The sequence below is a fragment of the Lepisosteus oculatus genome, chromosome 9 (assembly GCF_040954835.1).
Source record: "Lepisosteus oculatus isolate fLepOcu1 chromosome 9, fLepOcu1.hap2, whole genome shotgun sequence".
In the NCBI taxonomy this organism is placed as follows: Eukaryota; Metazoa; Chordata; class Actinopteri; order Semionotiformes; family Lepisosteidae; genus Lepisosteus; species Lepisosteus oculatus.
This window is the reverse complement of record NC_090704.1, coordinates 8,237,714-8,362,011: the sequence shown is the minus strand read 5'-3', so window position 1 is coordinate 8,362,011 and position 124,298 is coordinate 8,237,714. Positions and strand designations below refer to the sequence as shown.

At 39.8% G+C, this 124,298-nt stretch overlaps 2 protein-coding genes and 1 long non-coding RNA gene across 4 annotated transcripts; 2 read left to right on the top strand and 1 right to left on the bottom strand.

The window, feature by feature from the left end:
• Nucleotides 1-6,755: 6,755 nt before the first annotated feature.
• arpc5b (actin related protein 2/3 complex, subunit 5B) lies at nucleotides 6,756-11,646 on the top strand. Its single transcript, XM_069194071.1, has 4 exons — nucleotides 6,756-7,057; nucleotides 8,747-8,818; nucleotides 9,245-9,421; nucleotides 9,613-11,646. Exons 1-4 carry the CDS (start codon nucleotides 6,917-6,919, stop codon nucleotides 9,673-9,675), a joined length of 453 nt encoding a protein of 150 aa, XP_069050172.1. The 5' UTR covers nucleotides 6,756-6,916; the 3' UTR covers nucleotides 9,676-11,646.
• A 1,249-nt stretch (nucleotides 11,647-12,895) lies between these two features.
• hmcn1 (hemicentin 1) lies at nucleotides 12,896-123,596 on the bottom strand. Of its 2 annotated transcripts, XM_069194069.1 has the most exons (107): nucleotides 123,015-123,596; nucleotides 100,905-100,975; nucleotides 99,208-99,366; nucleotides 97,816-97,938; nucleotides 92,897-93,068; nucleotides 92,294-92,400; nucleotides 87,822-87,942; nucleotides 86,727-86,990; nucleotides 86,141-86,285; nucleotides 85,044-85,165; nucleotides 81,729-82,001; nucleotides 78,773-78,914; nucleotides 78,554-78,681; nucleotides 78,104-78,217; nucleotides 76,866-77,024; nucleotides 76,572-76,766; nucleotides 76,165-76,260; nucleotides 72,959-73,086; nucleotides 71,068-71,212; nucleotides 69,699-69,811; nucleotides 66,850-67,009; nucleotides 66,090-66,270; nucleotides 64,972-65,099; nucleotides 60,782-61,054; nucleotides 60,171-60,266; nucleotides 59,584-59,778; nucleotides 59,193-59,323; nucleotides 58,251-58,398; nucleotides 57,414-57,540; nucleotides 56,916-57,070; nucleotides 56,552-56,830; nucleotides 55,977-56,258; nucleotides 55,385-55,493; nucleotides 54,641-54,810; nucleotides 53,974-54,128; nucleotides 53,389-53,512; nucleotides 52,726-52,827; nucleotides 52,116-52,292; nucleotides 51,692-51,843; nucleotides 51,474-51,597; nucleotides 50,685-50,860; nucleotides 50,096-50,192; nucleotides 47,587-47,709; nucleotides 46,618-46,779; nucleotides 45,891-46,172; nucleotides 45,384-45,551; nucleotides 45,016-45,129; nucleotides 44,730-44,816; nucleotides 44,112-44,303; nucleotides 43,365-43,538; nucleotides 43,072-43,185; nucleotides 42,723-42,868; nucleotides 42,195-42,345; nucleotides 41,750-41,944; nucleotides 41,550-41,663; nucleotides 41,021-41,208; nucleotides 40,707-40,803; nucleotides 40,366-40,527; nucleotides 39,385-39,498; nucleotides 38,764-38,966; nucleotides 38,580-38,661; nucleotides 38,269-38,400; nucleotides 37,942-38,091; nucleotides 37,283-37,442; nucleotides 37,047-37,171; nucleotides 36,632-36,815; nucleotides 35,838-35,935; nucleotides 34,646-34,924; nucleotides 33,835-34,031; nucleotides 33,570-33,651; nucleotides 33,130-33,266; nucleotides 32,192-32,333; nucleotides 31,796-31,940; nucleotides 31,053-31,180; nucleotides 30,345-30,501; nucleotides 29,944-30,065; nucleotides 29,504-29,668; nucleotides 29,022-29,129; nucleotides 28,634-28,771; nucleotides 28,374-28,508; nucleotides 27,824-28,093; nucleotides 27,532-27,722; nucleotides 27,157-27,370; nucleotides 26,652-26,786; nucleotides 26,376-26,566; nucleotides 26,030-26,111; nucleotides 24,998-25,267; nucleotides 24,324-24,494; nucleotides 23,478-23,648; nucleotides 22,638-22,808; nucleotides 21,915-22,085; nucleotides 21,069-21,239; nucleotides 20,652-20,822; nucleotides 20,343-20,492; nucleotides 19,913-20,050; nucleotides 19,405-19,526; nucleotides 19,057-19,294; nucleotides 18,539-18,601; nucleotides 18,156-18,275; nucleotides 17,867-18,001; nucleotides 17,646-17,759; nucleotides 17,142-17,267; nucleotides 16,738-16,866; nucleotides 15,579-15,926; nucleotides 14,543-14,662; nucleotides 14,047-14,173; nucleotides 12,896-13,569 (listed from the first exon to the last, which is right to left on the bottom strand). In XM_069194069.1, exons 1-107 carry the CDS (start codon nucleotides 123,277-123,279, stop codon nucleotides 13,203-13,205), a joined length of 16,911 nt encoding a protein of 5,636 aa, XP_069050170.1. In that variant the 5' UTR covers nucleotides 123,280-123,596; the 3' UTR covers nucleotides 12,896-13,202. The 2 variants fall into 2 exon arrangements, with proteins under 2 accessions (XP_069050170.1, XP_069050171.1); XM_069194070.1 differs by lacking the exon at nucleotides 15,579-15,926.
• Nucleotides 40,037-45,920, top strand: LOC138241177 (uncharacterized). The gene is made up of 4 exons (XR_011190380.1): nucleotides 40,037-40,125; nucleotides 41,446-41,805; nucleotides 44,154-45,156; nucleotides 45,840-45,920. It is a non-coding gene; the product is annotated as an uncharacterized lncRNA (long non-coding RNA).
• Nucleotides 123,597-124,298: the final 702 nt, after the last annotated feature.

Here is a 124,298-nt window from a genome sequence, read left to right as displayed (position 1 = left end):
ACTGTTTTGTCCTGTCTCAATTGGATCACCCGGATTTGGACTTTTTGACTTCACCCTAGATTTCCCCTTGGACTCCTTGGACTAGTTTGCCTTGGTCACGCCCCCCAAGCACCAGGTCACCATTGTCACGTGCCCCTGTCTGTCAACCCCTCCTGATCCTTGCCATCTCCTCCCTGTCGTCCTTTTCCACTTCCTTCCGGATTATACTGTCTGCATAGGGTCCAGAACTACGCTTCCCAGGAGCCTGGACCAGCTCCCATTACAGATGGTGCCAAATATGTGGCTATGCTAGGGAACAATGCTCAAACTTCTGTGATCATTCATAAATTCACAGTCGTTATTGGCTTAACCTTGTGTAAGTAACTCTACTGATTAAACATTGAGGTGGCTCATTCATGGCAACTGTTCATTGCAACAGATGTTTTGGCTTATCAGGTGGACTATGAATGAACACATCATTAGGGAAAAGCATGGGTTACAATGATTTACTGGTTAGGAACTGTGAAAACAGAAGTACTTTATTGAATACATTCAAAAATGTTACCCTCTCATGTAATGTTCACTGCAGGAATCTAGTCTGATGCATTCTTTGCATTCAATCTGTTTCTTACTCTTATAAACGTGAGCAAGAAAATTCTGAAGTTATGAACTGCAGATGAAGTTTTATGGAATAAATGTATAAAAACATAAAAGAGATTTAAAAACATTAGAACCCTGACTGGAAATGCTCCAACATGACACAAAAATTGGAATAGCTTAACAAGGAGGGTACCCACTGCAATACAGCTGTCCCTGCTCACATCAGTCTTTTGCCTCAGTGAGACTGAGCACTTTTATTCCCAGTTTATGGGGATGTATTTTGGAAAACAATTCCATTTCTGCTTGTGTTATGTTGATAAAAGGAAAAGGGCTTAATCTCACTGATCCAAAGAGCTTCCTCTGCTAGCCAGTACAGGAATGTTATCTATTTCTCACAGCTCTTTCCGAGAAACACCACATCGACATACCACAGTTTCGATGTAATACCTAAGCATGATAAGGTTCCACTCAGTCCCACTCACAGAATACTGACTTAAAACAGGATTTCAACCAAAGACTTTTGAGCATGCCTGCCATAAACCCCAGAACTTATCTATCGGGGAACAAAATATGTACTATTAGGTATTTTGCACACTGGTTGTATTAGCTTCTACTCATAGTTTCTGTGACATCATCTAGTGCATCATGGCAGGACAGACATACACGTACACGATTTTTTACCTATATTGTGTTGAATGAGTAATAGTTTCTTACACCACTAAGAGAAATGTAAACTAATGGTATGAGTTTCTGCATTTATATGTAACAGGTCAGACTGGAACGAACGCACAATTTGTTTTTAGCCTTTGAGTCACTTTCTCATTTGTTGTCATGGGCTGATACATGCTGTCTAGACATGAAAGTTAATCGACTCCCTGTCTCTCAATTCGTGTACTTAACTTTTATGTGTGTTTGAAGAAAAGTCTTCTTGGCAATCAATGCATTTAAACTACACTACAGTAGGCTAAAAGAATCCCACATCCTTTCTTGCATCCTCATTTAAGTGTTCATGTATGTATAAATTAAAGACAAAATAGTTAAACTAGTTAAATGATTATCTGTACCATGTACAAATTGAGCAGTGGGTGTACTGTATATTGCATAGTGATGCAAAGGCCTCTTAGCTATGCCATGCATCATTTGAAACTTACCTTTCACCTGTACCAGATGAGTCCTGTTCGATTCTGTCACTGGGGATCACTTTCCTAGAAACTGGTTTCATGTTTACAATGAAGAAACAGTTGTTTGGGTTATCCATTTTCTCACCATAATGGCTATGATGGCCTATTGTAACACAGAGAAATTACAGAGTGAAACATTAGATTAGTTTTCATTCAACACCTTCCCCAGATACCTTACAGGCTTAAAGGAATGCCCTACATTGACACATTATTTTTTTAAGCCTTGACTAAGGAGGACAGCAAGGTATCTGATTTAGTACTAAAAAAAATCAAAGGTAATGACAAAGCCACCCTAAAAGTGAAACATGAACTGCAGGATTCAAGTGGAAATAATGGGGATGTGCATTTAATAACTGAAAACTGGAAGCACCTTTTGCACTGTAAAATCAAGATTTGACCGAGTGGTTTAGCCAATAAGTAAAATTATTCAAGAATAATTTCTCTAGAATATACCAGAGCGGCTGGTATAATTAGAGGTGCGTTAATTATTTATTCTCTGGCATATCTTAGTTTAGAAGAGTAATAATCCAGACACACTTGGTTAAACAAATATGTATTACAATGACGAGACACAAACTACACTACACACAACAAAACCTACAACACGCAAGTTACTCTATGTACAGTATTCACAAAGCGCTTCAGAGGCCTAAAATTCTGGCCACCCAGAAAACCCCAGACTGTTACTAAGCATTAAACTCTTAATGCCTACAGAGGCCTCTATAACACAATTGCAACTTTAATATTCAGATAAAAGAGTACTGGAGTTTTATTCCGAAGTGAACAATGCTCAGTCCAACCACAGAGTCAAAAAACGAGGTGTTCACCAGCTACCTCTGAACAATTTCGTCTACTTGTTCCAATTTACAGCATTAAGACGCCAGTTGATTTAATATACAGATTTTTATTACTAGTAACAAAAAAGTCAATATAGTAACTATTTTAAAGCTATCGGATTCATACATAAGAACTTAAATAAATCTCTCAGTCAACGTCAAGAATTAGTTGAAGACTTTCTTTCAAAGTCTTCATCTCCCTACAGCTGCTCGGTCCCCTGGAAGCTGCCACGTGTGCGCATGCGTACTATCACTTAAGAACTCGAGTGTAGTGCGTTTGCAGTACCATCCACGATATAGACCTAATTTTACTGCCTAAAAACCATTACCAAAATTGTCAACAATCCAGAGTGTCAAAAACATTAATGTCTAAAAGCAAGGCGTTATTAAGTTGCTTACAAATGTTGTGCAACTGCACAGAGTCTCGGTACAATCTTCACTCGACGCCGTATACAAGGGCTTTATTGGATAACTGCCTCCGACACAGACACTGCATTATCTTTCCTCTAGTCTCACCGCTCGCTGCATGTTTTTTTTCACTATAGAAAACGAAACAATCGCTATTGCATATTCTTCACCCTTATTTTGTAGATTCGTCGTATGTAAATTCAAATTTCAAAGCCAAAATCGGTTCGCACGACAAAGAAAATTTTTAATGGACTCTTTTGGACAAATCCTGTTCGAAAAAACTGCCATTGATTTGGTAGCTAAACGTTGCATTGCATTGTCTGTATTATTCTTTTTTTGTTAATTTAATTTTCATATTACGTTTAATCCAAAAATTAAAAAAAGTAAAGGTATTTTTACCTTTAAAGATTTGTGCTGTCCGTTCTAATTTGCAATTAATACATCCTAAGAGAAAGTAGTACTGTATTTCAGTTTCTCCTGCACAAACGTCATCTAAAAAAACACGTGTGCTGATGTAATGTTACTTCTGTCAAAAAAAATACTGCTTTTCCTACAGCTGAAAGTCACATAAATCAAAGATTTCTTTGAAGATTTTGATTTTATAGATACAGAGATGCTTTCATAGACAAAGTAATTCCTTTATTTTGATGCTTATGGAGGTTATGGTGAGATTATTTAGAATTTATGTTAGTGAAATGTTATCCTTTGCTTGTAGGCTCCTCAGTGATAAACAGGAAAGAATGTTTCATTATACAAAGTTCAGTGCATGGAAACAGGCACACTGTTGTTCCTAAAGAGTGGAGTTACAGTATGCCCAGGTTTGCATACAAATATGCAAACTGAACCACAAGCTTAACAACACATGTGGTAGAAGCTCTGTAAATGTGTGTATGGTAGTTTGAGGTTATTTTCTTCAGACCTTTTTCTTAACACTGGGAAGATTGAATATTGCGGTTTGCATAAGACTCATGTTCAAAATCTTCACACAATTGCATGTTGTGGGTGAAAGCTCTTCAGTCACTCAGCTTCCACATGTGAGAGAAGAGAAGCATAATAAGGCACTTGGTACTTGAGATGAGTCATCAGTATATACAGTAGATTGCAAATTAAAGATTTCAGTCCTAAAATCCAGAATCCAGTAGGATTTCTAGGTCTTTTTAAAACATCAATGGATGAAGAACCTTTTTAAAAGAGTTAATGGCCCCATTAAGCTAACAGTTCAATTATGACCCTGAAGGATTGTAGTTATGCTCCACTGTACAAAACTAACTCAAGGACTTCACCACTTCTTTTATAAAAGGATCCGTTTTTTTTTGCCCTGTTGTAGTGTGTGACATAAGCGTGACACAGAATCGCAAAGAAATGTGTTTTTTTTCTGGTAGTATTTTTGCTGTGTTTTAGATGCCTCCATTCAGGGTAAAAAAAAATGTTAAAAAAGAAGGAGGAAGAGACTTCTTCTTTTAGGTTTGGTTGCAAAACGTCAGCATAAACAAAATGCTTGTGATTCATAGACCACAAAAAGTGGAAGAAGGCATCAGAGCCAGGCAGACCGAGCCTGAGCTCATGGTCATACTGTAGGTCACCATTTTAATCCTTAATTTCTACATACCTTACAGTTTTAGCAAGTCAATTTGTTCAATTAATTCCAGTAGATATTAAGACCTACAGGGTGTGGACATACTTTTTTGTGATCTCGAATACTTTAAATAATAATAACAATAATTAACAACACTTCCTTATGCTTCTGGACACTCCACTCAAAGCACTTTACAGGTAATGGGGACTCCCCTCCACCACCACTGATGTGTAGCCCCCACCTGGATGATGCGATGGCAGCCAGTGTGCACCAGTTCACTCCATACATCAGCTATCATTAGGGAGGAGAGCAGAGTAGTGAATTGATTCACAATTCATAGATGGGGATTATTAGGTGGCCATGATTTGGCAAAGGCCAGGGAAATTTGGCTAGGATGCCTGGGATAACACATTATGTCTCATCTGAAGGAGAGTGCCTTTTTTACAATATCACTACAGGGGCATTAGGACCCACACAGAAACCAGGGTGAGACTCCCTGCTGGCCCCACTAACACCTCTTCCAGCTGCAAGCTCAGTTTTCCCAGGAGGCCTTCCATTCAGTTACTGGCCAGACTCACACCTGCTTTGCTTCAGTGGGTTTTACCCCAATATTTCCCTTGATTATCCACTTTTATTTGCTTCTGTGGTCAAAATGAGATTGTTCCAAGTGTATGACGATTCAATGTTAACTCATAAAATCTTCTGGGGGTTAGGCTACTATCTTAATGTCAGAGTGCAATTTGTTTCACTCTATGCTAGCACTTTTAATTTTTTTTACAGTTTTGTTCCTGTTGTTAATATTAATTATCCGGGGACTGTTTTTTCCCACAAAAGCACCAGTAAATCTGCTCTAGCGTGTGAATTAAAATAATTGCATGCAACAAGTGAGCAGACAACATACATATAAAGTTCAGATTCAGGTCGAATGACTTCCTTAAAGATAGCGCAGTTTTAAAGCGTCCGTGTATTATTAAGCAACAGCTACACCAAGTGGAACTTATTAGAAAAACACATATATTAGTATTTATGTGTGGAATATGTAATGGAATTCTCTAACCAGATCCTAGAGACCCATATACAGTACCTGCCGGTTTTTGTTCAAGACGAGTTGTCAGTTACACCATTGAATTTTAATAACAAGGATTAATTTGATGTGACTGTATTCAGATGTCCGACCTACTGGAGGTAGCCTTTTAACGATTGCACTTCCTCATCAAATCCCAAGCTCTTTCGTTAAAAACAAATACTTGCAAATGTTCCAATCAACCAGTTTCTTAGATCCAGGAAGGCTTAAGCTCAGCTGGCGTGAAAACCAGCAGATGTTTGGGCCTTCTCAACCAGAATTGGGAATCCTGGCAGTAAGATTTATAATTTGCCTGAATTGAGAGCAACTATTCTGGGATTTCATTCAAGATCGGTTTAACACAATTGAACTATTATCTTAATTGGAGCAGTTCCCAGGTACTACAGTGCTGCCAATTTAAACAGACCTGTAAATCCTGCAGTATTCTATACTTCCAGGGGTTGGGCAAACCGACCCTAAAACAGCAGTTCACCAGTCCTGGAGGCCCACTGAACTGTTGTCTTTTGTTCTGATGATTTAAAATAATAATAATTCTTTCCACTTATCCAGTGCTTCTGTGGACACTCCGCTCAAAGCACTTCACAGATAATGGGGATCCCCTCCACCACCACCAATGTGTAGCCCCACCTGACGTGATGGCAGCGTTAGTGCTCCAGTAAGCTCACCACACACCAGCAAGTGAGGAGGAAACAGAATAAAGGACCGGGTTCATAGATGGGGATTATTAGGAGGCCATGGTTGAGGAAGGGGGGAAAAGCTTTTTGAAAGCACCCTGGGATTTTTAATAACCAATACAGTGTCCCAATTGCTATATTGGGATAATAGGACTCACACAGGCCGCAGGGTAACCACTCCTTACTGGCCCCACTAACACCTTTTCCAGGAGCAATCTTAGCTTTCCCAAGAGGTCTCCCATCCAGGTACTGGCCAGGCTCACACCTCTTTGCAATGACGGGAAAACCTGTAAACTTATCATCAGTTAGGAATCAGCCTTCCGTGCTTGAGGGATACTGGCTGCTACTGTACCTTCTGAGCAGTTTCAGGTACTGTGGTGCACTTCCCTAAGAGAACTGCAGAGGGCGCCGCATTGCGGAAGTGAATGGATGGCTGACTGAGAGGAAGGAAGCAGGAGCTCCGTGAGGATTCCTCCAAATCAGACCAGCTGAAGGCCGGGTTTGTCGTTCACGCTAGTGCGGCGTTTTCACTGCGGGTGGAAGGATAGTTGAGACTTTGCAAAGAAGCGCAAGTCGCCATGTCGAAAAACACCGTGTCCGACCGTTTCAGGAAGGTAGACGTGGACGAGTACGACGAGAACAAGTTTGTAGACGAGGAGGATGGTGGAGAGAATCAGCTGGGTCCCGACGAAGGGGAAGTGGACTCTTTAATTAGACAATATCCTTTAAAAAAGGGTTTTATTTTTTTTTTACTGTAAATATAATCAGATTGGCTGCACGGGTTACAAATGTAAATTTCTGTTTTAATCATGCTGTGAAGTTAGGAATGATTTGATCGGTGCACCGTCAGTTGTCTGCAGCTCACACCGATTTGCAATTTCATGGGTGTGGTGGGAGTTAGTCATTGTGAACTTTACGTTCTTTTTCTACGTGTGTTTTGGCACCGTATTACTGAGGTGTCCTATCTGCTACGTTCTGCACAAAAGAGCAAAAAGCTGTAGGAAGCGGGGGATGATGTAGAAATAACGGAAAGCAAAGTACGACTTTCAAACCAAATTGGGGAATGAATGGCACGCAAGTCGTGGTTGAGTCGTTTCAAAGCGAGAATCGTATTTGCAATTACATTTTATTGTTTCAACGACGTTAGTATGACCTCGACTGCCACTTGAGTCTATCAGCAGAAATGGGCCATGTTTAATAATAATTTAATTTTTGCACAATGTGAAATGTCCCCGAGGGCGAGGTCTGTGCACGCAAGCCGATACATAACACTTTCTTGTCTCTTCTTCATATGGCTGTAGTTTGCTGATACACGGGAGTCTTGTAAATGCAGTTTAATCATTTACGCGGTATGCGAATGTAGAGATCTGTACATCGGTATTTATCATTACACAGTTGCTTTACCTGTCTGTAATTTCAGAATGGGCTGGCTTCAGACCTGTATCTTTGTCATTACAATCTCTTTCACCACTAATTATAAGTTTGGTGAAAGCGAGCTCACAGCTTCTTGACATGGTCAGATATTATTTCATTAGGGATCGTTTTGTACGGGTTTTGAAGAAGCGAAAAATGCCTCAGTGATCATTTTGGAAGGTGGTGAATATGAGTGATAAAATAAACCCTGTACAGTTGCCCCCATTTTTGGAATATAATTAAATATTTCAGCAGTTGATTGAGAAGTGAGTTGTACAATTTGCTGTATATAGCTATTGCAGCACAAAAGAGGTTTACTCCTGTGCACAGCACTGCAATTTAGTATGTCTGGGCTTGTCTGTGCTGAAGGTATTTTATTCTTGCATTCCAGGGAGCAGCGCAGTGTGACTTTCTCTCAAGAAAAAAAAACACGAGAAATTATTGCCCAATTTAGAAGATGCGGCATTAAGTACACTAAATAATGTTATCGCCAGGTTTATAAGAATTGTCCCAGTAGCTATAGCGATACTGATACGTCACGATGGGAAGTTGTGTTAATGCCATATATGTCAGTAATTTCTCTACCACACTAGTTCCTGTTTCTGCGCTTCAGTTATGATTTGCAAAAGTGTAGCTGAGGCCTAGTCTTTACAGAAAGTAAAGCCAACAGTAATTGAATGAACACCATAGAAGCGTGCATTCCACATATTAATGTATTCACAGTCTCCTCCTCCTTTATTTTCCTTTCCAACAGGGAAAAAAAAAATAAAAAATGTTTGTCGTTGAAAAAGATATTTTCCACGCACCTAGTTTAACGTAACACAGTAACGAAAATGACAACTGAGTAATATACAATTCTATTGGATGCGTTAACAGTAAAACGTGTGTAATTGTTTTTTTTACATTTGTCATTAGGAAATATTATACATCTTTAAGGGTGGGATATTGTATTGCTGCTGTGTGCATGCATTTTTTCCTTCACATCCTTCTGCACAGGGAATCTGATGGGGGCCCTACAAGCTGTCCTTAAAAACCCACCAATCAACACAAAGAACCAAAATGTCAAGGCAAGTTCTTATTTTTTGCGGCTCCTCTTGTTATTATGCCCTGACCTGACCATTATGACCTGAGAATTTGATCATGAAAGTATTTTGCTTGTATTTGCTTTGAGAAGGCCCATTAGTTTAACTTTTAAAGCATAAGAGAATAAGGGACAATAATGTTCTGTTTGAAAATTCCTAGTCAGGTTATTGAAACTAGTTAAGAGAAAAGGTTGCCAACACTGATATAACTACAGTTTCTTACCAAGTTGCCTTGGTTTTATCAAAACTGGTATTTTTCGTACCAAAAATGGCTCGCATTTCCCAGTTCGATTTTGTTTTGGCACTCGTGCACTTTATATCAAATGAGTTCGTCATGAATCAGTGTTTGTTCATGTTGGCGTTGTGGCTGAGGTAGTGTTGCAGCCTCATCCCTAATTCTGCTGTCTCCAGGATCGGGCGGAAGGCCTGGTTCTTAAAGTGCTGAGCGCGTTCAAGACCGGCGACATAGAGAAAGCCGTCCAGTCCTTGGATAAGAATGGAGTGGATCTCCTCATGAAGTACATCTACAAGGGCTTTGAGAATCCCTCAGAAAACAGCAGCGCGGTGTTGCTGCAGTGGCATGAAAAGGTTAGTACCTGTTGTCTCACCTGTTTCCCTCTGTTTCCGAACATCCGTTTTCCGGAAACTCTTTATGATGAATTCTTTCACAACAACAGGTTTAACAAGTACTTGTGGGGTTCAACTGAAAAGCCGGTTGGATTTCGGTATTAACTCCCAAAGGTTAGCTTGACCTTAAGATTTCCCTGTTTCTGTTCTAGGCTTTATCTGCTGGTGGTGTGGGCTCCATTGTTCGAGTGTTAACTGCCAGGAAAACCGTTTAATGGAGACTCGGGACAGCTCTGCTTTACAGAGGGATTTGCTGGTACAAAAACCAAGAGTTGTTTCACAGGGCACTGTGGAGTACTCCTTCCTTTTGGTTCTTCTTTAATCTTTGCGTGCTTAATGTCTTTTCCATTCTTTTACTCGTCAACATGGCAGCTGAGACCATGACGTCTGCTTTGTATTACGGCCCGCGCACCGCTGTCATTCGCTGACTGCCCGAATGCCTTTTATATGAGGACTGCGCTGCATTGTGTATGAAAATCACATTGTACCTGTTTTTAAAACTGAATATCGGTCAGTCGGCTAACATTTCAGTGAGATTCGTTTGTTTTGGTTTAGTGTATCTTGCGTAAACTGAAAGGCTGCTTCCACATCTCAGGAATTGTTAAAAAAAATATCAAGCTTCCTTTGATGGTGTTGGATTTTTTCTTAATAGCAGACTGGCTATCAAATGAGGATTACATTTGCATTTCCTAGGAAGTCTGTTAATGTTTTGCTTAGCCATTCCACTGTCAGGGGTGTGAGTCAAAGCTTCAGATACAGTGTAAGCTGTAGTATCAGTTCTGCCACAGAGTAACCCTTCCTATGCCTGAAAAAAGCAACTCTCACTGCGACAGAGAAGTCACACATGTATACATCTTAATTCACAGGCTGTCAAAGAAATTAGTTGTTAATTGTTGTTGCAAAATCTATTGGTATTGCCTTAAAAAGGGATTACTCTAAGAACAAATAAACCAATTACCACTGACTGATTTTAGAAATTCTTAGAGCATATGAGAGTAGGCCAGATTTTGCACAATAGTTCTTTGAAATGCTGTGATCTTGTGGATGACAAAAATTAAACACTCACCTGCATCTGGCTTATCATTCTTTCCTTTCCCTACCCTATCTGAAAAATGTGTCACCCTAATGAGAATGAGAATTGTTTTTCATCTTTTTTTTTTCCAAACATCTTTAATGAGTTACCCGCTTTGCTTTTTTACTTTTTCATGTTTAGCTACCACGCTTTCTGTGCCCTATGATCCCAATCTCTTCAGTATAGGTGATATTGTAAAGTAACAATTTAAGTATTGCGTCAGCCTGCTATCAAATGTTTTATTACGTCAGAACAAAGGCATTCTTTTTCATCTAGATATTCAAGCATTTTTAAAGTCTATTTAAATAATGTTGAGTGTCACAACAGCTGATTTTACAGTTCTGTAAACTGACTGGTCAAACCCCCTTCAGTTCAAGTGAAATATACATGAAGTGTTTTGTAAATTCAGTATTCCCGTACTTGATGTATATTAGCCAAAAGCAAATGTACTGCAAAACATCTTTAAGACTCTCAAGATTCTTTTGGACCAAAATTCCTCTAGTAAATTGGACTATAGCAAGTTCTTCGTTCTTCATGTTTTTCTGATAAATCAGTGTGTTTTGTACATGATTTGCCTCAAAAGGACATCTAGAATAGAACAGTGCAATAAATTGTAATCATGCCAACTGTTAGGGTTCTACTTTTATGGTGAAAAAGGTGATTCCCAGACTTTATTTTACAAATTCAATTGCTGTTTTAAGACTGATACTGTTTGTTAGTTTGATGTTATCAGTTTTATAATGGGTTAATTAGCTTAGACGTCTAGCCAAGCACTTAAGACTAATGAATATATGAAAACAGGGGTTTAGCTGTGAATCCATGGGCTCTTTACTAGTTATGTTCTGTATCATAGTTTGAGATAATCATACCTTAATGTAAAATTCCCAGAAAAAAATATTTCACAGGATTTTTTAAGATTGTTTTATAGAATGTTATTTACAAACCAATGAAACCAAACGGATCATAATGAGGTTTAGTTACAGTAATGTTGGTTGCTCTTGTTTGTGACCAAGTGCAAATATATCTTCATAACTGGTTTACAGACTGCCTTATTAAATATTCCTTTTTTATGTATGTGCTTTTGTGATACAATAAAACAAATATATAATTGCAACATGTTTTTTTCTCGTTACCTGATACTTTTGTTTTCATTAGTTGAACTTCCCACCTCTAAAAGATGTGATCTCTTGACACAGGATCAATAAAAAAAATGCATTTAGTCTCAGTGTAGCCTCAAGTAAAAAGTTTTTTTTTAATAAGTCAGATGTATTAAACTGCATTGTGAATTAATAACTCACCGCTTCCAATAGTATTAAAAATATTTAATTGATGGGGTGGAAATCTTTATTTTATGTGATTGTCAGGTTACTGTAAAAAAAAATGTATATACAAATCAGAAAAATAGAATACATCTTGGTAACTGAGCTAAATAAACCTGAAAAGCTGCTGATCCAATAGATCGTTGACCGGTAGTACTGGATGTTATCAATGTTGTCCATCAAGCAGCTACTTTTCTGAACAGCTGTCCTGACCACTGTCTTTTTTAATTTACAGTTGTCAATTATTGTGTTTTATACTAGTCCCATTTACACCTTGGCTCACAGCTACAGCCATTGTACCCATGGGGGAAGAATGAAGAAGTGTAGACAAGGTCCTCTCCAACCCCTGCCCAGGCTCTGCACCTTTGTAGTAGGAGGTTCAGTGTTGTTTGTAGTAGAGATGTGTCCCCCTAGTGTTGTCACTGCAGGAAGAAGGGTGAAGTCGCAGGGCTAGCCGTTTTGCTTGGTGTCAAGTGGGATGTGGAGGACTAATCCCACTCTTGCCACCAATGGAGCGGATCAGTTGTGCATTGCTTCTTGGGGAATTCCAGTCACTAACAATCAGGAACGTTGTCCAGGCCTGAAGCTGCAGCATCTTTAATACTGAGTTCAACCTGTGCTTGGAGTGAGCGCTGGATGAGCCACTCAGGCATCCACGGGGCTCCTTCTCTTAAATGGAAACTCCACCATGACATCTTGAACTTCTGCTGAAGAACTTAAAGGGTCCTCAGACCAGTTTTTTTTCTTATTGAACAGGGTACTGCAACGTTTCCATTTTTTTCTGCATGTCTACGATTTCAGAATTTCAAAGATTTTATGTCTTGATAGTAATGGAGAAGTGCAGAACGTTTTAATAAATGTGATCAGTAGAGGCCTGTCAGAAGGGGACGTCTACATTTTTAAAGCGCTGTTCAATACATAACTGCTACATAACTGCCAGTTCTTGCAGTCATTACTTTGTTTTACCTGAAAGGGTGCTTTCAGATCGAGGCAAGTACTGGCCGATTCCCTCTGTGCAAGAACACGACAGTGGCGGGACAAAAGTATTAGCAGTGTGCAAATGTTTCATTGCCTTTATAATGCCAGGGTGGAAATACTAGTATAATACCGTAGACAGCTGAAACAGAAATACACATTGCGGAACTATGCTTTCCCTATCAGTTCCATTATTAAAATACCTTTCATTGTAAACACACATACCCTGTGACACGATGCAATGACCATTCCAAAGTCCTGCTGTCTCATGGATAGATGTTTTCCAGATCAGGTTGCCTTGTGTGTACAAAGTCTTAGTTTTCCAGTGGTATGCCTTTCCCCTGGCTGTATCATACCTCATCCCACTTAAAGTGCTCTAGTATGGATATGCAGACACTGCAATGTACACAATAAAAGTAGTCTGATACTCAATCCCTCCATCTACACTGTAAGACAAGGCCCGAACCTTCATCCTATAGGTGTGGGGCTCACGCAGTGGGCGGACAGTGAACACGACGCCCTTCAGGTTCTCATCCCGGATGGCAAAGGGGAGGGTAGCATCCTCATCTACCACCAAGAAGGTAGTCCTGGGATGCACAACGCCATCCTGAGTGTAGGCAACTAGTCGGATCAAGTCTTGGTTTGCTGCAATTCCAAATGGCAGTGACAGCAGCTTGTACTCCAGTGCATATGGACTTAGAGTGCATTCCAGGTCGTTCAGTGGACAGTTCTTGAGGCAAAACCTAGAGCACAGAGGGTTGATAAAGAGGCAGGGGGGTTTCATTAGAAAAGTACTCAAAGAATTTAATCTACGTAACTGATGAAAAAAGATCTAAGCACGGAAGGGCAATGTCTTCTGAGATATTCCAAGAATTCTGAGGCTCCCACGCAATGAGCTATTCATTTTTCTCATCTTATCAGTTAGGCTACCAAATAAACATTGGAGCGCAATCCAGAAAACTGAATTTTTGACCATGCATCTTCTAATCTTGGCAAAGCATAAATATACACATCTGTGGGCTAGGGGAGGAACATCTGCATTTAGCTCTGCGGTTTTGTTCGTCACAGTTATTTTAAAGTTACTTCCTTTAACAACAATATGAACAATAATTCTGTCATGTGAACTGACGTACTTTTTTGACGTAGTAAATTTTGTGTGCAGCCCTATTTTACCTCATTTTGGGCTTTTTTTATATTAAGTGAACCCAAAAATGACCTACCCTGTGACTGGATCCCTCTGGTAGTTTGGCGGACAGGGTGTGTCTATGCACTGGTAACTCCCTCTCATGTTAAAGCACATTCTGTTGGCTCCACACTGAATGTTCTGCTCGAGACATTCATCAATATCTAGAAACAAGCAAGAGAGACGTAAAAGAGGGCCTCTTGTTTCTCATGTGCATTTTTAAACCACTATGCTTCTTGTAAAACTACAGAAAGGTGCACTTAAAACAGAACAGGACGCACTTTTTAATAAAAAAAAATGTGGGGGATTCTGGAAGAAATTCAGTTAAAACTGATACCCTGATGTCTTTCAAGAAACAGCTGAGTAAGGTGCTTCATTACTACTAGCAATAATTAATTATAATGAACAACTTGCAACCAAAATGGGCCAAATGGCGTCTACTCGTTTGTAACCTTTATTGCTCTGTGATAGATCAGACAAATTTTACTGTGAAGTCTGTGAAAAGTGTTAGGGCTGGTAAGGTTCAGTCTCACCTTGGCAGGTTTTCCCATTGGCCATAAGTCGATACCCACTGGGACACAGGCACGTATGGCTCCCTTGAGTGTTCATACATTCATGCTGACAAGTATCTTTGTTTTCACATTCATTGATATCTAAGTATGATGGAAATAAAATCAGCAGTTAGGAATCCCAAAATGGACAGAGGGTTCATAATTTTAAGACTTTCCGGACTTGTAATTATAAGATTCTGGATTTTACAAAAGATATCAGATGTTGCCTCATTCACAAATGCAATTATATGCAACACAGGCAATTACAAAGGGGCTATATTTTTACATATATATATTTTTTACATATTTTTACATATTATATTTTTAGATTTTTCTAGAGAGGTTTTATATCAATGTTACTATCTGTATAGTCCATTTTCTGGTGGTCATATTTTGGATTAATAAAGACCTACTTTTTAAAGGTTAAAATATAAAGCTTTTTTGGAAAGGCTTTTGATTTCCAATGGATTTTCAAATGTAGATTATTTTAAAAACTAAACGTTTAACAACTAAATACTAGTAAGGGCTTGTACATTTTCAGACAATAGAGCAAACCCGTATTTTTCTAGAAGAAAACTAAATATTGTTTCTTCTTTTTAGAAATGTAGATACTGCGATCAGAATGCACAAATGTGTTTGCTCAGCACTCCTTACCACTCGACCATTGGACAACAACAGTAACTTACTTGCATATTATAATACCACATTTATTTGTTTTCCTCAATTTAGGCATAAACAAAAAATGAATCTGCACATGTCTTTGTACAGATTTAACAGCGAACTGCAGTAATGTTGATCACTAGCTCTCAGATGAAAGAAAAAGATCTGGTTGAACAATCGGGGGTCAATTTTGAACAAATTACACATGCAGGTTTTAAGTAAAGGCCATAAGCCGGTGTATGGAGCTAAAGCTATGTTTTGTGTGCTAGGTCTCACTACACAAAATTACAATTTAGAAAGCCAGATTTGTCCAATACCCATTGCACTTGGCAAAACCCTGATTTTGGCTGATAATTACCTATGCATCGGCCATTCCTTGCTTTAAAGCCATCGGGACAAGTCTCTTTAGTGTCCCTGCGTGATCGGAGGAAAGGTGTTCTAACGTTGCTAGAGCTTGAATAGGAATTATATGTCTGGGAAGCCAGGCTGTGATATTGTCGCTGGTAGTAGTTTCCAACAGCTGAGGACTGGGCTGGTCTATAGCCAAAAGAATAGCTGTCATAACTGGGCAGCTTCTCCAGGCCAGCACAAGACTTCCCATCGCCTAGTAACTGTCGTCCAGGAGGACAGAGGCACTTGAAGCTGCCAGGAGTGTTGAGGCACTGGTGGGCACAGGGTGTCGGCACCCTTTTGCATTCATTAATATCTGCCCAAGCCACAAGTTCCATGAAATGGTGAGAAAAACAAAAGACAAAGAAAAGTGGAGGGGGTCAGTCAGTGGAACACAGCAGACCCACCGACAGAGACGCCCATTTTGGAGTTTAAACTGAGTCTAAAGCAAAAAAGAGGCAGAGGAGAGGCCAGGAGTGGGGAGTGATTGGAAATGATGATATGGCAGTGCCATTTTGTCATATATATTAAAATATAATAATTTTATAAGCCTGAAAAGATCCCCACTTAAAAATGATAGCAGGGACTCAGTGGTAGAAATAAGCAGTGGTAAAAGCGACAAATCTGGACACTGCCTCTAAAGGAAAAGCCAAACAAAAGCAAGACAGAAACGTGGGAAAACTCATTTTTCATTACAAGCCAAGCCACGTAGCCATGTATGATATGATAAAAATGATATTCCTTACTTGATTTAGTAGAATACCAGGTTTAGTAAAACGTGTTAGCGGATATGTTTGCATTTCTTCCACAAATGGTTCTTTGAGAGATGTAGGTTATCAAAGATTAGAAGTCGATTGCAGTTCCTTCAGCTGATATTAATGGTAAAGAGGGATTCACGTGGCTCCGAAAAGGCAACAGCTCAATTTCATTATTTTGAAACGTGACGGTAATCTGTCTTCCAAGGCTGACTGAGAAGTCAAGCTGGAGAAGCACAGATGCCAAGCAGGGGTCTGAAGGTGGATGGACTCACACAGGACAAGGGGGAGGGCATGTGATTTCAATGCAGAAGAGAAAGCATGAAGGTGTACATGCAGTGGCAGGGCAGCAGCAGGGAGACTAGTACATACCGAGACAAGGCCTGCCCACCCCTTGAGATCGATAGCCACGCGGGCAGGTACAGTGATAGCTGCCATGAGTGTTCTCACAGACCTGGTTATACCGGCACTGGTGTGTCCCATCTCTGCATTCATCAATATCTGCGGATTAGACCAAAAAGACTTCTGAATGCAAAGCCCATGCATCTTTCTAAGCACCGTCTTTACAATGCTCGACAAGCACAGATTAATTTGATATTATAAAAATCTATTAGAGTGTGATATTAGCTATTAAAGCTATTCAGTCACTTCAGTAACTTGGGCTTTTTTCTGCAGCTACAAAGCCTGGAATAAATATACTGTATATACAATAAAAAACTGGACAGAATTCTGCCCAATTAAATACAATTAGCTTGGTTTTTGTGTTAAAAGCTCACCAACACAGCTTCCATTAACACCTTTCATCATGCCGGTAGGGCACAGATCAATGCAGCTGTATCCTCCTCTGGTGTTCTTACACTGCTGGTCTGCTCGACAGACTCTCTGTCGGCACTCATTGATATCTGAGGATAGACACAGTACATACAAGTACCTCAGCCAAAGAACATGTTTCAGTAGGCCTCTCAATCAACTCATGAAAGAACAGAAACTTTTTACACTCAGAAAACAAGCAAGGGTTTGTACATTGTTAAAAACCCATGAAATGTAGGATAGTAATATATTTTTTTATCTATTAATACAGTACAGCCAGTTTTTGAAATATACTTTGCAGGCGTCTTTAATATTTTTCGTTTCTTCTCATCTTTTTTTTATAACTAATTTAGCAATTTCACAAGTCACACACAGACACGGACAACAGATAGACTGCCTCACATCTCCAAGTTAAAACTGGAGACCTACAGAGACAACGCTGCTCATTTACAGAGAAGCTTGTCACATACCAACACATCTCCTGTATCTCAGCTGGTACCCAGGCTCACAAGTGCACCGGAAACTGCCAATAGTGTTCAAACAGTGCTGGTTACACGGGTTCGATTCCTGGCATTCGTTGATGTCTGAAAGAGAATTTGTGCCATGTTTCATTTGGGGGGGGGTATAGAATCACTGAGGAAAAGAGATGCAATGCAGGAAGTTTTAGATGAAAATAAGCCAAACCAGTTACCCTGACAGCTTAGCCCATCTGCAGTCCTGCGAAAGCCATGTCCGCAGCGCACGACACAGCGATACGAGCCAATGGTGTTCTCACAGTCCTGGCCCACATGGCACGAATGCGCTCCCAGAGCACACTCATCAATATCTGAAACCAAACAGCATCATCAATCCACAACGCCCAATGTCAAACAGTACTGGGTACTAAGAGGAGAGAGGTCAGTTATTGTACTGAGCAACTCTGGCAGGCAGGGCATTCAAATTTCTTTCTCACTCTATGAGTGGAAGGGGTTTTGAAGTACCTTGACATGTCCTCCCGTCTGCAGAGATCGTGAGGCCGTGAGGGCAGGAGCAGTAGTATGTCCCCATGGCATTGTGACAAGTATGAGAGCAGGGGTTATGAGCAGCACACTCATCCTCATCTGTTCCGGGGAGACACACAAAACGTTATCAGGAAGCAACCTCATTGTCCACACTGTTATTTAACAAAAAAAAAAAAAAAACTTTGATGTGTCTATATTATAGATCTCTGTCAAGTAATTCTAAAACTCAATATAATATGTTGTTAGTTGTACAGTTCAGCGACAGTCAGTAAATCTGTGGCACACCTCTAAATTGCAATAGGAAGAAATTCTATTGTGTGGTCTCCGAGTTAAAGAATAATTGTCTTCTCAAGATGAATTACCTGCACAATAGCGACCAGCAGGGTCCAAGTGAAAGCCATTAGGACACTGGTTGCTTCGGTCACCTATAAAAAGAACAATGTGACTAGTCTGAAGAAGGACCCCTTAAGTATTCTACGATGTTGACTTTACATTATCATAATAAAATCATGTTTGCACTCAGCAAAATGTTCCTCAGACCGGCTATTAAATCTCAGTAACAAAATAAATTCATTGATGTTATAGAAAAAAATACAAATTTTGATTTAAGGACGAAATCATGAACTTTGTAGAAGTACTGTAGGTCGCCAAGTTGTCGCAAACTTGCGTTCCTATGAATTGCAATGTGAAGTGCTGATTTGTTCTAAACACAAAATATGAAAATAGCGTTGCAGTTCCCCTTTAATATTCTTAAAGCGTCTTGTTTCTTCAGTCAATGTATGGAAATGTATTTTTATTTCTTCTAAACAGAAGAATTAAATTGATGGTGATGCCTTGTGCTAAAGAATTGCTGTGGCGAAGGCTGTGAGAAAATAGACACCTTTGGAAATGGTGGCGTGGATCTTGTACTCCAGAGTCTCCTCTAGAGGGTGGTAGTGAGCGTTGATGGAGGAAGCATGGAGAGTCTCCACAAGGAAAGGCATCCTGCCTCTAGAAGTCTCGTACGTGATGGTATGATTCCATGAGTACGGTACGCTCACTTTGTCAATGGTGAACATCCGTGTGGACAGGGCGTACAACTGCCCTGGGCCTGTCTGAATGTAGTCTTCAGTATAGTCCTAGAAACATCACAATGGCAGAACAGACAGCAGTGCATGAGGATGAAGAGTAATAATTCAATGTAGTTCTAATTTTTAAACAATCTACTGAAAAAAAAAAAGAAACGTACCTTGACATTAATTTCCGAGTTGGAAGGCAGCTGTAAGATGTATCCATTCACCACAATGTCCAGTAGCAAGGCACCATCTGGGTCCAATCCACGGGCAACATGAGTCATTCTCAAAATTTCACCTGGTTCACAAATCCAAAAATCAACAAAATATAGATATTAAGAACCTATTTGTTATTTGAGTTCTTTGACCATATTACCAAATTATGAAATGTGCTGTCAGGTTTTAACTTCGGATTGGGCCTATTGAAAGTCAACATCTCAGAAGCTATTTGGGGATAGTGTGCTGGACAGTCACAATTGCTAAATTCATTGCAAGCTTTTAAATATTTCTTTTTCTCATGGAACCTCTCTAGGTGTGACACTGACAAATGAAGTCAAAATTCCAAATTCTCAGTGGATGAAACGCCACAAAGGTTCTTAAAAAGTGGACATTTGTATTTCAGTGCACTTTTGGTAGGATGGATTTCTCCTTCCCTAATTCCCCTGCAATCCAGACTTTCCACACCTGTTGCAAACTCCACCTGCGTCTCTCGTCGGAAAACTCCCGCCGTGAGACTATGTCCGTTCACCGCCTCCCCTAGCTCCTGAGCTGTGGTCCAGTAGATGGGGTTCAGGATGGAGATGAGTTTTCTCATAGCGGGGCCTGGTTCCAAACAACAGCAAGAACTTAGCAAGGGCAATGCAGCGAGCCTTAAGGAAGTCTCTTTGTGGTGCAGCTGCAGTTATTAATGGTGCTTTGGAATGGCAGTCAGATGGTATTACTAGGACTCATAACTTTAATAACTGGTTAAAAAACATTCAAGGACCTTTTCTTGAAATACTAGCCATTCATGCACTGCTTTTATATAACCGACTTCCACCTACTGTACTGCACTTAACTTCCTAGATCATGCAAGATCCTAGATGCTAGAAGCAAAAGCATATGTTTCACTTACCAAGACTTCTGGGAACATTAGTGATTGTGGCCTGTATCACTTTGCCGTTAGACTCTTCGCTATTGGTGATTGTGGCATTAAGGATCGCAATTCCAAACTCAATGTCATTGATGTTGCCAATCAGACTTCCCCTGGCGCGGTGAGGCCCACCTGGAACCAAGAATTCTGTAGCTAGTGCCAACACGGAGTAAAGCTCACCTGCCCTCTACAAAACAGCTTCATCTGACCATTTCATTACACAATGATCTACTTCTACACCTGTCACCTGGTTTCTCCAAACCATCAGTAGAATACAGATAGCCTGCCTACCTGGGCACGGTTGGGTGTTACACCTCGATACGTGAGAAGAGTCCCCTGGGCAGGAGCGGCCCTCGTTGGTAGGCGGGGGGTTGTTGCAGAGCCGAATTCGTGTCCGTTCCCCCCCACCACAGGATGATGAGCACTCACCCCAGTCCTGCCAGGCACCCCAGTTTCCATCCACTGTGAACCACATAAGGGACCATGATCACACTTTCTTTCCTATTTCCAGACTGTATCTTAAGATCCTAAGATGTAACTAGATTGCAGCATGCCCAGTGAATATGGTACAGCAGGGGCTGAAGACGCCTTGCGTATTTTCTCTTTGGAGAACGTGGTGTTAAGTACAGTACTTGCAAGTGAAGGAATTCCTGAAGCATTCCTTGATTTAAAAAGGTGATTCATGGCAGAGTGAGGTCCGGGACTCACCAGGACAGACGCCCGTATTACACCTCTGGATCTGTGTGTCCGCTCCTGCGCAGGCTCGACCCCCGTTGGCAGGCCTGGGATTGTCACATGTCCTGTACCTGCGCATTTGGCCACCATTACACGTCCGGCTGCAGCTGCCCCAGCTGCTCCATGGGCCCCAGCTGCCGTGAACTGCAAGACAGGGCTCACTGTTACTAGAAATGCAGTGCAGTTCAAATGCCAAAAACTTTGTGGAAGACTGGGTGAGACAAACTCTTGGGAAAGGTCAGGACTGTGACTATTCGTGGGAGATGATGTCTGTTTGCACGCCTAAGAAAACTGCGTTTCTTCAGCTAAAGCCTGTGATTTTTTACGCCCGTGTGTTAGATCAGAAGGAAAAACAGATTGGAGGACACTAATTAGAATTTCTTTCACTTATATAGCGCTTTTCTGGACACTCCACTCAAAGCGCTTTACGGGTAATGGGGACTCCCCTCCACCACCACTCACTAGGTGCAGCACTCACCTGGATGCCAAATGCAATGTTCTTATCCTGTTTGTTTGTGTTTGACAGAGTTCTGTAATTGTCTTGTGCCTTGTATGTGCCTTTGATATGTTAACAAAATCTCGCCTGCATGTAAAGTAGAAGAGGAGAATGGTAACTGCAGCTGAGCGAGCATGTTGATTGAGTGCTAGGGGAAACCCTGACTCTGCTATGCTCCGCTTCAGCTGATTGACTAAAGATCTGTGACAATCTAACCTGGGCGAAGACCGAGTTTTCTTCGACAACGGCGACAGAGAGCGGAAAAATAATATTTGCGGTGGCCGAGATGGATCCATTTAGTTTCTAAAAAGGATGAGACTCACTGGGGCAGAGTTCACTGTTGCAGAAGTCGATGTGGACATCGCTGCCTTCGCACTGTCGCCCCCCGTACTGAGGGGCGGGATTGGAGCACGACCGAGTTCTCTGACGCGTCCCTCCACCGCATGACACGCTGCACGCTGCCCAGCTCACCCAGGAACTCCACTTTCCACCCACTGTGGAAGAATGGGAGAGACGAGCATTACCTTCCATTTTCAAACTGAATTCCGGTGGCTCATCCACAGCAAAAGTCAGTGTGAATCTCATCCTGTCAGAATGACTCTCTGTTCAAAGGCTTAAACTATAATAAACCACTTAGAATTTGAACCTGATGGCTCACAAGGGGAAAAATCTGTCAGGGCTGCTGAAAAATATCTGAAATAATTTTTTTTTGCCCTTGCAGATTTAGTTGAAGGATACAATGGTACACAGCAGAAAATGCAATAAAGCAAACAAGCCTAAAAATGTTTAAAGAATTCTGTCACCTTTCCGTAAGACTCTTCTACCATCATCCATGAATTATATTAATTAGGTAGCATTATTATAAATGATAAAAAGTACATGCACCATTTGATTTTGAGAACTGCACACATGACCAGAACAATATGGTTTGCACTTTGATTTTTTGCATTTTAGTGATTTCTCAGCAGTGAATGAAAGTAAAAAAAAAAACAGCTTTCTCATATGATAATACTGTGGAAAGATAACTTAGGTGTAGACTCTCTCACCTGGACAGTGCCTCTCCTTGCACACCTGAGTCTGTGTGTCTGGACCCTCACAGTGTGGCCCATCAAAAGAGGGAGGGGGGTTATTGCACAGCCGGATCCTGGTCTGGGTCCCTTTGTCACATGTTTCACTGCATGGACTCCAAGGCAGCCAGGACCCCCAGTTGCCAGCAACTGGAATATATGATATAAAACTGGCTAATTTCCATGTTACTGTATCAAGTAATAGAGAGGCACAATGGTGCAGTTGTTAGCATGTGGTTACCGCTAGGGTCCTGAGTTCAATTCCTGGGCTGCTATCAGCATGGAGTTTGTATGCTCTCCCTGTGTTCATGGGGGTGCCCTCTGGGTGCTCCTGTTTCTTCCCAGAGTCCAAAGAGTACTGGTAGTTTAATTGGGAAAGCCGGACCTGGTGTGAGTGTGTGCATGTTTGTGTCTGTGTGTGCTCTCTGATTGCGTAGCTTGCAGTATAGGGTGTACCTTGTACCTGTTGTTGCTTGCATTGGATAAAGTGGTTAGAAAACATAAAGATGGCATCACAGAATTTTATGTCAATAAACTTACACAAAAATGAGCAAGGAGCTACTCCTCCTTGACTCTATAGGATTTGATTTGTATGATCTGTACATGCTGAGGAAGACTGATGTAAATAATAACTGCAGAGAGAGTATTAGGTATTTCAGAGCAACTAGAAGGTGGAGATATGTGTTGTCAAAAATACTATTGTCATGTATATGGCATTCTCTGTGTATAAAATACATATGCACGAGCCATACAGAATAAGTGACTTCTTGCTACCCTACAATGCTCAAAGGATGATGATGCAGGGGAGCGCGTAGTTACCAGGGCAAGGTCTGATGCTGCACACGACGGCCTCCACTGCCCTGCCTTCACAGGGCCGGCCCCCGTGCTGGGCTGGGGGGTTGCTGCAGGTGCGCACCCTGGTCCTGTTCCCCTGGCCACAGGAACGAGAGCAATCCTCCCAGGCAGTCCACTCAGACCAGCCCCCGTCCACTGCGAAACAAAGCCATCCGAAGCCAGGCGTCACGTCAGAGCGACGAAGGAAAGATGACTCTTTTATGCTACTGTACTGTTATTTTCTGTATATCAGTCATTCAACACTATGCATACACACACATATGTAAAATTAATGTACTTTTGATGTACTCAGATGTGAGAATAGAAGGGAAGAAAAGTGTGGTTAAAATGAGCTTAACATGAGCTCAAGGGTCACATCCAAAAAAAGCCATAAACCCCAATAAAGCTTTTCTTCATATTACACATTAGTACTCCTCATTTCTGCTGCTCAAATAGCTCGGTAGCTCAACGGGTCATATCCTTAGCTGAGAGGATGGAGCCTGAGACTCCACTCTCTCATGGTTGTGGATTCAAGCCCCATGATATTGCAAATTAACATTTCAACCCAGCGCATTTCAGCGCAAACCAGAGGGCAGAAGTGGAAATTAGCTGGAAGTGTGCTTAAAAGGGAGAACAAGAGGGAATTCTGGACCCAAAAGGTGTGTGGAGTAGAGAACAACCAGCCAGGGAGTACCTTAGCTTCTTTAAAGGAACAGCGGGATGAGACACTTGGAATAATTAACTACTAATTACTTAATGGGTTAGAAGGACCAAGTGGCCTTTCTTATATGTTCAGTACTGCCGATTCAATAGCTTAGTGTTTAGTCTGACCAGGGCAGGGCTTGCTTTGGCAACTGCGAGTCTCGCTGTCCGCTCCTGCACAGTGGCGCCCCCCATTGGCCGGAAGGGGGTTGTTACACTGACGCAGCCTCTTCTGGGCTCCCAGCCCGCAGGTCACACTACACGGCCCCCACTCAAGCCACTCGGAGAACCCTCCATGCACTGGAAGACAGGAACACATGGTCACACACCACAAACATTTTGAATCATGCAAAACATTTAACAAAAAACATAATTCTGCATATTATCAAATACCAAAATTAAATGACACTTTAATTTTAGAGATTGAACTGAATTTTACTCAAATGCAAAAGTGCACATTTTAATATTGCTTTAGGAATGCCTACAGTATACTTACTGTATATAACACCACTGTAACCATAATGTTAATAACACATGAATCTTATTTCCAGTACATCTTAAAGTGGAATATTAAAAAGAATTGGTTTTATTTTACAACCACATGAATGCAAGATGTCCAGCTTTTTATGTTACTATGCATCACATCAAGCAAGACTCTACAATAAAATGAATCAAATCAGATTCACTTTTTCAATAGATTTCAACATAGCGTGTACCTACAGTACAGTGAGAATCTACATGAGAAGGAAAAGGACCATATGGCCAAGATTGACATTGCCAAGTAAGAGGGTCTGCAAACTTACCACGCACAGTGAGGGGAACCCTGACAAGCACAGAGCCCATGAGGTTTCTGGCCACACACTCGTACTCCGCAGTGTCTTCTTTCTGAGCGGCTGCAACGCGTAGGGAGTTGTTGGACAGGATGGTGAGATGGTCATTATCTAGCAAGGGCCGGCCCTGTCTGGACCACTCTATGACTGGAGGAGGTTCCCCATCTGCCTGACAGTTCAGGACCACAGTGGTGCCCGCGTCCACCACCATCTCCACTGGCTCGACTGTGATGGTTGGAGAACCTGGTAAGCAGGGAAAAAAAGCAGAGGTCTCTCTTGAATCTCCACTGCCAAAGGATGTTACCTGGTTTAAAAGTAGTACAAGTAGGGAGCTGCATCAGCATGCATAGGCTTCAAGGGAACAAGTAAAGGTTTACTCCATGCTGAAAAGAGAAGAAAAGAATCTCAACGTTTCAGGCTGTGGGGCCTTCTTCAGGTGTGAGAAAGAGAGGGAAGTCAGCAGCTGATATAGGAAAACAAAAGCTGGGGAGTGTAGAGGTGTGTAGAATGGGAGAACGCTTTAGAGAACATGTTAGGGCTGTGAGGGTGAAAGATTTCTCATTTCACCTCTAATGGCCATGATCACACTGATCTCTCTGTCTGCGTTCTCAAGGAAGGGTTTCTCAACTCCTATTGCAGAAAGACATCCAAAACCAAAATTATCCTGAAATTAGGATCACACCTTCCCCCTTCTCTACAGAACAGACTCGTTTCCTTCTAATCCTCTCTATTCATTTGCAGGTTTCAACTTCACACCTTTCTTCACCTCTCCCCGCTTCGCACCACCTGAGTGGCCACTCTGCCTCCCTCCTGCTCCAGCCTCCTCTACACTCCCGGCTTTTGTTCTCCTATGCTATATCAGCTGCTGACTTCCCTCTCTTTCTCACACCTGAAGAAGGCTCCACAGCCGAAACACTGTGTTTCCTTTCTTCTCTTTCCAGCATTGACTAAACCTTTAGTTGTTACCTGGTTTATACAGCTTTATTTATATAAGAAAAACCTTACTTTGCAGAGTTAGAGTGACACTGCGTTCTACCATTCCGGCATCATTGGTTGCAACACACATGTAGTTGCCAGCATCTTCACTCTGGAAATACAAAGGCAATCCCATGCTCAGTTAAACTCAGTCCACCATCACTGTAACAGAACTCTGAAAGGGCAGACACATCTTGGAAACATCTGTACTAGTTTTAAATCTGCACTTATACAAGTTCGCATAAAAACGAATTCAAAACCCATTTATCAATCATCGCAGAATCAATGTAAAGCATTACTGTATATCAGCATACAGATCAGAGCTAACAGAGAAGCACCAGAGCTCAACAGTTGTTCTGTTCTACGTGTGCTATACCACAGTCCCGTAGATCGCCAGGGAGCCATTGTCCAGTTGGCGGATGCGATTGCTGATCTGAACGTTGATGCCTTTCTTGCTCCACTGGATGGTGGGCAAAGGGTCTCCCCGCACTTCACAGTTCAAGATTGCGTTCCCCCCTAGTGGCTCGATCCGGTTTGAATGATAATCTCCATCGATGATCGGAGGCTCTGTAGAGGGCATCAGGAGTGCGTGTATTCAGACACTTTAGCCAAAACACAAGCTTGTGACATAATAAGCAAATGTTCAACTAACCTTTCACGTACACAAAGCCCAGGGACTTGATGGACCCCACACCGTTCTCAGCAATGCACGAATATGTGCCAGAATCATCTTTGCTCGCTCTCTCAATGATTAGTTCACTGCGTCCATTTGCATGGTCATAGTGCGCTGTGCAGAAGTATGATAGATTATACATACAGTAGACACAAGACAGAACTGAGTACTGTTCCATTTGAGAAAAACGGAAGTCACCAAAAACCATCTTCTTAAAAGCATGGCTTCGATGCTAATCAGAAACAACAATTTTTTAAACACATTTTTGTTGATGATTGAGCATAACTATTAATTTGTTATTGATACTTCCTTGACACAAAATGGTGAAAATCAAGACTTCTAGACTGAATTTGCTCCTAATTTGTTTTTTTAATTATTTAATTTAATTACCTCTCAATGTGTAACCTGTTCATCCTCTTTAAAAAGAGCAATATTACAGCACATAAAGGACAGTTACAGTTTCAAGGAGTCAGTAGGACATTACCTGGTATAATGTTGTTGTTGAAAGCCCATGAAACCCTGGGAGCAGGCACTCCAATGACTGCACAAGTCAGCACGAGGCGCTCACCCTTATTCAGAGACACATCCCCCAGCAACTCAGTAAAAGCAGGATGTGTTTGGACTATAAGGCTCACTGTTTTGCTATCTTGCCCAACAGCGTTGTTCGCGACACAGGTAAAACTACCAGAATCAGCTGCCTGCCAGGAGACAACAGGTAAAGCAATGAGACAAAGTATACACCCTGATGTCTTTTCCTGTGCCAAATTATCTTTCATGACCACTACAGAGTAATTCATAAATGATCAGCAGTCCACCACGATGAAAAAAGCCAAAAAGGTTACCCTTTACAGTGACTTACTTCAGCATTATGTATAATGAGCTCCCCAGATGGTAGAACAGTATATCTGCCACTTGTGTCTGACAGGGCTGTGCCTTCCTTCTCCCAGGAGATGACAGGCTGAGGAACCCCATCAGCCACGCACAACAGCAAAGCCTGGGAGTTCTCCACCACAGAGGATTCAGTCTCACTGCTACGGATTGTTGGTGGAACTAGAAAATAAAATGGCAGTCAATGAGCCCCAGTGGTAATACGTACAGTATAAGCCTAGAAAAAGCAGCCGAGGCCAGAATTCATGTAGAGGTGCGCTTACTTTGGACAGTGAGGCTCATCTCTAGGCTGGTGGACCCTGCCAGGTTGGCAGCAGTACAGGTGTACCGGCCTGTGTCACTGGGCTTGGCGAAAGCGATCTGCAGGGACCCCGAGCTGAGAATTCTCTGGCGAACTGACTCTGTCAACTGATTCCCGTCTTTGTACCATGTGACCTCAGGAGTGGGATAGCCCTCTGTTTGGCACAGTAGTGTGACAGATGCGTCCAGTGCGACAATGTACCCTTTCGTCTGAGACGTAATGACAGGTGGGACTGCAGAAATACAGAAGGTTGTTAGGTAGCCTCATAGGATTCTTTTATAGTACAGAGAACCATGATCACTATATTAAAAAGATAAAACTACATGACATGAAATGCTATAGTTGACCGAGTAATAAATAGCAGTAACTTATTCCTAGACCAAAAATACTGAAATACGATAACAGAAAAATAGTCTAAAGCAGAATAACTAACCTGTATGAAGCAGCTACAAAATTAGTGTCTAAAAAGTCTCGTACTTTGGTTAATAAAAAAGTAATTCCATATACTGTACCTTGTACTTTTAGTTTGGTTTTGCCCAGGGCAGTTCCAGCTGGGTTCTGTGCTACACACATGTAGGTCCCAGAATCCTCCACTCTGGCCTGAGCTATCTGAAGACCACCATTTGGCAGAACAGTAAAGCCACTACCTGGAATGGAAACATCAATAATGTCTGCTTCTTGCTGGCTTGGGACAAAGTTTACACATTGTGTAAGAATTGTGTAAGAATAACGGTCTTTTTTTTTCATGTTTACTCATAGTCGTAGAGCTGACCTGTGGTGAGGATGCTGATGCCCTCTTTCTGCCAAGAGATGGTGGGCCGTGGTGTGCCAGTGGCCTCACAGGGCAGGGTGACAGGGTTATTTAGGATAACCTCCTGGGTGTCGGAGTGAACTTGAATCATGGGAGGTTCTGGAGGGAGTGAACAAATGAACATCACATGGGATTTGTTTTTCACATCTCTTTCCACATTGCTTCTTCAATTTCAAATCAAATCTTAAATCCCCTTCTTCACAGTGATTTATTTTAAGCTAAAATAATAAGAAAAAATTTGAATGCACGGCAAATCAAGAAAAAATAGACCAACTAAAGCCAGATGGTATACACTACATAGGATATACTGCAAATTAGTACAAAACCATCACTTTGTAATGATACAGACCCTGGACAGCCAGCTGCACATGTCTGTGTGCTGAGCCAGCTGTGTTCCTCGCTGTGCAGGTGTATCTACCAGTGTGGCTCAGCTGAGCCGCAGCGATCTCAACTGGGCCTGGAAAGAAAGGCTCTGTTTTAAAGGGGTGAACAGTGAAGCAAGAACATTCAAACACGCAAAACATTTCAACATTTCTTTGCCACTGCAAGAGGTCGATTTCCTGTACAGGTGGTTTTTAGCTGTTTTTCTAGGATCAACTACATAAATAAGGATTTCTCCACAAAAGACTTCAGCCTGCATTTTGATGTCAAAACGAATCCACATAGTGGCTTCAGCTTGCATATAGTTGACAAAACCCATACTATACTGAAAGGAGTGACAGCATAGATGTTATTAAAAACTAAAGACTAAAAACACTAGAAAAATCTTGGTTGGGCCTGTCTGTAGATGCTTGGTTAACACAAAAAAAGACAGGTGAGAACAGCTTTTACCTGAGGGGAGGATACGGAATCCCTCTGCCTTGCTGGGCAGCTTGACTCCATCTTTGCTCCAGTGAATGCTGGGCTCTGGCACTCCAGACGCAGTACAGCTGATCACCACCGGGGATAGGCGAATCACCACTAGCTCTGTGGCCTCGTCTGCGATGGAGGGAGGGACTGCCAAAAAACATACTGCATTATCTAAAGAACATCATGCTTCAAAAACACAATAATCGAGTACAAGTGAATACCAATTCTTGCACAACCATTAAAGATTATAATATGATTGATTTCTGCTTGACTCAGGTTTTTATAGACTAATCTTAGAGATAGATAAATCTGTGAAGCATGCTGCATCTTGTGCTTATATCAAAGTTTTAAACACTTGCCACTTGGCAGCACCTTAATTGGACAGTACCTAAAATGAAAATGCGATCAATTCCCATACTCACCCTGTACAGTCAGCTCTATGGTCCTTTGAGCCTCTCCTGCCTCATTGGAGACAGCGCACTCATAGGTAGCAGTGTCATCCACAGTGGGAGCGATCACAACCAGGGATCCTGAAGACAGCAGCCTACCAGAATACCAGAAGGTAACAGTTAATACAGCTCAGATCAACACTAAAAACAAATACCATGTTGTAGCCCCTACACACAAGAGCAATAGATGACAACAAATTAGGAAGATACAAGCATGTAATATGATTGATTGATATTAAAAGTGTTAGAATGTGATGTATAAAGGAAAGGCAGAAACTTTAGTTTATGTGTACCAAAATTAAATGAGCATGGAAGCTTTGTAACCTTGAAAAAGCTATTGAATTGTTATGAAGCAGAGAAAAACCTTGAATAACCTGTACATGTTCTGGTTCTGGTCAGTGTTCAGAGGATGTCCACTCTTCTTCCAGGTCACTGTGGGTTTGGGAATGCCAGTGACCTCACAGGACAGGGTGGTCTGAACGTTAACTGTGACAGTAATGTTTGTAGGACCCAGGGCAATGGAAGGAGGCACTGCAAGACAAGAATGACAATTAATAATAACAATTAATAGCATTTAAATATTTATTATATTTAAATGTAGGCAATGTTGAGCAGTCTCAAAGCCAGGACACTGGGATTAACATTTCTACTTGTATGCATAGTGTAATATTATTGACAAAGTAGCCAGGACCTCTGCGTAACATTTTAGTTAAACGATGTGCTGTTACAGAACAGTATTCCTGATGACCATACTGGGGCATTGGTCTGGTGATTCGAGTCCAGAGTGAAGAGCTTCAACTACAGCTTCACCAGTACCGCCACACAACGGCAGACTGGAATTTCTTGGAGATGTCCCAGTCCCAGCCTTACTGAACTTCTGAGATCTGATTAAATCAGGTTATAGTATAGCTGCTAATTCACAACTGCTAAGAAGAATGACTAATAGAGTAATCATTGCATTTACAGTAAGTTTCGCCAGAATAGGGCTTGAATGATGTTTGCCTGCACTAAAATCAAAGAGAGATTTATTCAAAGTGCCAATCATGGCTACCAAAGGTGGTTAATCCTTGTTATCCTCTCACCATAAACTTGCAGGTCAATCCGTTTGCGCTGGGTTCCTGCCTGGTTTGTGGCCATACACAGGTAACGGCCTGTGTCTGTCACCTGAGCAGAGTGGATGTGCAAAGACCCATCTTTGGCAAAGGAGTATCTGCACGAACAAACAATAAAATCAACACATGTGATCGACCTTCTGTAACATAACCAATTTCCACTCATAGGAGGGATGACCAGCCGGGTTCTGGAGAGACACAAACCCGGCAGGCTTTATGAGTCCTAAAAAAAGTCTTAGATAATACATTTCTAAACATTTGGGAACAAAGGTGTTTACCAGAGAAATGGTTCATTTGTTCAATACAGAGAATAGAGATAATCTGAAATGAACATCATGAACCTCGCCATACCTCACAAAGGCCATTCTAGAACTAACTTAACCAAGCAACCAACCAAGTTTACTAAATTAATTAAAGCACAAAGGCATACCCAGCCTAAAAAGGGTTGACTTAAGGACCACGAACAAGACTGGGTGGATGCTGGCCCTTCTGGAGGGCCCCTAAATTGTAGTTTGTATTCAAAACATATTGTGTTCTTATAAGCAGAAGCCAACCAATGTGGAGCAGCAATGACTACACATACTGTACATGCTGCTGTAAATAATATAATACTTATAACATGTTTTTGTGAGATCGGTTGTGTTTCCAAGAAAGTAGTCTAAGACACATTAAGCTGGTGATTCTTACTTTGTTCCTTCAGCAACAGCACTTACCGAGGACTGTTGCCTGCTAGCACAACTCCGTCTTTTCTCCAGGTGACACGTGGCTGGGGCACCCCATGCACAACGCACTCCAGGACAGCGGACTTGTCGATGTGCACTGCCACTGTGTTCGGACCCTCCTGGATCGTCGGGGCCACTGAGAGAACCAGGATTTCCAGACAAAATCTGATTTAGTGTTCTAGCCAAAAAACAGTCTGCATTCTGTACATTAGACAAAATAAAACATCATAGTCCAACATGGAACTGTCTGATCAGATTTTACTCCAGACTGCCCCAATGCATATAAGTTTATTGTAGAAAGATTCTAGGTGTTAAATGGTGGGAACATGTTCAAGAACTAGCAAATCCAGATAATTTTTTACTTCGACTTTTTCCTATACTTCATACCATTGACAACTAAGTTGAACTCTCTGGTGGTGTTTCCAGCAATGTTACTAGCAGTACAGGTGTACTGGGCCTCATCCCCAAGTTCTGCATTGTTGATCTGGAGGTAACGCCCACTGGACAGGATACGAATACGTGGAGTTGCCTGTGGAACAGAACATAAAATCCTTTGTCAGACACTGAACTTTTTATTGAGAACTAAAGAGAACTAAAGTATACAGAAATGGCCTTGAAATGTCTGGAGAAATCCTGGTCACCAAAATGCAGAATTTTATATCTTGTGTTTTTTCTTAGTATAAGTTGTTTCATCAATACAGAAGAAAGGTTATGTACGAGAGGAGGCAGTTGGGCCTATCTGGTCTATTTGGTATTAGGAAACTGATCCAGGTATCTCATCCAGTTTCTTGAATTAACGATATTGGACTAAACATGCATTATTAGCTTGTTCTGTATTCCCATAATCCTTTTGTGTAAAGATGTTCCTTCTGCTCTCTGTTTTAAATGTACGTGCACATACGTCCACTTGTCTACTCTGGTTCTTGTTTCCCAATTCATCCTTAAAATGTAAAATGGGTAGACTTTGTCAATGCCTTGAGTATTCTGAATACCTGGATCAGTTCCCCTTATAGTTTTCTTTGTTCAAATGCAGACCATTCCTTTAAGGGAATACATTTTATATTGCAGGAAACAGTCATCAACACCTTGATGAATTAGATACCACTTCATCTCCATAGTGTAAATATAGGCTATGCTATTTGCAGACCCTTTGTGCCCCCCAAAAAATAGCTTTTGCGTTCTTCTCAGATCAGGATTCTCAGATTATTAATCAAGTGCTCTTCATTATTAACATTAACACTGGAAATGCTCACAGTGCACCCTGTGAATCTCCTCCAGGTAAAGTCTTCTCAAGACTGCAGCTCCAAGAAGCCCACTGTGCTCACCTGCACTGGGTGTCCGTCTTTGAGCCAGGAGAGTGTAGGAGGTGGCACTGCATCAGATTTACACTCCAGAGTCACCTGCCTGTTCTGCAGCACGGTGAGGTTTTGAGGCTTGCTCTCCCCCGCAATGTTAGGAGGAACTGCAAAAATGAGAAAGGCCCAGATGCTACAGTTTGTGAAAAATATAGTGGGCACCTACCCTGAGGGCGTTTAAGTCTGGACTCAAAACCTTTCTTTTCATTAAAGACACAGTGCCTACGTCTGCTCCATTTTTTAACTTCTGTTGCACTTCTAACCTTGTCTTTCTTATATGTAGTTACTTTGTAATTTCCTATCCTTGTAACTTTGTCACAGATACTGTAAAGCACTTTCAAAGGCTCTAGTAAAATGTATTATTATTATGAAGTCAAATATCTACGATACAACATCTGCCCAGAACTCACCGTGAACTCGTACCAGAAACTCCTTGTCATCATCCCCAGCGGGGCTGGATGCCAGACATGTGAATCTTCCTGTGTCTTCAACCTGAAAACACAGAACAACAGTCTTAAAAGCTTGACACGTTTCAAGAGAATGATGTTGAAATGAGTGGCACTGGATCTGCCATGGAATTTGCCCTTTAGTCAGCTAACGATAAACAGATGCATAAAAGACAGCTGGACAGAGAGCAACGGGAAGCTCGATGTGTTCTGAATCTGGCGCTGTTACCTGTGCACTGCTGATGCGGAGCACCTCTCCCCCTCGCAGAACCCGCGTGCTGTCTGTCTGAGGAAGAGGCCTCCCATCCTTCATCCAGGTCAGCGTGGGGAGAGGGATCCCTGTGGAGACACAGTGGAGCTCCAGGGCATAATTTACCACCACAGACACCTCTTCAGGGAAGTCAGAGCCATTGATTCGAGGTGGATCTGAGGAACAAAATAAGTAAAAAATACACAAAATTAAATCTGGGCTGTTTCTTGGCCTATTTCATTTCTGCACTTGAACATATGCTGGTGGTTATCAAATAAGACTGAACTAAATGGTTCAAACAAAGACATCTGGTTGCAAATAACTATGTGCTGTTTGATTTGGTCCAAGAATAATGAAGATAATGCTATAGTCATATGTAAAAGAAAGGGGAGGTCTTTGGCTAAAATAGACAAGCAATTATTCCATAACACGCAGGGAAAGGATTTCTGAATTTTCATGGCTGTAGACCTCAGGTGGCATAAATAGAACTGCTATGTTTGGCCATGAACATTTCCCTGCGTCATGTGCCTGTTTTATTCATGGCACTTTGATCTCTGTTCTGTGAGCGTTATTCATTTGCACTGCATTGGCGGCTACTGGGACGAGATGGCTTGGGGCTTCTTCAGAGAAGCAAGGGATGAGATGAACATTTGTGTCCTTGGGTGGTATCACTGGTCCTGTAGCCTAATGCTGATTCCACTAACATTAAACGCTTTAGCAACTCCATCCTCAGACAGGAGTGATCTGGCTCATTCATTGCATCTCGACTGCTTTTTGTAGCCATACTCACCGAGCACCTTGAGATTAAAGTGCCTGCTGGCTTCCCCGGCTTCATTGGTTGCTACACAGGTGTACCTGCCAGTGTCTTCCACCTGTGCCTGGGTGATCTGTAGGGCAGTGCCCTGGTTCAGCACAGTGGTGTGGGCACCAAGCTGGAGGGGCACAGCATCCTTCAGCCAGGACATAATGGGTGTGGGTGTGCCATCAGAGACGCACAGCAGCTCAGTGGGGTTTCCTTTTACGACAGTCACATCCTCGGTCCCACCAGCGTTGTCCAGAGTGGGAGGGACTGACACAAAGCAACAAGGAGATTTAGATATGCGTTCCTTTTCAATTATAAGGAAGTACACAGGGTGAGGCTTGGGTGACAAATCACCCTCACATTTGACAAAAGGTGTAAAGCATAAGAAAATAATTCATTTTCTTCCTCTAAAACTTTAGCACACCTGATCATTACTTTTTAAAAACGTGCATCCCCCAGATGATTGCTCCCATCCCAATGACACCTTCATCATAGTATAGAAAGGTTATACTTACTTAAAAATGCTTTGGAAGTGGCCTGTGATTTTGAGTATATGTGGCAAATGGGCTTTCAGATATTATTGTGTTATTTAGCACTCAGCTGCTCCTACTAAATGAGAATTTCCAAGAAACTATAACGTTTTTTACTGCAAAGTCTAGCTTCAGCTAAAAAGACAGTTCTCTAAGGTTAAGCAGAGATAGAAACATTAATGATCTTCAACTTGTGTTCATTTGTAGGAGCTATTGAAGTTTTTATTTCACCTACTTAAATTTTTTTTTTTACTTTAATTTCTCTGAACTCCGCTATTGTATTGTGTTGGTGAGAACTTGTTAATTTTTGGTTTGAAGATTTTATAAAAAAATATTAAACAAGTCTAAGGATTCTAAGGATTTAGAAGTAACATTCTGTAGGTGTGACTTTCAATGGCAAACAACCATGATAAGATGCATTATTGTGCATGTCTTAAATTTAAATTTATATCATAGCCGATTAAAGTCATCAAGTTAATATTTCATTTACTGTCCTAGGCTGTTGTGTCATGCTGCTTCAAATAACCTATTAGAAGTTTTAATGTTATAACGAAGTTAAAATGTATAGTATTACAAATAAAGACAAGATTTGAAAGTATAGATACATTCTAATCTTTCTGCTTTATAACACAGTATAGTATGAGACTCACCATAAACCTGTAGGCTATAATGTTTGTTGTCAACTCCAGCCCGATTTGAAGCCACACAGGTGTAAGTACCCCCGTCTGAAACTTGTGCTCTAACAATTCTGAAAATGAAATGGAAGAAAAGTCTTAACATACACATGTGTGTATCTGTACATACAGTACATGTGTATATCAGTCAGCAGGAGGAAATATACTACTCACTAACTTATATGACTGATGCTGCTTTTATCCAATGTGACTTACATTTACACCCTTTTGTACAACTGGGAATTTCACTGAAACAGTTCAGGTGTATCTTGCACAAGGGAACAACAGCTGTGTCTCACCTGGGATCTGAACCTGCAACCTTCCTGTGAAGAGTCTAGAACCCTAACCACTGCTGCCCAATACACTATGTTTGTAAATCTAAAAGGCTTAATTTGTCATTTCATTACATCTGGGAAATTGGGTTTTTCTTATTTTCTATAGAAGTATATACTGTACTGGTAGGTTAATTGGCTTCTGGGAAAATTGGCCCTGGTGTGAGTGTGTGTGTCTGTGTGTCTGTAAAGGGCTGGCACCCTGTCCAGGGTGTACCCTTCTTGCACCAGTTACTTGCTGGGATAGGCTCTGGCTTCTCCTTGACCCTGAACTGGATAAAGTGGTTAGTGAACGGATGGAAGTATGGATTACCAAAGTCCTCCTTCCAAAATATGCCACCACTGAAAGGTGGTCTCACTGTATGTTGCTCAGTGTCAAGATCTGAGTGGACAAACCTCTTACGCAATCACAAGAACAAATCAGCTAACAAGACCCACCTGAGCACCTGGCCAGCAGACAGCAGCCTGATCTGTGAGGAGACTGGCAAAGGAAGACCATTCTTTAGCCAGTTGAGCTGCGGTGGAGGGGAGCCTGTTACCACACACTCGATATTGATGGAGCTGTCAAGTAAAGCAGTCAGCTCTTCCGCGCGCTCAGTATTAGCAAGGATTACAGGTGGAACTGAAAAGAAAATTGAAACATAGACATAATGGTTTCATCTCAGGTTCATTAACATCACTAACCAATTTTTAGAAGGCCTTTCTCAAATTAGATTCCAATCTATTTCTTTTGTGGTATTTAACCAGTTAAGTTCCAGTTGGCTTGAACCTTGTTTAATTTTATCATCTTGACACCTTAAAAGACTTTAAACCATTTTCATTTTCGCCTTGACATCCACACAGCAAAGCTCACCATATACATTGAGGTTGAATATCCTATCCTCTTCTCCAGCAACATTCTTGGCAAGACAAGTATATTTCCCACTGTCAGATGTTTGAGCACTAGCAACAGTTAGTGTGCTGCCATCTGGGCTGATTCTGAAGAGATAAAGCACATTGATCCTAACTCAGAGGGAAGGTCACATAAAGATTTGCATCTTTGAGGGCTGAAGTGAATTCTTAAGGTCTATTTTACACAAGTGAGAATACCTTAAGCTCCCTGCTCCAGTTGTGTTCAGGGGCTTCCCATCTTTTAGCCACTGAATTGTGGGTAATGGAATTCCTTCAGCTCGGCATACCAGCTGGACAGTGTCATTGACCAGCACACTGACCTCACTGGGCAGCTCAGAGCCAGAGATGCTGGGGGGAACTGGGTTGAGTAAAACAAAACAGAAAAGGTTTTTAAGGCATCCTGGTTCCAGGTTTCTTGTTCTTTACTGATGTAGTTCTTCTCCCCCACAAAAAGGATGATTAAAGTATTTACTCTAGAATGAGTTGGGAATGGGTGAGTGGTGAATTTTTACAATGTCTTGGAATCTGAGGTATTGTTTTTTTGACAGTATTTGGTGAACACTTTTTTTTAATAACGTTTGAGTAGAAAGGTGCTACAAAGGACGATGTAAAGGTTTTTTTGATACTGAAAGAAAAAAAAGAGACATCAAGTTTTGGCTGTGGAGCCTTCTACAGGTATTTCACTTTTTCCCCACTTTTTCTTGTTTTATTTTGTCTGCACATAGCAAATCATGCAGAGTAAAAACAACATTTCCCTGAGCTCCCACACCCACCAACTGTGGGATTCCCGGTCAATTTTCCCACCAAAACTCTCCAGCAAACCTAAACGTCACATAAAGGAGCAATGAGTGACCTACCCTGGATAGTGAGGTGGTAGTTCTTGTGTGCTTTGCCCTCAATGTTTGATGCCACACAGGTGTAGGTACCACTATCTGAGAGCTGTGAGCGAGCAATCTGTAGTTTGTTGCCTCCTGAGAGAATGTGCATCTCCAGGGATTCAGAATTTTCTGAAAGGGAAATTTATTAACCAAAACTGTTACTTGAGATAGAATATTCCGAAAAGATCCCCCCCCCAAAAAATTACAGTCTCCTAAACACTGAATTTGTGTTTTTTTTAATATTGACCATATATAGTGCTTTGTTTGCTTTATCCAGTTTTCACAAACTAATTGAACGTTGCTCACCAATAGGCCGGCCATTCTTCAGCCATGTGACACTGGGAGGAGGGATCCCTGTGGCATCACAGGCAAAGGTCACTGGGTTACTGATTGTCTCCAAATGTCTTTCCTCTTTTGGGCCGTCGATGCTGGGAGGAACTGAGACAAAACAAAATCAGAATGTCCCGTTGGAACATCCGTTTTAATAGTCTTTTATTCTCCACAACACATCTCGCATGACAGTGTCCATTCACAGCAGTTCCATTTTCTGACAGCATAGGCAAAAACTTTTCAACGTCGCAGTGCCATTTTGTAATATTCAGTCACCAATTTCTTACCATAAACATTGAGATGGAAGTTCTTGTCCACTTGTCCGGCGATATTGGTGGCTTTACAGACATACTGGCCTGTGTCAGACACCTGAGAGTGAAATATATCATTATTCGAAAGTGAGGACCGGGCTCTCACAGTCGTAACTGACAAATTCGCAGTCCATACATTTATCAGGTTTTCAAGCCCTACCTCGGCCTCTCTAATCTCTAACGTCTGTCCATCCGTGTGTAGTTTAACATTGGTTGATTCGGTGATGGCCCTGCCATTTTTATACCAGGTGATGACAGGTGGAGGCACAGCGTTTGACTCACATTCTAGAGTCACCGAGTTACCCACTCGCACACTCACGACTACAGGGGACTCTCCACTGTGGTCTCTTATACTGGGAGGAACTGGAACATGAAGAAAAGATTTTTTCATATATTCATAGTAAAAAATGAGGTTTTTAAGTAGAACTTAGTTACAATCATCAACCCATCTATACAGTCATCTTCATGCAAAATGATATATGATCACAACTCAAAATGTAAGATTCTTGAGTCAGTGAAGGAATATTTTCCTTTATCACAAAACAACCTTAAATGTCTGAAATGCCACACATTACATGCACAAATATGAGCCAGGCAAACATACAGTAAATGATACAATACTGTGAAATTAAAACTACTGTGAGGATTTCAAACTTTTTCAGAGTAACACACTCATCTCTTCATGTAGTCAAGGTCCAGCTTCTCCAACTGCAAAACAGAATTGCTCTCAGCACCAGAGGTTTATCAGCAAGAGGAAGATGTTTAATGAAAAAATACCAACCAAAGACCGTGAGAAAGATCAGCTTCTCGCTTTGCCCACCCTTGTTCATGGCCACACAGCTGTATCTTCCACCATCAGACAACTTTGCTCGGAGAATTTGCAGAGTTCGCCCACCTGTAAAAAACACGAATCTCTAGTAAACAAACTGGACTGCTAACTTAAATGGGCCATCTTGCTTTACAGCTAGCATGAATGGTGTGAAATTTCAACTAATAACTGAAATTACACCAGTAAGGACACGAGAAAGTATTATTTGTTATCTGAGTTACAGGATGAATGCTTCAAATGTAATTCCAATTATTATAGTCTTTTTTTGGTTGGCCTGATAGAATTATAAAGAACTCCAGCATGCTTTTAAATGGAAATCTAAAAAAAATTACAGACTCCCACAACACTCCTAAAAGACCCTACTACCAAACAGACCCACTCACCTCAATAAACAGGCATCCATTACCAACGTATATTATATTTCACGTTTCCCTTAATAACAATATTTGAATACCTAATTGAAACATTTGAGTTATTATTTTAAAACACCAGTGTTTATAAATGGATGGATAGACCAGCTCCCCTCCAGTCCACAAGAGGGCACACAAGGGGAAACAAGCTGGTGACCATCAGGCGATTGGCTTCCAGGCTTTAAATCCGGCCTTGCCTCTGGATGGGGTTTTGACTGTTAAACCAAAATGAGGTGAAGTGGCTGCAACCAACAAACAAACCAACTAAACTGCTTACAAAAAGGTAAGAATGATATTAACTTCAAACTTACAGTATATGGGACAAGGCCCATCACAGGGATATAAAGTAGGTCTACAGCAGTTTGGGTCTGAATTATTGCATTTGAACCCATGATTTAAATTAAAGATATACCTGAGTGAATGGAAAAGTAGTAACATTTCCTTTAGGAGGATGGATATTTTAGTAATATGGCACATATAACACAGCTTCCCCAGTGAAAGTGACAGTGAGACCTACACTCACCGGGCATTATGAGAGCATTGGTGTTGGCCTGGATTGGCCTTCTGTCCTTCAGCCAGCTGAGAGAGGGCGGCGGAAAGCCTGTGGCCTCACAGCTCAAAGAGATGAAGTTGTTCACCACCACAGTCACCTCTTCTGGGTTAACTCCCACAATGGACGGAGGCACTGTAAGTCACAACCCATCATATCCATTAACCATCCACCTGAAAACTACCCTTTTATACATCATTCTAATTGTCTATTGACTTATTATAATAATCGAATATTGACTTTGACTTTGATTTTAAAATCAACCTTAAAAATAGCTACACGTTATCCCATACAGTAATGAAGTCCTTACTTACCATGTACATTCAGGTTGAAATATTTCTCTGCACTCCCGGCTACATTTTCTGCCACACAGACATATCGGCCAGTGTCTGTCACTTGAGCATTCACCACCTAACAGAGAATACCAAATTTAACAACAGCTAGAATCAGGACATTGTACGGTCATCTGAAACAACAGAAATCTAAATGAAAAGTTTTCTTGTTAAAAACACCTAGATGACAGTGAACACATTTTTAAATGGGACAAAGACGTATTACAATATGTGTAGCCTTGCTCAATGCCTGCAGCATTTCATGTGTATTAATTGTGGTAAAGGCGTTTCCTCACCTGCAGGGCTCTGCCATTTGACAGCAGTTTGTATGGACTGCCTTCAGTCAGGGGCTGGCTGTCCTTCAGCCAGGATATTTTTGGAGGGGGACTTCCGTCAACCAGACACTCAATCATCGTGGTGTGGTTAACAAGGACTGTGATCTCACTCACCAAGTCCTCTTCAGCACCTCTAATGGAGGGTGGAACTGTGAAACCAAACAGAACAACTAACTTTTTCCTATATAATTGCCCAATAGACTGAAGAAACTGGTCAAATGGGCAGGATTTCATTACAAAAACAACAAATTTAATAAGAAATAACCTCTACTTGGATAAATAGTTATGGAATTCCTGAGAGTCTAGGATTTACTAAATTACTTATTTTTAATTTGCAATTTTAAATATGTCTAGTTTTGTAAAGAGCTGTCTTGGTTATTTTCCAGAAACTTCTAAATGACCAAGATTGTCCTAAAAATCGACTGTGGTACTACGATGACTACTGATACTGGTCCCAGCTCTGCAAAGCCATGTCCCCAGTTTTACTCACGGAGGACCCTGATGTCATATTGAATGAAATCTTCTCCAGCTTCATTCGCAGCCACACAGGTATATCTCCCAGCATCCCCCGCCTGCACCCTGGAGATCTGCAGCACTCTCCCCCCTGGCGAGAGAAAGATCAGCCATTTCAGAGAGAGAAACTGCTTCTGCTTCCTCCATTCATCGGGTTTAAGCACCACTGGGTCTTACCAGGCAGTATCAGCACTTTGTCACTGGAGGTTAAAAGCTTGCCATCTTTGTACCAGGTAAGAGTGGGTGGTGGTATAGCATTGGTCTCACAATACAGGGAGATGGGGTTGTTAAGAACCACATCTTTGGTATCACTGCTGCTGTTTGAAGAATCCCTGTCATTCATTCTCGTAGGCTTCTGGAAACTAGGAGGAACTACAGAATAAAGAAGACAGAACCCAGATGTCAACAGAGTTTGGGATAATGGTCCTTTTTCCACATAATAGATTTGTGTAAAGAGAAACAAATCTTGAAACCGTAGAAGTCCACACAGTCTTCTTTTTCGTCTGATCTAGCCCCTCAAAAACACTACCGCAGAAGGCCCATAGGGGGAACTCACGCACCAGAAATGAAAGGCACGGCCGAAGAAATCCGAACGAGCAGCGACTATAAGAAAATATTTTACCTTGTATGTTTACATCAAAGTCCTTTTCATCCTCCCCGGCAATGTTGGAGGCCACACATGTGTAGCGGCCTGTATCTGACACCTGAGCTCTCTTGATCTGGACTATACGGCCATTAGTGGTGATAGTCACATGCCCATCTGCATGTAGGAGCTGTGGAAATAAATGGAATAGTGTAAGTTGTTACAGTTTGGTACCGATTTAGACGTTTTAAAACTTGTTATTCAAAAGCTGCAAAGCCTTGTAGACTCTTATTTGATGGAGAAATTCTGAGCACTGCATTCATCCGTCCACCGACCCATTTATCTCTTGAATGTAAAATAACAGTTTAAAAGGTGATTTATTATATTCGTTTATACAGTCAGGCATTTTTATTGAATCAAAATGCCTCGCCCAGGATGCAGAGCCACACCTTTCCAGTCCAGAGCCCTGACCACCACTTATTTTCAAAACCCAAGAGGCAAACTGACTGTTGGCAGATCCCAGATCCCTCTCATGATTCTCCAGAATGTGCACATACAGTACTGTACCTGGCCATCTTTATACCAGCGCAGGCTGGGAGTAGGGATGGCCTGAGCTTCACATTCAAGAGTCAGGCTGTTGTTGACCCTAATCTTCACCTCCTTCGGGGAGACACCTTCTCCAGGAACATCTTCTTTATTGATCACAGGAGGGACTGCAGGAGAACACTTCCAGTCAAACTTTATACTGCACACCAGGTTCATAGGTATAATACATAGAAGTCACCAGAGATGCATAAAGGTTATTTGATGTCGACTTTGAAAAAAAATCAGTTGTAAAGAATATGCAATTGACCAGAAAGAGCCTCTCGACATGAGGCTACTTATTTAGCAGTAAAGCAGAAGGCAGAGTACTCACTGTAAACTTTGACCTCGTAGTTTTTCAGGGTCTCTCCAGCTTCGTTGGTAGCAACGCAGGTATACCTGCCTGCATCTTCCTCCTTGGCATTTAGAATCTGTAGCGTGCGCCCACCTGGGATTATTATAAAATCACAGCAGATTACCTTTAGGGCTAAAAGATTATCTCATAAGGAACACTGAGCACAGCAAGCGACCAGCAGGCTTTTATTTTATCAGGGGAGCAGCGTCTGTTAAGCCTGCTGCACCTTCAGCGATAAGATGCATTGATAACGCAGTAAGGGGCTTCCTGACCTGGCAGAACACGGACGGTACTGCTGGATTCAAATGGGATGCCGTCCTTGAGCCAAGTGATGGTGGCAGGAGGGAAGGACTGCACCTCGCAGACCAGGGAGGTGGGGCTGTTTAAGGTCACAGTTACATCATCCGCTGTGCCTTCCTCATCTACCCCCACTATTGTAGGGGAAACTGATAAGACAAACACATTAGTTGAGTTTTTTAAGTGCACCTACCTTACCAGCAGACAGTCTATAGTGCTGATAACTAACACAGCAAATATCCAAGAGGCACCACCTCTTCATAAAGGCTTGACTTGCTTCTTTTGTTTTGGTAGAACATTTCAAACGAGCCCAAGAAGCTTTCAGAAAGAGCTTACTTTCAAATCATTTTATTTTCTACTCTTTTACCACATTTACATAGAAAACTATTATTAATATGCAAAAGAAACACAATTATAATTCAAGTATTAGTATAACACAACGGTTCAGCTGTGGAACCAGGTAGAAGCCAGGAACCAGGAGAAGAAGGCTCACCCAAAGAAGGCTCCTCAGCTGAAACATTGTGTTTCTTTTCTTCTCTTTTCAACATGGAATAGACTTCTACTTGTTCCTTTGCAGCCTACGCATGCTGACACAGCTACCTACTTGAATTATTACTAATATGCCCCTCGCTCACCCAAAAAAATCTTTACACTGTCTTTACATAGTGTAACCGGAGCAAGGTTTATTAGGTTTATAAACAGTTTTTATGTATGACTAGTACCCAGCACATTGAGGTTGAAGTGCTTGCTCCTGTCCCCTGCAGTGCTTGATGCCAGGCAGGTGTATCTTCCAGTGTCGGACACCTGGGCTCCAGAGATCTGCAGGAAGCGACCGTAGGAGAGGATCTGGTGTTTCTCATCCTCAGACAGGGGCTGTCCGTCTTTCAGCCAGCTGATCCTGGGAACGGGATTACCTGCCAGACGATAAGCTACTGTGTTATGCACTCTTTGTATCTTGACAGGATGCAGTCGCAAGTTGCTTTGGATAATTGTGTCCGCCAAATGAAGAAATGTAAATGTAATACGTACAGCATTCACACAATGATGCATTCAGAAGAGGGAAAGACGAATGAAATCCAATGTAAAGTGCAGATTGAAATGAAAGAAAGTATACTAACCCGAAAAAAAAATAATTTAAAGGGAAGCCTTTGTTTTGGTTTCTCCAAAGTTTATACATGCAAAAATGAAGGATTTTAATCAAGTGACACTAGTTTCCACATGCGAGCAAAATAGAAAAATATGTGAATTCAATAACGATTAATAAAAACTCCAAATTCACTCACATCATATGTACGCAAGTTTCTGCTGTCCATGTACAAGAAGCTTATTGAATCACAAACCTGTGACCTCGCATGTCAGCGTCACACTGTGCTTTTCTTTCACTTTTACATCTTCCACTGTCCCCTCATTGGCAATGCTCGGGGGCACTGGAAAAGAGCAGGGAAAAAATGGAAACTTCATTAAATGCATTAAACTCCAGCTAATTTTTTAAAAAGTCAGAATTACCATATAGCACCATGACAACAACTTTGAGATGCTACAGGTCCTTCACAGATCTCTCTCTGTAGCAGCTGTGGCTGACAGTTATAAGAGTGTTTCTTCAATGGAATTGGATCAATCAGTTACCTAGGATGTCCAGGTCAAAGTTTTTCCTCTCTTCTCCAGCAGCATTGGACACGACACAGGTATATCTCCCAGCATCCTCCACTGTTGAGCGCAGAAGCCGAAGAGTCCGACCACCTGAACACAAGCACATCGTTCCACACGGTAACCAAGCACATTTATCTTAGCTGCACAGGATTGAAATGTCTTTGTCTTGGATTTTTCACAGAGATGTTGAAATTTAGGCTGTCCGAAATGGGTTTTATTTTTATTGATGTACTATTAGGTTCAGTTTGCACCATTTTTAAATTGACATCCCTTTTGTTGAACAGAGATGATAATGAGGGAACATGCATTTTCACTGTTTCCTATGCCTGCTGCAAAGTACTTACCAGAAAGGACCCTGACAGAGTTTGACAAGCTGATGGGAAGCCCATCTTTGAGCCAGGTGATTGCTGGGAGAGGAATCCCTGAGGCTTCACAAGTCAAAGCCACTGGGTTCTTTACCACCACGCTGACATTCTCAGGAGTCCCAGAGTAGCCACTGATACTGGGAGGAACTAACAGAGCACAAAGGGGGAAAAAAAGTCTGATGTTAATTCAACGTACAGTATGACGTTCATTCTACAGACATACATTTGCATTTTTCTTTTTCCCCAACACTGATTCTTTGGAAGTAAAAACCTGTTGTTTAAGGATAGAACAAGAAAAAAAAATCAATTTAGCATCACAGGAAGAAAACTAAAAGTTCAAACAAAAAACACAACATTACCGGCCTTATTAATTTTAAAAAAATGTTTGCGTGTTTAAATTGTACTTAAGAGGTTTGCCTGTTTTTTTTTTTGCAGGTAATAGGCTGTTACTGTTCTAAATATTGAGTATTTTCCTGTGAAACTTACCATGCACATTGACATCATACTTGCTGTCTGCCTGACCTGCCACGTTTACAGCCACACACATGTAGCGCCCAGTGTCGGACACCTTGGAGTTCTTGATCTGCAGCAGCCTTCCTTCATTCAACACCTGCACCCCCCTGCCATTCACCAGCGGGTGCCCATCTTTCAGCCACGTGAGGGCTGGGCGTGGGACGCCCTCAGCTTCACACTGCAGGGTGACATCGGTACCACGCGTCACCGTCACCTCTCTTGGGATCTTCCCACTGTTCGAGATGGTAGGCCGCACTGAATTGAGAAAACAGAAAGCGAGTCATCGACCGCATCCTTCTTCTACACTAATGTTCACCCAAGACAAAAAAGACCAATTACGGATCCTCTGTTTTTCCTGCTCCTGTGGTGTCAAAGACCTGTAGCGGCCAATTTCCACTTGGAATGATGTCCCCTCAAACATTGTGTAATATCTCTGGAAGTTTATATAGTAGAAATCCGGTTTATGACTTAAATTCAAGCTAACAGGGAAAAGCAAATATTCCCCCAAGACCTCAAAAATACCACAATGTACAGTAGTATATTTCACTTTAAATATGTTATGGATCAGAACAAATAAATATTCTTTCCTTTCTGCATATTAATTTAATTGAGTCAATTGATCTGGGACTGCAAGGAAGAAACCTCCTTTTTTCCAGTATCCTGCATTACATATCTCTATATACATAGTGGTCTTCAGTACCGTAAACTTGCACAGTGTATTCCTTCATGGCCTTCCCTGCCACGCTCGATGCCAAACAGGAGTAAGAGGCAGTGTCGGACTTGTTAACACTGGAGATCTGGAGCTGCCTGCCTCCGGACAGCACTCGTACTCGGCCTCGTGGGTCCACATTTAAGGCTTCACCTGTACACAGTCACAGCCATGGAAAGCCCGTCAGTGAGTGGCTAATACAGCAGGAAAGGCTCATTATAAATGATGTTTAAAAAAGAACAGGTACCTCCATGCCCTTCACAGTAATCTGAAAAAGCCTTACCACTCCCAGTTCTTTCAAATACTTTTATTAAGCTTTTGATGGTTGGTTAACTACCACCTATTTGAGATATATTTTCTAGAAACTCTGCCTCTACAATCTTTGGTGCTTTCATCAGATTTTGTGTCCACATCAAGGTGGAATTTAAAAGGCTGGTTCACACAGGTCATATGATTCAGATGCTATAAACAAACCAACTAAAGTACAAATTCTACATGTGAGGGCCTTGATGCCCAGAATTTGAGATCTGGCATCTAGTTAGTGAATCATTCATACATTTCCTATTAATGTTTTAGTTTGCTCTTTCTTGATTGTGCAGTGTCACATAATGTCAGGACCATAGACTTTCGGATAAAATAGTAATATAGGGGAGAGTGAGAGAGTATAAAGAATACGCTCTTGCTTGAATCCTATTGGTTTTGGCAGTACCACCCCTGCCATCTCTTTCACTTCTTTCTCATGAAAAGAAGAGTTTCTGTCATTGTAATAATAAGGAAAGGATAGGGAATTCCAGACCGTGAATTGAGATTCTTTGTCTTTTCTGTGCCTGTTTGTCCAAAACATGCATCTGCAGCCGTACAATAAATGTGCACCCATCACACTGAACGCAGGAAGATTTGTTGCCTCTGTGTGAGTTGTTTGCATGGGTTTAATGGTGCTGTCTGTGCTGTATTACTTACCATTCTTTGTCCAGGTGAGGTTGGGTGGTGGGATACCACTGGACTCACAAACTAAAGTGATGAGGCTTCCTTCAATCACAGTGAGTGGGGACACTTCGTCAGAGCCTCGGATACTGGGAGGCACTGAGAACAGAAGGATACAGAAGCTTTGCTCATATTTATTCATTCTACAGATTCTTATTTTATAAGCACACAGCTTGTATGGGCATGAGAGAGGAAAACAATTCATACCTGAAATTAATGCTTGTTTTTTTTATATTATTGCAAGTATCCTAATTTCTTTTTCACCTCAAGATCCAAATAAAAACAATGGGGAGAGTCACAACGCTCTACTGATACAAAGCCAACAGGACTTTGCATTTAGACGTCAATCCTATCGTTTTCCATTCAGTGAATCCCAAGACTGCAGAATGCCAATATAAACACAGCTCAAGAATAGGAACAGCTTGGAACCATTCTAAAACAGTCACAGCACGCTGACAGAAAGACCAGTCCGATTGCACATGTCCAAATGTATATTTTATAGTTTTAGCTAGAAATATGTTTGCAATCGTTCCATTTTTCCACATGCACAGTGAGAGTGCAGATTTGTGGCATCACCATGCCTGTAAAAGTCTCCAGCATAAAATAGCCCACATGCTTCAAAGCCACAAAAAAGCGCTTTTAAAATCTCACTGATTTTCCCTTCAAAGTGCTAGAGAAAGCGCTTTTTCTCTCTCTCTGTCTCTGAGAGCAAAAACCCACCCCCAGCTACCCCCAGTGAAAGACCATTCATTCTAGCTTGACTTGCATTGACTGGGCTTGCCAAACACCTGAACCGAGGGGCTGGGCTTCGGGAACAGTCAGGGAGAATAATGAATGAGCTGCTGATGGACAGACAAGGAGCTGGGTTGAACAGCAGAGGAAGAGTGAAATTAGATACTGGTACCAGCAATCCCTCAAGACAGATCTCTGTTTGAAGAGAAAAATGAACCTTATCCTGCTACTCCTGATGTATACAGGAGACTGCCATGTTTGCCATCCCTCCTGACATCTGGACTCTGGTAGATAACTACAGCAGATCTACTTGTGCTGGCACTATATCACCCTGCAACTCACAAATGGCGTCCAACTGGAGCTCAGCAGGTGTGAGCCTGGTCAGTAGCTGGAAGGGAGACCTCATGGGAAAGCTAATGCTGCTGCTGGAAGAGGTATTAGGGGACCAGTAGGGGGCGCTCACCCTGTGGTCTGTGTGGCTCCTAATGCTCCCAGCATAGTGATGGGGACAAAAAGGTCCCATCGTTCAAGATGAGACATAAAACCAAGGTCCTGACTCTCCATGGTCCTTAAAAATCCCAAGGCGTTTCCGAAAAGAGTAGGGGTGTAACCCTATTGTCATGGCCAAATTTCTGATTGGCGTTTCTCAATCATGGACTCCTATTGATCCCCATCTATGAATTAGAATTATTGGTCTGCTGTCCTCCCCATTGATAGCTGGTGTATGGTGAGCCTACTGGTGCACTTTGGCTGCCATCACATCATCCAGGTGGGGGTGGAGAGTCCCCAGTGCCTGTACAGTGCTTTGAGTGGAGTGTCCAGAAAGCACTGTATACGTGTAAGGAATTAATTATTATTATAACTCAGTTATTTTAAAAAATGTATTTTAACTATAGTTGATCAAGATACAGGATGTAATAACCATGAAGCAATATAGTAACACCAATTACAGCATGTTATATTCAATTCGCCTGTATGTTCCCTAAGCTTGAGTTTTTTCATTCAAGTAATGCACACACTGGAGAGTTTTAAGAAATATACAATCAAAATAAACTACTGATCTGCTGTTTCCTAATTAGTTCCAGCAGATAGGTATAAAACTGGAGACAGCATGACCTCACTGAGTAATATCTAAGAATCCCTGCCAATGAAACCCCCCAGTGATGATTAGAAAATGAACACTCAACCATAACTGCTCTAAAACTGACTGAAATGATCTCACAAAATGGCTATGACACAGCAATGGGGTGACATCATTCAGACGATGCACTGCAGATGCTGGGGAACTTCATCGTCCACCCCCTCTAAGAACATCTGCATCCAGTAAAGGGTCTTTGTGTTTCAGGTCAATGTCTCAATTCTACTTGCTTACTGAAGCATGTCTTGTGGTATTGCCATAAAAAAATAATATTATTCTGCTTACAGGTAGATTAAGGTTAGAGTACACATGCTACACCAGAGAGACCCAAGTCAGTTAAATGGAAACTTTCTTCTTGCTCACTGAGAAATAATCTGTTGTCTGAAAACATGTTTGAACATTAAAGAAAAACATTAAAGTCCTCAAGTTAAAAGAACACGTTTATAATTTGTAAAAATATATTTTTTAAAAAAATCATGGTAAATTGTTGTTTTTTCTATAAATTTAGATTTTTTTTTCTTCAGGAGTGTGAAACCGTTTGCAGACATTGTCAATTCTTTGTTGGGGTTTGGTCTTTGACAGGATATAAACAACAATGAAATGATAAAAACCTACCCAAGACATTTAGGTTATAGTTCTTCTCTGTTTTACCAGCAATATTTGTGGCTTCACAAGTATATCTGCCCGTATCTTGTACTTGAACACGATCAATCTAAAATGTGAAAAAAACAAACAAATTAAAGCTGAATTGATTAGTTAGTAAGGGCAGGTCCATCTTGCCGAAATGCTGGACTGAGAAATGGCTTAAACACAATGACCTCCATTAAGATGCTTTTCAGATTTGTTAACGGCATTTGTTCAGTGTGCAGAGGCTCTAAGTTCTATAATACTGGACAATACAATATCAATACTGAAAGCTACTGAAAAGAAAACTGTTCCATTGAATCAAGCTGTGCGACTTGAAACTTCAGTGTATCAAAACTGGAAGTAAGAGTTTTCTTTTTTTCGAACCAGTAGCAACAGCAAAGATGGACTTTTTACTGTAAAATGAAATATGTTTTAGAGTCTGCTCATTATGTCAAATTTCACGGTTTGTAACATTAGCACCACACGGGAGAAAGATACTTCAAAAAGACTGCAGATTTGCTGCCTTTATAATACACCCTCCCAGAGGAGACGTGACACAGGTTTAATCACGTTTTACCTTCAGGGTACTTCCATCTTCTGACACACTGAGACCAGGCTTCTTGAAAAGCGGTCTGCCATCCTTGTACCAGACAAGGGTCGGTGGAGGTATAGCATTGCTATGGCACTGCAGCACGGCCGACTGGCCCAGGAGGAAGGATGTGTTCAGCTCCTCTCCCATGATGTTTGGTGGCACTGCCATGAAAGCAAATCATAGGCTTTGTAGTCCTTCACACGACAACAGGTTCACAAGCCTGGATACTAAGTTTTGTTTTGTAGCATTAAATTACCTATCCATAAACAAGCCTTATTGCTGTATCCCTCAGTGAATGCAATCAGGGTGAAACACTGCTCAAAAGCACTACAACTCGGACTTCACTGGGGACTCTAACCCAGTTTTCTCTGGGCAGTGGCCTAGAGTAATAATCACTACTCACCACTCAAATTCTGGAATGTCAATGTTGTCAAAAGAAGGACAGTGCAGAAGAGGGTATTTCTTATATTCAGGAAGTTGTCAAAGAATAATAACAATTACAGCAACAAATATGGTTTTGTTTCTGAGGGCACTGTCCCTTTGCTCTCTTTAAAGGCATGAATTGTTTCAGTTTCTCAAAATGTTGACCAAACCACGCACTGGGCAATGCATTATATGAATATATATATATAAATATGTTAATTAATTACATATAAAATGACACAGTTAACCTTCTTAACATTTGATTAACAGCTATCTTTTCTATGTCCATCAGAATTAGACACAAAACAAAAGCCTCAGTGCTGATGTCCTTTTTTATGCAGATGTCCTCACCGTAGACTTGCAGATCAATCTCTCTCTGCTCCTCTCCAGCTGCATTCACGGCCACACAGGTGTACCTCCCAGCGTCGCTGACCTGAGCACTTGAAATGGCCAGTGAGCGCCCTCCTGACAGCACCTGTGGAAAGAGGTGCACGAAAACAAAACTCAGCCTCCCGCTGAAGACAAACTAAACCAGCCGGGGAACGGAGCTGAGAAAGCTGCTTTCTTACTTGAACTCCGTCAGAGAAACTGGCAACAGGACTGCCGTTTTTTAGCCAGGTCAGACTGGGCGCTGGGATGCCTCTGGCCTCACACTCCAGCCTCACAGGACTGTTCACCACCACTGTGACCACGTCACTGCTGCCAGAAATGGAGGGGGGAACTGCATGGACATAGACAAGCATCAGACAGTGTCACTGTAAATGAGTCTTCTAAATGGCTAGCAGGTCATCATAGCATCATAGCATAGGTTTCCATCAACAATTTTTTAAAACACATGCATATACAAGCAGAAGCAATCTTCATTTGAACTTTTCATTGACTGTTGTTGGAAAAGTTTTTAACACAGTACTGTACATTTAAGCTGTCTTGAGAAACACATGTGATTCCAAACACGAGATGAAAGCAAATGACCGTCTCCGTTTCTTTACTCACCGTACACCAGCAGTCTATAGAAGAGCTCTGCGGTCCCAGCTACACTGATGGCAGCGCATTTATAGAGCCCCATATCTGAGACCTGGGCGTTGTCAATCTGCAAAATCTCACCACGGTTCAATATTGTCACTCCAGCAGCACCTGAGAGGGGCTGGCCATCCTTGTACCAGGTGATAGCTGACAATCAAAATAGCCCAAATTAAAACCCTTAGCCCTATGGCAAATCATGTCTTTTAGAGGCAGGTGTGACTACATAGCTGAGTCAAAATTAGAGAACCAAAAGAGGTTGCGGGCAGGTACAGATGAACATTTTTCTTTTTCATTAAAGGACATTTGGTTTTTTATTCTCCTTTGGAATCTGAACATTTTTTTTACACAATGCATTTAATTTTCCTCCTAGAAAACAAAAATCCTCTTGTACTATATCTACAAATCTATGATGTTTATGTGACTGCTGTAGAAAATCAACCGATTGTGACCATCTTCATTCTGAAAGAGATCTACTTGATAACCTAACTGTGCAAAGTAAATAGAGCAAACTTTCAATAGGTCTGTTTGAAAAATGACATCCATTTTTAAAATTAAAAAACAAAAAACAGAAGCAAATTACCGGGGAGAGGGTTTCCAGATGCCTTACACTCCAGTTGGATGGGATTGTTAATGATGACAGTATCATTCAGAGTCTCTCCTTCATTCTCTACACTGGGAGGTTCTGAGGAGATGAAGAAAAAAGGCACTCAATTAAAAGTCCTCAATTGTATTTTATTCTGTAAGGTCAAACACTTTCACCAAAGATTTAATGACTTTTAATGTCTTAGTGGGAGAGGGTGGTAGGTGCAGGCAAGGTGGAGATTCTTGTCTGAACTGTGTCTCCCAGAAGGCAGTGGGGAATGACCTGCCATCCTCAGTCACCTGGCCAGAGAGAGGGCGTGATAGAAGCATCCAAACGACTGAGCGAAAACTCAGAACTTTGTGAGTGTTGAAAGTTCCAGAGAACAAAACAGTGTTTGGAGTAGATAAGTTTACCCAGCTACTAGAATGAAAAAGTCTAGTGAGAAGCTCATAAGGAGCTTAAACTTTTGCATTGCAGTGCTGGCGTATTTCCTTTACACTGCAAACAAACGACCAGTTTCTCTTCACCTTTTGGCTGTTTGTTTAAGATATCCACTTCGGGGTGTCACAATCATTAGAGAACAACAATTACTGTACCGATTGTTCTCAAGTTCTTGTTTCATGAGGTTCAAAAGTGTGGCTGTGAAGGAATAGTTCATACCATGTACACTAAGGCGTATGTGGTGCTGTGCCTCCCCAGCAGCATTTGTGGCAACACAGGTGTATCTTCCTGCATCTTCTAACAAAGCCTTCACTATCTGCAGGACTCTGCCGGCTGACTCCAGCTGCAGACACAAGCAGACGCAACATGAGCACAGTACTGCCACAGATTCCTGGCTGTGACGAGAGGCCAAACAAAGAGGAAAAAATAAAAATATTCTCATCGATTTCTATGAATGAAAACAGGAATCAATTCACAAAGTGGGAAAAATGTGATATTGGAGAGGGAGGCAGAGAAACAAACAACTAAAGTAGAATGGATAAGAAATTGTATACTGTATAAAGTGATGTGCAGAACTAATTGCTCAAAAGCTGAAAGAGAACTGAAGAGGTTACAGTGTAACTTCTGCACCATCTGTTCATTTAATTTGGGGTGCAAAAGGTTGGTCACATCTTATTAAATCAATCAGTAAAACGTTTTAAAGGGTGGCTTATTTTTCCAAGCTTAAGGAATTCAAGTCTGATCCAAATAAACCGATTTTTAACTTTTAGTCTCTGCAGCGTTTGCAGCTTCAGCCCTTGCTACCTTTATGTTTCCTCTTGCTGTGTTGACAGGACGTCCATCCTTCAGCCATGTGATGCTTGGGTTAGGAATGCCGTTGGCCACACACTGCAGAGTGATGGGCTTGTGAACTATAACAGAGCGCTCAGAAGGTCCTGCAGAACGAATTGCTGGTGGAACTAGGGCAAATGCCCAAGAAAAAGAAATGTTAAAATACAGAAATTCCCTAAGCACTTCAAAAAGCTCGTTTGAAAACATTAGGCTGTAAAAATGGAAGTACATTGACGTACAGTGGTATAACTACGTATGTGTTTTTAGTGCAATGAACTCACAACGGTGGCCTGTCAGAGAGAACTTCCCTGAACAAAAAAATGCAAGAAGCAACTAAAATGATAGACAACACATAATACGGTGTGAACGGAACAGATGATTATTTACAGTACCTGAATTCAGTCCCTTCAGTCGGATAGCATTGCCAGTGTGAAACAAATGTAGAAATACCATTAATGAAGTAACAATTGGAAAAAACAAGTGTTTTTTTCAGGACTGTATTACTCCAAAACTCTTTAATGTATAATCAGTATTTACAGGAATCATTTCATTGAGTGTGACCTGCTTTTTAAGAAAGCTTTCTGTGTATATATATATATAAAAAAAAACATTACAGTAACAACATGCTACTGATATTTACCATGAACAGCTACATCAAAATCCTTCTCCTTGTCTCCAGCCTCATTGGTCGCAACGCACTGATAGCGCCCAGTATCTGAGACCTGGGCACGAGAGATCACCAACTTCTGCCCACCCGACATGATCTTCACCCCATTTCCTTGAACAACTGGCTGGCCATTCTTTAACCACCTAAAGGAAGAAATGAATTCAGGCCTTGGCATCTTACAAATAAAGGGAGGACATATTGACAGCTGTTTATATACAGAAAATATTAAAAGTTGTTCAATGAAAGGGGAAGCGCAGTCCCGATTGCTCAGACTGGTTATTAAATCTTGGAAACAAAATAAATTAATTGATGGTATTTCAAAATTTTACAATTTCCAGATTAAGCACAAAATTGTTAACTTTCTGAAAGTACTGTACTGAGAATTAAGGCATGACGACGCCCCTTCCTGCTCACTAGTCACCATAATGACTAATGTAATGTGATGAACAAGCTAGTAAGTACAGCATGTGCAGCAGACATTTCATCCCAGAAATGTTCCAATGGAATCTGCATGCAGATTCAACAAGTAAGTAGTATTGGTAGCCAAACCATCTCGAAGTCCATAGGTTAAATTCAACTCAATTGCACTCATTAAAATCCATTTTCTGTGCTGTGCGCTGTCAGACAGACTTTTTTGTTTTATTCTCTCTGAAAGTATGACAAGATAACAGGAAGTACAGTATAACAGGAAGTGAGAGGATTATGAGGGCAGCTCACGTGATCTGTGGAGTCGGTGTCCCAGTGACTGGACAGTCCAGTTCCAGTGGGCTGTTGACCACCACAGTGGTGTCTGTGGTTTCATCTTCCCCTCCCATTGATGGAGGCACTAAAACCAGAGGAGGAATGACTGCAATGTTTTCAGGCTGACTTAGTCAAATACAGTTGGTGTCAAACAGTAGTTTACAATCAACTGTCAAAAAGCAAGATGTTTAAACCAAGCAATGCTGAAATATTAAAACCATTAAACTTAGCTTATACGTACCAGGCCTAAAAGTCTTTACACAGAAGGACAATGAAGTGGATAATATTTTTAGATTTCTAAGAACCTACTGGCACCCTTAATTTTACCAGTAAGCTAACATGAAAGACAGAATTGTGAGGCAGACGATTGATTGAACAGCTTAGATACAGTATGTTGTATACATGAAGATATTATTTTTTACATTTTAGTAGCAGTGCAATTCTGTTTTGTGCTTAAAAGAAGCTGCCATCGGCTTCACAACCTTTTGTTTTACACGTTTGAAAACAACCCGTAAGCTTCAATAAAAGGATTTTTTGGAGTTCAAGAGAATAAAATGAAACAGCATACCTAAAACACTGATGTCATACTTAATTTCCTTTTCCCCAGCAACACTGGTGGCAATACACACATATCTCCCTGAGTCGGACACTGTAGCATTCAGAATCTCCATCTTCTTCCCCTTCTGAAGTATCCTCACATTGTCACTGCTCTTGATGGGGACCCCATCCTTCAGCCAGGTCAGAGCAGGGGGTGGGTGTCCGCCAACTTTGCAATCCAGAGTCAGAGATTTACTAACCATAACCTTCCTTTCAGTCGGGGTGTCCAGGACCCCCTCTATAGTGGGGGGAACTGAGGAAGAATAGCAAACACGCATTACTCAATGTCTCTGTTCCCTATAAAACAGCAGGTAGTAAGAACTATAATGGAGCAGTACAAAATTGGTTGTGCAATGTTCTACAGTTAGAAACAAAAACAAGCTAGTCCACTAAAAGCATTACTTCCCTTTGGTGTAGGATAGTATTTTCAATGTATAGTTTAGTAAAATGAAGGGCTATACATGTATTCTTTTGAGCAGCTTGTCGAATTTTTAAACATAAAGAGCAATTTCAGGTTCAGAGCTGAAGAATGGATTAGAGACTCACCGTAAATGTCCAGCTCGTATGATTTCTTCGCGCTCCCAGCAATGCTAGTGACATGGCAGGTGTATTGACCGGCATCCGACACCTGCACCTGGGAGATCTTCAGAAACTGGCCCCTGTCCACATAGGCAGCCCTACGGCTGGAAGTGAGGGGACGCCCGTTTTTGTACCAAGTGATTGCCGGCAGGGGGACCCCACGGGCCTCACACTCCAGAGTGACGGAGGAATTGAGGAGAGCCGACATTTCGGTGGTGACGTTTCCTCCTTTAATGCTTGGGGGAACTAGGGAAACGAATGCACGACAAAGGAGAATCAGAAACGGCTGAAGGACGTAAATACTGAACTTCCAGGTGAAAACTTTACTTACCATACACATTCAGATTGAAGTCCTTGGTCTGTTTGCCGGCAGTGTTGACCGCACTGCATTGGTAGCGGGCCTGGTCACCCAGACGTGCACTTCTGATCTTCAGAACCTGGCCTCTGTTCACAACCTCAATGTTGGGGTCACCCAAGAACAGTGGTCTGGAGACAAAGTTAATGTTTTAAAATTCTTAGCTCACTGCTAACAGCAGACCACTAAACTCACAGTGACAGAGCTCATAACCATTAAGAAGATAGTGCTAAAAATGTATATATCTATATATTTTTTTTAATCCTCCTTGAGCCACCCACTCCCTAAAAGATATTTTATATCAAATTTAAGTTTGATATTAAGTGAACCACCTTAGCTCAATCTAGATTTACATCTGAAACCAAATCATTGGAACTGCCGGATGTCTGCTGAAGCCTTCTTTTATTCTGGAAAAGCCTTGTAAAAAAGATGCATATGCACTGAATTTGGCTATATGCAGGACACAGCACTCACTTGTTTTCCTTGTACCACTGAATGGTGGGGAAAGGCACTCCCTTGACTTTGCACTCCAGACTGATCTCATGGTTGAGTATTACCGAGATGTCACGGGGAGAGCTGGCACCAGTTATACTGGGAGGAACTGGGAAGAAAATAGTCCATTCTCAATACAGAGCATCACAAAAAACAATAAACAACAGGAGAAACATTCAATATTTCAGATCAGTGGCTCCAGAATGGCTCATTTGGTAAAGTCCCTCACTGGGGTGCAGGTTAAGCTCTGATTCGGGTGTGACAGGTTTGATTCTGGGCCATGTGACCAGAGTGCCTGTACATGACTGGCTAAGTACCACTGAAGAAAGGGTTGTCCAGGACTCCCTAGTCTTCCCCAGTGACCCTGCAGCCAACTGCAGGCTTCTGGTGCTGTTGGTGAGAGACATGCATCTCCTCCAGTCAGTACTGAACCTGAACATGAAAGGTGAGCAGGTCCGAGAAGTCTGCCTGCTGCAGTTTCCTCCACGTGAAGTTGTAGAGTTCATAGCCGTGCACCAAAACATGGTAAAAGCACAACTCCAAACTGGACAGTTGTGTACACAAAGTAATTGGGGATTCTGCATTAATTTTAAAAAATAATCAAAATTAAAAACAAGTAAAGGTTTATTCTGGGCTGAAAAGACAACGTTTTGGCTGTGGAGCCTTCTTCAAAATAATAATTTCGTAATGTGGTAATCCAAATTACTCTGCTTTTTCAAATGGAGTGTATTTTCTGTTACTTTTGTAATGACTAATTACAAAATTTAACGCCTAAAGTAAGTCTAAGCTTGAGACTTGTCCTTTCCACAGAGGACTCACCAAGAACATCCAGGTTAAAGTCTTTCTCTGTGCTGCCGGCAATATTGACGGCTTTGCAGCTGTATCTCCCAGCGTCTGTAGTGGCTGCTTTCAGAAGCCGTAGTGTTTTCCCCTCCTGGAGAATCTGAATGGAACTGCTGGGCACAACCTGCAGCAGAAACCAGCAGTCAGTCTCAGGAAAACACAGTCATGCAGGCAAAGAAAAAGAAAATCCCAATAAGCAGAAAAGTATAGAACAATCTGAGAGAAAGGTCCAACTCGGAGCTCGCAAGAGCCCAAGCAAACATCAAACCATCCATCGATTTTCTAACCACTTCATCCAATTTGGGGTCGCAATGAAGCTGGAGCCTAACGTGGCAGGTGATGGGGACAAGGCACACTATGGTCAGGACACCATTCCACCGCAGGGAAGACAAACACAAACACAGACGTACACACTCACACTAGGGCCAATTTTCCCAGAAGCCAATTAAATTACCAGCATACCTCTGGACTGTGGAAGGAAACCAGAGCACTCAATGGAAACTCATGCGAACATGGGGAGAGCATAAAAAACTCCATGCAGTTAGCACTCCAGGTCTGGAATTAAGCCAGGGGCCTCAGTGCTGTAAGCCAGCAATATTATCCACTGCGCCACTGTGCTGCCCAGCCATCAAACCCTTATACTAAACTTGTCTCCACACTGGGCATTTGAATGCTGTTAATAAGTTTGTAGATGTCACCATAACAGGAGATACATCATACACTGTGAGATCCCATGCAATCTTTTTGGCTTGTAATGTACTGGGCAGTGAAAAGACTTTTGATGCATTTTTTAGATTGGTTCATAGTGAATGCTGTGAGAGATCAGATTCACGAAATCTAAGGTGCTACGGAAAGATATTATAGCATTTCAGTTCATAGAAGTAAGAACTTTCTACTCATCACAAACTCCACACGCACAGGATCTCCATCCTTGAACCAGGTGATGACTGGAGTGGGTGTTCCTGATACATCACAGAACAAGGTCATGGGCTGGTTTGCCAGAACTGACACATTGGCAGGCTTGTCATTGTCGCGGACATCTGGAGGGACTACACAGACAAATGGAACAAACTCTGAACTGCAGTCTCCAAATTTAATTTCCTTACAGTTCCAGATTCAGTCACGGACTATGTTAAAATACTGGATCAAGTCCTGATCAAAGGCACAAGGAGGTGACAAATTTGTTACAAAAGACCTTTTTTTTTAAACACATGAAACATTGGACAGTCCATAAATTACCTTTTACAATAAATACCATAACACTTTTTTGTTCCATTTGATAATTTGCTTTGATAGGAAGTGAGCTCACCATGCACTTTCAGCTGGTACTTTCTCTCGGTGGTGCCAGCATCATTAACAGCCACACAGGTGTACTCCCCGTTGTCCAGTGGGGATAAAGAGGCCAGGATAAGGAGAGTCCCATCCTCCAGAATGGACACACCTGGCTCAGTGCCCCTCAGCTCATGTCCATTCCGAAGCCACTTGATAACAGGTTTTGGAGTACCTGATATCACCAGCAGAAATGTCAATCAGCGGGAAAAAAACATTTAAATATCTCAGAGGCTTGAATGGGTTTATTCCGGTTTAACCCTGTTCAGACTATCCACATTTTAGAAAGAAAATGGCATGCATTCCACAAAGGACCTGAACAATTACAAATTGCCCTTTAAAGCAACTCTGAAAACATGAGAAAATGACAATGCATAAATTAGCAAAAGAAACTGGGTCACTGTGATTAAAACCTCTTGTACACCATACTCCCTGTGAGATGTGTTCCAGGTTCTGCAGGATGTTTCATTTAATATTGTTTCTCTTCTTTAACAGCGAATGGGTGTAATGTAGAATTAATGTGATTAAAGAGAAAGGAAATCTGGAATAACGTTGTCCAGATCTTACCTTTAGCAGGGCAGGGGAAGGCAATGCGCTGGTTGGCCACCCTCTCCTGGAAAGGAGTGTTGTATGGAGGTTCTAGATCTTCAACAACTGGTGGAACTAAAGGAGGAAAACAGTCATACAATCCACATTAGGTAGCCTGCTTTTACCAGACTCATAATGACCTTGAATTTATCACAAGGAAACGTTCATGTGGCAACACTTCTTATAATTTATGGACAATGGACGTTCCTCCTATATATCAGTTATATATCAGTTATTTTGCGGTCATTTGAGACTAAATGCATGGCAGAAATCTAACTATGATTGATCATATCATTGATTGAACTGCATCTTGAATGGGAGATGTTCTATAGAAATCCAAAGGTCTTCCTTGTTCTAAGTTATCTTCTAGATATTGGTTTGATATTGGATATTGGACTGTAAGAATCCAAAAACAAGTTACAGGGAGATTTCTTAAAGCTTATTAATATTAATTTCGCCCATTTTTGTGCAACTGAATGTTTCTGGTAAGAATACTTTAAATTTTTAAAGAGAAGAACCCCAATCTGTTTGTTTTTTTGTAGCGTTAAAAATGACCAAGGAGTTAAGTGTGAAGCACGTGAGTTGCCAACCTTGGACCTCTAGCTGGATTTCTGCTTCATCCTGTCCGGCCACACTGCTGGCAACACAGGTGTAGATCCCATCGTTTACCAGGCTGACCCCACTGATTGTGAGAGTCCCCTCTGGAGAGCTGCTGTACTGGGTCCCTTCTAGCTGCAGGGCATTGCCATCCTTAAGCCATCTGATCAGAGGTTTGGGCAACCCTTGGGCAATGCATGGGATGTCAATTGTGTTGCCCACTTGTACTTTCATGACCCGTGGACCAGCCTGGATACGTGGAGGCACTGGATTATTCAAAAGGAAAAAAAGCAACCAATTAGTTTTCAAACCACTTTCCCTTTGCCAGCATCAGACTGACTGTAAGTGAGAGGAGGCCCCTCTGGCCCTTTATGCTTATTTGTTTCAATTGTAGTCACATGACAATAATGTTACATACGTAGCTACGCCATGCTGATCAAGTCTTAAGGCCGGGGCGAAGGGTGAAGCAGCTGTCTGTGGCCGAGAACGTTGACGATTTGAAAAAAGCAACTAGGGCTCTGCACTTCTATCTAACATATTGAGGGTTCACATCCTGGGTGGGGGGGCCTCTGTTTTACCCATGAGCAAAGTACTGCACTCAGATTGCTTCAGTAAAATGCACAGCTGTACAATGTGTATACATTGTACTGAATAAAATAAGTTAAGAACACAAATGTGGACTTGTTGGCTGAAGAGCAGCTGAGGAATTGGGAATCTCCAGACTTGAATATAGGCAATTCCAAAAATAAGCAACAAGGCTTTTTCACATTTGTAAGTGTTATATCCTTGTACGCAAACTAGGAAGAAAACCGTGCCCGAAAGGAACCATTTAACGTAGCTACTGTAGCTCATAAAACTTAAGATGCCTGTCTCCAGGAGCCGGGAGGAAACTCGAGCACCTTACGACAGCTCACAAGAAAATGGAGACAACAAGCAAACTCCACACGGACAGGAGGCCAAAGCCAGAATCACACCTAGGACCCTGGAGCTATGGGCCAGCAGCATTAACTCCGTCAATCATCGTGTGAAGAAAGCAAGGCTAAGAAGGGCTTGGCATTGCTGATGTTTGGTTCCGAAAAGAATTTCACTTCCATCCAGGTCTTTCAAACAAAAATAAAAGAGAACCAAGTATATGTTTTTTATTATTCCTTTACTTTAGAAAGGTAAAATGTTTTCCCTGTTGGCTTTTTTTAAATTCATATTTATAGGTGCTCATAAATGTTCTGAGCAACGCTGTTGAAGTGTTGTACCAGATGCAGTGACTATTCAGATTCCACTTTTGAAAAAAGCATAAATGCTATTGTAAAGTCTTGTAAAGAAATCAGTAAAACGGAGACTTTTGAAATTTAATCTACTGGTCGTTCACCTTTCTTATTGCATGATACCAACTTCAATTTTTTCTAATATTTGTACAGTTTTGCAAAAAGGCTAAATTATTTGCTGGTATCCTCAAAATACACTCAAGCAAACTTAAAAACTGTTGAAACCTGAATTAAAACATCCTTCCCCCCTAATAGTTTTATGTTTTAGGAATAGCTATCCAGGAAATTACCACTGTACTTCTGGAACATGTATGGTTAGATTTTCCATATTGAACTAATTGAGTCAAACTGCTATAACAGGAAAAATTCTGTTTGAGTTTTATGAGCAGATACAGTTTGGAAGCCCGTTTAGAGTCCAGTGACACAAGCTGAAAAGACATTAACAGGTAACATTTGCAGTGTTTCTTTTCTCCCATTCACATACTGTACAGTAGTTAGGTTTTCACCAATGGTCTCACCAAATTCTATCACAACTAGTTAAAATTCAAAAAGCATTGTTAGAAAGAAATATCTATTATTTCTTTATTTATAAGTGATAAAATATGGTAGCAATATTCTGCATAACACAAAGACCTTTGTGATAAATAAACACTCATACAGAAATCATTTAAAAATGATCCTATTGCAGAAGACTACAGAAGACATATGAGAAGGTTTTCCAGGTATGAATTCCTTAAAACCCAAATATACTGGTTCAATGTTTTGACCTCAAGAAGACCTCATTGAATTGAAAATAAGCCACATTCCTGAATTCTCAGTGTTGCAAATTAAACAACAGGTTAATGTTAGATGTTATAAGATGGTACAAAGGATACTGGATATCAGTGATCTAGCACGAAAATAGCCCAGTAAACAGTTCATATGTACAGTAGTAGTATGAGATACAGTACATGTGAACTTTAATGCTTCAGAAGGGAGTGAAATCAGGAATCCTAGAATTTGAAAGTGATTTGATGTCAGTGTCTAAAGATCACGTTCTGAGATTCTGTGACATCCACAGACATTCAGTTCTGTGTTCTGTAGTGCAGCCCCAGTGAACTCTTAGAAACTGCAGTAAAAGAAGCTTTATGCAATATCACAAATTAAGTAGCAGTCTAATTATAACAGAAACCAGAAAAAAGATCCAGTTTAAACATTACCTTTCGCCGAGACAGAAAAGCACTCAGGCAAGTGAAGTTCAACAAGTGACTAAGGTGAGAGAAAAAGTCCTACTGAAAAATGAGTTCTAAAGATCGGGGAAAAGCTGGGACCAAGAGATTCTACTCTACCTTAGGTTTTCCTAAAGCCATTTAAAAGTAGGTCAGTCTTAATGCTTCAGTTAAGGGCTAAGGGCTAAAATCTGAAATAATATATGCAGGCTTGATTCTAAAATTAGAGAACATGGTCCATTCCTTCCTTCCTGATCTGCTGCCATCACACACAGCAATCTTCCACATGAGGCCACCCAAGTGAATGAGATTAGCTCATACTTGCCTTTCTTTCCCACTCTGTATTAGCATAAAAGAAAATAATTTTATAGGTTTATAATGGTTAACTAAAAGTAATACACTGTGCAGTATCTTATTGAAATCAAATGGAAACTCTTAAACACTAAACCCAGAATGAAATAAAAGATCTGACGAAGCGATTTTAACTTAATTTGATGTGGTAATCCACTTTTTGTTTTGGCAGACCAGGGGGCATAGCTTTTGCTTTTTATTATTTGCAGTTTGCTGGCTAAAAGAACTATGAAGATAATCCAGTCCCGCAGAGTATCTGCATAGACATTGTGTTGGAAATGAATGGACCTTCCGAAACACTTTTAAGAATAATTGAACTCAATATTTTCCAATTATTTTTCGTTTGGAATTTGGAATAGCAATTTGCGTGCTTTATCAAACCTTGGCTCAAGACCCTACACAGTTGAGAGTGAAGTCTTGGATCAGAATCCTTCGACCTTCCCACTTCTGAGCCATTTGTCTTGTAGCAAATCCAAGGGAGAAATGTCCCATACTGGAACCACACTGGAGGAGACCAATTTCAGACTAATAATTTGATGCAGTGAAGTATATGTTCCACTCAAATGAGAGGAAGGTTGCATTAATTCTTTGAAGAAAGTCTGAACCCTAACCTACCCAAACCCTTAGTTAGGGTTAGGGTTAGGATTCCTACAAATCATACACAATTTCTGATGTCACGGCTGTGTTTTAGTGCTGATATGAAATTTAGGAAAGGTGATATTTCAATGTTATCTTCACATACAGTTTATGGCTCTATACACTACCTTGCCCTAAAAGGGAATGTTGTCTAAATTGCCCTAAGAGCAAATGTTTGAAAGGAAGTGATTATACTTTTCACATTTTTGCATTTGACATTGAATGCACTGGCATATTAACACATACAGCCAAACTTTATTGGGTTTTACCCTGCCTTTTACCCTGGTTAAGCCTTAAACCATGCTCATTGAGAACACTATTCAACATGAAATGTCCAATAACAGAATACTTATCAAAAAACAGAATTTTACCATTGTTGATACATTTGCCTTTGCTTTTGGGGGAATTAAAGACATCATTCCCTTTTAGGGCAATGCCATTTATGTAAGAAAAAAAAATGTGAACACTGAAATATCACATTTCCTAAATTTCATATCTGCCATACCATCAAACATCCTCTACGTTTTGTAGGAATCCTCACCCTAACTTTATCTAAGGATTTGGGCAGGTTAGGGTTAGGGTTCAAACTTTCTTCAAAGAAATAACGCAACCTTTCACTCATTTGAATGGGAAATATACTTCAAGGAATAACATGTATTAGTTTTTATTAGGAATTAAATTAAAAAAGTTAGAAAAATCAAAAATTGCAGAAATGATCATCCTCACCGTTGACACTGAGTTTCACTGCCTGAGTGACGTTGCCCGCTATGTTTGTAGCGACACACAGATACATCCCAGTGTCCGACACCCGGGTCTCAATAATCTTCATGGACCCAGAGCTCAGCTGGGTGTGCCTGTAAGTTAAAGCACACGCACAAGACTTACATAGCATTTATCTTGAATTACAATTAATTTCGAATTCGAGAAGGAACAGTACTTGAAAGGATAATGTTTTACTTTTGACCATTTGAGTTAGAGCAGTTGTTTTCTGCTTCCTGGCAAGCAACAAACATATCTTTAACCAAAAGTAAAATGTAAGGTTTACAAGTTGAACTACACATTTCTAAAAATGCAACCATATGAGTTTTTCCCAAATGGGTTTTACAAGTTTCAACTGAGAGAAATTAACTTCTGCTATGAGCATGCGTGCCCTGTGAAATGCTGAAGACTATTCTACAACACCCAACATCATAAAACACCATACAATGGATAGTGTTCTGACAAATTGCTGTATGGCACAATGCCTCTGTTGGCTGACTGATCATCCTCAGCACATTGTACTGCACAGTAAGTTTACTGCAAGTTTGAAAGGTTTAGCAATTACCTATTACATCAATGTCTCAAGCCTCCAGACAATGCTTGTCTCAGCCACACCTATTCGCTTGCATATCTGCCAAATGAACAGCAACTACTGCTTATTTCACTGGCAGCTAAAATAAATCCTGGAAAGCTGTATGAATTCTGATGTCAGTTTAACATCCCTCCCAAACATATGGACACAATCTGATGAATAAATCCAATATCAGTACTTTTTAGAGACAAACTGGAAAATACCTGGAGCCAAGGACAGTGAGAAAAAATGTTTGGTTTCACACAATGGTTAATTTTTCTGCAGTACAATGAAAACCCTTGTGCATGATATGGCAAGAGTTGTACAATAAAGCTGCAATGCATGATACTTTCACTGCAGTACAGAGTAGTGCTTATGGCATTCTGATGAGTATCTTCAATCTGCTGAGTTAATACCATATAAGCCATGAAGATTTAGACAAAAAGTATAACTTTCCATTTATGTCTTAATAGCAACATGCAAGAAATGGTATTTTGTTAAAATATGAACTTGCCTAGGGGAGAAAGGGGAGATGAGCTGTCGGTCCTTTGCCCAGGTGATTATGGGTGGAGGGACGCTCTGGACCTCACACGGTAGAATCACACCTTCTCCTGCTGTCACTGAAATCTCCAGTAATCCATCTCCCTCAGCCTCACCTTCCCGCCTCCCACCAGGGACAGACACCCTGGGCTTCACTGGATAAACAGACATGGCAAGCCTTACACATTAAAAAGATCGGCATGGAAAAAAGTTTTCAAGAACACGTTAAAAGAACATTAATAGCAGGCCGCCCTTCAGAATACTTTAGGGAAAATAATTATTAATCGTGTTTAAACTCTCCCTTTTAAAAACCCATTGTCAAGATTCTTGACCTCTTGCTGTGATCTTTCTATCAGCACAAGAGAAAGGAAGGAGTCACTTTCTGCTGCTTTAAATGCATTTTCTCTTGCTTTTACCCCTACCCACCCCCCAGTACTGTAGGTGCCCTCATCACAGTTAGCACTGATTGGAGGAGGGATGTAGCTCTCAATGATCAAACTGCCAACTCACAGGGACTTTTCAGGCAGGCTGTCAATTGGGCACTACAGCTTAGAGAACCTCAATCACAGTCAGCTAATGACCAGATTCAAACTACCCACATCTGGACTTAATGGTTCAAGCAAGTGCTCTGAATGAGCACAGGTGCTGATTAAGCCAAGTTGGACCGAAATGACTGCTTTTTGTGTGAGGTGGCGTGTCCATCTGTAGGAGACTGGTAGGAAATATTCCCTTACCATACACAGTGAGCTGTACTTTTCTGGAACTGTAGCCTGCAGCGTTAGTCGCTGTGCACACAAATTCGCCCGACTCTTCCCCTGTGGGCGAGGCAATGTGCAGACTGCCATCCGGGGCCAGAGAAAAGGCACTGCCACTGAGGTCGATCAGTGCCCCCCTCTTCAAAACAGAACAGAAACAGTCATTAGTACAGGAGAGAGGCTGAAACAGTACTTTAAAGCATTGTCGGTTCTCCTCTGTTTCATTATGTTCTCATGTATCCTGCTTCTGTGGCTGCTTCTACTTTGGATAAACAGCAGCTTCTTCCATCTGATGCACTGAGTTCCACCCAAGACGTTTTACTGCTCAGCAAAAAACTTCTCAGTGGTGAGTATCCAGATGTTCTTTGGAGGTTATTTTCCCTGGATTAAGTAGTGTGGTGTATGGCAATATAACTGACAACATCAAGAGAAAATTAAGAGCACAGTTATAGTATTACACATAGTACACAGCAGTATTGTGTCAGTGCTTTACAGTATTAGTATGCCAAAATCCCAAGACTAGATAATATGTCTCTTAATATGTCTCATACTGAACACAATCCATTGCTTGGTTTGTTTTGGAATACTTAAACAGTTTTAACTAATCAAAATAAGATGTGTTTTCTAAGCAAGACAATTTTTTTAGTAATATCAGGCGATATTTTCTTAGACTTGATGTAGTTGTATTATTTGAAAATGGGAAATTCTTGAATGGGAGTCCCACCCTATGGTTACTGCTAAAGAAGTTAATAAAACATACTATGGTTCAGAAGTGGATGACCCTTAATATTCTACTGTTTATACCAACGTGCTGATAAATAACAGCATTGTCTAAAGTAAAGAAGTAACATACTGTATGTACGTTTGTTTCTTGGATCTATTCTATGAAGGCTTCAAATCTACAACTTGGTTCATGTACTGTATATGAAAGATTATCAGTTTGGTCATTTCTGGACTTTCTTCTTGTTCCCATACATTACTGAGTTCTCTTAACTCTGGCTGACTCCTCATCCTCAAATTAGCTTCCCACATGTTATGTTACAAGTAAACTAAGCAGCCGAGTGAAAAAAGCATTAGTTTCAAATTAAAAACTGCACCAGTGAGATGTGAAAAACACTTGTGTTACTTGCTCTTCCATATCTCAGAGTTATACTGTCAGATTGATAGAGGTCAATGTGGTTTACATTCAACATTTACTATATAGAAGCAAGCTGCTGTTCTCTGAACATAGGGGCATTTATTGACATTGCTAAAACGACTGAGTAACTAAAAAGTGACACAGATTTTTAGATGTTATAAAATCACATTCACGCAAACAACTTTCAACAAACGCAATTGTTCTTTTTTAAATAAGTTTTGTCACTCATACTAACACGTTTTCTTGCTCCAAAGACATATATCTTATTTAACTTGAAGTTAGCAGCTTGATAAAAGCATAACGGATGTAAAACTGCAAGTTAAATAAACAGCAAAAATATTCATCATTTTATGTTAAGATGGTATTAAAAAGATCCAGATGATTTAAACAACAAACGAAAATAGGGTTTATTTGAGTTTTCTGGGAAGCCAGTTAATTCTTTGTGTTCCTAATGCTGGTTTGCTTCTCCAGTGCAGAGTGAGATACATCGTAACTTTCAACGCAGGATTTCATATGGAATGAGGCTTTTATACTGAAAAAGGAAGGCAACAGAACCATACCAATTCAACAGCTGGTGCTGAACTTAAAAGTCTAGAGTTTCATTTGCCTCAAATGTCTCATTGAGCTTAATAGTGCAAATTTGTACCAGCCGCAGAAACAAACCTGCATGCTTAAGTAGAAAAAAACATTCTTACTGCTCCAAGTGGATTTACTGCAGTGTGTTCTCTTTATTACTGAACCTGTCTTCTACCATTGTTCAAACAGGATGCACTTTAGGAGATGAAAATTAGATAAAGCTGCATAAGACACTGGTGTCACAGTGGAACAATAACTGTGCGCTTTGACATACAGTATGTGCCTAAATGTGGGAAAGTAAAAGTCTGGAAATGAGTTTTACATGGAGCACTACTAAAAAAAAGAATATTCGGAGTCTTCCCAAAATAGGTCAAACTAAGGCATTGTCTTAGAATGTAATGCAAAACTTTTTTTGAATTGAATGGCCAAATTTCCCATTCAATAGATATTATTTCATAACTCCTAATACTATCAGTTACACCAGAAGGCCCAGGGCCATTAATCATACAAGTGTATGAAAATGTCATCCAAGTATTCCAATCCTAAAAGGTATGTATTTAACTAATATTTTGTTTTCTATAAAAGAAGACCTTAACTAGTCATTCATTTCTGTATATTAGTAACTGTATTACCGGGCATGGCCAGGTAATTATAACCTTTCTGAAAAACTCAGTGAAAGAAGTTCAACATCATGTCCAAGAGCTTTTATGCCTTTTGTGTTTTATTAACTGTGAGGGCTTTGCTCCATGACATATCACTTTGGCTTGAATGAAGTCCCTGATGACCTGGTCTGTGTTTGATCTAAGGTTTAACACATACTTCATCCAGAAGATTGTCTGTCTGTGCATTTATCCTTACATTCAGAGGAAGTATCACCAATACTAATACAAATACCTCCTCATCAGAAACTACAGTACTCTCCCTTTTATTCCTGCAGACATGAGAGACATTTTGTCATGGGAACATCTGGATCTAGATAATAAAATTTAAAATATTTCATACAAATTTATTTGATATATACCTTTAGATTTATATTTGTTATGTGATGAAGGATGAAAAAAGACTTCAAAAGAGAAAATGTTTTAAATATAATAATCACATAATTTAAATTTACCTTTGACCAGGTAATGTCGGGCCTTGGCACTCCACTTGCTCTGCATGGGAGTGTTATCTGGACTCCTTCAATGGTGCTGAATACCTGCGGTCCATGCTGAATGGTTGGGATAACTAGAAATACAGACAATAGGCTAGTGACATGATGCCAAACTGCACCCCTGATATCCAAGGATTGATTTTCATCAAAACACAAAACTGTCCCCAAAGATATTGCAGACAAATCAGCAGATATACAGTACAATGCAGTTGTACAAGTGAATGTTTTCCAATTAAACTTGCACCTTCACCTAGTTTCTTCATGAAGACTGAAAAAGTTTAACAAACTTTGCACTGGAGAAAAGCTTTCCAAAACATCCATTCAATATTTTTGTTCATCTTTTTTGATCATTTTCTCAGGCTTTATCCACTCTGGAATATTGGCTCTCCTGGAAAGAAAGCCATGTAAGCTGGATCCACAAGGATCGGACTACTTACATCTCTGTAAGGAGGAAATGTCATTAGGAGGTATCTGCAGAACAGTTTCAAGATTCTATTTATCTTTGCATCAGGTCTGTGTGTGGTAAAAGATTTTCCAAAACAAGGAAATGTTACATTAATCTGCTGCAATTCACATTAGCCAGGGCAAAGTGGTTTCATGTGAAAACGTTACCCTGTCAATCTAAACACCCATTCAGAATGTTTAAATGTCGCTCTTAAACAAATGAGAGAGCACATGGAACTACACTGCGAGATATTCCCTCATCTCTTCAACCTTTTTTCCCCCCTCACTGTCAGTCACTATTTCTGTTTTACTAATAAGTACAGAGCGATCTGCAGAAAACATCAGAGGTGGAAACTGGGAGAAGAATTGCGAATTTCCCTTAGAAGTAAAATGCAATTAGAGTTCTTACTCTGCTGTTTTAAGAATCATTTTTCAAACACAAATGCAATTTTGTTGCTTCAGCAACCTTATTACTGATTATGGATGCCATAATTGGATTTATACTATGCACACAAATATGAGAATTATGCAAGATGTCCACAACCGTGTTTTGCTTGCTTTTGTGCAATGATTCAGTTCGTAATGAGCTTGGATAGTCTCAAAAGCCTCCAGAACAGCACTGTTATGTACTGTAGGAACATCCTGCTGATGAGTGGTAGAAAAATAAAAGGAAACTGGAAGGCTTGGACAAACAAAAGTAAAATTACCCAAGTGGAAGGCACAGACACACGAGATAAGCAAAGCAGAAGGAGGCTCACTCATGGTTTATAGAATGGCAGTGTTAAACCCCAATAAATCAGACACATTGTCAATGGCAGACTGGTATATTCTCCCCTGTTCATGGAAGTGGAAGAAACAGTGACACTTAGGAGCTAATCAGGCGTACCAAAGATGTTGACAGTGGTGGTGTGGTTGCTGGTGCCAGCCACATTTCTGGCTATGCAGGTATATTCTCCCCCATCCTGCAGGCGAACATGTTCAATATGAAGACTTCCATCTCGGCGGATTGTAATATAAGGTGTCGGATTGAGCTGGGGAAGAAAAGGGGGGACAATTCAAAGAAAACTGAGGCGACCATCGTTTTAAAATGGACCAGAGATTAGCCACTTTTGCAAACAAAGAAATGAGATGCGGTTGTTCTAATGTCTAAAGCTTTCATTTTTAAATTCAGGGACATTTCTTTACGGAATGAGTCAATGCAATCATTGCACTAAATGCTTTTCCTACAGTATGTTTTAGGAAGAAGGAAAAAACAGCATTGCAGATGTAGACAGAAAAAGACACACAACTGAAATGCGGCCATTTTGGCATTGCTCTCTGGATTCTAGGTTTATGTTTCCTGAAAAGCTTTTCTGTCTTAAATATTTGGTCCTAACAATTTACAATCTTGGTGTCCCTTTGATATAAGGTTTGTCAGATTAAAAGTACTATGTGTGTTAAGGGGTTAGTGCTCAACCTGGGATGATTTAATTAACATGTCTGTGTTACTTCAGTTCTATTCTAGGACCACTATTCTTTTGAATTTATATAAATTATTTTGAATTTATAAAAATTATTTAGATAGCGATAGTAAACTTGTCAGGTGTGCAGATGACTACTACCTTGTAGAAGCCACCAAGAAAATGTTTAAAAATTCAAGACTGAGCAAATACCCGGTAAATGTAAACAAGTATAGAAGATGCAAAGGAACAAGTAAAGGTTTATTCCACACCTGAAGAAGGCTCCACAGCCAAAACATTGTGTTTCTTTTCTTCTCTTTCCAGCATGGATTGAACCTTTACTTGTTCCTCTGCAGCCTATGCATACTGATGCAGCTACTGTACCTATTTGAAGTGTAGAAGATTACAGGTAGCAGGTAGCACAAAAAGGTAAATACCGAGCTTGATGAGGTTACTTCCAAAAAGATAGGTGTTTACCTGTCTACAAACTCATCATTTACATCTTTTATACAATGTGGACAAGCAATAATGAAGGTAAAATAAATGTTGAGATATACCGTTAAAAGTTAATCATTAAAAGGGAAGTAAAGTTGAAAAAAGGTACACTGCCCTTGCAAGACATCATTTGGAACATTGTGTACAATTTCCATAACCAAACTAAAGAAAGAAATTCCTGCCCTGGAAACAGTCCAGAGAAGAGCAACCAGAGACATTCCTAGGCCTAAATGAATGTCCCTCACTGACAGCTTAAAAGAACAGAATCATTTTAGTTTTGAGCAGAGTGACTATGAGTACTATGACTCTTCAAAGGCAGTGGTAAGGTTTGCCCGAGGGTAAACAGAATCAACAGCGAAACAAGAAGCAGAGGACACCAGTGAAAACTGTGGGAAAACACATTTAGAATTGATAGGAGGAGGCACTTTTTGACAAAGGGTTGTGGGGGACTGGAACAAGCTGCCCAACTAAGTCATTGAAACCCTGGATTCTTTTAAGAAACAGCTAGATTATATCCTATTTATAATATATCTTATATCAATTAGTGACAAGCAAACAAAATTATGGATGATTTGGATTGCTTTCTTCTGTAACCTTTCTAATGTTCCTGTGTCTTTTCTGATTGAGTGACTAGCCTTTCTTGATTTGGGTCCACAAGACAGATTTTAGACTTTGCGAGGGCACTCTGAAGTCACAGGGATATACTGTATGTCCAACAGTCATATAGTCACAATTACACATCAGTTTGCACAGACACGGGCATTTTCACCCTTCACTCTAGTGGAAGAAGACAATTCCACAGTCCTTCTTGGTTTTGTGTTACAGAATTTCCTCAGTTCCTACCACGCCACTGTTCCTGAGCCAGCGTCTCTCAGGCAGAGGGTTCCCTGCCAGCAGAACACAGGGCAGAGTGACCTGTTGGCCCTCAATGACATTAACTACTCCAGGACTGATTCCAATCACGGGAGTCACTGCAAAAACAGCACAACAGCACATTAAGACTTTACAGTTCATAGACACCCTGGACAAGGCTACACAGAACTAAAGACATCAATACAAAGTAAAACTGTCAATAATTCAAACGGCCCTCGTCCAGGTGTATATATTTTATCACAACATTTTACAAAACATGAATTAACAGTCACTTATTTACCTCTTGCAACATACTGGAAATCTTAAACATTACACATCCATCGAGCTAGCAGTTTACAGTGTACTTCTTTTCTCCACAAGACATTGGAAGAAAAAACATTTTAGTTACTTTAGGACATTTATGCCAATTTTCCATGATACATTTTCCTCCACAAAACAGTATCATCAGGGTCCCCTTAGATTTCAATGTACAGTCAGACGAATTCTTAAATGGAAATGTTCAGTTTTACAGTTTCGCACTGCATTGAGGGGAAAATACAGTAAAGGGTTAGGTTTTTTTTCCATTTAGAGAATAAAATGCTGCTTATCCTCCTGTGGACTAGCAAGATGTTAATTTGCAATAGATAATTTACTTGACATGTGTGCGAGTTGAGTAGGGGGAGCCACCAGAAAGTTGTGCCCGTTATGAAAAATTCTACTCCCCTCCCTCCTTTCCCATCCAGGGCTCCCCGACCGCTCGAGTTGGAATTGATATTGCTTGTCTTTGCATTCCCTAGGACTCTCTCCTTCCCTCTCAGCCTGGCTACCAATCACCCCCCGGAGAATGTTTTCCAGCCCTGCATTTTATGTCTTATGACACTCCCTCTTTGCTTGGGGGCTCCATATGGTTTCCACATCCTGTCACAAAGATAAGATCCAGCTAGGAACATCCCCTTAAGTTTTGTGATGCCTGGTTGCTATAAACACTGTTGTATTTATGTTTCACTAGAAATAGGGTAATTCTGTACACTGACGTGCAAAGGTATTCATTTATAGGTTTCTGGCCATTTAAATGTAATGAATTACCTATACAGTCATTAATTGATGGATGTGGAATTCATTCATAGAGTTCAAACTGGGTTTGTATACTGGACTGCTAATTCATCACTCTTTGTGCCTGGCAGATGTATGAACAATGATGTTTTTCTTCCTATGCAAAGACTATTGGTTGTGCATGCAGGCTTGGATTAATAACAGTGCAATAAGTTTGCCCAGTTATTGTAGGAATGTTTTCAAGAGCTAGTATGATTGTCTTAGTAAGTTAAACAGATACAGCTCTAGGCTCAAGCCTTTAAAAAATTTTAATTAATCACAGTTTCTCTAAGTGGAGCATAACCTAAAAAGAACTATAATGCAAGTTGTACACTTTTTGAAGTACATTGCATGGAAATGCAGCCATAAATATAATTCTGGCTTTAAATAAGTCCGTTCCTTTTAACATGAATCTTAAAAAAAAACAAAGGATGTACTCCTTATTTACCTAATAGAAACATGTTGCCCATATTTATATGTCCCTTTAGAAAAAGTGTTGTGATCAAAACAGAAATGATTTAACAAAACACACAACCTGTCTACAAACAGCTACAAGATCCATAAGCTGTACAGTGTACACAATTGTTGCTCACAACACGTCTCTGGTTGAAACTTAAAAAAGTGATTTTCCCAGGTCTGGATTAAACCTTAAATCACCGGGGTCTCAGTCAACAGTCTCTGTGTCTCTGAGACGTATGGAACCATGCCAATTTATAGCAAGGTCTTCTGCAAGTAACCTTTACCCTATATGCTACACTCTACATCCAAGTGGCCTGTTAAACAGTTAATGAGGCTGTGAAACACACATCAACCTGGAATGCAAAGAATATAAGAATTCTACAAACGTGACAATTTCTTAGCATTGGTACTTTTAAGTATGAAGAAAGAGGCAGATAGTCAGACAGGACCTCTCAAAAATACAAAATGTGAATGTTATATCCACATAATGCTCTTTGATCATCACAATATATAATGCTGTACACATACCATTGGATTATTTGATACACCTGATATCAAGCCTAAATTCTTTGAAACAAAGAAATATCAGCTTAAAACATTTTGCACATCTGGACCAGAAGATAATTCACTTCTTTCTGCAGCTTTAGCATGGCACTCTTTGCATTATTTTGCACATCTGACTTCTCCAACCCTTCAAAAGCTGCCAGGAAAATTCATTACTGCGTCTATTCCAACATCACGATTCCCATATTTTAAGTACATTCAGTGCATATTATAGGTAATTCAAAACTGACAAGCTCTCTGTACAGCTCCCTGCAAACAAAGGATTCTACGCAAACATTTGCTTTTTTAAAGTAAAAAAAGTCCACATATGACAAAAAAGACAATATGGACTGTAACTTCAGTTCAGTCTACAGTATAACAAGTTTTGCATGTTTTCTTTGCTCAGTGCACTACTGTACATCTTACATTTAACAAAACATGAAATACAGTGATTTCAAAATCTATTTCTTTTGTGTGAGAGCTTCCTTTATACAGTTTTTGGTCATGAAGTAAGAAAACTAGTAACTTTTTCTTTATAACGTGCAGTCTATTATATTTCCATGGTCAAACTGAGGTGCAATACAGTACTTCATTGGATGAAGAAAACATATATTTAACTCTAGATCAGATTTAGCAAATTCAATGACTGTAAACTGTTCAGTATTAAATACAATATAGTCAAAAGTCACAAATGTTATTGGCTTATTGAGGTGTGCTAAACTCCAGTTTGATTGCCAAACAGCCATAAAGACATAACAAGGAAAGAGGAATGTTTAACTGGCTATAAATTAAGAAATGACTCCCTTGGAGATTTTCGTTGCAGACTTTCTTCAGCAGAATTAATTTAGGAACGGTTATGATTCGGAACCCCTGTATTTAGTCTGAATGCTCCAGGTCACAACATGTGTTGCATAAATTGGGTGTTTTTGTTAGCAGACAGTCATACTAGACACTGCGTAATGGTCTGTTAAGGAACAATGGTCGATAATATAACATGTTTCATTTTTAAGCCTAACAGAGGGATATTTTAGCCTTTGCAGAGTGTGAAACTGAAAGATAACCCATTTGGCACTTGCAGAGAAGCTCTCCTTGTGTGTTCTTACCAAGTCCTGTGACAGTCACTGTGGCCTGTGCCTGAATCTTCCCAAACTGGTTCTGAGCTTCACAAATGTAAGTGGTCTCATCATCAACCCAGAGGTCTAAGAGGAATAACAAGAGCTTTAATCTTGAGAGTGAGTGCATCAGCAAGTCAAATAGTCTAGATCAATTTTCAAGCTGTACAACAAAATTAAGCAATATCTCTTTTAACCAATAAGCAAATATGCCTGAACTTCCCTTATAAGCATTTCGTTTAGTATACCATAGTGAAAGCCAGGTCAAGCACAATACAGAAATTTGAAATAAAATTTAAAGTGCACTAATTTATTGAGATGAAGGCAAATTCAAAGCCAATAAACAGAATTATCATGTCAAATCCATGTTAGATTTACCCAACAAGCAAGCCACTTACTGTTAATGGTGAGACTCCCACCCCTCTTTTGACTGATGGTGCTGGAAGCAAAGCGCCTGGAGAACAGATGGGTGTTGTCCACCCTCTTCCAGCTGATCTGGGGCTCAGGGTAGCCCTGGGCATGGCACTGAAGGGTGATGTTAGAGCCGATGTCGGCCATGATGTCAGAGGGCTCCTGAGTGAACTCTGGAGCGGCTGCCGAAAAAAATACCAAACGCAAATTCTGTAAGTGCCTCACACGTCTTCCCAACTCCAGAGCACTTGATGTTTATCACCACCTGCTTAAAGACTTACAGCCAACATCTAAAGTCACTCTGCCCATGGCAGTGCCGGCATCATTGATGGCCACACATGTATAGTCTCCGGCATCCTCGTCTTGGGTTTCTTTGATCCTCAGGATCCCTCGCAGACCATCAATGTTCACAAATGATGATGGCCTGAGCTGGAGATCCCCTGCACGACCGCAATAAACACTCGGGCATTAAAAGTGTGGCAGACCGGGTGACGAAGATGTCAAAGAAAACAAATTATCTCATCGCAAAGGGGACCTCTGAGGAACCCATGTACTCAAAGCTCTCAAAGGCTTGGATAAAGTCAACCTAGAGGACTTCTTCAGAAAAAAAACATTGAAACACAATCCAGAGGAAGCTCAAAATATGCGAGCATGCATTTAACGTTTAACAGGAGGCACAGAAATGGTGAGGGGTCACAGAACAAGCTACCCAGCCAGTAACTTGGCTTCTTCGAGATCACTGTCTGTATGAGATCCACAGAACAATTAGCTGTTGGCTACCAAATGGGCTTGATGGGCAGAATGGCCTCTTATTCTTTGGAACCTTAAAAATGATTACTTTTGTTCTGTGAAAGATGTTCATTGTTTGGGCCAATGTTTGTATCCAAAGCAACTTATAATTTTGTAAATAAAAATGTTGGCGCTCATTCAGTTGGGTTTGCAGGGACAACCTGGGTCAGTTACCTGAAGATCTCTTTAATTATGCCCTTCATCTTGTATTTAAATTTGCACTGAAATATAAACTGGTACTCCCATATCAATTAGATTATCTTTCCCTCAAATCTAGTAAAATGTCTCTGTAGCTATAAATGAAAATAATGTCCAGTAGATGGTCAAAATCACAAAAGAAGTAGAGACACAAAGAGGTGATCTGCTGGCAAAGGTTTGTGGGAAAAGCTATAAGGGTCATTTGCAATAAGAAGGGAATTCGTTCGAGCTAGTGGTTATGTTCACTGTTACCCTTCCTGTCAGACGTAATGTCCAGTGAGAGCAGTAAACATCAGGCTTAAGCTGCATGGTGCAGTAAATCTGACTGCTTCAAAGGTAAAAGGGAGGACTAAAAAACTAAACACAATATAAGTCAAGAAATAACCCTGAAATGATCTATTCCACCAGTCGCCCCTGACAAATTAAGTCTGGCTTTTTTACATAGAACAAAGACCAATCTTGGGCAGCATGGCACCACATATAGAACCTTCATATTCTTGTTGCCACCCTGAGTGGATAATATGTTACTCACCTTTATACCAAAGGACTTCAGGCAAGGGGATCCCTGTGGCTCTGCACTCCATGATAGTGGTGTCTCCCAGGCCAATCAGAATTGCCTGCTGGACAACAGTTATCTGAGGAGCCTCTGTAATAACAGACAAAGCATTTTTCATAAGAAACAAAACAAAAGAAACTAGTAACTTACTTTATAACCAATACTGACATGTTTAAAATAAACTCATTAAAGAAGATGGACATATGAAATGTAGTTAGAAAACCTTTTAATAATGACAATATCTCTAGAATTTGCATAGCAGGGATAGGCAACCTTGGCTCTTTAATTCTTAATTATTCAAGTGCTCTTAGGGTATATTGATTAAGGATAGGATAGACATGACGTACTGGGTAAAGATTACACTGTATTTCACTTCTGATTAGATACCAGGGTCATTTCCAACCAATAATCTCTTCTCAGACTCACCAATGAATGTAAGTACAGAGGTCTGCCTGTCTGTTCCAGCTGCATTGCTAGCCAGGCAACTATAGACTCCCGAATCCTTCCGGACCATGTTCTTTATGATCAGAGTCCCGTCCAGGGTCAATCTGTGCCTTAAAAGTTTTCAAAACCAACATTTCAGGAAGAAAACCCATCACCTAAACAGTTGCGCCATTCTGCATTCAGATGAAGTGAGAGCGTTACCTGCTGGATCCCAAGATGAACATGTCATTGTGTGTCCAAACCACATGAGGCGAGGGATATCCTCTTGCTGTGCACCGAATACGGGTTTCCTGTCCAGCTATGAATGTCTGATTCTTAGGGTCGACGCTGACTTGTGGGGGCTCTGGGCGGAAATATAAAGATATCATTGAATACAGTGAGATGGTTATGGTTTTCTATTTTTTGGACAGTGGTGCTGGTTGGTTCAGTTGTACTCCTTTGAATAAAGTATTCTTGCTGCACAAAATGCTCTAGGAGAATGTTATTCCATTAAAAAGCATTTTACTGAGTGACGCAACAAAAACAAGAGGCATGTCTCCTTTGCACATTAGACAAAATGTCCAAATGTGATGACATTTTATCACCTGGTTATGAACTGTTTGAGTAATGTTCCTCCCCATGTCTTGAAGGTGTTCATATTGTGTAGTATAAATTCATCTTTTGTCCGAGTCCTATTACTATACCTGAGCTTTCATCATTCAAGTGTTCAGTTTTAAAAGTCTATGCTCCGAAGCCAATAGTTTCTATATTTCATGATCTTGAAGATGCCCCTGTTATGCTGCGAAGTTGAGGGCTTTGTGTTTTCTTGCGAAAATCTCTTTTCTTAAAAGAGCTGAGAAGAATTCTGTATCACTAATGCTCTCTATCTCTTGAGAGCATTTACCTTTCACACTTTGATAACTGAGACTACATACTGTATAAGAAGGCTCAACTCAATGAAAATCACATTCCGTGCCTGTTACAAAGAGACCTTTGTGATCAAGTGTCAAAACCAGTCTGTTTGCTAGACTCGATAACGAACAGTGAGTGCATCGTTTCTCCTACCCCTTGCCTTCCTGTGTCAGCTGCCTGACATCAAAGACCAGCTAATGACTAGGACTGCCATCACTGCAAGTGCTAATTAGCTGTCTTCAAGCTGTTGGGACAGCTGTTTTGGGGGCTAGATCGCAACTTTGTCTAAGGAATCAAAGATATTTGACTCCAACAACGTTTACTTGAAAACAAAAGCTGATGGTAAAAGAGAGATGGAACAGACCACCACACACAATGTAAAGGACCTTTCTGACAATGCTACTAATTAATAAAAATGCAAAGAAACAACAATATATGGATAGGTAAAATATGATGTTTCAGGTAAACACAGAAGTGAAAAGAGCCATTTTCATTAAAAATCAGGAAATGCACTTCTAAAGACTACAAAGCTGAAAGTAAATCCTTTTTATATAATGCAATATTCCAATGACTTATGAACTTTTATTTAAGAATTTAAATTAAGATAAGAAATGTATATTAACCTCAGAATCCTGTACAGTATGTAAATAAAGTTAACTACATTTGCAGTGCTACAACATAAATGTGTCTTCACATGAGCCCTTGTCATATTTCAGATAGGATTCTATGCTGTTAAAATAATTTTTGAAACGCATAAACTGTAGTACATACTATATTAATACCCATGTTGACTTCTATCAATAAAAAATTCAGCCTCTGCCACAGCAGTTTTCTTTAGTTTTCTTTAATGTGGAATGCTCACAAAATAAATTTATGAGCTCAAAACTAGGACTTTAAGCGCAACTGTATACCTGCCAAAGAAAGCTAGCTTTTTTCTCAGTATCATAAGGTCTTACTAAACTGATTGGAATGGAAAGCTAATATTATAACCTCCTAAAAAACTAGATATAAATCAGTTTCACACATCCACTATTAAAAGAAGAGATTTTGCTGAGAGAGTACAGAAATCTGCCAGGAGTTATTATCTCCCAGTTTTCATCTCCTGGCTTTTACAAGTCACATCCAGGCCAGAAAGGGAGCTGTCATTACATACAACAGGCTCTACAGAGTCAAGATCTTCATTTAATCTTCATTAAAATACTGATCTGTAGATTAATTTCATTCCAAAAATGGTATTTATATTCCTGTTTGCTAAAATTACAGTAGTTTATTAAACTCAAACAGGCCAACTGAAGTGAAAGATGCCAGTGAGGGAAATCTAGGGCACAATTTATCATCAATACAAGGGAGGCCTGATAAATAAAAAAGATTAAAGGTGTTCAATATTTTTTGCTACACACACCAGCAACAATTCAGAACTCATTGACACCAGAGACAGATTCTTTTCCTTTTTGAAACCAAATAAGAATTTACACCTAACTGACTTGTATTCACAGCCTTTTGTAAGACTTTTCAGCTCCTCTTCTCCAAAGAGTGGAGGAGGACCTGGCCACTCATCTTTAGACAAGCAGCAGTCTTGACAGTGCCTTGCAGGTGACTTTGCCTTGACCAGAGGAGAAGCACGTCTTTCATAGCAAACTTGCAGGTGCCTCCAAGGTTGCAAGAGCAACAGTGTAATTTTCTTTTGGTGGAATTTGAGTAGTCCTAGGGTGAGTAACCCCCAATCTACCCTGAATAGTGGTCAGCCAGTTGTGCACTGTTGCTTGGTATGACAGTTGACAAGTGCAGTGATTCCCAGCCCTGATCCAGGAGAATAGGGTGGTTTTCAGACCAGCTGATCTCTTAAAGTTTCCAAGAAGTTCAGCATATAGAACTTCATGCAGTCTCTCATCCACTTGCTTGCTATTATGTCTGACTCAACTGGTCTCGGTGGTTGATGCCAGTCAACCACCTGACTAACAACTAACAATGACCAGACAAAGATGGGAGTGACACTGTATCATATACTGTATGTCCACACTGAGCACTTCTGCAGAGGTCCGATTGGTTACATTCCAGGGAACGAGAAATTGGTACAAGGTACAAGTTTGGCTGCAATTAAAAATTTGGCTGAAGGCGGAGTGTCCCTGCAGGACCAGAGTTGGGAGCCACTGGGTTAGGGACACGGTCCACACTTTGCTAAAGTCGGCACAGACACATCCCAACCGATCAATCAGTCGGTCACTCACAGAAACAGGGAGGAAGCAGACGGAAAGGAGCCCCTCACCCTGTACAATGAGGTAGACACTGGCGACTGTGGCACCCCCTTCGTTGGCAGCGATGCAGTTGTACTCCCAAGCGTCACTCGTGGTCACTCTGTGGATCTCCAGGGACATGTTGCTCATGAGGCGGATTCGGGGATCCAGCACTCGAGCGTCCACTCCGCTGCGCTGCCAGGTGAGGTTGTAACGCACCGTGCTGGCTACCAGGCAGGTGAGGATTGCTCTGCCACCCGGAGTGACAGTCACGTTGCTGGGCACATTGATAACAGGAGGGGGCTCTGGAACACAGTGCACACGGATCACATTAGCCTCATGGCTCTGACAACAATAGAAGTATAAAGGCCGGCAATAAGTAATGTCCATGGGCCTGTCTGTTGTTAAAATTGTTTTAGGATGCATATTGTGATTTTTCATTTCACTGAAGACAATGTGCAATTCTTTTAGAAAAAAAACAAGACAAGACAGAAGGCATTACGGCCTCCGACGGCATCGGATTTTCACGTGTTTGTAAAGAGTTTACTCTTTTCAGAGCTCATACAACAACTCGACAAGTTATCATTTCTGAAAAAATAAAATTAGCAGAAAAATAAAGGAAAAATGACTGGAAAATATAATTTATTTAAAGATAAACATTTGAAACCAAACATACAATCGCTATGAATTAAGAGCCCTCAAGTCTACAATAAATTATCTTTACTTGTATCAGAGAGTTCTGCCCTCCTTTTTGTAAACAACAAATCACATAAATCACATACAATCACATTTTTTTTTCTATCAAATTAGTTTGGCTTATCATTTTTAGGGAAGGAACATGAAACTGTGGTCCAATGCGTGGAAACACTTTCTGATTTCAAAGCAAAGAAAAAGACTTTTCAGTCATGCCTGGTGGTGTGCTGTGCCACATTGCCAATTAGTTTAAATCATTTTTTAAAATGTAAGCCAGCTGTACTGTACAATACTTTCACATTGAGGAATTTCATCCATAATACGACAGAGTTTGACAGTGAAGAAAAGAGAAGAAAGAACTGGCCCAAACATTGAGGTGAACAGTATTACAAGTGTACCACACAAAGAAGTTCAAGTGACCTCTGAGCTAATAAGTTGAGTCAATGTTTCTCACTTAGGAAGGATTATTTTCTTTAGCACTGAATATCTTTAAGGTCTGCAGTTCTATGAGGGTTTGGCATCCTCTTGTACATTTCTATGAACGCCAAGGAAGACCAAATCAAACAGTTTCAGTTATGTGTTTATTTAAACACTACTGAGTACAATATGGTGTCAGGTTTTGTTGCTGGAGAACCCTAACTTTTGGGCGGCACTTTAACAGGATGTAGTTCTAAGGTTAAACTAGCCAGAAACTGGAACATAATGTTGTATATTTTACACATAATGGTCTAAGCTCAGCTATTTTAAATACTGGTCATTATCTTTTTCACTGTAGATAATAGAATGCAACTGAAGTTCTTTTTGTTCGCTTGTTTGCGTTCATTTTAAATGACACACCAAACATTTGTGTTCCATACAAAAAGTCCTCTAGACATGGCACATGCATTTTGAACTGCATAATGATATGTTCTTTTTTAACAAATTAAAAAATTAACATTAAAAGTTATGCCAGGACAAATATCAGAATGTCAATTTTCCCTTCTGTGAAATTAAATTATCAGCAAGGCAACACGGAAAATGTTTTACTTACAAAATGCCTCAATTTTACCAACATCACTTAAAAATTATTACTGTGTAAACGACAGAATTTTGGAACTAATGACTGTAATTTCCAAAAAATAACATTAGCTCTTTCTTAGGAAGTTCTTGTTGCCTAAAAAAACTCCAATCAGGCTCCAAGTGCAGACTGGAGCTGATTATTGACAATGTTATAAATCCTTGCAGTGGAAAAGATGTGAACTGGACAATTACCCTTAAAAATTCTGAAATGCATATTGCAACAGTCAAGTATCACAGACTGTTACTTTAGGTAGTTCATTAGAGAAATTACTGAAAAATATCACTTTTGTTAGAATTCTCACTGTTGTATGTGTCATTGCTACAATACCATATCTTCTCAGAGGCTTGAATTCACATATATATATATATTTTTAAAGTATCCAAAAATGCATTATTAGAAAACTAATCGGTATGAAGAATACCACATTTGGAAGTTTGCTGAAAGCATTCCAAATGACACATTGTCTGCCATCCAAACAATCATATTAGTACCAGATTATTCTCAAGGCCAGATGTTGCTACAGTCTGTGCCTCATTAAGTTGTGAACAAATGCAAAACATGTATTCTACTATGTGGTTGATACTTATTATGAAGAAGAATGAAAATATGGTAACAGAAATCCAGCAGGTAAGAAAAAATGCCATTAAAGACAGGGACTGCATCAAATAATATGCTTAAAACCTTTAAACCCATTGTCTCAGCCCAACTTTGGATTTGTTTAAATTTGTATAGCTCTGCCCTGAGAGACATTATCAGGTTTTATTGAGCATAACACAGATGCCTTTTTTTCTTTTTGCCACATTCCACTTCTCCCTAAAGAGTTTGCACTGGGATAGCCAATGAGCCACACTCAGTTATTGTCTGGTTTTCTGCTCTGAAACCTTTACTGATCTTCATCAGACTGAGAGATGAATACTGGGACTGATCCAAAGCAAACCCAGCAATATCTGCCCTATCTAAGCTGAAGTATTTACGTGTGGTTCCTTAACCCTAATCAGATTGTATCTAAAACAGAAAACCTTACAGAGATGGCAAAGAGCAGATCGGCTTTCATCTGAGTCTCTGGGCATGAAACTAATGGATATTCGACCAAAATGACACATGTGATCCATTACCCTCAATTTCACAGTATTTACTTTCAGGACTCAATGATATTTATTTAACTCCAAAATGCATTTTAATTTATTTGCATCTGGCATGCTGCTTAATTTTTCTGTTAACTGTACAAAATGAGATTTATGGGCTGTTTCACAGCAAGTGAAATTAAAGATCGTATCGGTCACCTGGCACATGTCATGACCATGCACAATTTAACTTCAGGTCATGAATGTCATGGTGTTGAAACGCTTAAACAAAATGCACTATTTATGAAAAACAGAAGTAAAACACAAAGCAAAATTATCAATCTCCCTAACCTGATTGCATTAAAAAGTGTATTATATCAATATTGTAAGAGCTCTGCATAAAACCTTGTAATGCACATGTACCTTGAGAAAAATACTAAATCATCTGTTCTAAAATGGTACACAAAGCATCCTAACAAGAAGGCCAACCCAACCTTTCCATCTAACGACACATCACAGAATTCTCCTACCTGAAACATCCAGAAAGGTCTGGGCACGCCCTGTTCCTGCACTGTTGATGGCGATACATTCATAGTAACCTTCGTCACTCAAAGACACACGTTCAATCTCCAAAGTCGCATTTGAAGACTCCCTGCAGATGAAGAAAATATACAAAACAAAATGATTTGGTTAATGCTAAAAAAATACCAACAAAACCCAAATCATTTAAAAATTTTCAACTGACTGGGAGGTTTAAACATGTTAAATCCCTTTGCACTGGGGGAGTAATGTTTTTCAAGCACTATGAAACTGACAACTTTCAATGTGACTTTTCAACTAAAAAATGTTAACTGATGGCTGGAAATGTGACTGCAGCCTGAAAGAAAAGGTACATTCTTTGCAGAAAAAAAGTCTGAAACATCTCTGTGATGATGACATCAACAAGGGCCATCATTTAAAATCTGCTGTGTAGGAAATTTATGAAGATGTAGGAAGAAATGTCTTACTACTGTATATCTCAAGCTAATTTATCATCTTTTACTATGTTTTGCAATTATGTATCAATGACTATTTATCAGCAGCTCTTAACCAATAAGCTATATACAAACATATGGAAATAATTGCTTTCTGAAACACCTTAATCAAGGCAGTGCTGTGACGACACTGCTTGTTAGCGTGCAAGGTCTACTGGGAATTTTCTGTAATGTTTCCAGAATACACCACATACATAGCAAAGTGTTAGATTACATTCACAATGAAAAAAAGCTGTACAGTCCTGTTCCATTCTAACCAGAATGCAAATTCAAAAATGATTCCAGTACAGTTTCTTGAATATGTCCAGTAATGTTTACACGTAAAAACGTTGTCTGGAGAATCTGCCGTCTTGTCTTCTCATTCTGGAATATGTGTGCAGATGTCAAGACAACCAATATCCAATGAGCATTTCATGCTCTGAAGGCCACTGCTGGAAGCCATATGGCTTAACAGCTCATTCAGAGATGGTATGCTTGTTGTGCCACAGTTTTGGGAAATATCTCCATTTGTTCTACCTCAATCCATTTCTCTCAATCTATGCACTTATCACTTAATTGGACTATTGGATTCATATTCTTGTGCAAAATGGTACCTGAAAAACTGGTCCACTCCCAATTTAAGGCCATCTCTGCTGAAGCGCAGTGTGAAAGGAATCAGGCTGTCCACAAAACAGGAGATTGAGGCTTTCTGTAAGTAGTAACCTGGAGTTTGCTGAGGCATCATCACCTTGGGAGCATCTGGAAAAACCAAAAGAAAACAATAATGCTATAAGAAAAAACATAGGACGCATTACTCTTTGACAATCCAAGACCGATGTCAAGAATCAGAATTACAGAATGCATTTATAGTTGAAAAGGTTTATCTACATCAGTGGAAACAACTAGAAAACTGCTCTTCCCTTTTTTGTGCAATGTATTGGAATAATTTAAGGAAATAAGGCCTTAGTGTTTCCTGGTACATTATGGTATTCTTGAGGTGACCAGTCCATTGGTCATGAAATGCTAGAGACATTTGTAAACCGCTGTCAGTCTACAATCTTGAAAAAGTAGATCATGCACTCAACACAGAAGGTTTAGTTTTGTTGAAAGATTTATGGTAACCAGAACATAAATCTTTGCAAGGATATGGTCATCAAAACACAGAGCGAGAGATAGTTGTGAAAGATAAGCTGGTCTCACCTGGGATGATACTGGAGAAAGAGACGCTGGAGACACGCTGGAAAAGGTAGTCGTCTTTGTCGTAGCCAGTGACCTTGATGAAGAAGGCCTCATCGGGAGGTATGAACTCAGTGATGTTCCAGATCCCATAGGGTCTGCGCTCGGGAAAATAGCGGATGGGGAGGGTCTTGAGCACGCTCCCGGAGATGCTGAGGAGCTCCAGGCGGTCAGCTCGAGCCGGGGGCGAGATTCCGGTGGTGTTCAGGAGGATGAAAGTGGGAATGCCTGTAATAAGGAGACACATAAAGGAGGGACATGTTAGAGGATGATGGAGAACAATCTGCTGACAATTTCAAATTTTACCTGATTCACTTTTAACAAGATATTTGGGGTTGTTTGAACTGCTAACTGAAGGAGGTGATACAGTACTGTATATGGATTTTGTATTGGCTTGTAGTATTAAAATTACTGCTTTGTTTATTTTTTTTATATGTTAATCCTGGATTTTAATAAATAAGCAAACATGATGTTCAATAGGCCTGATAGCTGTACAAAAAAGGGGTCAATGACATACTAACTAATACATTAACATGAAAGTTAATAATAATAATTAATAATAATTCCTTACACTTATATAGCACTTTTCTGGACACTCCACTTAAAGCGCTTTACAGGTAATGGGGACTCCCCTCCACCACCACTAATGTGCAGCCCCACCTGGATGATGCGATGGCAGCCATAGTGCGCCAGTATGCTCACCACACACCAGCTCTCAGTGGGGAGAGCACAGTGATGAACCCAATTAGTAGATGGGGAATAATTAGGAGGCCAAGGTTGGAAATTTAGCCAGGATGCTGGGGTAACACCCTTACTCTTTTCGAGGAACGCCTTTGGATTTTTAATGACCACGAGAGTCAGGACCTTGGTTTTATGTCTCATCCGAAGGATGGCACCTTTTTACAGTATAGTGTCCCCAGACTGCAGAGTGAGTGGCCCCTGCTGGCCCCTTTAATACCTCGTAAGTTAATATGTGTCTAAGGCTAGCAGAATCTTAAATGGATTGTAAAAATGAAGTTATTTTGTCCAGCAAGCCTTTTAAGCAGAACAGAGTCTAACCATGCACAGGCCTGCTGGAAGTCTTTTTAAAGTCCAGTGTGGGCTTTCTTGAGAAACCAGCTCTGAAGTCGATGGTGCTCAGCCCCGACATGCGAACTGAGTGTCTTCCACTACTGGAAGTCTGTGGATGAAAAACAGAAGGGAAAATAAATCGATGTTTACATTATTTAGCCATTTTCAAAAGGATATCAGATGGAAAATGACAGAATTTACCAAACAAATTTTTTGTCACAAAACGACATAGAAATAAAAAATGTAGGCATGACATTTTCAATAAATCTACAGGAATATTAGTCATTTTATGGACACAAGTTTTAATTCAAAATGTCTGTTTTACTTTTAGATTCCCACTCCTTCAATGAATAGCTGCATTGGCATTTATAATACTTCACTCCTTTCCTAAACACATTCTGGCCTTTATACATCATGAAGTATGTATCTGTAAATAGTGTAATATGTGATGATAGAGTGTTTTTGAAGTTTATATTCAGATTCAAGTCTGCAGGAGAGGGTAGCTCATGATTCACATCCAAACATGTGGTACTTTGTTTTATGACCACTTAGATTTATCTCTATCCATCTAGACACCCCCCAAAAAATTCACCTCCTCTGACCTCTTCATGTCATGAAGAGATATAAGCCTGCATTTCAAAAGGGGTATATAGATCATTTCCCATTGACAACAAGAAAGTAAAAAGAAGTTAGAATTTAGAATCTGACATTGACCTGACAGCTTATGTCGGCCAAAACGAAGTTCAGGAGAAGTGCAAGAAGTACTGTCCCATCTGCATGATAAACAGCAATTACATTTCACATCCTTTTCTGAAGTCATACTCACATCTAATTAAAAACAAATATTAGCGTTTCTAAAGTTCTTTCTCTGTCAAACCACACTCATTCCAAAGTCAATTCCAGCTATTTTCAACCGTTCCTGGAAGACCACTTTGTTAACACAAAACAGTAGAGGTATACAGTTCACTGTTTTCAAAGGCAAATCCAAAGATTGTGCCAAAATGCAGGACAGCTGTTCCATGATATTACATTTCATACTCACATGCGTGTGCTTTTTACCATGTAATCTGGATCCCATAACAATATCGGAGCCTAATTCATACCAGCGACACTAATACAAAAAATCAAAATGCAACAAAGTGTGTGTGAAATACAAATTCTAAAGTGAGTGTAATAAAAACGTATTGTACAGCATTATGGAAGGGGGAGCATATAAAAAAATGTTAATATATCAGCGAAATAGGAGAAGTGATTAACAAAGTGTGTTATCTTTCAGATCTTCAAAAGTTTTAATGAAAGCAATTAAACAGCAAACAAGGTTCTGCTCTTTTGTGGTGAGTATTTGCTCATGAATTTGGTCAATAATAAGGTTTAAAATATTTAAAACTAATCAGTTATTTACTTTGTTCAGCTGTTTAGGTTTTAAAACACAAATCGTGTATATCCTGATTGTTGCTAGGATACATTCTGTGTTTACAGAAAAGCATAAGCCAAACAATTTTGAAAGAAACGTTACAAAACTTTGATTGTTTCAATGGGAAACTCTCATATATCCGTTTCCCACAACAAAGGACTAAACATTTGTTTTGTTAGCAAAGGGACCTCTTTTAGGTTGGTATCTTGAAAACTGGATGAGGAAAAAAAGAATTAAAAATGGTAATATCTCACTGTAAATGCACAAACACAATACTGCCATTCCAAGTGTGAAACATTTATTTAATATCGCATTAAAAAAATATTCCAAAGTGTTGAAAAGATCTTATTAATTATTTGCAGTTCTGCATATGCCAAGAACATAGCAAAAGTATTTAGCGTGGGGCCTGCACCATTAATAACTTTTATTTTATCACATTCAGATCTTAATACCAAACAAATGATGTTACTTATAATGAGGCCTTTGAAGGAACTTATTAAGACCCGAATATGCTGGCTTGTGAAAAGACAATGGCTTTCAGGAATTTCTACAGCAACACCCTCCTCAGAGGTTGCAGATGGACACTGAGCCTCCCTGTGGGAGTGCAGTTAACATGGCCCAGTGGGGAGTCCTGCCTTGGAATCCTTTTCATGAAAGACTGGCTAAAGAGGTCCTCTCTGTAAACAAACCACAAACGCTGCTCAGCAGAAAAACGCACATGATTAAGCTGAAAGACCCCACAGGTTCGGGCCTAAAGATTCGACAGACATGACTCCTCTTTTTCCTCAGGGTAGGTTCTCTATAAGCCTTTACTCTTCATAAAGTCACCGGATCAGGAATCAGATATTTAGTCTTCCGTCACAGAACTAGCGTAACACAGTATGGACATTCAGCCTTCAAAATTGCCCGAGACATTCTCAAAACTGTTCTCAAAGAGCTCTTGAAACTCTTGGATCAATTAACTGCTAATTATCAAACAGGCTAGATGACCTCTTGTTTGTAAACTTTCTAATGTGCTTATTTTCTTCCTAAACATTTGAAGGAACACAACTACAATCAAGCCTGACATTGTACCCATTTTGAAATTAAAGCCCTTTCGACAAAAGAAAGCGTTTTGTGTTTAGAATAAAGATTTCAACAAAATGCTAAAAATGTGTTAAAGAGACTACAAGGCATTTATATCTTTCTGTACAAACCTCTTCAAGACACATGGCTAAATGCCGTAAAGCAAGTCCTCGGGGATGGTTGCATACTTTCGAAATTACAGCCTTCCGAAACTATTATCATGGGTCATAAAATTAAGTAAAGTAAGGTGCCAGGAGCAATCATCACTGGGGTCAATGATCTAGGTGGAAGCTGTGTAAAGACAGTAAGGACTAGGATCTTGTTGGAAGCATACAACCACATTGTAATCTGCTGTAGCCACCATTCAAGGAGTATCTATGATAAGATAAATGTTCAAAGATCAATTTGGGGCTACATGCTCCCTAAAGGATTCCACTGTTTAAAGCAAGATTAAAAAAGGAATTAAACTTGCTCTCACAGCACATTCTCCTGTTCTTTAAGATGAAATATTATAAAGCATGACCATTCAATTTTAAGTGAGACACAGCAACACAGGTTATTAATGAAAAACACAATGATTGCTGCTTGGAAACTCAGTGATTCACAATCTATTTTTAGACATACAGAATGGTCCGCACTAATTCTGGATTTTGGCAAAGGGAATGGATTGTAAACCTCTAAGAGGCAGACAAAAATAATTCTATAATTTCTCATTAACTTGGCCTTTGAGCCATGCTGGCAGATGAGGACAATGTTTTGTTTCACTGGGATATTTGCCTTCCAGTCTTTAATACTTTTTGTACTTATCAGCAAAGCTTTGGGGTACAATGAAAGATACATGATTTCTATAACAGAAATGTGTTGCTGCTTACTGGATATATTCCCAAAAACTATTCAAGAACATTACAAAGGATGTCTGAAGTGTCTAGCTCATTACGGTCAGGACAACAGTAACAACTGCACAGTTTGGAGTACAAAGTGTCACTGAAATAGATTTGGCAAAAACAGACTCCTTGATATTTAGCAGTCACCAGTTTGATGTTGCTGCTTATTTGGGGTGGTTAAGTATTTCTCAAGGTAAACAGGATTTCTGTTCACCTCCTCCTTATTGTCTTCAGAAAACAACTAATAACATCATACTGTAGGATTACTTCCAAACATAAGAGGAAGCATCAGTCTCATCAACCTATTGGTTCCACCTCCAGGTAACATAAAACCGGAAATTCACACACCACCAGACTTGGAAAGTGGAAGATAGAGTGAAGAAAGGTAAACACTAAAACTGTAAACTAACTAATAAATACTCCAGGGTAATGTATTTTAGTTTCCTGTTGCCATGGTTACAAGAAAGACTGCTTAAGGACATGTGAGCAAAGAGTAAGAAGCAAATTGCAAGAACAATGCCTCATTATGTGAAATTATGCACACCAAACTGGTAAGTTGGTAAATGGGCATCGGTAAACCTATGTGGCATAATGTAGTTGATACTATCTTCCTAACAAAAAGTCTTGATGAAACATAAATTCTGTTAAAAGTGTACTGGCTGGAGGCTCAGGACACGACTCTCTTCCTCAGGCCGTGCAATCATTCAGGCAGGAATCATGACATCATTCCCTAAGCTGCATTTCCCACAAAATGAAAAACCACATAAAAAACCTAATCTACTATTTAACAATTCATCAAAACCAAAGAAACATGCTACCCTCTGGCACCTCCTAGACCTGTCATAACCTAAATAGTATGGCCTTGAATAAATAGTCCTTGTTTACGACTAAATATAATACAGATGAGAGATCGAAAACGTTATTTTTTTTATTCCTTTGTATTAAAGCAGTTTCAGCGACAATACAACCAAAACATCCAGACCTGCCAAATGGCATCACTTACATTCTTGTTGAGCAAAAACTTTAAATCCTTTTGTGTCTGAAAGGAGGAATGCTTAAGAATCCTGTGTTTCAGGGAGCAGAAGCCAGTGATTTACCTTTATGACCCACATCCCCGGCTCTGGGTCCTTGATGTTGATCACCTTGGCCGAGTTGGGGATGTGTAGCAGCTCATTCAGTCCAGCACCCTTCTGTATTTGTTTTCCTGCAGTGATAACGTGATCAAAGCCAGATCAGCCTACGGTATGTCAATGTTCTGATCACCAATCTGGAGTCTGCTTTGTGCTTTTCAATATTAGTACATTCCAATGGTGAAGATCAAATGCAGGTTGAGCTATGTAATCACGGATTCTGGCCTGTGTCATGTGGAGTGCTGTGATACACACAATTAAGTAGCACCAGGGGTGGGGTACTATGAGCTCTCAGTAACACAGCGCCCCCTGTGGCCATTTCCTGCTTAGAGGAATGTGGTGCTGTTGGGCTGTGTTGAAATTCAAGAGGTGTCTATGGATCAGAGGAGTCTTATTCACTCTTTCCTGTGTGTGGTTACAGGGTTCATAACTGTAAGCCAAGACATGAATATCTATTACAAATCAAGCCAGAAGACCAAAAGAACTGGTGATTTAAAATGCTTATTAAAAAAATGGATCACCCTGGACAATTCCACCATGCAGTCAGACGAAGTTGAGAACAAGCCTTACCCTGAGGGTCATGGATCTCAATAACAGGTGCAGGGCCACTCAGTGCCACAGTCACTTCTTTCAGACTGGGATCAAAAGGGATCTGCCAGGTGTTTGAGACGCCCGTGTAGTGATCCGTGGAAAGCAAGTGAACTTTGGAGGACTGCACTGCTTCTTCCACCCATTTCAGCACCTGCAAAAATAGAGGAATATTTTCTTTCTTGTAACAGGAATAGTAAATATGTATTTCTAATTTCCGCATTATACAGTTGAACCAAGAAAATGTACGTTTTGAAAGGCATTTTATGCGTTGAGTATTGTCAGTATTATCATATTGAGTATGATCATTTAGATCATGCAATTTTAGACCAAGACCAAGTGGGAACATGTACTGTAGATGCTGAATAGCAGGGGGGCCAGTATTGACCCTTGGAGAACACCAGACTTAATTAATCCAACTTCAGAACTAAAACCCACGAAAAAAACTAAGTGTCAATGATGACTAAGATAAGAATTAAATTAGAGCCATGTCAGAAACCGCAAATACAGTCTTGAGATGGAAGAGTAAAATGTCATGATTAGCAGTCAGTGTCAAAAGCAGCACTTAAGTTTAGGAGAACTAGGATAACTAGTGAACCAGAATCGGCTGCCATAAGAAAATTGTTAGTAACTTTAACAAGGGCAGTTTCTGTGCTGTGTAATTATCTGAAACTAGATTAGAAGGATTCAAAGAGGTTATTTGCAATGAGGTGATCTCAACAGTATGTTTTCAAATCTTTGCAAAAAAAAGGCGAGTTACATATAAAGATTATTTAGGTTGTTTAGAGTCATGTTTGTTTTTTTTAGTTCACAGGAATAACAGAAGCCATTTTAAAGGCTGTTGGTACCACCAAGAACACATTTATTATGCTGAGGGAGGTAGGAAAGAGGGCTGGAAAACAGCATTGAAATAAAACAGAAGGAATGGGATACAGTAGACAGGTGGTGGATTTCATACGCAATACCAATTTACTAAGGCATGCAGTGTCAATTTGAGAGAAACAACAGTAAAAATAGGCATGCGGGGAGGAGGTATATTAGTGTTAACTGTAGTGGAGAGAATGTGATGCTGAATATTATCAAACTTGGTTGTAAAAACAAGTGTTACAAAGATGGGATGAGGCAGGTACTGTAGTGGGGCAGTCAGCCTTTAGCAATTGACTGATTGTTCAGTTGAGGTATCTAGGATTGTTTAGGTTTTTCTCAATGATATGGGAGAAGCAGCTGGATCTAGCAGACTCCATTGCATCCTTCTATTAAATCAAGACTGTAGATGTATTGTACACTCAAGCCAGAAAGACCCCTCCTACAGTCCGTTCTAGTTTGCGGGACACTGCATTGAACTGCTCAGCATACCATGGGGCACGATGAGTACAGGAGATGGATCGGGTTTGAACGCTAAGATAAGATTATCAAGAGTAGTTAAAAGAGAGATATGAAAGGTTTCACCTTGTCATTCAGAGTATCAGAGATAGGAAAGCAAGACAAGGAAGAGGGAGTAGATTCAGCAAATAGTATGTTTAGCAAACATATTCTGGTCAACTGATTACCAGCTGGAAAATGTAATGTAGAAGAAAATGAGACAGGAGACTATAAATCAAAGAAAGCAGCAAAAGCCTGACCTAATTCAAGATAAGTGTGAAATAAGAGTAATTTGACTCCAAGATGTGCCTTTTTAGTGATATGGATTGAGAACAAGTTGTGTGTGACCAAAGTATTCCAACAAGGCTAGAAAATCCTTAACAAAATTGCAATGCTGTGAATCAGTGCGGATATTAAAATCACCCAGAATAAGGATCTTATGAAATCAGAAACATAGCTAAGATAGAAAATCGGCCAACTCGCTTAAATAAGCATCATTGAGTTTCAGTGGTTTATAAACTGTAACAATGACGGCAGACTGAGGAACAGAGACATTTAAAACAGGACACTCAAAAGAAGAATACAGAGGTACAGTAACCAGACTTGCACAGAAAAGTAAGTTACAAATAACAATCAGGTCCCCACCAAGGGCAGAGAGGTGAGATAACTCAGGGAAGCCAAACCTTGGAGGAATAATCTGGTTAAACAGGAGACATTCGTCATTCGTCTGTGCCAGCTTTCAGTCAAGCGCAGAAAGTTGAGTTTTATGTCAGGAATGACATCATTTAGTAAGACAGAACAGGTTTTGAATAAAACAGATTTGGCCAGTCGTGGTGAGGCAGGGGGTTCTGCGAGAAGTTTAGTGTGTTCCAGACACAGAAGGCAGTGTAAATTGTTAAAAAGGGCAGAGTGAGACAATTTAGGGGTGCTGAAAAACAAGTATTTTAACACATCTTGAAGAGATTGGAAGAAAAGAGCTTCCAGAGCTGCGATGATATTAAACTTCATCCGAAGCCACCTACTAGCATGTGTTTTGAGTAATATGTAAATTGTAAACAGTAACTTTGCAATGCACAATGATTTATACCACTTCAGTTATAATGATGATTGAAATGCATAAATGATTAAATAAGAGATTTATACATGGAATTATGCAGAATTTTGAGAAAGCGTTATTTTATAGGAACACAATCCAATTTCTGGCAGTACTGAAATAACAAAAGTAGTTAGATCTGAGCAGGCATTTTAAGTTCATAGTCTCTATCCTTGACAATGAAGACAGAGTGGGACTTGGACTCAATGCAACGAAATCCTTAGTCAGAGAGCCCTTTGTGTTTTAATTCACTGCAAGTGGGGTCATCCCAGGAATGTGTACAAATTTCGGGAATCTACATAGAGACCATGCTTTAATTCCCACTTGGTTACTGTAGGTCACAAAAAGGTATTTTGCAAAACTCCCATGTCAATTCCAGGCATGTGCCACGGGTGTTAACAGTTTCTCAATAACACACAATTTCTGGAATCTCTTGACAGCTTTTCCTGAGAGGAATTATACAGGCCGGCCATTTAAGTCCATCCCATATGTCATGGTGATCTACATGGAGCAGGCATTGTCAATAAACTTATCTACACTAGCTGAACCATGGACACCTATAAACTATTTGCTGAAAAAGAAGCCGCTACAAAGACAGAGATAAAACACAAATGAGTCAAAACAAGGAATTGGGATCAAAACCTGAGGTTTGAGCAGAAAATCCCCTTTTCTAAGAATGTCCCTCACGTCTGCACATGGCTCCCTTTCAGAAGTGATGCCGTCTAGAACATTTTTACCTCTCTTATCAAGAAGAAATCATTTTTGCAGATATGGTCAACTTCACATAGCAGATAATATCTAGCATATTATTAAAAGCTTATGGGAACTGCACGGACCAGGGATCCATCTACCTGTTTGTCAAATTTAACTACTCAACAGAGATGTAGTGATCTTTTAATGCAACACCTGTCGTTATATTCCTTGTAAATTCCAGGACTTGTTTTATGAGGTTCAGGTTAAAGAAAATATCTGCCGAGTTTCAGCCATTAATTCATACATCATTTTAAAATATACCAGAGAAATCACAGTGTTCATTTTAAGTCACACATAAAAGCCCACTCAAAGTTAACATTTTGCAAGATCTAGAGTATCACCGTCAAAATGAGTTATTTTGTAATGTAGATCGTACTCTTTTTGAGATATACATGAGCTAACAAATGGTCTGCAGTAAGAACAGAAAGAAATAAGGGAAAATGAGAGTAGTTATGCACTGAACTGGACATGTGCATCACAATGCATAGAGGAAATCTCATGGGAGAAGGATTTCCTACAACCAAAGAGGTTAAATCAACATCTGTTTTTCTTTCTCCTCAAATGATTGATCTGTGCCGTTAGGAATATCCTTTGAAAGCTATACACCCAAGCAAAAATGATCACGAGACCAAAAACAAACCCCATATGGAGAATCAATTCTTAATAAAAATGTATCACTCAAACTATCTGCTTTTGTAGTCAATAATGACCTTTGAACTGAGATGGCTGGATGACACAAGTGCACATTCAATTGACAGTGGAGGCCTGACTAGGGAAATATTTGGAATTTGGGTGCACAAGGTGATCAGCTTTCAGGAGATGCAATCTGCATTATATTCACTTGCTGTATTATTTCAATAACATACATGATTCAGATTTGTCTCAAGTCTGTATAAGACTAAGTACAGAAGAAGCATAATTTTATGCACTGGTGTTAAGCAAGATAACATGTTATCTCATGAGTGGTAAATCTTCACAAAAATGTACCTCCTTAGCTTTGTAAGATGTTTTTGTGGGAAATTTCATAGTAGTAAGTTGTATACTTCTATGGCAGGTATGGGTTACGTTAACTGAAGTGTATCTCCTTTTTATAAAAGGATGCTTTGGGAAACAAATGCATTATTTCGTAAAAGTATTTAATAAATTAATCAATGTGACTAACAGAACTCTTGAGAAAATTAGATGTAGTATATAAACAACATTGTTATGCTGAGTGCCTGGAAAAACCACAAGAATGGAAGGAATGAGTTTTGCTTTTAACATCCAAGTAACACTTGTTCAAGTCTTCTCAAGTAACACTTTGTAATTTCCTCAAAAAAACAATAGACTAAGCAGAGTATGGCATGGCCATAAACCACATATCCATCAGTATAATTATCATGGAAAACAGACTTGGGAACACATGCACGGATGGTAGAGGTAAGATCGATATGTTACAATTTGTTAATTAACCCATTCACTTATTAGGCAGGCATACAACTTAAATCTGGCAGGAAGGTATGAAAAAGTAGAACAGAACAGATTAAAAAAAATAATCATCTAAATAAACAACAATCCTAAACTAAAACTGGCAAAGAAGACCAGGTTTAACACTGTACAGAGAAGAACTGTGGACCCTGAGAAAACCATCACACCCAAATAAATGCCTATACAGTTCGAACGAGTCCAGATGAAGCCAGCTGAGGATGCCTACCTCATTGACCTGCTTCTTGTCCAGATGAAAGACTTGCCCTGAGCTGGTGGAGGCGATCTCCTCATAGACTTTGTAGCCAATGTGCCCCCGGTCATCGCAGTCTCCTGTCAGCACAAACACCACCTGCACAGCACATAACACATTCTATTTGGAATATATCTAGGGCTACAAAATATTTTTTTTCTGTCATCTTGGCTACATGTCTTAAAAAACAACAGCAGGGTCTCCACATCTGTGAATTTAACATTCGCCAATTCACTTATTTGGGATTTGGTCTGGGGCCTTGTATGGACGAAGAGCACAGTGGAATGTAATAGCGCCGAAGATTGCAAACTGTGCAACAGGACCCTGAGCGGAATCTGGTAAGTGAGTGAGCCTCTGTCTGTCCCCTGCCTAAGTACCCACTACCCAGCATACAGTATGCATCTCAACATGGTCTTGTTTTTGCATTGTACCGAACTCTTGCTTCTGTGTTGGTGGAGTGGAGGAAGACAGGCTGGAGATGACTTTACAGATTCACTGATAGTTTTATTGCCCTTTTAATTACAGTGGGGCATGCTAATGATAGAGGCAGAGAAAGTGTAGGCATCCACTGTACATATGTTGTTTATTTTAACTGATTACTATTTGTAATTAGTGTTGTTTTATTTTAGTTGATCAGTGTTCTTTTATCGAACTTAAAGCCAATGCATTAGTACTTTAATTATCATATAAAGGAAGGTTACTTATGTCTTTAACCATACAGTACATACTATATACTGTACATGCACAGTATATACAGTAGCAGTGGACGTGGTTATATAAGAATTTGGTTCTCTACACCAAAACCTTGTAAAAGTTAACACCCCACTGTACATGTTTAACAGATCTTACTGAGTAAGATGGGACTGTTACAGCGATTTTACCCTGTAGGTCTCCCACTATTTTGCAATAGTGGATCTGATGCTTGTCCAGTCAAATCTGGGGTCCAATTACACCAGTTATACATCTCAAGAAAAGGAGTATACATTGGCCACAAAACTCATAATGATGTTAGAACATGAGAAAGGTTACAAACAAGGGGAGACCATTTAACCATTTTAGCGGTTTGGGTTGCTAATAGTTGATGGATTAAAGGATTCTTCTTTAAAGAAGCCAGGATATCATTTTCAACAACATGACAGGGTAGCTTGTTCCACCATCCTACTGTACAACGCTTCCTGTGAAGAAGTGCCTCCTGATCTGTCTTAAATGCATCTCTCCTTACTTTCCACACAACTCCATTTACATCATATAAGAACCAAGGAAGAAGTTATTTAACATATACATACTTAAACAGCATGCTCATTTAATGTAACCTCAAATGCTTTGGTTTAAGAGAATAATATGACTGCTCTTAAACAGAAACGTTACCTGTGACTGCTTCTGCTGGATAAGTTGCAGGACTTCGTGTGTGAGCTTGTAATCTTTAGATCGTGCATCTGTGAAGACATAGATGAAGGATCCCGGAAGAGAGATTTCCAAAGCGATCTTGATAGCTCCGATACTCATTTCTGGACAATCCCCTCCACCCTGTATGTAGAAAATGAACACTAAATCAAGTGGTCTAACAAAATCTTCAAATTGTGAACCTCTGTGCTTCTGCTCACATTTATAATGTTTATGTTCAAAGCAGCTTAATAACTGATACGTCTAGGTTTTTTTAATATAATACTGGTAGACGTACTGTAGAATAATATTTAATAATCTGTAATAATGTTTTAAATTCGTGAAGACAATTTATAATACTTTTATTACATTTTTTTGTTTTACAAATTTCAATTGCTTGAGACACAACACTGTGTCTTTCTTTACTCCATCGTACTGAAAAAAGACCCACCCTTCCATTTCTGGGCAATCATCGTCCTTTAAGGTCAAGGGAAATGTCTTTTCACATTCTTTGAGGTCTACAACTGAATGAGGAAACTGATGGATATGAGCCAAGTGGCAAAACACATCTGGAAGCAAGTGATCTCTATTAAAACACATGGAATGCGAAGAATACTTTGTCCTGTTCCATCACTGCCGAGTCCTAGCAAAAACCACACATCAACAAACCCTGGAGTGAGACATTAAATGCACCCACTTCCAAAAATGATCCCACAGTCAATTACAAGCATTTCACAGATGCTTCAGAGATGCATTCCTTGGAATTTTCCCGCTAATCGGAGATTTCTTTATTCTTTTCCAAGTTTAGAAAAGAACATTGTTCTTGGAAATCCACAACAGTCAATAACAAGTGTTTTTTGTTGAGGAGAAAAGAATATAACATACAAATTTGAAAGAAACATGCTCTAAGAAACTGGGGAGTGCTGTAATGTATGTCAGTGAGCCAATATGTACTAAGATGATTACATGATGTAATAAAGAACAAAGTCATTACACAAGTCATTGGCTTTTCCTAAGCTGAAAGCCCTCAATGAAAAAATAAACAGATTTTTAAGTATATTGTCACTTATTTCAAGAGAAGAAGCTGTTTCAGTGAAAAGGGTCAAGAGAATGTTAAGTTAGTTAACCTTCTTATTGTGGGCAAGAGGCAGCTTACAACAGTGAAGAGACATTTGTCAGACACAGATGTCTGAAACAGTCATGAAACAGACTGTGTGGGTAAGATAAGAAGGCTTAAATTATGTCTACAAGCCACGGTGCAGAATTCACAGAGCAGTGCCAGGGCAGGGTGATTGTTAGTTGGAGTCCTCTGAGTTTGAGGCAGGTGTCTGCAGACTTGCAGTGGCAACGGTAGGACACATGACAGTAGTCCTCCAATCAGCACTAACTCTCCTGCCAGGCAGTGCAGGAGATCTATCCATCCAAAGATGAATCAAACTGATAAGCATGTGTCAGAAGACCATATCTACTAGTCCTCAGTAGTTCTCACACTGGTGCAAGAGTCATTGCTGAAATCCAATCCACTAAATAATTACAATTTTGGGTGGATATATCATAAAAATATTCCATTTATAAAAACTGGACCATGCCTGTATATTGAGAACTTACCTGTACAGTACATGGGTGGATATATAAAAAAAATGTTCCATTTATAAAAACATGCCTGTATATTGAGAACTTACCTGTACATAGAGCTCCCTGAGTTCATACTGGAACTTCTTTGGATCTGTGGTGATTGTAACAGGTCCGATTTCTACAAAAAAGAAAGAATTCATTCATTATAAAATAACATTTACAGTAGTATCTGACTACATTAAACGTCCGAATCAAGTTGTTCATCAAAACTGCACAACTCAATATTAATTAAGTATTCCTTTAATAATTATTCCTATTTGGTGAAGCTATGTTTTCACGAGCACAAACATTCATGCTGATCTGAAGGAAAAATGATGTTTTCAGACTTTCTATAAAATGCCTAACATTTGCTCATTTGCTTGTGCAGAACTATCCAAAGTTCACACACAAAATATGAAGGATCCTGGTAGTCCACAGATTCCACTGTCAGGAATCTCCATTTTCATGATGAAGGGAGCCAATATTATCATTGGAGATAGGGAAAGTTAGCAATAGGTGTCTGTCAGTCCACCATATGTTTCTGCCTAAGAACAAATTCCAGGGCTCTGCACAGAAGGCACAACAGCCTCGAGAATGGATCACTTTCTAAAGTCAGGTTGACAGCTACAGGCACTCGCACACATTACACCACTACAGGTCCCCCAACTCTGCCGGTGTTGAATTTCCAGTAATCATTCAGCTGAGATAAATACACTGCTGTATTCCCAGCGTCATCGGGGACAGAACCTCAGGATACAGAGACCTGCTCAGTACGCCCCTTTTAAATAACAATGGCCCCTTGAAAATGGAATAGGAAAATCGATTCATTCATCCAGTCTCTTCATTCCTTGTTCTATCAGTCCAAATTATGAAGATGAAGAAATAACAGTACTTTTGTTTGTTTTATACAGTAAACACGATTAGACAAAAGATTTAAACCCCATCTCAGAGCAAGCAACCTACTGATTATTATTTGCCTTTTATAGATCTTAGAGTTTTTCATGTTACTTAATATCAGCTTTTTCGCTGGGCAAAAGCGTCTAGTGTCTTTTTGATCATGATCAAAGTCAAATTGGAATTGAAGGTCAATCACCATGTTCTTTACATTACGTTTGTTGTGTCTTTTCTTTTTGCTGAAACAGAAAGAAACTGAGAAATACTAGAACCCGAAATTTGAGCAAAAGCAAGGCACATCATTATTAAAAATAAAAACCTCAGTTCTATATTTTCGAATTCCTTGCATATTATTGGTCTTCATTTCCTTCCTCATTCCCAAATTGTTAAGGTAAAGCTAAATCAAATTTAGCCTGAATATTTTACTAGAAAACATAACACACAATTACAGAAAACAACTACAGCACAACACTCCCTTAAGAGTACACCCTGCTGGTACTAATTGACAATGACTCCTTCATCTAGACTAAGGTATCCTTGTAATGAATGTTATCATTTCTAAACTGATCAACTGCTACTCTTTTGTAACTGCACCACATTCTTGGACTAAGAACCATACAGTATACTGCAACTAAGATATGCTGAACATTGTTTGTTTCAGCAAAATAGAACTGTTCAGTGATTTATAACAAAGAGGGATTTTGACAGTTTTAATCTGTTAAATGTTTTCTGTCCAGTATCAGTAGCCCTGTTCTACAGCTTATTTTGATTCTGATTTTAATGAGCTGTTGAGTCCTTAGGTCAGATTTTTAAATATTTCCATTCACAGAGGGGATGACTTCAGTTATTGCAGCTGTGAAACCCAAGCTTTGGAAGCATTAGTGTTGCTTTCTGCTGAAATAAGTCATTATTCTGCTGGCAAATGAAAATAATGACTGAGTGTATGTTAATAAGTTAATAAGTAGCACTTCCACAGATAATGTGGAAGACCTCTCTTTAAAATCCTGGTGTTGATACACAGACTGTGCTACCTCTTTGTGAAAAGCATTTTTCTGCATCTACCTAAAAAGCAATAATTTTGGACTTCTGAAAAATTAATGATTAAGATATTTTTTTAAAGTATTGCCCTTACTACAGGATCTTAAGTGAATCTCTTGACAAATGCTTCCTTAAGTACGTTTAACATGCCAAATCTCATTGTATATCCAGACAATGAAACCTTGTGTCACTGCACAACACATTCCATTTCAAACATGTATGATGTTTGTTAGGGACAAACCATGCAACAGTATTTTAATTCTTATATAGACATTTTGTGTTTCTTCCTAAAATTACCTCTTAATTTTTTGTTGAAGTAACCAAATAGCAGAAAGAGACTGCTGTTCGTAAAAGCTTTATACATACATTCACTCTAATTTTTACAATATATAATAACTCAAGAGAAGTCTTTCCAAATGTTTAAATTTGGCAGCAAGTGTTGGAAGCCAAGCAACACTTCTGTGATCAAAGACATTTTAAAACTAACAGGGAAATGCATTTGGCTTTCTGAATGGAATGAAATTTGTGAGTAAAAATCTTGCTGTTCGTGAATGGAAAAATTGATTCTGCTTTTACATTCTTTTGATCAGTCAGCAAGGTTTTCATCTCAACCCATTGGGCAAATAATCTTTCTCCCTTTCACAGTTAAAAGACACAGACCCAAATCAGATACAGCTTGGTAGAGTTTTGTAAGAGTAAAGTAATTCAACTATTCAGAGTAAACCACTATCAATTTTAGCGAGACCATCCTGAAAAACAGCATATGTTTTAGGAATGATATATTATGTGCAAACTAAGAAGGAAAGAGCATGTGTCCATTCTGCTTGAAAGAATGCTTAGAAGTTAGACTGCGGGATCAAACAGTAAAGGAACAATAAATCACAAAATGTTTGTCTTTTAAACAACAAATACACTCAAGAGTTTCAAGGCAGATGCACTGAACAAAAAATAAAATCAGTTCAGTTTATCCCATGTCTTTAGCATAAGTATAAGTGTGGTAAAAATTAAATGATTTACTCCATTAATAATTATCTCATGGCCAGGACTATTACAGTATCTTAATTCTGATGGAAGGGAAGAGACTTCAGCACTCTAATATCTTTGGTTTTTAAATGAATGCAAATTTAATGTAAATGCTGGGAATTATTTATGTATTTGTACCCTAGAGAGTGGATACAAGGGAATTCCAGTCCCAAAAACAAAAAGGTCTTATTACTATTATTATTTATTCCATGAGACTGGTTGAAAAGGTCAATTTCCAGAAAGTAAAATTTCAGGAAATTCCTCCAAAAGAAAAGACTCAGCCTACAACCTTCATCCAGTTCCACACAGAGGAATAATCTGGGAAACAAATACTGTGTCTAGTTTACCCTGTACCACTAGCAGGAGAGTTTACATGCTGTTGGAGCAATCACATTAACAGCCCAGAACATTTGTTTTCATTTTTTTATCCCCACAGGCAAAAGTGCTGCCCCTCAGAATGTGTAATTATAGCACTCCATAAATGACTCATTAAAGTAAGTCCAAGAAGGTGAATTGTGTCAACTTGGTTTTCAAATGACTGGTGAAAACATATTAATCATGCCATTTGCATTGATTCAGACAGGAATTCCAAATTAAAGAGATTTCTACATTGCCATAAGGTAATATTCTAAGGTTCTAAGCACATAATAATTGAGGGACTTTTTAAATAAACACATTCAATAACTTCAGCATTTTTCAAATTCTCTTTTACTACATTTTCACATTTTACACTACAAATTATTCACATTTTATTCTATGCCATGTACATTGTAAATCGCCTTCTCTATTCAAACATTCATCCTCATATGAGGATATGTACTGTATATGTCACTTTATGTGAGATACTAATACTGTACTGTATGTCACTTTCACATCCAATAGAGAACTGGCAAATAGCCTAATTCACTGAGTTCTTCTCTCTTCTCACATGTTCATTAAATTAGTACTTCAAATTTAAAACATAAGCAATGGGGCATAAAATTCAATTACCAAGGAAGAAACAGGGTTTACCACATATAAAACAATCTCATATCCATAACATTTGTTCTGTGACTAATTACCCATGGCAACCGTAGTCAGTAAATTTCATTGGCTAAAACTGAACTGGCAGACTCCTGCTGAAGTCTTTCGAAAGACAAATGTGACAAAAAACATATAAAATCAAGAGCCTCTTTTGCTACTCTGTCTGCCTCTTTTAACTTGATTTCATTGGTCTGAATGGCTGTGGAATGGGATAAAACAATGGTAAGTGTTATGTAAGAGTTGGAAAGACTGCATAACAAAAGGTTCATTTTGTTCAGAGGGATGGTATGTAGACAAATGTGAACTGAGTGTATCCCCACAATTAGCACATTTTATTACAATTCATATTGTACTATCATAAAAACGTGAGGAGAAAAAAAAAAAGCTTTCTAGAATGTGCTTGTTACAGACCTGATACTATTATGCTCCCCAGCAAACAGCATGTACTGGTCAAGCAAGACTGTAAGAATAAGAATATAAGATTAACAACTGGTGACGTGTGAAGTCCACAAGAGAAACCATGAAGTGCCACTGCTACTCAATGTCCGCCTCATCCACCCTACACCTGAAGACAGAAACCAAGTCTTCTGTGATTTTCTTGAAGTTTTTTCTTGTTCCCTCTTGTAATATTGCAAAACAAATAAACAAAACCAAGGCCCGAAAGTGCAACGTGTAGGAAAACGAGGCATAAACATAAACACAATTTTTAATCTGGTGACTAAAAAGAATTCACGGGCCTGCAGCCAGTGAAAGGAACATGGCTTAAATTCCATTAGAGAACACAAGTTCATTCTCCTCTCACTTATCACACTAACCGGGACAGCACTGTTGGGGGAAATGTGCTAAAATCATAAAAAAATCTCTAACTTAACATGAAGATATTGAACTCGGCTTTTAAGGTGCCTCTGTGGCTAAGGATCTGCGCCCGTGGCTGGAAGGTTGCCGGTTTGTATCCTGCTCCCGGCAGAGGAATCCTACTCTGTTGGGCCCCTGAGAAAGGCCCTTAACCCAACTGCTCCAGGGGCGCTGTAAAAAATTGCTGACCCTTATCTCTGACCCCAAGCTTCTCTCCCTTTTCTGTGTATCTCATGGAGAGCAAGTTGGGGTATGCAAAATGAAAAATTCCTAATACAAAAAATTGTATATGGCCCATAAAGTGATCTTAATTCTTAAATAATTTTTAAATGATCATTTTCCAGAATAAATGTGAACACTTACTTTTATTTCTAATGCAGTTTTACTTGCCATACTGCATATAGAGAAGGCTAACATCTGTTTTTTGATACTATGTTTCCAGTACTCTTGGGCTCAAGGAACGTAATCTTAATTAGGAGTTCAAGCAGGCATTACAAATTAGATGTGAAGGAATGATATTATAAGCATAATTTACTTTTACAAAGAAAATTCTAATCAAACCAGGTGAAAATGTTACAAAATCCAAATTCAATGGAGTTCAGCTTCATGACCAATTTGAAAATCACAGATACTAGGGTTTGGCAGCCAGCCCACAATTCACTGAAGTCTTATGTGGAAAACAACTCATAACATTTTATAATGACTAATCTAATACAACTCAAAAATGCTCATAAACCAAACTAATACCACTTAAAATTAAAGTACACTTAATAATCTTAAGTACTCTTAACCACATCCCAAGGGGCAGGTTGATATCTTTGCCACAGACTGAAAAGGTCCCAAGCTGTTTTCTCAAAGCAATTACCTGATTCTGTCTTATGCACAGAGCTGTGACAGTGCAATTAATCATTATGAGCATGACGTAAAATTTAGAAAGCAGTGCATGCTCACATTCTTTATGTGTTTATACAATTACCTCTGTGTGCACAATGTGATATGCCTTTTTTGCTGATTATGTAGCCTATACAAAAGTTGTTGTTTTTTTGGAGACAGGGAGCTAATGAATTGAAGAACTGGTGCGGGGAACAGTCTGTAGTACTATAGATGAGGTCTGTGCTGTGGTGCAGAAATCTTACACAGGACCATTAACTTTCCCACAGGAAGAGCTCTGGTTAATTTCACTGAAAAGTAACCAGAGGTCACCTAGTACACAGTGATATACAAATGCTGTTTACATGCACTTGCCATAGAGTAAACAATCAAGTCTTCGGTGGCACACATTCTGTTCAGATGAGCTAGGATATTAAGGAACTGTATAAGAGGTACTGTTGATTCCTACCAGATGGCCAGATGGAATGAGGAGAGACATGAATGGATTTCATCCACACAAAAATGTGAGTCAATGCTACAGTTAATATCAAAACATCACCTAACGAATGGTACCACACCATTCACTAAACTGTCTCATTCAGATAAGTCTATAACAGTCATACTTTATTAACCAACAGATGGGCTCTCTTACTGTGCAAAAAAAAAAAATTGCTATGAAAATGGCCATAAGAATAAGCTGTTCCTTTTTGTGCAAAACAAACGGATTGTGGGACAATCACCCACAATTACCCATTTGTAGTTATCAGTTGCTTATCTTCTAATGGAGTTTGTAACAAAGTTTGGGAAGGATGACAACAACCAAGGTCTCCTTCAGTCTGTTACTTTAGTAATTCTCCATGATGTCACTTCCTGTAAAACTATACATACTGTACTACAGTAAGCTCTCTCTTGCAGGCATTTGTCTTTTTGCATCCCTCCTCCACCCTCAACTTTGCACCTACCCTTTGCTTATCTTCTCTTATTCTTTCCTTATCCTACGGCCAGGTGGGGTTAGCTTTTCAGCCTAGCAGGGTAAGTCCAAATTTCTTATGACCATCTGATCGATAAATATTCCTTAATACATTTTCTTATTGTTTTTTTCATGAACCAAAATTCAGGGTTCATGAAACACCTGGTGTTGTACATGAACATGAACTAAGGAGGAGGAACTAATGTTGGCCAGTCAACTGACTGTCAGTTCTTGACGTTCAAAAATATATTTTTATGAGAAATTCATTTAAAACTGAAGTGTTACCTTTGTACTACAGTGAAAAGGAGCTTCCTTGAACAGAGGAGCCCCAATGCCCCAAAGAGCTTTTCAGCCAGCTAATACCACAGCCCAGCCAGACACAAAGCTGTAGATTCAAGACTTCAGCAAAGTCTGAGCTGCCATTGACATTACTCTTAGCATACAGACATGACATGTAAGAGTAGAGGCAAACACAGACATGCAGTGATCAGAATTACTGTAGTTTTTCTCTGCTTTTTGGAAACAACTGAAGCTTGGTCTCAAAAACAATCTGAGTGATTTAATACTGTACTAACCAGTAATAAAACTCAAACAATGCCTGGACACTTTGCAGTTCCCAAGTCCTCCTAAAATAAACTCCTTTACACAAAAGTAAATATTAACATACAAGACACACATGGGCAATGTAACAGAAATAAAAAGTGTATGTCAAGAAACTAAAGGCTTCTTCCCAGGATCAAAGAAGACACACTTCAATTCATGTGCAATAACTTACAAAATCCTTCAGTTAATTAGGCAGGCACCAGGAGAAACTGGCTTAATTAAAATCCTTAAAGAGATTAATGTGACCAAGGATGTCGTGTTTGTTACAAGTTCGAGTGCTTTTTGTTCTCTGACTTCATCAACCACTAATTGCTGGGATTTTACTGAAAAGCACAGTGACCTCACCAGAATGGTTTCAAGTATTTCAAAATGACGTTTATTGTTTCTTTACTGTAATGGAAAACGTTCTGAAAAGGTTAGAAAATTTTTTAACAATTTTCAATTTGTCTGCTTCATCTGACTTTATTTTGTGGGGTTGATGATTGTAAAAACCAGTGTTTCTAGAGCCAAACATTTTAAGGCTTCAGATTGCAGGCAATCAAAATTGCAGTTTCAAATAACAGTCATGAGCTGTTATGCAATTCAGCCCTTCTCCAAGGGTTAGTGGAGATCTTAAGGTCCTTCTAAGGAACGCTGCTTTAAAACCATTAACTCTGAGTCAGGGAAGAGCTGACATGTAGATTTCTTCAGCTGGAGTATACCAACTACCTACCAAGTCACCATGATTTACTGAATTCACCCATATACAGTATACACATGATATTAGGATTTACAAAGTCTCAGAGACCTTCATACTTTAAGATCTTTCTGAGTAGGAAGAGCAAAAAAAAAACGCAGGTGGGATGCTCTGTTTAGCTCATAAATATCCTTTTACTATCATCAGTATGAACTTCAAGTTGTGAACAAAACCTGAATAAAAAGAACTGCATTATGGGAAGAGAGCTAATGGGTTCTGCTTGACTACCAGAGAAGGTGGGGATCAGTAACGAGGAAATGAAGCAGGTTTCGGCTCAGTCACGGTATGCCCTGGGGCCTGTTTCTTCAAGTGGAGACTGTTTCTAATTGTGTACAAATGACTGGTCTGGCCTTGACTGCTGAGCCATGCTCTATACGGATCTCTCTGGTCTTCATGAGGAAGGATGATTCTGAGATCCTTCAGGCCACCATCACTAAACTACAACCTAGTAAAACCCACAAGGAACGGCTCAACACAGCTTGGAGCTTCATCCTGTGCTTCGACCTATTATGTAAGGTGAGCTGCAGAGTCAGCAAGCAGGCAGGCTGTGATGGTAATAAGATGAGGTTTATTTGACACTTAAACATGTAAAAGAAAACAGGCTACAGAAGGGGCTGATGTAAAAACCTAAGGCCTGTTTAAGTATCGCCACATAATGTGAAAGAATATACCAACAGTATATTCTCAACAGTCAGATTCAGAATTCTTACTTTGTTCAGTACTTAAAAGCACTACATTTTGTGATCTCTCAGAGGGATCACAACTACTGTCTTTATATCTCCTTTAGTTGCAGTTTTTATAAATACAAAAGTAATATTGAACATTGACCTAACTAACTAAACTTTAACAGTTAAACTGCTCATGTATGTTGACAAACATAATGTTAACATTTTTCAGACTTTTTTTAATTCATGAGGTAGGTTTTGATGCATCGGTTTTTCATCATTAAACTAATTTCAGCTATCTTACTTCATTGCATTAGTACAATGTTAAAGGTCATGAAGTATTGAAATTGTCTATATATGAATAAATAAAACTCAATATCTAAATAAATACATTCTAAATAAAGAACTCAATATCTGTGCCCCATTTACTTTGTCCCACTGGTCAAAAAAGAGCAACTCTTCATTGTCAATCCTTAAAAATACTATCACACCATGCCATCTACCTATTAATAACAACCTAAAGTCACGTAGTGTTTGCACAAATCCTTTGATATGAATCCCAAAGAATGCTAGGCTAAAGCTCAACTTAGATTTTCCTTGATAATAAACAAATGCAGATGTTGGCAATACAGATGTTTATGCAACATGAAAAACTTCATACTTGGATGAGTGACCGTCTGTTAAAGAGCCTGAATAAACTTAATGGAATTATTTTAACAGTCTGTGAATAGTGGAAGTACACACAAACGCTGAAGCACAAAAACTAGGTTTGTGCATACAATCGAAATCGATTACAAAACTGCAGAGACAATAAAAATAAGTATACTTAATTTCTGTAAAAGCATAGGTCTCTAATATTAAAAAAACGCATCATATTGTATGTAGCCTTCACAACTTTTGTAATCTATGATATACTGTATATTGAATAGGCAAAAATAATAAAAAAAATTGACACACTTACTATTGAGTAGTGACTAGTAATTATGTCACTCCTACAAAAAGTTCCCAATAACTGTTAAACTCATTAAAAGATAAAAAAATGTCTTTCTGTGTTCGAAACCAAGCAATAAACAATGAGAACAGTTGTGTAGAAATATTGCATTTTGCATGATACTAGTGGCTAAATCAAAATTAGAAATGCCAGCTTAAGATGAATAAGCAACGACAGGGATTTCTCTTTGATGATAATGCATTTTCTATTATCATGAGGCTCCTGAACATTATCAGAAATAATAAAAATCTATTTACTTGTCATCATTCTTGCTCATCATTAAAGTGTCTGTAAAATAGATTGTTTTACAAAGCATGATTCTACCTATCTATATATCCATGACTAACTCAAAACAAAGGATTTCTAGAAAGTTGTATCACCTCTATCATTGACTGTTGCAAAGATGTCTGAACCATTAAGTGGTTTCCAAGACCAATGTCAATCGGTCCAAAAAGTCCAAATTCAAATTGAAGAGTAAAACAGTTCAAGGGTATGCCTGTTTTTAAAATGAGTTTTAGTGTGCCTTCACTGAGACAGGAGGAGGATACTCTGGTCTCCTTCAAGTTTACTGTACCAAAATAGTCTCTTGATTCCAAAGACAACATCTTGTGAAGGGATGTCGTTCATAGGAATTCTGTTTGGAGATCATGACGAGACTGATCTCCTAAAAACAAAGACAGAACTGATCAAATGCATCCTTTGATTCACCGATTAATACATGCAGAATAGAAACAACCTCAGCAAACAAGCCAAGAGGGCAGATGTAAGCAATTACAAACAAAACCTCCATGCTGCACACTGAAAAGTAAGGCAAATCCTAAGCAGGTTTGGCAGATATACTGGCTCCAAAACTTTAAAAGACAGCAAATTAAAATTAAAAACTTCTGCGTGAATGCTTTGTTTTGCATATGCTTTTATGTTAAGTTGTTCTCCAAGTCCAATTAATGTGAAGAGTATCACATAGTGAAAAATACCAAACAACGTCAATTACAAACACAACCAAAAGACAAAAAAATGTACATTGTCAGTTTTTGGAGAAATACACAAAATCTCGAAGTGAGGCAAAATTCTAAAAGAAATACACACCATGTGTCAGAGTGTAAATCAACAACAGAGGAATTTTGACTTCATAAGCTTTATATAACAACAAATTAATGGGAGATTAAGTCAGACATCAGAAGAGAGACCAGAAGATGGACCACAGTGCAACATTTAAACAAAGAGGGAAAGCATAAAGCCCAAAGTTTGCATTTAGTATTAATTACTGATTAATTATTTAATATTGATGCTGATTTGTCATACATCATAAAGGCAGTACATCTGCATGAAAACCTTATTTGACAAAGCATCCAATCCATTTTCTTACTGCTCCATCCAATTCAGGGTCACGGGGGAACTGGCACCTATCCCAGCAAGCAAGGGGCACAAGGCAGGGTACACACTGGACGCGGTAGACACACACACGCATACACTCACACACTTACAACATGGCCGATTTTCCCAGAAGCCAATTAACCTACCAGTATAGCTTTGGACTGCGGGAGGAAACCGGAGCACCTGGAGGAAACCCCCACAAACACAGGAGGACATACAAACTCCATGCAGACAGCACCCCAGGACCAGAATTGAACCCAGGGTCCCAGTGTTGCTAGGCAGCAATGCTAACCAGTGCATCACCTTGCTCCCCAGCTGACAAAGCAGATTAAAGAGATTACAATTGACCAGTGGTTTTGTGCACTTGTACAGCATGAAAAAAAACACACCAGTTTAAAAGAGATTAAGGACATTTTTCCAAAAGGTAGAATGTGCCTGATATTATAAAACACTGTTTTAAACCTTTAGCAGCACAGCTTCCGAGCATCAGCAGCAAGGTGTTGTTGTGTGAGAATTACAAGTCAGGTGCTGTTCAGCAGATCTCTCTGTGAGTTACTAAACACACCAATGGACCCAATGCAGTCTTCCACAACATTGTTGTCTAATGGAAAAGCACAAAAAATCCACATTTCCTTTCATGCTCTGCTTGACACTGGAAACTACTTATTAAAGTCCTGTTTAGTCTTGAAAGCAGCAGCACCAGTGAGCGATTTCCCCAGTCTTTAGTGCTTATATGGAAATGCAAAGCAGCCACCGCGAGGCCTGAAGCTGTGTCTGTCTCGGCATCTTAAAAGTCTGCCTTGATTAATACTTAACTTTTACCAAACTATTACTGTTGGACTGGTCTGTGCGCAGGCCCCCTCATTTTCTCTTGCTTTTAAGTAAGGGGAGACCACAAGTGAACAGTATGCATTACAGCCATCGCTAGGATAGGTTCTCCAGCTCCACGCTTTGCACTGGCACATCAGGAAAACGAGGAGTTACTCAGATACACTTTCTAAACAGATAATTAACTTCACATGAAGCCTAAGAACACTAACAAATTTTGTTTATATAATGTATATGTCTATGTACATAGCCTTATAATGTGAAAGAATTAAATCACTGCCTCAAAGGATTGGCTGAAATATTTTCACCTGAAAATAAAGTTCTGATAACGGGAAAAAGAAAAATATGACAGAGCTCTTGCTGAGTGTTAGAAAATAATGGGCCTGGGAAGAATATTACAGCAAAGCACATCATGGAATGTTATATCTTAATGAAAGGGTTTATCAAAGCAGTACGAAAAACTAGCATTCAAAACTCTCAGCTCTCAGCTCACAATTCATTTTAATTAGTGTCTCTGTATTCAGACTGCTATGATATATTCAATACCAGCACACCACCTCAATAGCACTGAACGGAAAGAGAGAGCTTGAAACTTCATATTAGTCACGATCCAAGATGTGAACTTCTATTTAAATATTCACAACTGTGCTTCAGAGTTTGTATTTCTCCCTCACTAACGTTATCCAAAAACATCACTTTCCTTTTCATGTGTATGTCTAACCCTATCCCTAACCCATGAAAGGCCAGAAGATGGCACATTTGGTGAGCTAGTGGTGACCGGAGAGTAAGAATATAAAATAGCCAATCAAACTTAACCTGCACATCTTTGAGAGGTGAGACAAAACAGGAGAACCCAAAGAAAACCCAAAGATCCCACAGCCTGTTATCAAACCCCAGATCCAAGACTGCTTTGACTGACTCTGCTTTTGTACTGCATAATGAAAACAAAGTGTAATTATACAGAAATTACAAATCTGCAAGGGTGCCTGGCCTATTGGACGGTACTGGCCAGGTCATGCAAACAGCTACTTCCTTTGGCAAACTGAAGAGCTGACCTCCGACACAAAATGGACAGCTGTTGACAGAAAACCCATGTTTGGGCAACAGAAATGCATCACAGCCTTTACGATTCAATGGCCTGTGCCCTTGTCCTCAAAATTCACTCATACAAAGCCTCCACTCTCTGTTAAAAAAAAAACAGACGCAGACATGCCAATGAACTAGCTTTGGAGTGCTCAGGAAATGTTTCAGCAATATGCAGTCTCCCCTGGGATTCTGAGCCCCAGTTCAAGAAAACACTACAGAGTCTGAGCCATGAAAATTACAATGGCTTCCTCTGGGCTGCGGCGATAATTTAAACAATATGCCAGGACTCTGGCAAGTGAGAGCTATGACCTTAAGGGAGTTTCCGACTCTCTGGACTCTAACCTACATGAAAAATAAAAAGATTTGAAATACACTTCAACTAGGCTGCACTCCAGGTGGAGGACGAGTGCTGACTCTGGTCTAATTATGGAAAAAAATTATATTGTACAAGTATCCTCTGCCTTTTCAATATGGAACAGACATTATTCTACACCATCCCAACTATGAACCACCAATCGTAAATCAATCTCGCACACCTGTGATTCTCCATGGGGTGAAGAAGGGATTGTGGACACTCTACTCCAACATGCCCCATGTCTTGGCCTCATGCTGTTTTACACAATCTGTGTATGCCCCATGTTGCTTCTTAGGAGAGTTTACAGAAGAGTGGGGTGTTTCTTACAGACCTCACTGAAAACTCCCAGGAGTCTGGTAATATCTCAGATAAAGCAGGTACATCATTTGGTGATACATGATCACATGCTTGAAATACATTTTTACACATTTAATAATACAAATTTCTTACACTTAAATAGCACTTTTCTGGGGACTCCCCTCTACAACCACCAGCCAGCCAAAGTACGCTAGAATGCTCACCGCAGGACGCTGGGTTTAAACCCCTACTCTTTTCAAGACACACCCTGGGATTTTTAATGACCATGGAGATTCAGAAACCTCATTTTTACATCTCATCGGAAGGAAGGCACCTTTCTTTTCGCAGCATGAAGAAAAATTGCCCCCATAACCATACTTTGGCATATGGACCCACACAGACTGCAGGGGGATCACCCCCTGCTGGTCCCACTAATACCTCCATTGTGTCTTATTTGGTCAATTACTGCATAAATAAAATGTATCATAGTGGATGAAAAGCATGAGCCTTTGAGGTTTTCCTGATGCACTGACTGAATCTTCCACAGATCATTTTAAAACTCATTATGTGCATAACTCAAAACATGCTTCCATAACTAATGTCTAGACATGTGTCTTGTTAGGTATCTTGTTTTGCCAGTAAAATTGCCTCACTGAGGAGGCATACAGCAAATAGAAAGAAATCGGGTGTGACAATTCTCAAATACACATCTCCTAAAAGGTCTTAAAGGGACAGTTACTGCTTTGTTTCCCTTAAGCTGTATCATCCTAAATCAGCGGCCGAAGACAGCAGCAGTGCAGAGACAGCATGGATTTAATCTTGATATGTTTCATCCTTCTTCGCTCAATTTTCATTAACGATGAGACTTCTCCAAAGAAGACAAGGGCACATATTAAGCAGTAACCTGGTCTGTAGGCAAGCTCTTCTAGATATTAATCACATGCTTTCATCTTAAGGGATAAAGATTTTTCCCCCTGCTGTTTTAAATCATAATCATCCCCAACATAATTATTTTAAAGATCTATGTTTTATACACACATCCCTCTTCCTTTCACATTTAGCAGGATTATTATCACTCCTCTATTCCATCTCCACCTTTAAAGCTACCTCTTGGTAAACTCCTGTCTCCGCATGGCGGTCTCACGGGACTGGGCCCTGGAGAGCTATCTGCTTAGAGCTAGCAGGTTCTTCTTGTGTTTGCATGGGTTTTTTCTGGGTGCTCTGGTTTTCTGTCACAGTCCAAAGCCTTGTAATGGACTGGAACTACACATGATAGAACTTCAGATATAGCTCCAAAGAATACCACCTCATCTGTGAAGCATGGCCTGGCTAAAAATTAAAGTTTTGCTGTCCCCAAATTTTTGGAGGGCACTGTAGTTTCCACATGTGTCCTCTGGACCTTTATCCATGTGTTATCTCATGACAGACTCATGATTTATTCTTGCTGATGTTCTCGAAGGCTAATAGCCTTGTAATGGACTGGAGTTCCATCCAAGGTGTACCCTTGTTCCCAAAGCTTCCCTGTATAGGCTATGGGCTACCGTGACCCTGAGTTGGATCAGCAAGTATTGAATGTGATGTTATGATGGTGGTTCATGAAACTTCTGAAATGTTTAATTGTCACTGACTTGGTTCGGAGATTTGAACGGCACTGTATTTTCCCAGTGCTTTTCTGGAATGGATATGCTTAAATGTCCATGGAGTGCTACTGTATGTTAAATTAAGCCAAGAATTCCCAGAACTTAGACCAGGCATGTTTCTAATAAACTACCCCATGACACAGTGGATTTAAGCAGAGGTGTTTGTCATTATTAATGTGATCTTCTTAACGGGTTTTTTTGGGGACTTTCCTCTTAAAAATTCCACACACAAGCATGCACTCCTCCTGAGTTTCAGTATTAGACTTCATTACAGCTCTGCTATTTCCTCAGAGGATGCTTGACCTCAAAAACTTGTAAAACTTCACTATAAAAGGCACTGAATATCCTATCATAAACATAAGGCCCAAAACCAGGAAAACTGATACATTTCAATCCACACGATGCTCCAACTTCATCCCTAGGTACATAATCATCCAGAATAAGGATTACACCTTTGATTCCTGATGCAGTTTAGTAAATGACTAGCTTGCTTTGATAGTACCAACTACAAGTACTAATCAGTTGTTTGGGAATCTCCTACATGACATAATCTATCTTTCGTTTCATTTGAGTTAAAGGTCTACCGTATAAAAGGAAATTGACATTTAAAATGTTTTTGATGCCCCAGGTACCCACAATACAGTGAACCGTGTTCAAAATTACAGACTGTGTTACCCAACCATGCTCTAGGTCACATGAGAAACAGTATGATTACTGTGCACGCGAATGGCACAGTCAGAGTTTTTGTTTTCTCAGGAATTCCAGCTTCATGGTCTCATGGCTTACTTTGTTCATGATAACCCTTAGATCCTTGTAATTTAGACACGTTGACAGTTGAAAAAGATTTACACTATCCATAGCCTTTGAAGACACACAGATTTAAAAGACATCCATCACTGCCACCCCTCCCATTTCAAAATATTTGTTTCACCATAAAACCACAAAGTATCCTTTGAGGTTTTAGCTAAAGAACTGAAAGATGCGATGCACTATGAATGACAGATTACTAGAGAAATTTCCTAAATGCTCGCTACATTTCTAACTACCTGCCTGAATACTCAGCTTCACTATTATTAAACAGAATTGCGTAACAGTCACAACCTCAAGCTACAAAACAAGTCAGAAAGATGGAAAACGCTGAGAAGCTCAGAATTTTTTTAAAAATGCCAAAATAAACTGCCATGGTACCTTGGTTTTAAACCGATTTTAACCCCATGCACATACACAGAATAATACAGACATATGAAATACCCATTAACACACAGAGAAAGACCCCAGAGGATCAAAGTTTTGCAAACAATACTGTTGTAGCTTTGAGCAAGATACTGTACTTTACTCTGATTGTGCTAATCCACCCAGGTGTGTAAATAAGCATCACAGTGTTTGCAGCATGCTAACCTGAGCTAGTGTATCCCATCCAAAGTGAACACCCTCTGCTTAATGTTATAAAATCTGCAGATAATTCCAGCCCTGTGAGGCTTAGGAAGGATTGAATCCAACAGCTGTTTGATAAAAGTAGCTTTCGGTGATAGTGGCTTACTATTTCCAAGGATTTCAATCAGCCATTTCTTGACAGAAGACAGGGTATTGACCTCAATAGCATATTCTACTCCCATATGGTTACTCCCATAACCATTTACATTTTATTTTGGGTAATTACATGCATATAAGTGAACATATTAGAACAAAAACCATACTTTGTGGGCAACTCTGTAATTTCAAGTGACCATATATGTTGGGACACATTCACTTGAAGCAAATTTCAGATTGTAAAAGTCAGTATTTGGTTGCTGCAGCCACTTTGAGTTACTGCCTATTCAAGGGGTGGCCTGACTTCAATTTCTTCTTCAGTCTGTAAAATGCATGCTCAATTAGATTTCAATCTGGAAATTGACTTGGCCTCTCCACTTTGAAAAGATTTTCCACTTTTTTTCCCCCTTGATGAACTCTTCCGTTGCATTAGCTACAGTATATGTTTTAAAGGGGAACTACGGTCCCAATTTCTCAGACCAGTTTTTAAATCTTGGTAACAAAATGAATTAATTGATGGTATCGCAATATTTAACAAATTTCGAGTTAAGCACAAGATTGTAAACTTTGTGAAAGCACTGTATGGTCCTCGTTTTTTCGTAAAACACTGGTCTCGCCATGAGCACGAGAGTATGCCAGAATTGTGACTTAAACCAGCCCTTCCCGCTCACTAGTCACTGTAATGACAAATGTAATGCGATGTATGTGCAAATAAGCACAGGTTTTGCAGCAGACACTTCAGCAGAAATTTTCCAATGTCATGTGCATGCAGAGTTAACAAGTAAGTAGTATTTACGGGCAAAACCGTCTTGAAATCTAGAGCAATATTTCTATTGAATTAAAACAGAGGTATTCACAGTCTTGCTTGTTTACAATTCACATCACAGGAAGTCTGCTGCTTCGTTCTGAATCGCAGAGTATGGCGCTGCGCATACCAGGAAAAATTTGTCTATTTTGTCATGTAAATTGGAGGTTTTACAAGTTACTGTGTACATGTTACTTTTTATTGTGGTTTAAAAAGCACTCATCAATGCTAATTCTTTCTAACCCATGATATAAAAATAGCCTTGGTGTTCCCCTTTCAATCATTGTCATGCTGGTGAAGCACTGCCCAATAAGTATGAAAACATTTTCTTCTATTTATACATGCAAAATATTTCTGTAGACTTCAGGATGGATTGTGCTGCTGCCACCATTAGTTATACCATTAATAAAAATGAGTGAGCCAATTCCATGCCCATGCCTGTGCCATGACATTACCTCCACCATTCTTCTGAATGTGCTTGGAAATACAGAGACAAACCATGTTTTTGAAAAAAAGGTTTATGGACAGGCAAGACCAAGATAAACCTTTAGAAATGTGATGGGAAGGTTATTAAAGTCAAGAAAGGAACTACGCATGATAGAACTTCAGATACAGCTCCAAAGAATACCACCTCATCTGTGACGCATGGCCTGGCTAAAAATTAAAGTTCTGCTGTCCCAAAACTTTTGGAGGGCATTGTAGTTTCCACATTTGTCCTCTGGACCTTTTTCCATGTGTTATCTCATGACAGACTCATGATTTATTCTTGCTGATGTTCTCTAAGGCTAACAGCTCTTCTATTTACTTTGGACATCAAGCCAGGCTTTGAGGACTGCATTTCTTCCCACATGTAAGCATCTGTTTCCCCCCTGAATTCTGTCTACCTCCCAGTTGTACAATGTGTGATCACTGCCTGAGGATCATGTAGTACCTCCCCTCTGGGCTGGTTTTGTATTATAGCAGAATTTCACCACCCCACCAAGAAACACCACTTAACCTATTTATACAGTACTCTTCCTTAAAGGACTGTGTATTTTTAAACAGTAATGATAATAGCAGCAGCTGCTTTGTGCTTCCTGTGGTTGGGCGAATGTCATTGATTTTACTTCAGCTGTGTAATGACCAGCTACAGGAGAAAGGAGATGTGCCCTTGCTTGAGAAAACAAATGCTAGAATTTCTGGATGCGCATAACTTTGATGAAATACTAAATTGCCCTTTTCTCTGTCTCAGAAATGTATAAACTGTTCCTCTGGTTTGGGGTATTAACATTAGACATGCCATACACTCAAGTATCTGACAGTCTGAATTAAGCTTTCCCAGCTAACGGATGTTTCCATATTGTTACTCCACTACCCTGAATCTTTTTCCATGTGTTTACTGATTGAGATTAGAAAGTAAATGGGACACTTGTGGTTTTGTGCCTTTTTAAAGGAGAGCCAAATAAAACAAGCTTCACTTCCTTATCACAGTGTGGGATGAAACCTAATGTAATTCACCAACATTTAAAAACTTTGGAAACTGGGACCACATTAAAAGAAAAACTCTAACAACAACAAAATGCCTTATAAGAGTTCTATACCTTATTTTTAGCTATACAGTCAGAGCACACATTTTTTTAAAGAATAGTTTTATAGATTGACAAGGAATGTCAAGGTTCTTTACTAGGAAACAAAAATGAAAACAATCCTATTTATTCGCCTTACCAATGTGTTTTCAATTAATAAACTTAATGACATTCAGTCCAAGACCGTGTATTGGACTAAGAAGTTCTTGAAAATGGACAAAGGGATGACTTGGTGTCTTCTTGTAAAAATCATACAATTACATTTCTTGGATACTGATCTCTGTTGATAGAATAAGAGAGATTATTGAAAGGCAATGCTAGCACAGCAACTCTGTCTTTGAGAAATATTTAATGGACCCCTGTACTGCAATTACTATATTACATCAATTATATTTAATAAGATAAATGTGTTCAGTGCTGGGGCCCTGGGTTGCTACCTGCGTGGAGTTTGCTTGTTCTCTCCATGTTAGCATTAGTTTCCTCCAGGTACTCCAATTGCCTCACACTGTCCAAAGACATAGAGGTAGATTAATTGGCTTCTAGAAAAACTGGCCCTGGCGCAAGTGTGTGCGTGTCTCAGTCTGTGCCTATTGTATATGTGCCCTGCGATGGATTAGCATCCTGTTCAGGGTGCTTCTTGCCTTGCGCCCATTGCTTGCTGGGATAGGCTCCTGTTCTCCTTGATTTTGGATAAAGCGGTTTGTACATGGATGGATGGGTGAAAAATGTGTACAAATTCTGGGACAAATAGTAGAGAACTCAAGCCTGTTCCTTCTACACCCCTTAGGGCTTTGAACACCAGAATTCCAAGTGACAATGAATGTTTAAAAGTTTGAGTCACTCCATTAGGGACTTTGTTCTTTTCTTTTGGTGCCTGACACAACCCGTGATTACAGAATAAGTTAGTGCAAAGTGTAATACATGACGGCCAGTTTCTTGTCTGAAATGGAGCAGGTGTTGTTATGAAAGCACTACAGAATTACCAAACACTCCAGTTCAACAAAAAAAAACATTTTGAAAAAAGCCATTACTGTACGGGCTCCTAACCTTCAGAAAGACCACTACTTAATTGTACTCCGCAAAGCTTCCCAAAATGACAAGCATGTACAAAGCTATTGTAGACACTTACATTTCTAAAATGTTTGAATATACTGTGCATACCTCTCTGAAACAATTTGTTTTCATTGGCACACTATAGACTCAACACAAATTAAATCATTCAAAACTGCTTAAGGAATCTACCATACTGATCTTAGTACAATAATAGTAACACAACCCACACATCTGGAATACTCCTTCATAACCCTTTTTGAAGGACAGGAGCCCTGTGCAGCACCTCTTCATTCTGCAAACCTCCAGCTTCAGTTACAGCTAAGAGTTATTTGATGTGATAACCAGATACCATGCATCTTGAAAGGAATTCCAAATGGCTCTTAAGCCAAGGTGGAAAATCAATTTGGAACACATTCTCAAGAGACAAGCTGTCTTTTCAGTGCTGCGGCGGATGTAATGATGGCATTCTGCAAAGGCAATGTCTTACAGGAGCATCCCATGTGACTGTGACCATGCTGCTTTCTTCCGCTGACATGCATTTGCTGTTCAAAAAAGCAATTCTGTACAACACCTTTCCTCCTCCCCTAAACCAAAGACATGAAACAAGCCAGGTCTTTGTTTTGGGGAAGGTGGGATAGATAGGAGCATCCCTCCCCCTGTTTGTCTTCTAATTAAAGACTCGCAGACTCGCACTTTCCTGCTGTTAAGCTCCAGCCCATTCGTCAGCAAACCTTTCTCACACTTTTCCAGCTGTTGCTTTACTGTGCTCTCCGGTTTACAATACAGAGCATTCCTTAATAACTTCCAACAAAACGGCCAGGTATCTGGGACCTCGGTTAGCACCTGACTGACTGTAGCATTAGATTCAATTATTGTTTCTTCTAAGGTGTGAGATGATTTGGCAAATTACTTCGGTTATTTTTACATTGCTGTACTGCAACACCATGATTATTAGGGTCTTTCTGAAAGGTATTTGTGTGATAATGTGTACTCGCAATTAGAAACAAAAAAACAAGAAAAATGTCAGGGTGTGGATGCTGCACATTGGTGGTGGTGGAGGGTAGTCCCCATTACCCCATTACCTCCTTTGAGTGGAGTGTCCAGAAAAGCGCTATATAAGTGTAAGCAATTATTATTATTATTATAGTATATACAGTAAACAGAAGTGAAAGTGAATGTACTGCACCCGGTGGAAATAAGTTACCTGCTAAGTAATTCTTCGCAAACACGGCACGACGACGCCACCCACACTGTCACCTGCTTGGCTGGGCGCGTTAAGTTTAACATTTAATACATTGCACAGAAACCTTGCACCTTAGTTCCTGGAGCTGTTACAGGAAGCCGTTTTGTAATTTCTCAGCGTATTTGCATTGTCACTTCATAGTCATATACTGTAACGTCATTATTTATGTTCTAAATTCACAGCAAAGACAATACAAGCGAGAGACCAAAAGATTCGAGAGTTTTGAAGGCAGCTTTAAAGTGTCAAGGTGTTTGTTAGCCTCTTAGCTTTTCTAAGGAAGGCAGAAGTGAATTTGCACACGAGTGGGTTATTTTGCAATTTTACTTAAATTACATTGAAAACAGCTGTTCTACTGTTCTCCGGTCGGTATGCTCTTAACGCAGTAGTTTAATTCACGCAAACGCAGATTTACATAGATTTCATTTGGGTAATAAAACATTTCAATAACTCGCGAAACAAAAATTATAGACTATGTTTTTAGGAGAGTCTTGACAGCTCGTAAAACCTACAGCAAATATTACTGCTGGACTCTCCACCGATGTAGACAAAAATTCGGACAGACTTAAAACAGGCGTTGTTATAAACTGATCCCATTTTCAACAACAACAACAACAACAATATACATGTATTAATAATGGGTGCATGATGAACTGTATTTAACGTTATATGAAAATGCGTGCATAATATCACTTTAATTGTTTGATTTATACACAACTAGGAATATTACCCCTTACCTGGGTCATGGAAAGGGACCAGGGCAAAGTTATATAAAGGCTTCTTTGGTCTGCTAAGTGACGTCTCCAAAATCTTCGATGCGCCTTCAATAACCTGCACCAAATCGTCATACATGGACCCTGTCACATCAAAGACGAACGCCAAGGTAGAAGCCCCCTCTGGAATTTCGTCCTTTGTTCCATCGCTGCTTGTATCCTGTGCGACTGATAGTGCCAGCAGGAGCGGTACTGCCACACACAAACGGGACAAATGTCTTAAGCCCATTTCTGACCTCTGGTCGATGTGGAATTTTGTGCACCAAAGTAAAACGTCAGGGTGAATATCCTGAGGTGAAGAAGGACATTTGATTCAACACATGTCAACAGACTTGCTAATTAAAAACGTAATAAAAAAAAAAGATGCCAATTCAACTTTTGTCCCAACGGGGCTGAAAAGCCGATCTCTGATGCTGTCCCTGTTCTCAATGAGGCTGTGTTTCTCCGCCTGACCTCGGTCGATGTGGGGACTAGCTGATCTCCCTGTAAAACATTTGTGCTCTACAGCAACAGCCGACTTGGAAGCGCTTGCTCCCGATTAGCAACCCACACTCAGCTCAGGCTCTGAAGAAGGCAAGATGATTCCTTATACAGAGCAGCTGTTCTCTGATTGGACCGGTGGTTTTTGGGGTTTCAAAAGGCCCACTTCTAAAGAAGTAGGCTATTCTCACTCCGGATGTACTGAAGACCCTTCCCAGTAACTCTTCAGTATTCTGTTGTTGTTGTTTTTTTGTGTGAAATAGGCTTTATAGAGAGTATTGCATTTCAGTCCAGTTATTGTAGAATCCCAAATAACAGTCGCCTATACTGTTCTCACAGACGCAAAAAAGGAGAGAATTACTTCTAATGACTTAAAAAGAAACGGATGGGGGAAGTATTTCCTCAAATACTACCTCTCTCTTTATATATTTACATAAAGATTGAACACTCATAACATCATTGATTTATCCTTGGGCGTTCTTACATTTCTAAGATGAAAATAGGCAGTTTTATAGTGTGCCTGAGAGTTGTAGACGCGCTCACTTACTGGAACTACCGTAATTATAACATAATAGAACTACTTTATATCTTTATATATTATACTTTGAGAATATGGGGCGCTCATTTATCTGTGTCAAATGGTATCTTAGCAGCTGGTCATCATTTTTAATGCCAAATCGTACTGCCTATTTGTTGAGCATGCTGATCGATGTTGTAAAAAACAAAAATGGTTAAAATAGGTGTAAAGGATAAATTGTTGTGTTTTTT

What these genes read in the sequence shown, in the direction of transcription:
- arpc5b (XM_069194071.1), top strand. Translation starts at nt 6,917, where the DNA reads ATGTCGAAAAACACCGTGTCCGACCGTTTCAGGAAGGTAGACGTGGAC. An exon ending in CAAAGAACCAAAATGTCAAG is followed by an intron (nt 8,819 to 9,244) that starts GCAAGTTCTTAT and finishes TGCTGTCTCCAG; the next exon opens with GATCGGGCGGAAGGCCTGGT. An exon ending in TGCTGCAGTGGCATGAAAAG is followed by an intron (nt 9,422 to 9,612) that starts GTTAGTACCTGT and finishes TTTCTGTTCTAG; the next exon opens with GCTTTATCTGCTGGTGGTGT.
- hmcn1 (XM_069194069.1), bottom strand. Translation starts at nt 123,279, where the DNA reads ATGGGCTTAAGACATTTGTCCCGTTTGTGTGTGGCAGTACCGCTCCTG. An exon ending in CACCACTGTCAACATCTTTG is followed by an intron (nt 69,812 to 71,067) that starts GTACGCCTGATT and finishes CTGTATTTCTAG; the next exon opens with TTATCCCAACCATTCAGCAT. An exon ending in CAACAACAACATTATACCAG is followed by an intron (nt 26,787 to 27,156) that starts GTAATGTCCTAC and finishes ACTTCTGCACAG; the next exon opens with CGCACTATGACCATGCAAAT.